Source organism: Strongylocentrotus purpuratus, unplaced genomic scaffold (assembly GCF_000002235.5).
Source record: "Strongylocentrotus purpuratus isolate Spur 01 unplaced genomic scaffold, Spur_5.0 spur5_scaffold_9, whole genome shotgun sequence".
NCBI lineage: Eukaryota > Metazoa > Echinodermata > Echinoidea > Camarodonta > Strongylocentrotidae > Strongylocentrotus > Strongylocentrotus purpuratus.
The window spans coordinates 30,944,218-31,088,396 of record NW_022145615.1 but is presented as its reverse complement, the minus strand read 5'-3'; the positions used below and the strand labels follow the sequence as shown (position 1 = coordinate 31,088,396).

Genomic DNA, 144,179 nt, shown 5'->3' with positions numbered 1-144,179 from the left:
GTATATTCATAAAACCTTACACTTACCGAGCTAATTGTGAACTAATTACATTAGCTATAGACTAAAGTACAAAGTTAGTAATGAACTAGGCTTAGTAAGGCTTTATGAAAGTGACCCCCTAATGAATCTTGAGACAAGTGCAGGGGCTAGGGGGTCGGTCACATAAATTTCCCGGGGTAGCTTTATTAGCCCCAGTCGCTCTTTTAAGTAGTTGGACAGTAACACCTGTATTGTAGATGAGAAAATGTGACAGATGCTTAATTGAATTCGGAAGGACCAGTTTCACAGGTGCCTCGTAAAGCTCTTCATTTCGTATCTACGTAAATAGCGGTCACACTGATTGCTCATTAACAAATGCGTGGACAGCCAGAGAATGGATAGCCAACGAGCGCAAAGACTTCAAAATATTAACTTAAAGATATTACAAAGTTTTGGGAAATTTTGAAAAATGGGTGGATAGTGATTCTTTACAATTTTGATATAATTGGATGCCCCAGTGGATGTATTAAAAACACCAGCAATTTTAGCCCCGAAAACACTTCTGCTTTCGAGAAAAATTGAATACAAAGATTTACCGGTGCTCCCGGTAAATTTTGATGAATTTCAAATAGCTCCTACGGCCGTACAATGGTAGCTGCGACCATGAAAATCTCAGAGTATGTAGTTGTGGTATATAATTTCCGAACGACAATTGCTAATCGGTCGATTTTAGTCAATAAACAATGTTTTATAGCTTCATTAATATCTTGACCTTGAGAGGGGGCTATTCAACATAAAATGTTTATTATTTACATTTCATAACTTTAGAGTCGATTTCGACCGCGACAACGATCACTGAATATTGTAGGATCGTATATGCTTCCAATATGTTCATTTGAACCAAATTCATGACCCCATACCAAAACTTTGTATTACCTTTAAACAAATTCCAATAGCCTACTAGGCTTGACCATCGCCCGGACCATCGCCTTTTGAAATATGCGAACATTACAATGATGTATATAGCGTAATCCGAACATGATTTCTATGGGATATACAAACGAATACTGTAATTGCACTTAAGGTGATTTCTCGAAAGTCTTTGCGACCGCATAAGGTACACCCCCCCCCCCTTTTTGGGGACGAAGAATAGAAGTTCTACAACTGCCAAAAGAGACCATATTCATTTACACGATACTAAATAAATTATCAGGCCTCGATATTTTTAAAAATATATAAACATGGAAAGTAAAATCTCAAAGTAATGAACGGTCAAAGATGTGGTAGATAATAAAAACTATAATTTACTACCTAATCATCCATGTCTCGTGCTCCTTTCCTCTTTTTGCCTTCCTCTCTTTCTTTCTTCCCTTTTAATCATTCGATGTGGTTGGGGGCAATTACTAAAACACCAAATGTATGATTTTTCACCAAGCTCCGTTTGTCGGCATGTCAAATATATCGTGAAGCCACTAACCAGTATTGACAGGGTCGAGTAGGATGGGGTCGAACAGGATGGGGCCGAGTAAAGATAGATGGATGGGTAAAGTTGATACGGAAGTTCAAGTTCAGCATCACAACGGGGTTTTATTTTGATCATGGCCATCTGGTTGTTTCAATAACACCATTATGACACCATATGAAGTTAGTAGTGCACTATTATCATTTCAACCCAAACTCGGTTATTCAATTTGTTGCTCCCATTCAAACAGCTGCTTTCCTTAAAAGCCAATTAATTCAAATAGAAAACAGAGAGATAATGAGAGGCCCAGATCCTGTCACATTACAAACCTGTTAAGGTATATTGCTGATGGCGACAACATGAATTAAGCTGGCATTCACGGTAAACAATTGTCCACAAAACAATGCATGTAGTATCAGCGAGGCCTGTGTTTGATCAGCCCCTTCAAACAAAAGTTAATTGGTTGATGAGTATTGCAAGATACCAAAATATTTAAACTGTTTAAAAGTTCCTTTCTTGACAAATAGTGAGTTGAAAAGTATGAAAGGTGAAGAATAATGTAAATCTCTGGTTTAGTCTTAAGTGGCCTGTTGTTTTTCTCCTTTTTTGTAACTTTTGTTTCACCTTTATACTGTGGATTCAAGTAAAGGCTTTGGGATTTGCTTACATTTATTTTTTTCAAGAGACAAGTTTCGCATTATTATTCCGTACCGTATGTTATTTTTACCATTTTGTACATGTGATATAACACAACTATTTTTGTGTTCGAATTGTTTCAAAGAAATGATTTAAAACAAGTAAACAAAATTCGCCCTATAGTTTATTAGATGAATATAATAACAGTTATATTGAGGATCATACGGCTCTTAGAGAGACAATTACCCCGCGCAATTACCTCTGTTTCTATTAAATCATTCTTCAAAAAAGTGTACTAGTGTATCTTTCAGATTCAATAATTATGATTGCTCCAACTCCTCCTCCATCGCGTAAAGGCATAAATAATCGGAGAAATGCGTTGTAAAACCATTAGCCTTGTACGATTCGAAATTAAATCATCAACAAATTTATTGCGACCCTGCGCAACTGCGAAGTGTAACGAATGTCCAGCCATCATGCTTGGTAACCGAATCGAATACCAATGGGTCATTACCGGGCTGCGAATAGCATTATCTGATGCCATCTTGGTGGGATAATCGCTCAATCAGACTGACCAATTATCGAATTCAGGAACTCAGTAATGAAGCAATTTACACCACCAGGCCAGGAGGTGGACATGACATTATCCCTTCTCACTCTGCACTCTCCCTCTCCCATCATATTTTATTCTTCTTGTATTTTCATTGATTCAGTTGACTCAATCAGAGAAATTGATTTTCCTCTTAAAAACATCGAATTTGTGTAAAATATTGATAGTCAGGGGCGCATTCAAGATTGTGTGACGTTGGGGGGGGGGGGGCACAGTGCTGGAAAATAAACAAATTAGGGGGCAGTTTCTGTGTACATTGTGTGTGCCAATTGATTTAAAAATGGGGGAGGAGGCACGGGCTGATTATACGCAATGCAACCCTGTGCAACTGTGAAAGGGATATATATCTTTGTTTATGGAAGTGATCTCCTGAGGAGTAATATACATGGATGTAAGGGGCTGCTTATAATAAAAAAAGAAAGAAGATAGAGAGCGCGAGTGAGAGAGAGAGAGAGAGAGAGAGAGAGAGAGAGAGAGAGAGAGAGAGAGAGGGGGATGTGGAATTAGTAGTCTGCATTGGTAAAAAAGTTTAAAATAAAAACACGATTCCGCGAAACGTTTGAGATTTTCCCCGCTTATATCTTTTTTATATATATATGTACATACATGTATATGAAGAGAGAGAGAGAGAGAGAGAGAGAGAGAGAGAAAGAGGGAGAGATAGGGAGAGAGAGAGAGAGAGAGAGAGGGAGAGAAAAAAAACGGGGGATGGGATGGGTAAGGGGTGATAGACGACGAACGGAATGGCGAAGGGGACGGAGAGTACTGAAAGGAAGAACAAAATGTTCTAAACATTTCGTCGAGACACGACAGGAAAAGGAAGATCAAAACGGAAAAATACCAAATTGTTTGTTGATATGCTGACTGCAATGTCTCCGAGCAAGATTTTGAATCATGAAAGTAAAATAGAGAAGCACTGTTGATGTCGTTCTAATTCCCATTGTCCCCTTCCGCACTTTACATGACCTTGTACAAATAGGTCGCCCCCTCCCCCCCCCCCCCCATATCTGGGTCGTGACCTATATCTTAATGACATATATATTCTCGTATTTCTGACGGTCAAGAGGAAATGAAAACAATCTGTTTCTCAGCTGAGGATAAGAAGATGAAATGAAATCTAGATGATAAGTGATTAGCTCGTCTCGCGTTACGACATGCGTGGTGTATAACGGGGATGGGGTGGAGCATCTTTGCATTGTGACATCATCAGCGTCAAATGTCAAAATAACACGGTTTTGACTTGCGTATGATATCAATACAGGAGTGGAAAGGGGGGGGGGGGGTGGACGCCGCAATCGTTCTTCTATGTCTACTTCAACTTTTGTTGCTACATCGATCATTTTCTACTTCTAAATCTCCTACTTCTGCCTGTTCGAAATACATGTACTTCTCATTTCTGTTTATATAATTATGTTTTCTACCTGAACTTCTACTTCTACTTCTACTCATACTTCTATCTCTACGTCTTCTTCTTCTACTTCTACTTCTACTTCTACTTCTACTTCTACTTCTACTTCTACTTCTACTTCTATCTCTACGTCTACTTCTACTTCTACTTCTACTTCTACTTCTACTTCTATCTCTACGTCTACTTCTACTTCTACGTCTAATTCTATATCTACGTCTACTTCTACTTCTATACTTCTACTCCTACTTCTACTTCTACTTCTACTGCTACTTCTACTTCTACTTCTACTTCTTATTCTACTTCTACCTCTACTTTTACTTCTATTTGTCCTCTCCTTAAACCTAAGATTGTTCTCTGTACTACTACATGACCAACGATGTCTTCTTTATACAGTCATTTTAACAAGTTCATACGATTAAACTACATCGCACAATCCATTTAAAATCATGTCTTATATCTCACCACAGTGCAGTCTTAATTGTAATTCTACTCCATCGTCGCATTCACATTACACAAGCTCCTATTTCTTCATGATGATAATATCATCTGTGAACGAAAAGCCCAATGATCGAGTCCCTGCATCCAGAGGCGAATTCAGGAGGGGGAGGGAGGGGCACTTACCCCCTTTTTACAAGCCATCTGTACATACTAATGCTCCACAATACTGACCAACAGAACGTACCGACAGACCATCTCATATCTCCCCAATACTGTGTTCTTGTCCCCCCCTCCATCGTAGGCCCTAAGGCACCTGAAAATAGGATAACCCCATTTTGTTGTTTCCCTAAGATTTGTTCAGACGTGTGCCCCCTCCTCCTTCTTGGGAATCCTGTATCCGCCCAAACATTCATCTCTCTTCGCAGGATGTGCGCACTTGTACAACATGGCGTTCAATCTCTTCGAATGTTATTAGAAGCCGATTTGTAGGATGTGATTCACATCAGGTAGCCGAGCTATGTGAAATGACTTCAACACCACTCCTCAATGCATGTCCACGTCATTTACACTAAAGGATGTGAAGGTGTAAGACTCGATTTAAAGGACAGAGTAAAACTGGTGGATTAAGTTTAAATTGAATTGTGATATTCTTCGGTGATCCCTGGTCATCGACGTCCATTCACGAAGGAGATGGACTTTTGCACATGTTTTGAATGATTCAAACTATTAGCACCTTTAAAGCTAGCAGGGCAAAGAAAAGCTTCTGAAGACATGGAAAGAATTTGCAGAATAGTAAAATAAAACATTTTTACTGTGGCACTGCGGATAAGATTCTATTTTTATTGCTGAATATTTTACGTCTTTTAGTTCTGACCTTTTCATAAAACTACAAAGACATTATCAACCCATCGTAGTATAAAGCGTTATTGGAGCTGGCAATTTATTCCGATGTGCATAAGCGTTAATTATCATTTCGTAAAAAATATTATTCCTTTCCGTCAAATTGGAAAACCATTTAAAAGAAATTTGACTTATCCGTTGTATCATAATTTGGTGTAGTGATAAATCAAACAAATAAACACAACAACATTAAACAATACCTTTGAATTGATATGATACACTTTCAGCGTACATGGGATTACACAGCTCTCAAATCAGTCTGGGAAACGTTACTGACGTGAAATATCCACTTCAAAAATAGTTTTTCTCTTCCCGAGCTAGAGTCTAAAAATCTTCGAATTTCCTCCAGTTTTCCTCGTCTGCAGCTGAAGGGAAGGGGAGAGTATCCCGTAAGGCGTTGGGTGTGGATATGATGATAATGAGTCAATGAAGTGAGCTTTCAGACAATGTTTTGAATTACAGCGTATAGAGATCGTAAAGCCGATAGATAGTAACGAGGGGCTAACAGGGCGGATAAAAATATTGATGCAAATACAGTGATTGAAAACATTCCCACTGAATGCATCAAAAAATGGTTTATATCTCAAATTAAAGATACAGATGCTAAGTTTCGATACGTATCCCTTCGGTCATAATAGCGTTTGTCCATATATACATCTACGGAAAATACGGAAAGGAATTTATTCGAGGAATGGAGTTGGACAGGCAGTCTGTTACACATTCATTTTCTTTATCCAACCCTTTGGTTTTCAAAACTTCGAAAATAGATTAATTTACAACTTAGAAATTGTTAGATAATTTGTTTGAATGAAAAGGCCATGCAGCGGATCAATTCAGTTGAGGAAATCGAGACATGTGCTTATTATGGAGGCCTATATAACTTACGGTAAATAATTACAGTCAAAATTAAAACTGCACAGATATTTCTGGTACTACTTCATTACTTAAAACGAATAGAGATAAATGTCTTGAATGGGTCGTAATAAACTGAAATGTGTATGTCAAGGTAGAACATTCACTCATACATCGGATATGTTTTTGTCATGAGCTCGTCAAACTTAACCGCGTCATTTCACTCCATCAACCGTTTTATTTTCTTCAGTAACCTGGCCAAATTTGATGATGTACGTTGGATAACATCCAGGTATAAGCTTGATCCTGAAGAGGGGTTGCTTGATTATTCACTGACTGGCCTTTCATGAAGACAGTTGGAGACTTCTGTTATGGCATGCTCTCCAAACAGTCATGCCTCTCTACAATGAGATGAGTCAGATACGACCTTGCGACATATAGGTACATGAATAATAATAATCGTTCGTCAATGGGGGTGGGCGGGGGGGGGGGGGGGCTCTGGACAAATTTGATTGTAAATAATGTCAATACGATTTTGATATTGATGATGACGTTTATTATGTTAATAATTATTAACATTTGCATTGATAATGCTTTTTGGTAGTATAGTTCGATACATTATAAGCCTACTTTGATGTTCCATTCCCTGCTAAAGACCTTGTAAAGACAAGGAATTATGATTACTGTATATTGCGAAACACGTTAAAAACGGACAACAACACAAACTTCAATTCCATATAACAACGTCTTCACCTATTCCCAGTCATGTTCTCGATAGCTCGTCACAACTGTTCGCAGTATGTTGTCACTTCCGGTTGACATTACCCCCTCCCCTCGTCCTCATACGGAAGCCCTCGCTCAAGGCTTCCTCTATAACGGAACAGGGTGGAAGGTATCACTTGTTCTTTTGGTTCACCCACGTCAGAGACTGAGACCCTATCTGAGAGGAACAGTAGAAACCCCCAGGGGGTAAGATCTGACTCATCTGATTTTGAAGGGTTACTTCTGAGTTTTGAGGGACGCCAGTTGTTGCTCTTCTTGATTGCTTTCTTTCTTTCTTTCTTCTTTTTTTGTCCGCAAAGGGATTCCGAAGCAAAAATTAGTCTTATGTTTGGAAAAGGGTTGACATCAGACAACAGTAAGTAGACGAATTTTATTGTCATCAATTTTAAATACAACATATTTAAACCAAATAATTTCTTAATTTGAAACTTGCCCTATCCAAGTTGAAAGTTTTCTTTGGCAGAGCAATCGTGCGTTGACAGGAATAGGATGAGGTGCCAAGTGTGTGTTAAAGGATTAATAGGGGCTTATCCGGATCGAGGGATTATCGACTAGGTTTTTTTTCCTCCTACATCGTGGTTGTGTCATTGGATTCAAGGATAGACCAAGGAACATCCTACACCATGTGTGCTTAGAGTGTCTGTCTACACGTAGGGTTGGTGTGTAATACCTCAGTCACATCGCCAGGCATGACCAAACCGACTTGAACCGACCGATTTTTGGCCATTCGGGTATCGGTCTCGTTGCTGTACATAACGATGAGACGGATACCAGACCGACACCAGAAGGACACAAGACGGACACCAGACCGACTCCAGACCGACACCAGACCGACACCAGACCAACACCAGACCTACACCTAACCGACACAAGGCCGACACCAGACCGACACCAGCACAACACCAGCCCGACACCAGACCGACGCCAGATCGACGCCAGACCGACACTAGACCGACACCAAACACACACTACACACTAAGAAAAAATGGTGCAACTGTGCACCTTTAGGGGTTCAAACCGATGCAACAATAGCAGCACCTTTAGGGGTTAAATCCTGCACCCTTTTTAAAGGTGCAATCCTGCACCCTTCAAAAGGGTGCCAGATTGAACCTTTTTGGGGAAATGTTAGTATCCTTTATGGTTCAATCCTGCACCTTTAGGGGTGCAAACCGATGCAACAATAGCAGCACCTTTAGAGGTTAAATCCTGCACCTTTTAGGAGACTTGTTAGTTCCCTTAATGGTTCAATCCTGCTCCTTTAGGGGTGCAAACCGATGCAATAGCAGCACATTAAGGGGTTCAATCCTGCACCCTTTAAAGGTAGGCGTTACTACTGCAGCTAGAAGGGATTAGACCACACAGCGAGCCAACGAGGTCACTGTGACAGGTGGCTATCTCATTAACTCAGCTCTCATTTAACATAAAAAAAGAGGATCATGGGGGACCAACAGGCACCAATTTGGGAAGTTTTCTATATAGAGGGAGCAAGTAGCTACAAGTAAGACAGTGTGCCTTTAAAAGGTGCAATCCTGCACCCATAATCGAGGAATACTCGTGACATTTGCTCGTACACAAATACATATTAAACATGCATGATGTTTCTTGGTTAGTAATCATATAATCAATATGCTAAAACGTGAATGTAATTGTAACATGATCAGACAAAATAATCTATTGGTTAATGATTGCCGAAGGAAAATACAAATCACAAAATTAATGTGCATTGTCAAAATTTGCTTAACAAATCATATGATAAATGTATTTTTATGTGAACACGTGGAAAGTAATCATGAATATGCATGCAATATGCAAACTTTTATTTTGCACCTTTTTGGGTCGTTAGGGTTCATTTTTGTGGGAAGGGTGCAAAATCTTATATTGCACCCTTTTTTGAACCCCTTTTCCTACAATAGGGTTCATTTTTATGTAAAGGGTGCAAACTCTTATTTTGCACCCTTTTTTGCACCCTTTTTTCTTAGAGTGTAGACCGACAAACGACTGACACCAGACCGATCACAATATTACATTACCCTATATGGCCAGGAATTGGTTGGTTTAAGGTCGATTTTGAGTCAGTTTGGTGGTGTGACCAAGGTATATGGATGGCACCTCCTATGAATACACATAGAAGATTCCTGGAGACATCGCGAGGACAGGTGCTCGCTCAACAGTTGTTATAATGCTTGATTGTCTTTCAGTGTATGCAAGTGCTGGCTTATTATACAGAATGTCAACCAATTCATTTTCAATCAGTCATATACCCTGGATGCAACGCAGCCAGTGAGGCTTACAAGAGATATTCATTTACAAAGGATTTGTTTACCCTATAGGTTTTAGTTAGAGACACTATGAACATGACTGACAAAGAATGCGGACAAAATATACAGTTCCTCAGGTATACAAAGGAACATCCCTTCACTGCTATTATGTAAAAATGTGTAGAACAGGTGTCACATGCATATTCACCTTTTTACATAATAGCATTGAAGGGATGCTCCTTTGTCTACCTGAGGAACTGTATATTTTGTCCGCTTTCTTTGTTCGTCATGTTCATAGTGAGAGGGTATGCCAACTTTTAAACACTTTCAGAACTTTTTGCATTTAAGATTGTGTCGATAACGAAATAATACTTTTCCCCTGTTTCAAAGATCTTTAGATTACGAAGGGAAGCCTGACGGTGGAACAATGTTGCTTTCTGTTCTCAAGATTCATGAGGATTCCGAGAAGGATGCTTTAGGACTGAATCTCCGAAGACATATTTACATCTTGAAAACAAATTCTTAAAATAAATCATTTTCAAGTGCGCCGAGCTTATTGAGTTTGTAGCTGATTGTTTTTTTTTGTGGAAATTTAGACTATCCTAGAACAATTGTTGATGTAATTATGAAGATACAATTAAATGCAATAGTTTTTCAATCCCATATCAGTTTATAGATTTTGGGTGGCCTTTCCAATTGTTTACCGAGAGATACCTGTGGCAAAATGTGTTGAAAGGTGAAATACTAGACCAAGGATTCATCGCGATATTTCAATTTTATTTGTGAAGGTCCAAAACACCCATAAGGCAATTAACATTGGCATATTATTTCATTGGGTTCAATGGACTATTATCTAGTGTTGATAGATGACCTATTTAACGCCCCCAAAACCATCAAGGTGGACTGTCAGAACCCATATAGGCTTTTGGAGGAGAATGCACCAAAGATTGGTGAGATGATGATTATACGCGGTGTACTCAGGGCGAGTTTGCCCTCGGAAGTATAGAAATAGCATCCACGGGCCTCCTAAATAGCCTCCGAGTTCGCCTTCTCGGGGATAAGCGTTTGTCGAAGTTTGAAAGAGCCTGTGGAGGAGTGAACTGTCGTCATGAAGCAAAATATATTAGCACAAAAGTATGCTAGATCTAGAACTTATCAAACAAATAAGCTAGACATTGTGTTGAGGAATCGGACCAAATTTGCTGACAAGTTTCGAAACCGAAAAAAATGTCCTTACTAATTTGGATTCGTCGACATGGGTAAAACTTATATCACAATTGAAAATCTACAGTTGTTTTCTAAATTAGTGCCAACGTAATTTACAATTTTGAGGGGGTGCCTCATATCCCACGCCCCCTCTATTAATGGCCCTGGACATGTTTCAGGAAGGAGCCAGCAATGGAGTCGCGGTACTCTCTTCAGTAAATTGTTATGTAATGTTTTCATGGCAAAATAGACTGTTCTACGATTAGTTTAGTAGCTATCCTGATACAGTCAACCTGTTTCAGTGACCACTTGTCTACAAAGACTACCACCTACAATGACCACATTTTTTTGTTTCCCTTGAAAATGGTTTCTCATTGAAACATAAAATTATACTAAAGGAACCTGTCTACAAAGACCACTTTTGTGTTTCCATTGGGCGGTCGCAATAGACAGGTCGACTGTATAAGAAGCTTTACATTTTGATCCACCGGTAGAACACTGGAACGAATCATCTGTTGGTATGATTGAGGAACAACTCCTCAACCTCAATGACAACAGAGATCTTGAGGCTTCCTTCCTAAGACCTAGACGCACAAAGATGTTAAAGATAAGTTGAAGCAGAAGCATAAGTCTCGCAAAAAGGGAACTTTCAATGTTTATTAGCTGATACCATGAAGCTTTTAATTTGTATCCGTCTGTAGAACACTGGAAAGAATTATCTATTGATATGATTGAGGAACAAATCCACAACCCCATGACGAAAGAGTTCTTGAATCATAACACTGGCTTCCTTCCTAAGACCCTAGACGCACAAAGATGTAAGATAAGTTGAAGCAGAAATATAAATCTCGTATAAAAGTGAACTTAAAATTACCCAATTCTGTCTGAGTGTGGTCCCCATGTGTAGCTTTTGTGGTTTGGTGACGAATCAGTGCAAAAATAGACAAAACTTTAAAGTTTCCGATAATTGTTCCATTGTTGTAGAGTAATGACTTTCCTTTTTGTAGCTTTGCGTGTGGCCTCGGAATTCCGTTGATTTGATTATGTTTATGATACGTGACACTTAGAGCTAGGAGTTAATCTAATATGAATTTTTCATGATGATGTTGTAGCTGTGAACATTTATTTTGTCTCATCTCTACCCAGAGTTGCACTTTAAACAATTTCCAATTATATTGGTGTATCCAGTGTCGGATGGAGCCGACGCCACCCCCCCCCCCCCCATTTGAAGGCCAAGATTTAAAAATTAAAAAAAAAAATTACGTGAGGCTGGCCAATGACATCCCCCTCCCCCCTTTGGCGGGGATTATGCTTTTTACTATTTCGGTATTTTGAGCGGTGTTGTTGAATATTCATGTACTTACAATTTTTAAAAAAATTGGGGGGGGGGGTGGGGGCGTACAGGGGGGGGGATTTAGCTTACCAAAGCTGCATATTGTTTAAAATCCCTGTTTGCTACCCCGAGATGTTTGGTGGGGCCCCCACGTGCAGAAAAAAGTGCAAAGAGCCATAGGGCTAGAAGATCAGTCACCAACAAACACTGTTGCTTCTTGTCGAGTAGTCAATCCAGGGAATTACAATCCCCTGGTCAAACCCTACACGATGACTAACAAGCCAGGTTTGTTCTGTAAAGAGCCATCAATGATGCCTTGCAGTTAACCTCTACATGCAAGAAGGGAATCCACCTGCCATGAAGGGAAGGTACAGATTTTATTTTTAAAATTGATGTTTGATATTATTTGAATAATCGTTCATTTGTAGTAACTAGCCTTGCCTTTGAACGAAATTCCATTAATGTGGTCGCGAGCAATGATTGCATACCCAAATTTGTATTGTTTGTATCATTTCATTTCATTGCATTTATTGATCTTCCTGAAGGAAATGTTAGATTTTAAAACCAGCGTGATGTGAGAAATAAAAAAAAATCAACGGCGACGAAGACGACGACAAACACATACAAATCTGGACCTCAAAGATAAGCACAAGCATGACGCCTTGCAATCCCTTGTGTTCAGAATATTACTGGAAATAACATTAATTTTTCATGAAATGTTTCTATCTTTAGATTACCACACAGAATAACTGACCCAGCTATTTTTTTTTAAAGCGTAATACTCTTGTGCAATGTTTATTTATCTGACATAGATGATCTTCCCTGCAGCATGGCTGATAGGTCGTTTAGCCGTAGTTTGAACCGGGGGTGGTTGAAGCAATGTAGGTTTTCATGACGCCATACTGTCATAATATAGCATTGGTTGGTTAAAAGCATGTTAATGAGCAAAACACATCAAGAGTACTACGAGGTCAATCATTTTATATCCTTGAAATATGATAGCCTAACTTTCAGGAAATTACAATTATTTCAAAATCATATATCGCGACTTGCTCATCATTTAATTAAGTGCAGTTACATTTTATGTGACTGGTAAATATGAATAAACGCTACCACACATCTTTAAAATGGAGGGGAAAGGGGTAACAAAACAATAGTTTAATAGAAAAACTTCACAACTGGACAGTAACCGATCAGATGTAAATAGACCAAGGGTGGATTTATGTCAAGATGGATTGTTGTCCGGGGGAATCTGTCCGGGTAGTAGTTTTCACAGATTGATGACTGTCTGAAGATGCATTGTCCAATGAATACAAATTGGAATTTTTGATGAGAAGACAGAAGTATCGAATTAAGAAATAATCCGTACAGCGTACAGGTCAACTAACCGTATAATCTAGAAGGTTTCATCTTTTTAAACTTAAGTTTGAGATTGGGACAGTTCATGGTACGACCAGGGGGAGGGGGGGGGGCAGGTTTGAGAATAAATCCTGACATTGGCAAGGCAATGCTTCTCCTTCCCATTGTTTGGTTGAGTTTTATGGTTTACCCGACTGCTAAGAAAGCAAGTTTATGCTTGTAAGTAAGCAACCAGGAGACCGACGATTTTAAGTTATCTCCAAAGGACTTGGTAATGAGAATTAATCCCTTACCAAAGGGTACTAGCGCATCGACTTGGTTTCGAACCCGGGACCTCCCGATTACGAAACCACATATCTACCACTGAGCCATCGCGTCTCCTTTGGTGAGAGCAAGGTCAAGACAGGTCAGACTATCGTCCATCGGTGACTTAATGATCAGCTTCAAATATTAAGGAATATTTAGTTTCCTGTGAAAATGATGGATTAAAAAATGACGGAAGTGATTAATTGGGGGCGAGGTTGTGACTCGGTATGAGACCGCCCTCTGCATGTCATATCATTGTTGTTTAGATGACAAGTCATTCCTGGAAGACCCAATAGATATCAAATACAAGGATGATTTGTGGTCACTTCAAATGGCATTTTTATTTAGTTTCATAAAAAAAAAAGTTTTTAACACTTCAACATCTTAGCAAGATTGAAAGTGCTGGGCTAATTTATTTTTTCTATCACGCTTTTTACAGTAAACATTTTCATCTCGAACTGCTTATTGCAAAGAGAGTACGATGGTTGGAATTGGTCTTTAAAAAGGGCATCAGAAATCTTGGCACATCTTCAAGAAAATTGAACGATTTAAAACATATCTAGGCCTACTACATAAAAACAACTATAAAAGCCCTGTTTCGTAAACCCTGTTATCCCTAACACATACGATAATTGTTAACAGATACTGACATCGTTACATTTAATTAGCTATGAACATATTTTTTTCATAGATTTGTGGAAATTATCAATAAAAAGTGAGAAATCTTTCATTGAGATGAAAGAACAAGGTTGATCAATCACGTGATATCTCTGGGGCACTTTCTATCAGCCACGTGACCTTAATATTTCATTTGAGAGATCATGCATGGTGTCACCTAAACTCACCTTTCATCGAACCTGTCCCAAATATCTCGATCTGTCAAGCAACTTGGCATACTTATCAATACATACTTGTTTATCAAAGAAATGACCTCCTTCTCGACACTTTATAACTCAGACACAAGGATATTTCGATGATATTAATCTCTTTCTTCTAATTGATTTAAATGCCTCGGGGATCATAGAGAGTGTACATGGTCACCGGATGGTAGTGGTTGAATTTGACCATCTGAGCACGGACCTTCTTAGTAGGTCCATGGTCTGAGAGAGTGTTTTTCTTTAGAGAGAGAAAACTATTGAGTTGTTTGTATCTCTTGGTCTTTAAGGTAAATATTAAGCAAGATATTTTTAGCTGGGGCAAGGACTACAGGCGATCATAATGAGCTGACATTATAACTTATCTTTTTAGGGGGAGGAAGGACAGGGGGTTCATTCCATTATCCATGATAGTCATTCATTTTTTCAACACAATATACATTTGAAAATGCGGTTCAATAATAGTCTCTCCAAAATGTGACATTTTCAACACATGACATTCTACTGACAGCTGCAATCAGCTTTTGGTCACACGAATCATCACACCTTCTTCACTTTCTAATATCTTTTCAGAATTGGCGCATAACATCCGGGTACTACCTGCTATTTAGAAAAGGACTTAACTCCACCATGAATCCGCCAGTATCCATCACATCGGTCCTTCTGTTACTCATCTTCTCTGCTACATCGGTATGGTCCCAGGGATTGCCGGTAGCCAACTGCTGGTTAGATGCACGTAAGTTTGTTTGTTTATTCGATAGTTTGTTAGTTTGTTGTTGTTGATGTTCTTCTTGGTGTTGTTGAAGTCACTATGTTTTAAAATAAAAGCATATCGCCATGTAGGTAGGTCTACTTCTAAAGTTGACTGTTTTTACGGCATTAATTAATGCATTGCACGAAAGCCTTGTATAATTCTGAATTGGCACGATTGCATAGACTGAACTTTCTCGGCTTAAAAGGCCAGGCCTAGCGCACAGCTTATTAATATGCGATCCTTCAAATATCTTCTGATAATACCGGTACTGTATTGATATAGCCTAAATTTGTTCTCTTGAGAGTCTATTATAGCTTTTGAAATTATCAACCTTTTTAGATACCAAATGAAAATATATTAATTGATTTTCATTGACTTTCGTAATTCAGTGTTTCAATCGCGTAGAGCCATGATAAAGATATTTTCAAAATAATTAATAAATCACACCTTTTATTGGGTTTATAACATATTTTAACAACACAGAATTATAAGTATACCATGTCTAACTGCGTTTCTAGGCGCCAGACCTCTTCACCTTTTACTCTCCAAAGGCATGTTATCTTGCAATGCGATAGCTCTGCAATGCTATTATTATACTGTAGGCCTAATCGAATGCCAAGTTATTGTTGAAATAATGTTCTCGCTTTTGTTTGGTCCAGGGAATAGAGAATGTTTTATGAACATAAATGAAGTCAAATGTGTAAGAAAAGTCGATTAAAGGTGTAACCTTTCTCCATTTGTTTTAGATTAATGATCATTTTGGGTGTTGTTAGGTCAGTGGCGTACGCAGGATTTTTTCAAGGGGAGGGTTTTTAAATCGGGCCCAAAACTTCGCAACGACTCAGCCAGCCGCTGAATAAGCGGGGGGGTAAGAGGACATTTGTTTTTGTTTTTGTTTTTGTTTTTGTTTTTGTTTTTGTTTTTGTTTTGTTGGGGGGGGGGGGGGGGGGGGTCTCGAAATTTGAAAAATTGACATTTTGTCCAGTTGGGGGGGGGGGGGGGTAAGGTCACCTTTTTAAGGTCACCTATTGGCAATTTTTTTTTTATTATTATTATTATTTAAAAAAAAATTTATTTAAAAGAATACAATTTAAAAAAAAAATTCAAAAGGGGAGGGTTTTCCAAAATAACATACAAAAAACATACACATAAAAAAAAACTCGAGGGGGGGGGGGGTTAACCCCAAAACCACCCCCCCTGCGTACGCGCCTGTGTTAGGTTGAAGTTGAGAAGAAATGTCTATTTGTGTCGGGTGATCGAACTTTCTTTTTTGAAGGGGGGGGGATAAGTTATGAATGTATTCTGTGTTGCTTAGAAGTTTTAGTTGTGCGAATAAATATTACTCGATTCTGACATCTGTCTGAGGTAATTAAATGAATTGTTTTTAATATTTCTTTTGTAATGATATCATGTGTTAGGCGGGAGGCTGAATGTTCTAACTTCAATGTTCAATCGCCCCGACCAAACAAGTGTGATTTATAGGTGTAGCACCCCCGGTGTAGTGTTTATGGTCATGAGTCAAGGGTAGCATAACCTGGTAATAAATTGATTAGTTGACTCCATCATCAACAAATTCTAACATCACAAATCAATGTCAGAACGAGGATAAAACCATAAATAGACATTCCAAGCAAGTAAATCGTATACATATACATTATCTAGAATTTGGATATTACCCCTCCCCCCCCCCCCCAAAAAAAAAAAAAATGATGGGGAGGGTTAGATAGATCAGCCACAGTACAGGGACTATTTATATATTAGTCTACAGCCGATATGGCTCAGACCCTATGAATGCCTGGCTGTATACTTTCAGATATCATTTCATGTCGAACCTTCCCGTTTGTATACATCTTGCAAGCGATCGGTGAAAATGTTGACGCTCTCTGTTACTACAGTTTCATTTTAATTTCGAAATAAACTGTTTAAAAATGACAAACGTAACTCTCTGCTTGAACATGTGAGTTGCCCTAACATTGGTAATGGAGGGGATGTAGCCTATACTGCATGCATTGTAAATTATATCTATGTTTATGACAAACATATAGGATTATTTTGAAAGGGGGGGGGGGTAGGTGGGTTCTTTTCTTTATAATTTTGAATTCGTTAATCTGAAACGTGCTCCGTTAAGAAGAGAAATATTCTCTTTGCTGTATGGCATTGAGCTCCGTGTTATCATCTTAACGGTCAATGGCCTCGTAACGTGTCATTCGTGTCATTCGTGTCATTCGTGTTATCTTATGGGTTTTACAGTGACCTACCTGCTGACGGTAATGCTGTTTGATGTTCAAGTTCAAAACTTTTACAGGCTATAATTCAAAATACTGTTATCGTGCTTTTTTTATACAGCCTTTAAGTTTTCTGGCGGCTTCAGGGTTAACAAGTGTGATCATAAATTAATCGTGCTAGACATAGAATGCAGAGCGTGTTATGTCTTCTTATTTACTTTATGTTTCGTTTCATATAAAATTCTTGCACATTCCCCCTCCCCCTCTCTCATTTCCATCTCCCCCCCCCTCTCTCTCTCTCTCTCTCTCTCTCCTCCCTCTCTCCTCCCTCTCCCTCACTCTCTCTCTCTCTCTCTCCTCCCTCTCTCCTCCCTTTCCCTCACTCTCTCTCCCTCTCTCCCTCTCTCCTCCTCCCCTCTCTCCCTCTCCTTATTATATCTCTTCCCCCTCTGTCTCTTTTCTACCCTCTTTCTCGCAAAACAAAGACAATCCTTTTGGGGCAATGCTTTTCCATGTTTTTTTAATTAGAAATAATCCCCTGGATGAAATGTATTTTGACCTTACGACTGATTATTCAGATGAAGGTAGATAATGCTGAAAAATGTTAATACTTGTAGAGTAATATGAATTATTATTATCACCACCTCGACAATGTATTCGCACCCTTCAGCACTTTTTAATATAAGCCTATAGGGTTAATTTGAATAATTTTATCAAAGTGTTGTGTATGATTTGATGATAGGTTTTTGAACCAATAGGCTCTCTGGATGTTTCCCTTCAGATGGAACAACCATATGCAGCCCAAACACCGTCGTTTTCCTTTAAGTTGTCTAATTTAAGAGTTATGAAATATTGGGGCTGTTTTAGAGAGATGATTGAGAGAGTATTTGAACCTGTACGTGACCAAGTATTAGATAGACAAGGTCGACCCCTCCAGACCTATACTCGTGTCACGTGGAGTTAATTCTAACCTAATTGCATTTTACTCAATTACTTGAGGAGGGCAACGTGTCAGTGCACTTGCTTGTATGATTGAAAGATGAAAAAGGGCTTAACTTGAAGGTGACGAAGGTGACGAATCGGGACATGATTTCAAAAAAATTTAAGTATCTTTATGACACCTACTTCAAACCTCATAGACTTATCGTGATCTTATTCATGACATCATCATTATCACCATCATCATCATCCCCTTTTTCCCATCGTAATCTTAGTTGAAGCCAGTGGTAGTCACCGGTCTTGCTGACCAATTATTATTTAGACGATACCTTGTTACTTCAATAAGACTTCAATTGTTTTTTTGTATTATTAGAGGCCTCTTGTTAATTTTTGCTTAGCCTCAACTATTTCCACTTTAATTTTTAGTCTTTGCATCGACTGTTATACCTCATTAACACCGATGATACGGAGAAAAGACCGAAATTAGACCGAACAAAATATTAGATGAAATTGCATGACCAAGATAATCCGTCGATTTGGGAGTCGGTTAGGCAGTGTGACTATAATCTACTGGCTTTCGATTAAATTTCAATCCTTCAGGTCATTGCAACTTTTTTCAAGGAAATAATACAAATTTGAAGAATCCCCATAGATTTGGAAAGCTTGAGGCTCACACTTCGCTAATCAGCACTGTCCGATTGAAGATTATTTGTTCATTATTCTGAACAAAACTGAACTGACAGAAGAGTGTTTTTACGGCTCAAGTTTATCGCGATTAATATCCGTTTTTGTCCCAGAATAATCTGGAGGGTCATGAATATCATGCATCCTATACGCATAGATCATTTGATCTTATTCATTTAACTTTCAAATGACTACAAGAATACTCGAAGGCTTATATATCTACTAAACACGATGATATTAAGTAGTCATTGCAAAGGCTTGGGTGAACAAAATCTCTCTGATACGATCTCATTAAAAAATATTTACACATCATCTATGAGCGTTCTGGCATACTTTCACCAAGTATGGAAGGAACGGTGAAATCTTCAATTTATGAAAAGGTAGCAAGTGAGCAAAATTTTGTTTTAGGGGTACTTGGGTGACAGCAGCAGAATATTAATAGAATGTTGTCATTGGTGACATAAAAGTTCTTAGAAGACCACCTCGCTGCCCAACATGATGTGACGGCTATTTGCATATTGATAGTTTGAAATGCCTTAATGGGTACAGCCCCCAGCTCCCTATGAAGTTAACAAATATCAGAATAAAATAATTAAATAGAAGAAGATTTAAGAAGATACAGCTAGTCTCTTCATTCTATACCTTTGAAATTCGACCATTTTGACAGATATGAACCGACCTCATTCATTGTGATCGATTGCTATCAGATGTGGTGATGATTATGACTAAGACAATTAGACATTCATACACGTAATCATTAATGTTCATTTGATTACTCTGTCGCGTCTGCGGCTCATCAAGGTTTCACGATTCCTTCTCGAACAAAGAAGAACCTGAACATTTGGCGCCATTGATCACTGCCTCAGCGCCCCGGACTGAATTATGTGGATTGTTATAATGCATAGATATTGTTGAGTGCTGGTAAGCGCAGAAAGGAAGTTAATCCTTTCCACATTATTGAGAGAGGGCCTCTGGAAGGCGCAGAACATGATCGTCATGAACATTATCATTCAGATCATGCAGAAAGCGAAAGTACTAATAATATGACAACATGACGGGCACTTTCTTAAAGCTCATTGGTCGTATGTTCGTTTGTTTTCAATTCGTGACTACATTATATTTTGTTACAAAGTAAAGGTGTATTATGCATTATATCCCAGCATTGTGAGTTGTGACCAAGTTGTGACCAAGCAGATTCACAGCAACCTTTATCGCTGCTTGTATCACAACAAGAATAACAAGTTTCTTCAAAATTCTCGCATAATTTTGATCTGTTCCTCCCCTGATATTCCAATTTTATAGAAAATATAACATTTTGATCTTGACTTCTCTTTGAGATACTTCAAAGATTCGGCACCGAGGCTGATAGGAGAAAAATTCTTTCACCTTCCTGGGACGCTGAACTATGAATTTCGCTTGATATCATCGTTTCTTAATCTTATTGTTACGTCGCTATGTATGCTGAAAGGAATACCGCGATAAGTAATTCATCTATAATCACTTCAATCCCGCAGACCTAGCATTCAATGGATAGTAATCAGCCAGGCTCAATGTCAAAGAGATTTGTTAAGGTGTTGCTCTAGCAGACGACGTTTAAAAACCCCGACTTTAGCACGCGTCTACGTTGACATACCAAGGACTGTGTCGTTCACACAACCACACGTTCACAGTAATTAGTGTGAGAAGTTTAAAGTGCACACTGTTTTCACATCACTTAATGGATATTTATAATGTATCATAGCAAAAAGATATCACAGCGAACCTTGATCATACCCTTTTTCTTTTAACTATTTCTTGTTTGCATTTACATATACTACCGTCCATTATAGACTTTCAGAAATGGAGCGCTCTATCCCAGCGGCAGATGAAGCAGCATTAAAACTATTTTTAATTTTATGCCAGTATATTAGTTGATCAAAATTTCTAAAGTTTTTCTAGAGTTGGTTCATCGTATATCACTGTTTGAGTATTTTTTCTTCGGTAAAGGTATAATCGGAGTTCGTCATGGAAGACTTTACTCTTTGATGTTCGTACATTGGCTTTGTAAACTATTTTTGGGGTAATTATTCCATATTCTGATTGCCTTTATTAATTATTAATGCCTATAACCATCACCACCATCAATTAAAAATACTCTTTCAACAGGTGAACAGGATACAAAATTGTAGGGCCCTATCTGTTTGACATTGAGTGAATTCTACGCAGAAACCGCATAGAATGACTTGTTATAATAGTGGCAATGCAGACGAGCTCCTTGGATCCTAATCCACCACATCCAGGGGGAACACGTGCCCCCCTCATCAAAGAAAAATGGATTTAGGAAAACCACCAAGGGATGAACCAATATCATACTAAAATAGTTGTTTTATCAGTAATTATGCTTGATATCAATCACTCTATGAAACCCAATTGAGTCGAACGTGGTACGATGTTTAGTCACACAATCATCATATCTATATTAGGATAAATTTCATATTCAGTCAAGTCATGCTGGATGCATAAAGGGTCAAAATAAAATTTCAGTCAGCGGTTGGGCTTCAGTTTGTGTTAGGAGTTGACCGCTGAGACATCGTCTCAAGAGCATGTGTCCTATATTACTATTAGCAACGGAATATATATTTATATAGATATAAATCCCCCTCTCGATGGAAATGAAGAAAAAAATAATGCAGGTGAACACAAGAGCGAACAGAAATAAAAGTCGTCAAATTAATATATATATATATATATATATATATATATGTCTAATGAGACACATCCTATAGCCCAGTTACTAGTCAAAGTGTCTGTAGCATTACTGATGCAGGGTCAAACCCTGAACAATACCAATTCATAACACAGGGTCTGCATATTCTAGAATGAAGACTAGCTTACATAAGTCCTTTTCTGCAGTTACTGCTGCCAGTTTTAATAGGGTAGACTCAAGACACAAATGTTGTTTGTTTTAGCGTAGAATTAGAATACATGCTTACGAATTTGATAATGTAAAATTAGAATGTCTCTTAATGTGGGGGAGAGAGGGAGAGGAACAGAGAGAAAGAGAGAGAGAGAGAAAGAGAGAGTGAGAGAGAGAGAGAGAGAGAGATGGGGAGACGGAAATGTGGAGAGAGGGTGAAATAGAGTTTGGGGAGATATAGAGAGGGGTGTGGGAGAGAAACAGAGAGAAAGGGGGAGAAGAATTAAAATACATAATTGAAATGTGTCGCTATTTCACACTCAAAAGCCTTGTCGGATACATGGGATTCATCAATAGAATTACCTTAATTAATGTTTCCTTTGAAGTTAATTTATTATAATGGAAAGAGGCACACGGTTCCTTTTCAAAAGAACTTCTTACAAATCTTCCAGATTTGAAAACTATTATTCCTTTGGAAAACTGACACAATCATTTCATTTAATATACCATTTTTAGGGACTCTGTCGCTTGAAGCGAAGAGTGACACATCTCGTCTCTCATTTTTGAAAATAAATTCATATCTTATTCGCTTCCTTGATGGCAAATTCAAAGATATTAGGAAATGTTTACCTAATCATTGAGATTTTTGCTTAAAATCGTGACGATAGACAGATTCTGCAAAACATCTTACCGGAATTTCCTTTCAATTTGTTTGGGCAACTTTGTGGTCCTGATGATTGATTTCACGCCCATGCACCCCATTTGAAATGTAGCAACGTCACCGACTAAAGGTCCTATAGAACGATGATAACAAATTGATTCATGTTCTTTTGGTTATAGGCCTGCTTAATCTGGAAGGTGTTGATGTTGAACTGGGACCACTAAAAAAAAAATAATAATGCAGAGTGTGAATTGATGACACCTCTTGGCAGTGGCGTAACAAGGGTTCATCCATTGAGGGGGGCAGAGGTGCAGGCATGGCGGGGGGAGGGGGGCACCGGGAGTATAAGGCGGATAAATTGCGAGAGAACAAGACCCTCGATTGAGGAGAGGGTGTGGGAGCTAGCCATAATTTTTTCTTTCCACACTGCGTTCTCTTATTCCCCTTTTCTCTATTCAAGCCGGGAGATCATCTCCCTGCCTGCAGTAAGGGGTACTCGTGGTGTATATGGTACCCTTTGTGGCTTCGCCTCTGGGTCCATGTCACTTAAAACCAGCATTTTGATAGCATTATTACATCATCATTTGGCAAACACTATCCAATCAGGATCTACCTTTCTTAAAGTAACATGAGACCTTGATCCTGATTGGCTTATAAAGGTGAACGATTGATTACATCCATGCTCCGAATGATGAATGCAATGACAGTGGTGTCTGTGTGACGGTCATCATGAGTACTGTAGTCTGATTTGAAACATACTTTGAATGTCTTTGGTGACTAAATAAACGCATGTTGACAATGATACCCAAACATTCTTGCTTTCGTGACATTCCCATTCAGCGCTCCGACGTGATCTATCCAAGCGACAATTGCTCTGGGATTTTTTGTGATTGCTTTGTGGATGGGGTTTGGGGAATGGGGTCATGGCTAGGTAAATGGTCTGGCCCAGGGTTGAAATTAAGGCTAAATATTGGCCACAGATAGATCGTCGAAGGGGCATATGTTGTAAAACCTCTTATTGTGTGGAAAATGATAATTGCAATGCTTCTAAATTTATACCATTCATAGAAAACAAGTGAAATTTTAAAAAGATATGAGGCGAGCTTTAAACTAGATCTTTGGTATGTCCACTGCTTTGTTTAATGCATAGTGGTATCTATACCCTTGAATCGTCGTAGGTATATAGAAAAAAATGAACAAAATTAAGGTAATATCCTCAAATAATGAAATAAATTAAAGACGTGAAATCTTCTCATGTGGCTATAAAGTGTAATTTCCAAGTTCTTCATATCTTCACGGCTCACTAAATGTTGTTGTATTAACAAACTGTACATGACTATCAGGTGGTATATAGGATTAATGGTATATAGGATTAATGTGTGTGATCCCGGAAGTTTTAAGTATAAACCGTCTTGCTAACATTTTTTACTGGTTATTTTTGTAGAAATAAGCCGGAAGATGACCATAATCATGAGTTCCTTTCACACACTCTTATAGTCTTTCGCATGTGTTTTCATTAATGGACATAAGTTATACACATATTCAGTTCTTCTGGTCTGAGTTACGTTACCTCAAATGTAATTGATATTTTGGGATTATTCTCCTCTGATATCTTCAGTTGAAATCGCCCACAAAGGTCTTTGAAAGTTTACAACCCAGATGAGTTGTTTTGACAAAATTTAACACAAATCTATTCAATATGGTAACCAGCCGGTATTTGAACATATCAGTTGAGAAATTTGTCCAAAGTTGTTTGCAAAAGCTTTATTCAATTTCCAAAACATTTAATATTAGGAAACAGAATTTAATGACATCCTTGCGTTTATCTCTCTAAGGAGTCTCGTTTTTTTCGCGGATTAATACCAGAACAAACTGCTGCAGTGAATTCAGTATCTTTGTTTCAATCAACGCCTCCTTCAATCGACTTCTATGATATGGAATGAAGTTGTTTTTCTGTACATTCATGTTCAAATAACTCTCGCGTAAAATTGATCATGACTCAAGCGTACTTTCATTGTTCAACGATAATATCAACGAATAAACCACCAGATATAATGTAAAAAGGGTATGGGAAGAAAGGAAACATTAAATACGTTACCATGGCAATCTGATCAAAAATCTTATCTATCCCTATCCTTTATTTGATCACAGACTCACCTCTTTGTATATATCTTACGGAAATGATTTAGTAGGCATGGCGGAACTATAACTTCCTAACTGCTTTGAACCAATAACAAACTTTTTTCTTCATTTGAATGTCATGCACATTTGCTTTCCTTTTCGTACAAGCCATGTGCCTAGATTATAAAGAATGATCTCCCTGCTAATATTAAAGGTAATGGAATTGAATTTGTTCAGTCCGATCTAAAACTATATGATTATCTTAGAATTATGCCTTAACAGTTAACACGAGAAATCTAACATTCATAATTGTTAAGGTATGTTACAGTCCGTCAGCTTATAACTAGCCTTTCTAACAAGTAACATCTTCCAAAATCTTCTGATATTGAATTAGGCCTATGTATGAATCTATTCGAAAAATTGTTTGACATATATTCGTCGCTATTTTCACGAAGTGACGGTAGTGAAAAAAAAATTGCATTCACTTTGCGTTACGATTTTCCTCACTACCGTCACTTCGTGAAAACAAGGACGTATTAATGATGAAATATTTCAACTATGTCAATCTTCTATTATATTAGTGAAAATATATTATCTCTTTGCCTTCGAAATCTAAGTGCACTTGAGGAAACATAGGTTGGTAACAAAATTAGTTCGTCTTTGACCTGGATTTTTCTTTCTATGTAAAGGAAATAATTAGATTTAGGTATCTTTCTTGATCACTCTTTCCGGATTTGGGGAAATTTTAATTTGTCACATTGATTTGCTCCACACCACTATGTCCTTAACACGTTTCGCTCACCGTCTTTATCATGGTAATAAAGTAATGAAAAGCTCACCATCTTATCACAACGCTCTTATTTACGAATTTTTGCTTTTTCCAGCTTTGACTTCAAACATGTCAAACATGTCGCCGTCGAAGTTTTCCTGATCGAATTAGCCAGCTCGCATGTCTGCTAGTTTCTTCTTTCCGTTCCCATGGAGTTATATCCCACCTATAATCACTGATAACTCCACTCACAGTGGGAACTCATCTAATATTAGTCTTCTTAGGATAGAAATAGCAAATCAACACCGAATGATAAGCTATTTAGCGGTACATAACTAGGCAAATCAATCCAAGTTGCATGGTCCTAAAACAGACGATAACGACACACGCTATGTCGGCATGATCGAATTGCGGTCAATTTCTTATACTAATCGATTGCTAGCTTCAGCATTGGACCCAACACTCCACCTAACGCCGGACCTAACGCTAACCCGGCTATAACCCCAAACCCGATTGCAACCCAAGCCCCAACCAAATATCTTTGTAGAAGCAGAGTCGGGAGCAAAATATCGCTGGGACAAAATAATGTCGGGTCGCACTTTTAAGATACATCCGTTTAGATTAAATTTCGATATCGATATTTACCTTCTGCTTTTACCACGTTATCTAAAGTTTATGAAAGTTTATAATATTATCTAATTTTAATAAAGGTCATTTCCTTGTTTAGGTGAATGTTTTAAACACCTGATAAAGCTTATCATCAGATAATGTGCAAACCCTAGCCAACATCACGACATCAAGTTGGCATATCATTCAATATCAAGCCATGCATCTTGCAAGTGGATGATAGTAAATTACAGGTTTATGTTCCGTAATTATCATAACCTTGGCATCCCAGAAACATTATACTTTGGAACATGATACCGAATTGTCAACATGCATTATGCTCTAGACCAAATTATTATATCATGTATACATTCGTCTTCGAAAGTATCTATAGAAACCCTCTATCAGCCGATGCAATCGGTCTTTCATTTATCTAGGATTAAGAAGTTTTCTACATATGTTTACGAGTCAATAGTTTGTATTTTCATATCCATGATCTTTGTTTGGAGCGCAAATAATATTTCAAGAGAATTTCACAATATTATTGTCTTTTAAGAAAGTTATGAGCTATCGAACAGAAAAAAGAATCAGAATGCCATGATAGATAATACGATTTTGAAAAAAAAAGGTACTAGAAAAGTTATCCATTCCTCATTCTCAAATTGTGAAGAATACATAAATGTTGTTTAGAAGTACACTTTCCACATTTTAGCCAATAGACAATAACTAGATGACATGGCGCATGCGCAGGGCTTGTAAATGACGTCATCGTGAAGCAGTCGAGTCGTCTTGCAAATCAAATTCTCCCTTCCGCACCATAGGGCACTCAATAAATGTGATGAAAATGTTATGTGTCTTTCAGTATCTTCTAATGAATGTCGTTAGTTGACATGAATGACTCCGTGATTCGTGCCAAGAATCATAATTTAGCAGTCCACCCGGGAATAATGCGTCAGAAATTAAACCTCTCTGAAAAAGTTTAAATTTAAAGGCAGCGTGGTGCAACATGATCTGTAAATCGTTGAGAAGAAAAAACATCGTTTTGATAAATTAAATAATATGGTTATAGTTAGAAACTTTCTTTTGGGTTGGAGAGAAAGGCTCTGTGATCAACGTGAACAATGAATTTCTTTGTTTCAAGTTAAGTTCCACATACATGAATTAAACATTGAATTGAGTTGTATATTTAATAGCTTTGGAGAAGTGGACTATTACATGTATTTCTAATAATCTGTATAAAGCTGGTTGGAAACCTGTCGCTTCGTATTCATTACCCCCAAAAATCTGTCTATTTATTTTAAAAAAGGAATCATTGACAATTTTTCAGAAATATATGTATACACTTTGTTCTTTCGAGACAAGAGAGAGAGAGAGAAAGACAGAGAGAGATGGAGAGGGAGGGGTAGAAGCAACAGGTGAATGGGGCATGTATGGGAGGGGATCTTAGGATGTTTTGGGAGATATATGGAGTCATTGAGCTGAATTGGATTGTCTTGCTTGCCAACTTTCTCTGATCATGCTTGAAATGTAAAGAAACAATGTTAGTCTGCAATCTTTCACCATTTCCTTTCTTTTTCCCCTCCAAAGGTTGATACAGAGGACATATGTTCATGAATCAGAAACATTCCAAACTTTGTCTAGCATATGTTACCATGTGATGATATATGAGGACAAACAATGTATTTAATGTGATGACAACAACTTACTCTTATTCGCGTTATTTAGAACAATACTATATCTTTATCTAGTTCTTTTGTATCTGTTCTTTATATGTTTCTTTTTAGATTATATAGCATTCATCTTTAAAAAACAAATAAAACTACCATCAATCATTATAATCAAGAAAGATGTATTGGTAATATCTGAATGAGATGTTATCAGAAGAAAAGAGAAGCTTTATCATGGAAATCTGAATGCCTTCATATTTTTTTCTTCATCTTCTCGTACCCCGTTTTTCTTAATTCAAATTCATAAATAATTTGATTCACTGCTGTTTTATCGCCATTCCAAATTTTCCTTAGTTATAACCATCTTCCCTCTCTATTATTCCTCACCCTATATTATCATCATTTGCTATTCTGCGATCCCACTCCATCTCCAGACTCCTATTCTAGTTACCATTCAAGACTCGAGTATGCCACTCAAGGATGGCTCGTTGTGTTTCTCTTAAACAATCAATGTATTTTATCGGCTGTCTAACCCTTGTATTAACACGATAAAAATGTTGAAATATGAACGCAAGCTTTGTGATATTAATAAATGCCTTGAAACATAAACTATATTGTCTGGTCATGTTCAGCGGAGGTTTGTAGATAATTCCTAGCTTCCTAGATGATTAAGTGATCAGGAATGTTGAGACAGACATGACGTGTGTTCAATGGGTGGCCTTAATGGTTCCGATGGGGTCCATGAATTATTTCTCAGGGATGGGTGGCCCTCGTAAAATGGCGTAGCGTCGGCCCAATCATTGGGAGGGGCGCACTGGTCTTACAATAGGTAGGCGGAATGCGAGTGTGTGAAGGTTTAGTATCCACATACTTTCAGGCACTTTATACATGGTGCTATCTTCTCCTCCCCTTCTCCATTTTCTACTTAATGTCTGAATTTCTCTCTTTTCAATTCAATTCAATTCAAAATGGTTTATCAAAATATTTTCATTGCGGCAAAGCCGAATTGCGAAAATATACAATAACACAGTGACAATGGATAACATGCATAATGTAGAACATGGTAACATTACAATCAAACTATTATTCATTGATAAAAAGTACAGTCAGGATGGATGAAACAGAAAAGAAATGGGAAAGAGAAAGAGAGAGAGAGAGAAAAAGGAAGAGAGAAAGAGAGAGAGAAAAAGGAAGAGAGAAAGAGAGAGAGGGTGGCATGCAATCATTTGTCCCAATTACAGCATTATTACATCACTTGCCTTGCAACCCCCTCTCCTCCATTCCCCTCCCTCCGTCTTCCTCCCTTCCCAACACTCTCTACCTCTCATCCTCCCCATCTCTCTCCGAAGCACTTCAGTATGTTGTTCAGTCATAACATCCATTCATGTTGCGTGCTTCCGTCCTTCCTAATGATATCAACTGCTCATAGGGACAGTCTTAACATTGTGTACAAACAGCATGTCTGTTCCCGGCTAGTAGTCGCATCCATCAATTCTCAGAGGGTTATGCTCATAACATGCGCTCATTATGGAGATTATGGAGTTTGTGACGTAAGGTCAGGGAATATTTTCATCCTTGGGGTAACCCTCTTTGACAATACAAGGTTGTATCCTAGAAAATACAAGACGTTGGAACGCCATTCGAGAAACGTTTTGGACTTCCTTGTGACGTCTTTAAGCGATGGGAGAACGTTGTGTATTTGCTGTAATGATCCGCGATGGTCAAGTCCCTTGAACAGATTATTGAAGACGGATGACCATTAATGCGTCCAGACGAGACAAAGTTTACTGACTAAACCGATATTTATTTTTCAGAAGGAAGGGCGGGGGGTCTCCGGCCCTCCATTCCTCTGACCCACTGACTACGCAAGTCTCTCTGTTTTTCTATTTGCTCTGTTCCGCCCTTTTATCTGTCACTCTACGTCACCGTTTCATTCAACTTGATGTTTTTAACCCCTCCCCACTCTCCAATTTCCCTTTTAATTCTTCTTCCAATCTTTCCCCTTCTGTCTGTCTCTGTCTGTCTGTTTCTCTCTCTCTATCTCTCTCTCTCTCTCTCTCTCTTTCTACCCGTCATATTTCTCTCCTTCGAAATAAACATTCATAGCATCCAATGAATGACATCATTAGTCCCCGTAGTCCAACATGAATTAACTGCGTCAGTTCCTTCACAGACATGACACATGAAAGTCACAACTTTATTGAAGCCCACGACATTTCGGTCCCATTGAGGAGGAGACATTTTCATGGATTGTATAATGACATTCAGATGGGGAAGAGCATCATGATCCGAGATCGTTTTCTTTTTATAGTCGAGTCCTCTGACATTAAAGGCATCGTTTAACAATGTTAAATCTGAGATGCATGGCCCTACATGTTATCAGTGTTTGTGATATGGTGTAATATTGAAGCCCTAAAAAATTGCGCTTCAAAATGATCATGAAGTGCCTCAAAAAGTAGAAATCTTTGAGTGACCGGTTTTACCATGCTCTTTTCCCCCAATAGACTGTAGTGTTATAAAAACCGTTAGGAAAACGAAAAATGAAATTTCGATTTCCAATCAAAAATATCTTGATAATCAGACAGGCGATCGGCTTGTAAAAGTCATGGGATTCCTGACTGACCTAAAGGTTTATAGGTTTATGATTGCAGGCTTTTTACAGCATGAGCTAAATCAAAAATTTTGTTTCAGAATCTGAGGCAATGCTACCGAGTACCGAGTCACGTTAAAAGCCTATATTTGCATTCCCCGACAATACATCTGTCTTTTTTCTTTGGTATTAGTTTTTTTAAGTACAAGACGCTCACATTTCCAACGATGATATGTATTTGTTTTTACTATGTTGATTAACAACAGCTCATCTAGATGCCACTATGTAATCATATCTCAGTGCTGTGCGTGTCAAAAACTTTAAAGAGTGAAAAACAAGTCAATTACATAGTTTTAAAACACCCTGTTGAACTTTGTTGAGCGGTGGTGCAATTTGCTTTACGAGTTTACTAAGTTTGTGTTTTGACTATTTAAAAAGTTAGTAAATTTAATTTATGATGGCTAATCACACCATGTGATTAAGAACTAAACTTCTTATGTGGTCATTCATTGTATGATAAGTTTAACATACAGAAGAAAATTAAAATCAGTTTAACATACAGACGAAAATTATAATCATCTGAAAAACATTTTCAATATATTATTATCATACAGCCCGTGGCGTAGCCTGTATTCGTGATTTTACTGGATAAGGCATAAATATTAGCTTCTTTGCAATATTTGTATTCGCCAGTAAAGATGAACTTCAGATGACATTCACAAACAGACTCGATTGACTCATCTTTCACAACTACAGTTTGGATTTCAATCTAATTGGACATGGTCTAAACATCATAAACTGAGCTTGCGTGTCAGAAGCAGACTTTATAACATGCACATTATAATGCCACATCATGCTTAACCAGACTCTTTTCTAATTTAATTTTACATCAGACACTATGGATCTACTTAAATTTATAATTGTATCCAGACGAGTTGTTGACGTTGTAGCATAAGAAAAGAAAATAGAGAGGGGTAATTTTTGTTTTGAGCTAGATTCAATTGTGTTAACTTTAAGTGAGGCGACTGCAAACATTCGCGTAACTTAGATTGTGATGAAATAATTTGATTTTCGGATAAACTAACTTGTTGAAATTAACGAAATAGAACATTTTACAATTATTAAAATTAATATGACACAAATTGCGAGAGGGCAGGTGCAACTAAAACCTAAGTTGTCTAAGAATTCCGCTGTTGATACAACGAGGGTAGGGCTGCTAAGAAATCTCTAGGTTTATATCTATCATAATGTAAGGTTTTGTGTGAGTCTTACACTAATTAACTATAAAACTCAATAGGGTCTCTTCCAACATAATTGGTCATTATCATTAATCTATTAATCTAATGATTTTTCTTTTTAACAATGACAACTTGTCACCATGCTGTAGAGGCGAATTTAATGGATATGGGGGGGGGGGGGGTAAACATGAGAAAATACCGGATGGAGGAGGGGGCTACAGCCAAGAGACCAACAGCCCGTGAGACCGACAGCCCACTCTGACGGTCCACGAGACGGCCTCCTATCCACTCTTTCAAATGGTTATCTAGTCCGACAATCTATGATAATTATGATACCTACACTTCTATCTTCACTGATGTATTTTTTTAAATTTATTGGTCTCATGGGCTGTCGGTCTCGTTGGCTATCGGTCTCGGAGGATTTCGACCCAGGGGGTCATTTGGACCGTCCGTATATATAATATACTGAGATGACATCACAGGACAGCACGGTCTACTTTTCACTTTCTCTTCTCATACACCCATGACCCTAGCTCTCTATCTCTCTGAATAATTCTCTGCCCCTCCTTTATTGTCGTTATTCATTTGGAGGCATCGTTTGGCTAATCCTGTACCATGCACACAGTAATGTTTTTGTAAGGAAGCTCGCGAAAGTGAAACTATCGGTTTATTGTCATGGCGTGTGCCACTATGATGATAACATGAATATGTCATTGTCAATATTGTGACATGTATGATGCGTGCATAATGGAAGCCATGATTGAAAACATGAGACTGAAGCCTATTGTGTTTTAGGCTAAACAGCTTTAATAAGTTTAAGCCTGTCAACATTTATTCATCATTGTAGCCCGCTTTAATCTCTTCTTAGTCACCAATGTGTTTGATGAATAAAATAAGGTCAACTCATATCTAGCACAATTATTATGATAGAGCTGTATGTCTACAGGGCCGACGATTGAGGCGACGGGGGATTTAAATCGAAATTCACTATCACAAAAGGAAGGAATAGAAGCAAATTACAATAAGTAGTTTATATAACAACACTACTATTGAAAATAAGAACATTAAAATGTATCCTCAGAAACTTCAATTTGTTATCAACAGAATCAAAGAACCCGGCTTATTATTATTTGTTTTACATTATTTTGTATATTTCATGTCATTATACACTGTACATAATCGGGAACAAAATCTATACTTCAGCTGCTTTGTTTTCCTATTTGACATTCGAATGATTGTTATCTTCGTAAATAATGATTTTGATAAATTTCATAGCGACATAAAATTATAAGTTTAGAATGTCACAGACAAGTAGTGATCAAAACAAAAATACACAAGCGTAGGTATAAAATTCGATAACAACCAGCTTCAGTGGCTTTCTTTTTATATTTTAATAGTTGTTCGACAATTATTACCCCAAAAATATAAGATTTTGGGCATGTGGAGCTAGAAATGCCGAGAACCAATTGTAAATATGTATTCTGACATTTATTATTGTCTTTTTACGATCAATATATGTATTTCTCGTCTCCCGTTCGACTCCCGTTGGAAATTCTTCTTTAACCTTCCTATTCCAAAATGGGAGGCCCATAAAAAAAAGTTTGTTACCTATTACCCTGCTATGAAATTACTCAATGAAACCACCGTATTACAGTTGGAAAATGAATTCTATTCGAAAAATTAAAATGACAGATAATGTAGGCCGACTGACTGGATTTGTTTGTTGTTTTGACAGTTGCCCGCCTCTCTGATTGCTATAACTTTGGCCTAAAAGCTTTCATGACATTTATCCTGGGCAATAAAAGCAAATTTCCTTTTATTTCCTTTTTATTTCCGGAGTGACTATTACCGATTGAAAACACACAATCCCATTTATGGTTCTATACATAAGCTTTATCATTATCCCATTTGATCAACGGCCTACTGCCCTCAAACCTGGCGGATTGATCGAGTTTGATCTAATTTTCCGTCTTTCCGGATTCCATTTCGAAATGTATTTAAACGATATTTTCAAAATGGAAAATATTGCAGAACTATTTGTGAGGTGATAAGAGATTGCCAGTATTGTTTAAATCCGCTCGCCCTATTTGATAATAGTCATTAAAAATATATTCGATCTTCAATTGAGAAATCTCTACCCCAATTTTACATGAATGAGTCATGCATTCAAAGTATGTTTGTCATTATGTGCTAATGGTATATTGATGTAATATTAAGTTGGGTTTAGTGTAAGTACATGTATTATGTAAGGTTTTTTCAAACTAATTTGGCGCTTCAATATATCATGATGTTTCTGCGCTTTAATAACATATATTATTGCCTCAGTCCTCGGATTCAGGCCTTGATTACTAATATTACAATGTTCTCGGATTTCCTCAGTGAAAATGACTCGGTAGTTTTGCTGTGCATTACACAAACTAATGAAACTAGATCGAGGTCAACCATTTCGATATGACTCTTGAACGAATGAACTAACCATTTTTTTTTCTGCAGTGTACCAGCATTTGTCAAAATTATTTTGGGTCAAACCATGGTCAAACGATATCAATTCAATGGACTGACAATTTAGCATGGGTGTTTGTACAACAATATTTTCAAAATGGGGGCACATGGAATACTCATTGCATATTTGAATTATTGGAGGAGGGGCACTTGCTCTACCCGCACTTGAACATGGTGCCCCTCCCATTTTATTTATTGGGGCCCGTAACACTATTATAGTTGATTACGATCAATTATACATTGCTGTGAATTGCAATATAACATCCAATCACTAATTTATCTTTGTGTAACAATATATTGGGGTGTTTCATAAAGCCTTGAAATCTATCTATCCAATCGATTTCAAGGGCCAAGAATCGATTTTAATATCAATTTTAGTTTAGTTGATGGGACATCCTCTGGTTAATGTACATTAAATATCAGCGTATCGAGCAGACGGTGGGTGGGTCTTAGAATACGATAGAACTAAAGCTGTAATAAAAATTGAAACAATATTGTGTGCAAAGGAGAAGTTACTTGCATTAATAGGACAGGAAGCCTTTTGCAGCAATCCCAATTATAGTAAGATTAAACAGGAAATATATCTTTAAAGAGTAGGAGTTATATTTTCATTTGCACGTTTTAACTGTTTTGTTTGTTCCGTTCTAAGCCAGGATATAGACAAGACAATCACATAAACAACAGGACAACTAAAAGAGAGAGAGAAAACATTGATATCAAAATCTTAAAATAATTTTGTCCAAATGCTTCAGTTTTAACTGGGAAGATTGGAAATCTTACACAGAGTGAATTAGAAATAATGAAATGGAGATAAGAGAAGATAGGAGAAGAGAAGTGAGAGAGAGAGAGAGAGAGAGAGAGAGAGAGAGAGAGAGAGAGAGGGAGAGAGAGACAGAGAGAGAGAGAGAGAGAGAGAGAGAGAGAGAAGGGGGAAATTAGAGAGGAGACAAGGGAGAGAGAGGGGAAAGCGAAACATACAGACAGACAGAAAGAGGAGGGGAGGACAGCGACAAAGTGGAGACAGTGGAGAGACAGTACTGACAAATGGATGAGAAGGGTTCTATGAAAAGTAAAGAAACAAGAATAAGTGCGATAATCAGTTTTGTCATCTCTTCCACAGTGCGATTAAACTTTGAGGTAGCCATGCCGTTTGAGCCCATCTTAAAGGGATCTGAGATGTGTTATCAGTAACTGTGATATGGTGTTAAATTGAAGCCCCCCCCAAAAAAATGCGCTTCAAAATGATCAAGAAGTGCCTCAAAAAATTAAAAACCTTTGAGTGACCGGTTTTACCATACTCATTATTCCCAATAGACCGTAGTGTAATAAAAACCGTTAGAAAAACGAATTCTGAAATTTCTAATTCCAATTATAGATATCTTGATAATCAGACAGGCGATTGGCTTGTAAAATTCATGGGATTCATGTATGACCTAAAGGTTTATAATTATGATTGCAGCATGAGCTAAATCCAGGATTTTTTTTAAATCTGAGGCAAATTTACCCAACCTCCTTAACTACATACATAGCTTGGGTAACAGTGGAATAGAAGTGGACTTGCGAGTTATAGGCCCAGAGTCTAGGCATAGTTTCCTCAATTAAACAAACTTAACAACCCAAAGTGGTCATATTAATGGAGGAAAATGTCCCTATTTGCGCCACATCCTGTCTTTTAAGGAAAAAAAACAGCTACTTGAGGTAAATTTAGTCTGGGCTTTTCATCAAAGTCATGCAATGTCTCATCTGGAAGATGGTTGAGCTGATAAGCCTTCCTGGATGAGAGATAGAATGTCACGGTCATGTACGGGGACACCTTGAAGGTCATGTGATGTGTCACGTGACGGGCAAAGCTTCTCTATAGAGCAATGGATATAGAAATATGCCTTTATATAGTTTGCTGTCAACGCTACAGCCACTCAATCCTGGATTAAGTTCCCCAGATGAGGGCAATGAAGTACCCGAGCATAGAATAGTAGGCCTACCACGATTACTTCATTATTGTTATCACAACGATCATCTACTACTACCTACTACTACCCCCACTACCACTTCTTCTACTACTACTACTACTACTACTACTACTACTACTACTACTACTACTACTACTACTACTACTACTACTATTACTATTACTACTACTATTACTACTTCTACTTATATTACTACTACTATAGTATTATTACAATTTCATTATTATGATCATCACCCGTATCAGCATCATCGTCATTATCATCATCATCATCATCAACGTCATTGTTATCATCAAAATTAGTATTATTAAGTAGTAGTAGTAGTAGTATAACTTTTAAAAAGATATATTTTTGATTCAATTTTGGTGTCCCATCATCATTTTCAATGTAATTTTTTAAATAAAAAATCATTTATTTTCTATCTCCATAATGCATTGAGAAAATATAAGAAATTAGATTAAGATGTTGGCTATTAATCACAAAAAAACGATGCAGTACTGCTACAGTACAACATGAAGCTTCACGCTTACAACCCTCCGATTTATACACAGTCAATGTCAATGACATCAAGACTCTCGTATATGAGTAGGAGCCAGACTCGAAAGGAAACTAAAAACGACTTTCTGGCTCTTCGAAAGTTGTCAGGGTGTTTTCCCGTCCCTTCAAGTCCTAGGAATCCAAGCTGATACAAACTGATTTGGATTTGGGAGATATAAATCGAGGAAGTTGTTCAATTTGGAAACGGACTTAACGCTACATCCGTAGGTAGGAGACAACTTTTGACCCATTTCATTCTCGTCCTCTCTCTCTCTCTCTCTCTCTCTCTCTCTCTCTCTCTCTCTCTCGCTCTCTCTTGAACCCTTCCCCTCCTTTAACCAGTCTCTTTCTTTTCCTTCTCACCTTCTCTGATAATCATTATCTTCCATTCAGCCCATTCTCTTTCTTTTCCCCACTAACTGCCCCAATGTCTCTCATCCCCCCCCCTCTCTTGTCCATTTTTCATTTCTAGCTATTTAAAATTATATTTTTCTGGGGGATCCACAAACTACAAGCACTGCTTTTTAGTGAATCTCCCATTTCCTCAGAAATTGAGAATTTCTTGTAATAATGTTATTATGTGTTAAGTGTATTTGTATGATTACCAAGAAGAAATGAATATGTACATACATTTTTTCCGTACTTTCTGTAATGATATCTGTAATACCTTTGTGTATCTTTCTTTTGGAAATGAATGGAATTGAAAAACTATCTTAGCATACTCTTTCTCTCTCTTTCTCTCCCCACCTCTCTCTCTCTATCTAAAATTATATCATTCTCTCTCTCTCTCTCTCTCTCTCTCTCTCTTTCTCTCTCTCTCTCTCTCTCTTCCCCCTCTCGGTGTTTCTTTCTGACACTCTCTCCACTCCCCCTTCCTCTCTTATCTTTTCTCTCTTTTTACCTCTTTCATATGGTGGCCCTGAAGGGACATCGCGAATAGACTAAATCGTGAAAAATATGCGATAAAATTCACGATATCGTCAATTTTATCGCATATTTTTCACGAAGAAATTCACGAAATTGACGATATCGTGAACTTTATCGTGAACTTTTCACGATGAAATTGACGATATCGTGAATTTTATCGTGAAAAGTTCACGATATAAAGTTCACGATATCGTCAATTTTATCGTGTACTCTATCGTGTACTCTATCGTGTACTCTCCTGACGGGCGCTTCGTAAACAAAACCAGCCCTAGCTGGGGGAGACAGAGAGAAGGAAAAAAGGGAAAGGGAAAGAGAAGATAAAAGGAAAGAAAGAATAATAAGAAGAAAAGAGGGAAACGGGGGGTGGGGGGCGAAGGGCTCTTGCCTCCTCCTCACTCCCCCCCCCCCTCCCCGCCAAAAAATAAATCAGAGAGAGAGAGAGAAGGGAAAGGGAAGGGAAAGAGAAGATAAAAGGAAAGAAAGAAGAGGAAGAAGAAGAAAAGAGGAAAACGGGGGAAGGGCGAAGGACTCTTGCCCCCCCCTCCCCCCCCCCCGCCAAAAAATAAATCAGAGAGAGAGAGAGAGAAAGAAGGGAAAGGGAAAGGGAAAGAGAAGATAAAAGTAAAGAGAGAAGAGGAAGAAGAATAAAAGAGGGAAACGGGGGCAAAGGGCTTTTGCCTCGTCCCCCCGCCCCCCGCCAAAAAATAAATAAGAGAGAGAGAGAGAGAGAGAGAAGGAAAGGGAAAGAGAAGAAAGAAAGAGAAAAACGAAAAAGAGGGAGAATAGGAAAGAAAGGAAAAGAAAGAAAAGAAAGGAGGCAAGAGCCCTTCGCCCCTGTTTCCCTCTTTTCTTATTCTTTTTCCTCTTCTTTCTTTCCTTTTATATTTTCTTTCCCTCTCCCTTCTCTTTCCCTTTATGGCGGGAGGGGGGAGGGGGAGGTAAGAGCCTTTCGCCCTTTCCCCGTTTCCCTCTTTCCGTCTTCTTCTTCTTTCTTTCCTTTTATATTTTCTTTCCCTTTCCCTTTCCCTTCTCTCTATCTCTCTCTCTCTCTCTCTCCTATTTATTTTTTGGCGCGGGAGGGGGGGGGGGAGGAGGCAAGAGCCCCTCTTTTCTTCTTATTCTTCTTCCTTTCCTTTTTTATTCTCTTTCCCTTTCCCTTCTCTCTCTCTCTCTCTCTCTTATTTATTTTTGGGCGGGGGGATGCAAGAGCCCTTCGCCCCCGTTTCCCTCTTTTCTTCTTCTTCTTCCTCTTCTTTCTTTCCTTTTATCTTCTCTTCCCTTTCCCTTTCCCTTCTCTCTCTATCTCTTATTTATTTTTTTGGCGGGGGGTGGGGAGGGAGGAGGCAAGAGCCCTCCGCCCTTCCTTAGTTTCCCTCTTTCCTTCTTATTCCTCTTCTTTCTTTCCTTTTATATTTTCTTTCCCTTTCCCTTCTCTCTCTTATTTATTTTTGGCGGGGGGGGGGGAGGAGGCAAGAGCCCTTCGCCCTTCCCCTGTTTCCCTCTTATTCCTCTTCTTTCTTTCCCTTTCCCTTCTCTCTCTCTCTCTCTCTCTCTCTTATTTATTTTTTTGGCGGGGGGGGGGGGGGGGAGGTAAGAGCCTTTCGCCCTTCCCCCGTTTCCCTCTTTCCTTCTTCCTCTTCTTTCTTTCCTTTTATATTTTCTTTCCCTTTCCCTTTCCCTTCTCTCTCTCCTTATTTATTTTTGGCGGGGAGGGGGGGGGGGGGAGTGAGGAGGAGGCAAGAGCCCTTCGCCCCCCCCCGTTTCCCTCTTTTCTTCTTCTTATTCTTTCTTTCCTTTTATCTTCTCTTTCCCTTTCCCTTTTTTCCTTCTCTCTGTCTCCCCCAGCTAGGGCTGGTTTTGTTTACGAAGCGCCCGTCAGGAGAGTACACGATAGAGTACACGATAGAGTACACGATAAAATTGGCGATATCGTGAACTTTATATCGTGAACTTTTCACGATAAAATTCACGATATCGTCAATTTCGTGAATTTCTTCGTGAAAAATATGCGATAAAATTGAGGATATCGTGAATTTTATCGCATATTTTTCACGATTTAGTCTATTCGCGATGTCCCTTCAGGGCCACCATACTTTCACACCCCGTTTCCTGAATTAGTCAAAACCAATTTTATTCTCTCACTCAAATGCTTTTCGCACTTTGCTTTTATTTTTTAAAAGCTGTTTGTATATCAATAATATCTTTTCTTCTTATCTTGTCGATTACACCTATGAAACACATATTATTTAAATTTTAGCTGAGGTGTATTATATATAGATTTTTGTTTTGTTATAACAACGTGGAATATAGTGTGATTTAAAATAAGTTATGTTAGGGCAGTGAATGGGGTTTGGGGGTATGGGCGATCCAACTTTACAGGTTTTCGCAATCTTCATGGAAAGCTCCGCTTATAACCTTTGTAAATATAGTTAAAATTTACTGTCACCTTGTATACTTTGATTTTTATATTGCGAAATAAATTGAATTGAATTGCATATGTACGAGTGGGAGAGGATGTGTGTTATGTGGGGTGGCCTAATCTCCCTCTCTTCATCTATCTTGCTTCTCTCTCTTTCTTTCTATCTCTCTCTCGCTCACCCTCTCTCCCTCCCCACTCTATCTCACCCTCTCTCCCTCCTTACTCTATCTCATAAACCCCGGACATGTCTTACGCTTCCCGCCGTAGTCCCTCGTTAAAAAAAGTGACGCCATTAACCAATTAACCATCAATTATTAACCATGTGAATAGCTCTATCATCAAATAATCAGAATCCTTGTTTAACGAGAATCACAATGAGCATGTAGCGCCCCTTGCAGGAGACAAGCTTGTTATGAATGATGTCACACTGACGCATCCCTCGTCTATGAATACAATAAATTGCCTGTGGGCAGAATTTAAGACGGTATGCTTTACAGATAAGATGTCTTGTCAGACTATTTTGTATAGATTATTCTTTTATACTTGCTGCATTGTGCGTAAAAACCGCATTTTCAGAAAACCTGAGAAAGCATAACTGAAAAGTTACATTCCACCCGTTTCTATATACTGGGCATGTATGTAAACCTAGTTTTCTATGTTGTTTTCTACAAACTTTCCTTATATTTGCAAATATCACATTTTGAGAGAAGTTTGCTATATTGAGAAATTAACAAACGATATATTGATAGTGATGTCATCAGCTGAAACTGTCTATAATCTCCAAAATGTATCACAATCTATACGCAGTTTTTGTCTCATTGTTGCTCATTCAGACATTCTTTCCAGACATTCCATCCAATCTTCTAGTTGATCATCACCTCTGCCATTAAGTCATCAAACTAGATTAATTAAGGATGACATCAGAGAGGAGCATATCCTATTCTGGTCCCGTCAGTAGCTCGTAGTAATCGCTCTATCTACGGTAGCAGACAAATTATGAGCTTACGATGGGTGGTGAGACAATGATTTGAAACTGTCCACGTGACAACAACGGACCAATCATCACTCAATTAAAGATGGCGTCTCACCTGCTACGGGCTGTCCCTACTTCCCACGTTTGAATAAACTCATTTAGGTTAAATATTATGACACGTGTAAAGAGGAGTCATTGCCACTCGGTGCAAAGGAGCCTATGAATTGGTAGTGTTTTGTGGGTTAATCAAATTAGAGCCCTGTGAAACTGTTGCCCATACACTAGTGACTAGATCAAACTTGATTTGACCGTCAGCCTCTTCGCATACAATGCTATGAAGTTATCCTAATCCTTATGCATGGCATGTAGCGTAACTGGACTTATAAACGTTATGTTTCATCTGTTTCGTCGCTGCTTTAGTTTGTTTGTTTTAATTATTTGGGTTTTATTTTTATTTTTCTTTAATTTTATCTTAATTTAATCTTTTTTAAATTCAGGGATGAGATTTGATAATGTCAATGATACTACTGATCCAGTGATCCAGATTTGGTCCATTCTGATCGTCATCTATCATCATTTAAGCTGGACTGAGTAACTTGGCGGAGGACTTCGACCTTGCCTATTAGATTTACAGAAATCTAATTATTTTTACCCACCCACTTCCTTTGAATACATTCCAAATATGCTTGAAATATGTTAAAGGCTCCATTCAAAGTTTTAAAATGCTATTTCTAGGGAACCTGAATCATGCGTATTTATATTTCTTTAATATAATCATAGAATTATACAGTTCGGGGGAAAATTTATGTATGGTGACTATCTTTCAGTTAGTCATAACGACGTAGAATATCAAAACTTGAAATACATGTATACTGATATATCATTTCCGATGAATTTCTTCATTTGGTGTTTGTTTTCTTTCTCAAGTCCATTGTCTTGCTACGTTTTATTTCTAAATCAAAACATGAAAATACTGCAAAAATTAATTATTATTCTAAAAATATAAACATCACAAACTTTATAGTATCAATGGCGTTATCCCAAGTCATGAATTACAACGTATGTCTTATCAGTCAGTCAAATCTGCTTTAGTGACCACCTTTATAGAAAGACCACCTTTTTGTAAAGATTTTGGGGGGTTCCCCTCGAGCAGAATTTCCCATTGAAACCTCTATTAAAGGAACCTGTACAATAAAGACCACCTCATCATAATACATCTGTTAATAAATTGTCTTTGTTAATTAGGGTTCGATATATTTGATTCATTTTTCGTATTTGACTAAAGGGTTATTCTGCCTTCATCCTTTGCAGCACGTATATGGCTTTCTTATTGATCACTCATATTTTTAAGGAACTCATAACTACATTTACTTCCCTCGGAGAGAGGACCTAAAGCCGTCGGTCCTCTGGTTGCTTACTAGCAAGCATTCATGCTTTCTAAGCAGTCATATCAACCACCACTGCTACTTTTTAAGCTTTCACGAGCTATTCGTATTGAAAGATGTCCATGTACTAACTGTGTTGGTCACCCTGCTAAACTATATTGGCCTATGGGCGACAGAATGGACATTCGTCAGTGGGGATATTGGCAATCACACACACCTATCAGACGTTTAAAGGACCCCTAATCACATTTCACGGGGAGGGGTTAATATTTCAAGGATGATGTATCGGGAGGGGTGATATGAGAGTCATTTAACTCAGAAGGTCATGACCCTCTTGCACAGAGATTTACAACAATGTACAAATCAATAGCAAATATATAGAATCAACCAATCAAAACCAATGCGCGAATTGTGATTTCTTCAATGAACCAATCAAGATTAATTTGTCATTAGTGGCTGGTATAATGGAGTGTCCTGATTGGCTCCTGATTTTTGTTTTGAATGCTGCAGTGCCCTGGATCTGATTGCAAGGGTATAACCAAATTTTTATAATAACAAATTAGTTCGGCTTATATCGGAACATTGTAAGCTACGTCTAACTAGGTTGGTGACACAATGGTATTGAAAATTCAGTGTAAGTTAGGCAAAAAAAAAATACCATTTCGAACTCATGGTGTAATATTTCATAATCCGACACGTGAATGGACACTCAAATCTTGGCTCTTTTCTGATAACCACAAGTACGATAATACCATGGTGTGTAGTATTTGACATAACATCCAGTATGCCAATTATTCCTGCTTTAATTCACCAAACCTGTACCTTCGTCAAATCTGTCTTCCAAAGTTAGAGATAGAAATTCATATATAATCTTCTCCTTCATTCCTCGTAAATTTTATCAAAATAAACTAAGATGTAATCGCAGATAATTAAGTTTGGGATTTTTTTTTCGTATGTGTCCTTTATCAAAGTTTAAACATTAATTCCATTACAAGCAAAGTAGCCCGTGAGTCAAGACAGATGTTTTGGGGGATATACTCGTACATTAATATTCATTATAGTCTCTCTGAAGGAAGAGGGGAGCACTTAAATTGTATCATTTAACGCCTTTGAAGATGATCAAACGGATAACAAAATCTTGCTGGATCTTGTTAAATGGTGTTGATATATTTAACACAGAGATGATACAGATTCGAGGGGAAAAGGAGTCAGAAAGTCGGGAGGCTCTGGCCAGCTGATACACCGATGTCCGAAGTATTGTACTTGAATGGTATGTGTACAGAACGGCAAATACTGCATTCTAATCCAAGATTCACAATCATATTTTTTCTGACGACATAATCCTAGTCATTAATGGACATGAAACATTTACTCTCGAGTTGTGCACCTCCTCTCACCGTCAACAACCTTAAAAAATGTCACAAAACAATGTATCAGATGATGGCAAGCCAAATGCCCAATGTTCATGTCGAATAACCAGGTTCATCTTTCGATATGCAGAGTTTTTTTCTCAAAAAACTTATATAGTTTATCGACGATAATCTGAGTTACTCATTTGGCTTGCCATAAGGTCGTCTATAAGAACGCGAATGAAGTCGATGTTTAGGATTAAAGTGGTACCGTGCTTTGATTTTAGGCCCTGATAAGGTTTAGGGTTAGGGTTAGTATTTGATTCCGGTCTGAAGTAAGGAAATCGGACATTGGCAGAAATTGACAACAGAGAGTAATATTCGTTGGAGCATGTATAAGGTACTTCCCATGTAGACTTTTCTAGGGTTGTTTAATGAGACCGAGTGCTAAATTGGCGCCTTCTAACTTAATCAGGAAATCAGATTTCCTTTCAAGAAAACCGAACTTTCCTGATTGTAAGCAGACCATGCTTTGGGGGCAAAGTGACTGTCATTTTCCCAATTTTCTATGGCATGTCGATGTGTAAACACACTTTAGATTGACATGTTGGTTAGAGTTTTGTATCAATTAAAATGACTAAAAATTGTGTACCACGCACAGTTGCACACTAAAAGGATGATCGCTAATTATACTATCGAACGTAGCTTACCGCCCCATATAAGAAAATGAATAAATAACAAAGAAGAGCAGGAAATAATAAATAAAAAGGAATAAAAAGGAATAATAAAGGAAGAAAATATATAGAGACATGTTGCAGAATGGGAAATAATGTATATACGTTGTTTAACAAGGAAAATTATGATGTTATCGTTCCGCATTTGGAGGACACTCTTTGAAAAAAATTATCTTGCCGTTTATCACTGTGTTGAAAGGGCGAGTTTTATGATATGTGTTTTTATGCAACCGATTGCAAAGAGTACTATGAACAGTTGCACGTGGGAAGATGTGGAACTTCTTGGCAGACATTTATCAGCACAAATCTTATTTCCATTCTATATCCGAAATCATGTCACAAACTATGTTTTAATGTAATACAGCTGGGCGTTGACTTTCCGTCTGGCCATGCCAAAATGTTACTCTTGTCCACTCCTTTCTGGACCTTTACTTCAAAATCAAATAGTATTATCATGTAGTAACTCAATCTGTGTTTGCCTTTTTTCTGGATGACTAAGCGATTTCTTTTTCAAAGCCAATTGAAGTATTTCTTTACATCATTTCTTTATATTGGCATAAGGAAATTGTGATTTATTCGAATTAATGAAGAAGTGCAGGTGTATATTATAATCTACATAATGATCAGGAATATGTATCAGGACAACTTTTCCAAGGACAAGTTATCCCCGGACAATCAGTTCCAGAATATTTGTCGGCTCATGACAATAATGCCCGTACAACATCCCATTGCCACCAGTTGCAGCAGTCAGAGAAGGCTAGGTGGAATTATATTAGTTGTGTGCGTGTGTGTGTGTGTTTGGGGTGGGGGTGGGGAAGGAGGGATATTGTGTAGGGGTAGTAGTCCAAGCGGACAGTTTATAACCGAGGAATAGTTGTCCGGGAGTGATACTCCATGTGTCGGCTGTCCTAGAAGCCAGGAATCATAGATATCTTGAAATAAAAATCCGAATCATCTTTATTGTTACTTTTCCAGTATGGGTAGAAGTGCTTGTCTCAGTAAATGTGTATTCCGTCAGTTCTAGCTGAGCCCTTCTTTGCCAATCCGGACATTATTAGGTCACTATTAAACAGTAGTCTGTAGATAGTGTTGGTGACAAGTTTCTTGAAGGTTATGAGCAGTAGAGCACTCATCCATCTATTTCTTAAGACACGTCTAGACATTGATGTGTGAAGTTTTAAGGTTGATATTTAAAATATGGCGAATTCTGAGAACTTGACAGATAAAATAGAAAAAGAAAGGTTAGCATGTTTTCACCTTTGAAGAGAGTGTAAATTCAACCATATTCCTTGGTAATTCTTCCCTCTTGAAATTATTTACACTCTTTGTGAGTTGTATAGTATCGCTTTCTCAGCACTTTATAACCGAGTTTAATCATGTCGCTTACATGTGGATTGTTTTTATTGTCTTATTTTCAGCTATTGTACCCAAACAATTGGATAACTTAAAGTATTAAATTGTGATAAACATTTTCACGTATTAATTAACTTTTTTTTTAATATTGTATATTTTCAGCTGTGGTATCAGAAGCGTTCATCAGTGTTGACATCGTACCTCAGAACAGCACTGGACCAGGCGGCCGAACGTCATGGGATCTGTTTACAAGGGTTACCTGGCAACGACCTGCAGGTGAACTTTGAAATGAATTATTTATCATGACTCATGACTCATGATTCCTCTTTATCAATTTTTCTGTTCAACCACTGAGTTAATATACCAGAATTGGGTAATGGAATGGCATCTTATTTTAAAAAGAAAACCACAAAATCATTTTCAATTTCGCAATTTAAGGGGTACAGGGTGTTACGCCAGATGAGTAATGATTGATAAATAACTTCGACACTCGATAAAGGGAAGAGAATTCTGAAAAGATTTGGATAGTTCGGTAGATACTTATCGTCGGCTTTTGCCTGATGACTTTTGAAACTTTGAATTGATCTGTATACCCTACCATATTTATATATATATATATATATATACCGTGATTCTTTTATTGAAACCATGCATTCTGTTTTGCGAATGCTTTCAACCTTTTAGTCCTTAAAATGTTTCGAACATGATCCACACTTTGGTCATATTGTCAACAAATTAATGATTTAAAAGAAAATGACTTAGACTTTTAAAAAAGATGCTAAAACTTTACCCTCTGTTTATTAAAATTACAATATATTGTTAAAAAGATTATCCTTATTTTCATTGTTTTCCCTTTCGATAAAAATGGTAATGTCTTAAAAAGTGACATTTATTTCCGCTAAAAGATCAACAGAATATTCAAATTTTTCGTTCTAAAATTATTTGATGAAACTCTTTCAATAATTCACATGGATTGATTGGAACTTAACATTACTTGAAATGAATGAATGGTACATCTAAATAGGGAAATACATTTGTATTATTCATTTCTGTTGTCCTTAGGCCTAGAGTATTGATTTTGTGTTGTTATTATATCTGTAAATAAAATTCAATCAAATCAAATCAAAATTAACTTCTAAAACTTTTTTTTTGACATTCCCTTTCCTCAACAGGGTTGGAGCCAGAGGATATGTACGTTTTGAGGTTGACAAGTTTCGATGGAATGATGGGAGGAGAAAGTGTTTTGACCGATCCTTGTCTCGTTGGTAACGAGGAAATCATGGTGGTAAATATTATGTCCGACAATTTCTTTTCTTTTCTCTTCTTCGCCATTTTCTCCATCATCATGTGCTCTTATCGATATTCCTCCATCTTTTAATTTCTTTGTCTCCTCAGCAATTGTCTACATCCATTTTATTATTCATTTATGTTTTTTCGTCAATTACTTTTTCCCGGTTTGCCTGTAACTGTCTTCACTTTGTTTGTCGCTTCTACTATTCTGTCTTTTACAAGATACAAGATATTTTGTTCCATCCTTTCCTCTTTTATTTTATTCTTGTTACTAGTAACTCTTTTCTTGTCGCCATTCCTTTTTGTTTCTCTATCTTTCTTCATTTGTTTCTTGTTATGTTCGTTGTTTTAATCTTTCAGCGAAAATATTTGATTTTGTATGAAATGTTAATCTATTTCAATAAATTCAATTGCGTTACTAACACTAAATGGACAGATTTTGGCAAAATTCGTATTGCAAAATTATTCAAAAGTTTGAATGAGTTAAATTTCTCAACATGTAGGTCAAATGAACTAGAATGATTGTATTTTATCAAGATGTTACAGAAATAAATTATAGATAATTTCTAAAAACAATTTCCTCCAATTTCCTTTCTCACCACATTCAAGTCGAAAGAGGAACATTTCTTCAACAACCTGAGTTTTGGACAACTCTACGAACTTGAGGTAAGAAGTGGAATATTCTAGATAGTCCAGCCTTCAGAGTTGATTTTAGTCAGTTTCAAATACATAACAAATCTTTCGAAATTTCCTATTTGCAAGAACTATCTTAGGGTGCTTTATAACCCACGACACCCATGACCCAACTTTTCCGAGGGGTGACGATACCGAATTTGTGTGTTTAGTGGGCGGTGGGTCTATTTGTAAGAGGAATTTAATTATTGTCAGTGTGAGATGTGCCGTTGAAACTATTCAAACATCGCCTTACATAGATGAAGAATTATGATTTACATAAATAAAGACACAAGACAGTTATTTCCTTCATCCTCGTACACAATTCAGATGAAATGCGAGACACTTTAACCAGATAGCTTGGATAAAGAGATAGGCCTGGATAGATCAATCTGCATCCTCATTCAGCCCTCCCTTCCTCCTAAATATGGAAATGGGCGTTCCACACCGAAAATCTCAAGGATAGTTAGATAATTATAAATAGCACCGAATGACAATTTCAAGTAATATTTTACATTATTCATATAAATTCACTGACAATTCTGGTCAGATAAGTTCAATGAATCATGGATTTCAGGGACTATAACATCACATTTCCCCGAAAACCCCCTCTCCAAACTGTACACAATTTTCAGTTCCAATCCATATAGCATCAAGTCTCTTTAATATAGCCTCTCCTTCGATCATCAAACCCACAAAAAGCGTTAAAAGCGCAACAAAGAACATTATCTCTCTAGGGTTTTCTTTGTATCAACAAAGATATGTTTTAACGCGGGCAATCATTGCAGCATTAATGGTTCCCTATGGGCCTAAGAACGTGTAACCTCTAACGCCTGCGAGGCTGAGCGACTCGTGTCAACATGTCAAAGAACCGTCATTTTTTTTCTTCATTCAGACATCTTCCCGCCATTTTCTGTCATCTTCTGTCATTTTATCGTAACATTTTCTTTACAGTGGTCAAAAGGGGGAGTTCTATTTTATTCTAAGCTTCAAGGTTTCATGCCGAGGGGAACAGGAAGCCTAATTTTTTAAAGCAAAAATTCCAAAGATAGGCCTATAATATTATACAGACATGGGACCATAATATTCCCCATCCTTTCCATGCCTCTAGAAAGTCCAGCTGCCTTAGAGCACTCTCTTCGATTGATTTCAATTGCTTGTGCCAGAATCACATCGTTTTTACTACTTCCGTGATCCTGTTATCTTTGGTTATGATTCATACCATCAACAAAGATTAAATGGGAACATAAAACGAATAAACCTTCCAGCAACCCCCCCCCCCAAAAAAAAGGGCCAAGTTTATGAGTTATCAGTGACGGTATACATTAATGATAGTGACCACGACGTGAGTAGGCAAAGTTGGAATGTTTTACTCAAAGACAAAGGCTAGAAAAGGAAGATGTCAAAATCGATTGTTTCAAAGAATGTGTATGTAAATATTTAGGAGATTTGTCACAAAGACAAATTCTTTTGTTAATCTAAACGAATGATGTGAGAATGAATGTAGGTGGCCCCTTTTTATTGTCACGTGATTAGAATCATGATGTTTATGGGGTCATTTCGATTAGACAAATCGGGCCCTTGTTATTTGAATGTCAGAATTATGCTCACCTCTGAGAACTATTGTACTGGACCATAGCAGGTGCTAGTGGCATAAACAGATGATTACGACTTGATACCGAAGGTCGATAAGGTTCCCCTGGTATTGGGGAGGACGACGACCTCCTCGATGATACGATGATGTCATGAAGAAGAAAAAATGACGTAGAGACGATGAAAAGTGAGAGAGAAAGAGTGAAAGACAGACAGACAAAAAAGGTAGAGAAAGCGTAAGAATAAAAGTGATATAGATTCTTAGATGGATATAACAAAAGCAGAAATTTAGATAAAGAGGGAAAACAGACGGTCAGACAAAAAGAGAAGAGAGAGAGAGAGAGAGAGACAGACAGACAGAGACAGAGAGAGAGAGAGAGAGAGAGAGAGAGAGAGACAGAGAGAGAGACAGAGAGAGAGAGAGAGAAAAAAAAGAGAGAGGGGAGAGGGGTTGTTTGTTTGGGTCTTTGAAATAAATGTTATATAGAGAGAGAGATTTTGAGAGACAGACATACAGATCAACAGAGAGATGGAGACGGGATGGTGTCATTGTGGTAGGGTCCATAATGTCATTGACATTCAGTCAAGACAATGGGGCAACAAAGACAAGCCTCAAATCCAGACATAATTGAAATTGTAAAAGGTTATACACGTACATGAATATGGTTTCACGACCTTTCCTCCATTAAAATGTCAAAATGCGTATCACAGGAGTATCATTATACATACTAAAGGGATGGAAAGGAAGCGTTCAGTTTAGTCTCTACATGGGATTGATAAAGAATAATCCTTACCAGTTTCTCGAAAGGTGTTAGTACGCCATTACAAAAGTCGATTAAAAACTCGTAGAATCCTCGGATTGAGTGATGCCGATAAATACACTTAACAAATGAAATTCACTCCATTTTGACTTCCCGGGGAGTCACATTAGTGATAATTTTAATTTTTCATAGAACTTGATACAAGGGCCTGAATGTCTATTTCATCCCGACATGAATTATTGAATGATCAAAGGCTGGAAGAGGTATAATGAATTGTGAATTCCCCCTGGTATGCCGAATACGCGAACATGATGCTTTTGTAGAGAGCTAGTAATTGTTTTAATTATTGTGCAGTGGTATGTTATGTGGGCTAACCAATTACTGAAAATGAAACCAAGATCAATACTCAATAACATTATATTATAATATGATAGATCAATATTCTGGAATTTGCATTTCAGCTAGATTATGGGCCATTAATGAGCATGAGACTGAGCGGCTCTTGACTGACTGTACATTAAACGTATTTGTATTTATGCTGTTTACGATTGATGAAGTTCTAATTTGTAGGAGCACTCTGTTTCTGTCGGTGCATGCTATTTAAGTTTTGTGGTAGGTATGAACTTTCTTTTTATAATTATTCCCTACTTTTAGATTCATCTTTTCCGTCCTGGAAGACAACATAAATCATTACAGGGAGCTATGAAATCATTCCAGACACCAGGTATGTATTATCAGGGGCGTATCTAGGATTGAGTGGGAAAAGGGGCATGAAATCCCCCACCCAACAAAGCAAAACAAAACAAAAAGCAAATCTACGAAAGCGAAAGAAAAAGAAGGAGAATGTTAAATTAACAATGTCCTTTCTGGGCTTATGAGGGATCCACAAGAACAACATTAAGGGCCCGTTTTGTGAAGGTGTACCATATTGAATATTAAAGTGGGCATGGGACGGTTCCCCCCCCCCCCACAAATACGACAAGGTAGACTCACGGTAGATTTGAGTAAATACCCATCGATAGTTTGGGTTAGCGCCCATTAATGTATCACGTAATTTTACGCGTGAGTCATTTTAAATACAATAATACAAATATGAATAATGATTAGATAACTAGCCCTTTTCTTAGTGATTGTTTGAAAAGTAGCGTCAAACAGAATGAGACTGAATGAATGAGGGAAGAGCAGAGTGAGGGAGAGAGAGAGAGAGGGAGAGAGAGAGAGAGAGATAGAGAGAGAGAGAAAGAGAGAGAGAGAGAGAGAGAGGGAGGGAGGGAGAGAGCAGATGGGGGATTGAGGGAGAGATGGAAGAATGGAGAAGGAAAGAGTGGGGGGGGGGGGAAAAAAATTGGTTACTATAAAAGTTTTAAAGAACTAGAGTCGAAGATACGAAGAGAGGGATTGTGGAAGGAAAACGGATAGACGGAGATGATAGAGGTCTACTAGAGATGGATATGAACGGGGAAGGGTAGGGAAGGGAAAGGGATTATTTTAAGGACATTGAGCTGTGATGATGTTAACTTCCCTCAAGAATGTTTTCAGACATGAGTCTGGCTGAATGATCATGAGTGATTGTGACGAGCCAGACAAGAAAACTCGAACCGAATTTGAATGAATGCATGAAGTCTATCGTATAGCCCTATTTAAAGCCCCATTCTACTATTTATAGCTACTTGCGCCCTCAATATAGCAAACAATGCCTAATCGGTGCCTGTTGGTCCCCCATGATCCCCTTTTCTTATGTTAATTGAGAGCTGATATGATGAGATAACCACCTGTCAGTGACCTCGCAGGGAGGTCTAATCCCCCTGACCAAACTAGTGCAGACGGTCTTTAAAGGATGACGCAGCTCAGGCACGACTGGAGGGATCGAAGAGCACTTCGTTCTAATGGTCAATGGAGTATCCCAACCTCATCTTTATATTGGGTCCGGGAAAATGACACAAATCGTTTACCTCTCTGATACCTAAGTCATTTGTCACGTCATGAGATGGGGAGGGAGAGGGATCCCTCAAGGCTAAGGTATTAGGTCAATTGCGTTATACTGCGCTCCTATCGTTACGTGTAAAGATGTCAATCAAGTGCAATTATCATTTAGTGTTTTTTTTTAATTTTGTATATAACACTGTGTTTGATTTAAAGGATGAGTCTTTGGATTTGATTACGACCGTTTTTTGCGGTCTATCTTCACCCCTCCTCAACAAAAATACAGTGATAAAAATACTGAAATCTTGGCTCGGGTAAAGGTATGTTGAAAGGAGGGAGGGACCCTAAAACCATGGCATATGACCATGATGACGGGAGATTCTGACAGAATAAACGACAAGAAAATCTTTGAGAATTGTCATGAAGATCATTGCAAGAATGCAAGGACATTCCATAATTACTTCCGCCCCCCCCCTTTACCATAGAGATCACATAATGATGATCATTGCATCCGTTAGATTAGGCAATTTCATACCGAGATAACTAGAGATTGCTAAAAGAGTCGGCAGCGGAAGAGCATTTAAATCTCCAAAAGAATATTCTCATAATATTCAACTTCTACCGTAAACTTGGTTGAAACATCCTTTTCCTTATAAAAGCAAAAATAATGCACCTACCCTGATCGTTTTTCAAATGCGTAAATATATATTTTTTTCTATTTCCTCTTTATTTGTATAATATTGCCTAGAAAATTGGATTATATTTTCAATTTTCCCAGGAAAATGGAAAATAGAAGAATTTGTTAACTGAGGATTTGGAACAAAAGATAGATGGAAAATTTTAATCAGGGTTGAATATACATTTTCTGTCCTGTTCCCCCCCCCCCCCAACGCTATTTTTTGACTAGTTTCAAACTACTTTATTTTGTATAGGATATTTCCAGTTAAATACCCTCCCAGTCATCATTTTTAAGGATCGTATTCTGTATCTTTGAACGAATATAATACATTTCCAATTCTTTCTGCCTTTCTCTGTCCATCCCACTCGCTATTTTCTTCATCTGTATCTTGTTCATATTAGAGTGCCTACAGGTCACAGGCGATATGGACTACTGCATGAATCGAGGTAAGCATAATGATATTTGGAGAGAACAAAATCAAGTTTAATAAAAAATATACTTTTATTTCAGGCTTTTCTTTGCCCAATATAAATGATTTTATTTTTATTTTTATTTTTTTATACTTCTCTCCCCCTTTAGAACGATACATTTTTACGACCTGCACAAAATATCATTGTTTTACATTTATCATTTTAATGAATAGTCTTTTGCATCTTCCTGATATAGAATATTTATATATGTTATGTAATTATGTATTATATTTATCTATTATATCATCAGCTAATGAGCAGAGCCTTCTTTAGTTGGTCTTTGGTATTGTTGTACTACTTTATGTTCCAGGAAATGAAATAAAATCAATTAATAAATTAGTGATACACTTCAATTTTCAACTTCTCGTAATTTTGTGAATACTTATTTATTTAAAACGTCCAGTGAGAATTAAAAGAGAAACTTCACTGAAAGGTAACTGAAAATCGTAAAATCATCCACAAGATTGAGTTCTGATATGGCATTGGGTACACACACCAAGCATTTAAAAATGAATTACGACCCTTTTAAGAACGTAATAAAAGTCAATGTAAAATCAGTATTGGTCTTAAACGTCAATTCTAGGTTGTTTATTTTGTTGTACGTAACGTTTTATACGGCCATCACAGTTCGGTGCTTTATGGGTTGATATTTATTTCCTTGGATTTTGATTTACACAATGATGCCTTGTTCGAACTGGACACGGACTTAATTATTCTCCTTTTTACTTTCTGTCTATTTTTCTGACAGTCATCGTTCAGTACTCTGGCGCCCCCATCGACCCTCATGTGAACAGTCTTTGCCGCAACAGTTCGACGAATCTCCTACAAGTATCTGTATCATGGCTTCCACCATTCCAAGTCAATGGAAACATCTTCCTGTACTCCATAGACTTCGGTATAGTGGTGACCCCTGCCCCGGATGTAGTTGTGGAACCTCCTTCGATGTCATTTCAAACATTGAACATTTTCATGCCTGTTCTGTCGAATGAGACAAATCAGACGGTGAGATAACGAAAAAATAAAATACTTTCTCTCAATCATATACTTTTGTCATAACAAAAAGTTCATAATCGGTATTGTACACGCACACTTACACAAGAACACACATTAACAATATTTTGAAATCAAGAGGTATTAAAACTCCAATAAATATGAATAGATGACAGATCAGGTAAACATGTACATTGTCAGTCGTCACTATTAAGAGTGTGATAACCTTTGAAGTTATGCTGAAGAAAAAAATTCTCACAACTCTGAAATTGATTAACATTTTGAATGGCTTTAGAATGGTTTTAAAGTACGAGTTAATCTTCAGAATACTAAATCGTACCATCATGTCTTTATATAAATGTTAATGACAGTGGTTACCATTACGAGAAAAAGATGAATGATAGCTTTGCCCCATTTGTGATGTTTAAATGAGAGAGATTTATTAAGAATGTGACCAACCTTTATTCATTTTTTTCAGGACTTCCGAATTTCAACAACACTTCAGGGTCTCGAAGAAGGGCAGCTTTACTACGTCAAGGTAAGTAACAGTAATTAAAATCTTGTGGCAGTTATAGGGGCGGCACCAAAGGCCAGGGAAGGGGGAGCGGAGTTGGTGGCTTATTTTGCACTTTCACAATGTCTGTCGGCAAAGTGGTAAATACAAGAATTTTTAAAAAATCCTCTTTGGCAAAATCAGGAATTAGAGGCAGTTTTAAATTGATGTCAGCAGGTTAAAATTTGAATCATTTTTTTGTTGTTCTTGACGGTCAATTTAAAAATCAAGACGTTTTCGTCTCAAACCTGCGTCGTCTCTGTTTCCCTCTCAACCCTTCAAGTATATTTTACCGAAAAACAAACAAACTAACAAAATGACGATTGGGTCACTTTTTGTGACATTCGAATGATATTGTCCAACGTTTCTTGAGGTTTGTGCTTTGGCTTTATAGTTCGTTATAAAAAGAAACTATTATGCTTTCTTCCTCAGATAACACCCGTTGTCGACTCGCTGGTCGATGGCGGTAAATACCCCGGTGATGAGGTAGAACTGACGTTCGTTACCGCTAACTGGACAGACCCAATGGGCGAGACCACGGGTGAGTCATTTAGCCTACCAGGACCGGGGGCAGGGGTTGTTAAAGATTTTTTTTTTGTTGTTGAAATTTTCATAATAAGGAGTAACCTATTATGGGGACAATGTTGGTCATATTTTTAATTACAATTGCGAAAAGGGCAACTCTTTGGTTAAAAATCGACATAATATTTGATATTCTGTACAATTGAACCTATATGTTTCTCATCTCATCTTCTCGATGTTATTCTTCTGTATCGTGTGAAAGTTGTTTGATGAAAAGTCCTGCAGGAAGATTTAGGGGAAAATATTTTAGTTACACTTGTCAAATTTTCCAGTCATACACTTCCGATGTCTTTCTCTTGCTTTCCTAGAAATAAACCTTGTGACCCCACTGTGCGAGATCCTAGACGACCCGACGATTGTACCAACTGAAAATGATACATTCACAGACAACACTACGACAGAGATAGAGACGATGACCTCGTCATTACCGTCATCAACGATCACGGGCGACACGACGATGATGTGGACAGCAACCACACCAGCCAGACTTCCACCGACGCCGATGGAGCCGGCGCACATCGCTCTCATCGTCATTTTCTCGATACTCATCATCCTCGTCATCGTCGTGTTCATCGTGATCACGGTCCGGATGGCGAAGACTGGTCACGTGACCAAGTTACCACAGCTCTCACAAATACCAACCATGTGCAAAAAGCAGAACCATTCGGACGGAAGTCAGAAGAAAAAAGACTTGAGTATGACAGAGAAAGGCGTGAAAATAGTCAACGAGAAAAAGCCGGAGAAAAAGACAAGCAAACCGAACGGAACTGCGAAGTCACAAAAATAGCGATTGAGCGTGTCTACAAGAACTATGTGACCAAGTGAACTTGATGAGACACTTTTCTGAATCACGATGAAAACATTATCCATGGATCAAAACATGCATGTCAAAGAAACTGAATAGAACGACTATGCAAGATCTATGTCTACCTGGATAATGTATGACACTTGTTGAATCGTGATGAACACTTATTTGTGTGACGATGAACATAGATTGTCACGTTCTTGATATTTGATAAATCATCTTTTTGAGATTCTTGTTCATGTCTTCCTACTCTTGTTGAGGGCATATTCTTATCAGGAATATACAAAATGTACACGTATAATTAACACCTTGTGACTTACAATCAACGTCAAAACTGAATGTTTAAATTGTCGTTGAGGGGGCGTGTACCCGGAGTGCAAAATGTATAACATGCGTGCTTCCTTACAGTTTATGGATAAAAGTTTATAGGGGCGCGGGAAAATCCTCTATGTGCAAGGGAATACCTCCTCCCCCTTAGTTGAAAGAAAGATGTTTAATCATGAAGAAGCATTTGATTTATTTCATGCACTGTTGAGACTTCCTTAAAAAGATTAAATAAATAGATTACCAGATTACTTAAAGGGATCGTTTAACAACGTTAAATCTGAGATGCATGGCCCTACGTGTTATCATCAGTGTCTGTGACATAATTCAATATTGAAGAAAAAAATTACGCTTCAAAATGATCAAGAAGTGCCTCAAAAAAGTAAAAATATTTGAGTGACCGGTTTTTACCATACTCGTTTTCCCCAATAGACTGTAGTGTTATGAAAACCGTTAGGCAAACGCAATATTTGGTTTCGATTTCCAATCATAAATATCTTGATAATCAGACAGGCGATCGGCTTGTAAAAGTCACGGGGTTTCCTGACTGACCTAAAGGTTTATAAATATCATTGCAGCATGGGCTAAATCATGTCCATGGCTAAATCCAGGATTTTGTTTCAAAATCTGAGACAAAGTTACCGGATCCATTTAATGACCGCCCACCTATATCTGACCGCTGTCCCCCTCTCTCTCCCCCTCACATTTCCGAATCTCTTTTCTTTTTTTTCTCTCTCTCTCTCTCTCCTATTCTCGCTCTTTAATCTCTCTTTCCCATCTCCTTTTCTCTTTCTCTCTGTCCCACACACACACACACACACACACACACACACCACGCACATACTCTACCTTCATTTCTCTTTTCCCTTCATTTCTCTGTGTACATCATTATCTCTATACATCGCACTAAAATAATACGTTCGCAATGAAAAAAATCAGAAGGAACTTTACAAGTGGGAGGAAGAGATTAAATTGACAATCCTGAATATTACTGTCAACATTGCTTTGCTACAAATAAAACTATATGATAGCCAACAGAATCACACATGTTTGTATTACAATATTTAATTAGCATTTAATTCGTATATAAAATAGCGATAACTGTACAATTGTAAATATGTGAAACATTATTTACGTTATTTCTTCAATCTTTCAGCTTTGTCAGTTTTTGTATTCGTAGATCTTATTTATGACTTTTTGTAGACGCCTTTGAGAAATGAGAATGTAAATAATTTTTATGTGCAACAAAAAGAGGGATTCTTATCTTAAATCATTTGTATCGAATGGACATTATACGGTCACATGACAGTGCCTTCACGAGCAATATCATATTATTGTCCATAACTTTTTAAAGATTTCTACTATCACGTAGCTTCGCAACAGTGATGCACTTACTCGTATACGGGGTTTGTTTATTGCAAAGATGAATTAAATTAGACGCGATGATTCTCGATATACTTGCAACTTATGAAAGAAATCCTGCGTCTGAATGAATTGTTACGAACATTCGTTTCTCATAACCTAGTACTCTCTTCTCTGTGTAACACAACAGCGTATAAAGCCCACCGCACGCTATGCGATTTTCCCGCGATCCGCTTTTCGAATAGATATCAATATCCATTTAGAAATCTTAATAAACGTCGTTTTCCTTATAAATTCACAATTATAGGTTCTAAATAATAATGAGAATACCAACATCCGAAATTTCGGTGCATTTAAAACACCTGGTCTGAATAATAGCCGAATCGGCCTCAGATCGTAGACAATCGCATTACTGATATGACGTCACTACAATTCGGAGCCGATCTAGCTATTCCTGAAAAAGGAAGCCTGAAATCCATTGAAATATAATTTTGTATTAATCATTATGACTATTCAAATCATCGATTATTAAGATTGTAGAGGTATGAAGGTTCATAACAAATGCTTTTGCAAAGTCCTCCAAACTTGCGGATCGTAGTGAGATCGTAAAGTGTGCGGTGCTGGGCTTTATGCATAGAACACACGATTGCGAAGGCTTTCGGAAAACCAACTCAAGTGCAATTGCAATGCCATATTGCATATCCCACATAAATCATGTTCGGATTACGTAATACCTCATTGTCATGTCCGCACATTTCAATATGTGTTGGACAAGGGTATTGAAATTACCTTAGGTTGCTTTTACGCCAATCTTTTCGATGTGTTCGGATACCTCATTTTTGTAATTATGGACTCTTGCAAGCATGAAGATACAAATATATTCACCATGTTCATGCATTTTATATTTTGGAAAGTAAATCGGGACCCCGTCTTAAAAGGAGTTGATATCAATCGCAACTTATTTGCGATTGATATCAATCGCAACTACTACATAAGAGACAGGAGACTGCAAACTTACGATTGATCGGAGGACTTACGATTGATTTGGATCAATCGTTACTCTTTGTAAGACGGGGCCCAGATTATTATGCCCTCAACATCTTACCATTACACTGATTATAGACAATGCTACTATTGTAAGTAAAATGATTTGTTTGATGGATTTGTATTTTTAAAAGTACATCACGAATTCGTCTACACTGGCTTGGAAGTATTTCGATTGTGGCTACAGGTATTATGTGATGACCACAATACGTAATTATCATATTGTATGTAGTTTTATGATTAAGATTAAAATGACTTGAACACTGTTTTTCTGCAAAAGGGTTCGTTTCATTTATTTTGTTTGAGTACTCTGAATTACCAAATAAATTTAAAGCAGCATTGATCACGCACGGGTTTTCATAACATAGATCCCGTTATAATTTTGAATCATAGATCTAGTATTCTAGTAAGTCTATATGGTGAACAAGGTTAATGATTTGGGTTTATTCCAGACAAAGTTATCTTTGCTTATTCAAAAATTGAATAAGTTCGAGCGATAACAAATGTCAAATGAGAGTGAAATACTTCAAAATGCTATATTTTATCCCACATTATCACCTCGATTGTCCCCCTTTTCGTGTTTTATTATAATTTACTAAATAATTTCCAGGAAAAGAAACATCGGAAATGGCTTTCAACCAATGAGGCATCACTCCACTACTTTTTACTAAAATATCAAAATAGTTCTTGAAAATGAGAACATTATCTACTGTAATTGTTGTGGTCATAGTCTTGCTTTCATTCAATCATATACTGGCAGAGCAATGCTTTAATAGTTTGTTATCATAATAAGGCAATTCTTCACTGCAAACGATGTATTAGTGAGGTTTAGTAGTAATTATGATTATGGGCAATTCCACATGATAATAGTCGATAACACTTTATAAGAGTCCGGTTGTTTTAACTGACACGATTGTTTCGAATTCTTATGATTTTCTTCTTTTTTTTTTGCACAAAAATCTTCATCACATGAAGTAAAAACCAAACTGTAAATAACTTAATGGACTGAAATGTTAGGAATGCAATTTTTTTGTTTGTTGCAAGTTTAAACGTATGAGGCCCATTCTGCGGCCCAAACTAACGTTACTAATATCGCGATGTTACAGTGGAAGTTGTTCAGCAACTTTCATCGTGACATCGGGAAGATAGTAAAATCGCGATGTTTGGACAGAAGTGAGAATGGGCCTCTGATTAGGACGTTGGTGCCGCGACCACGGTGGCGGTGATTCGAACCACGCATGATACTTTGTGATCCTCAATCCGGTGACTAAACCACTAGATCACATCACCTCTCAGGGATGTGTAATTTCGTTAGCACCTTTGCCAGTGGAATTGCCCATTATGAGAACTCGCCACACTGAGTACAAGTTGTATTTTAGTTAGATGAACCAATAATCGGATAACTATAAACAGTTAACTATCTACAAGAAACGTGGACTCTACCAAACCAAGCCAAGAATACTTTGATTATGGACTGCTAGCAATGAGCTAGTAAATACAAACAACTATTTACTACCCCATTGCATGAAATTCCATTAAATTGGTACGGATTTGAAAGCTGGAAGCGCACTGGTTTATAAAAATGGAGAATGCTTATAAAAAAAATAAACTCAAAGTATCATAGAAAGGCTGTATTATAGTAAGTGCTATTCAAATCAATTGGACGAAATTCATCACCTTGTCTACTTTTTCCAGCCGAGACGTTTTACAGCCTTGAAGCTTAGAAAGCAACATTGCCTATAATTTATGCAATGTAAAAATTTGATTCATAGTGTATTATCAAATCAAATTTATGCAGAGTCAGTTATAAACATGATAAATGTTGCTAGGAAGGGTGTAAAATAAACTTGATTCTTTTGTCAATGAAATGCTACAGGTGCTTTAATGTCAATGCAAATTGTTCTTGTGCCTTCACTAGAATTTTATAGAGAAGAATACGTTATTTAATTTGTTCATGCTAAACAAAAAGACTTGCCATTGTTGTCGTAAGTCGAAGAGTTTGATAGACAGCATAGACTGTTATCAAGAACTACTATTTATGCCAGCCCAATAGTTGTCCACGACTTTGGAACACAAATGGTTATCTTTCTTCTGACACTGTCTTTCAGCTGCTTTATTTTCATCCGTCATAGTTGTCAAATAACAGAAGCTACATAATTAATGTGAAAATGTCCAATCCTCGAATACATTGGGACCTTTAAAGATGACACTTTTCAGGGCTGTCCAATTTTTAAGAACATAGATCTGAAAAGGTGTATAGTTTTAAAACATCAATTGGAACATCAATTGGAACTCTTATTACCACTCTATTCTGAAGGAAGAATTGTATTATTTGGAAGATGAAGTACTGAAAGCTAATCTTGGGCTTGGTTTGGTAAGTCACCGTCAGACGAGCGTCGATAGATTACTGACACTCATTGGATCGAGAGCGGTATCGCCACTATCTGTCGCATGATTCGAATAGGCGAATCGGTGTCCATCATTGTCCGTGTGATGGTTGTTGTGATTTGAATACTGCTGGCGTTGGTTGCTATGGAAAGGTCCTCCGTTCATGCCGGTAAAGACACCCGGTGGCGGGGCGTGCCGCTTGTTGATCAACGACTGTTCACGTTGCCATAGATGTACGTTGTGCCCAAAACTGAAGATCATGAAGAGGATGGCCAACCCGATGAGGGCGCTAGACACGGTGGCGGGTATCGTTCGGAACTCGAGGAGAATGTAAAGTATAAGAGCTGTGTCAGAAGAAAAACACATACAGGATAAGAAATATTATATTGAATCTGAATTGCATATAACGTTGGAAAATGTTGAATCATTAAGAGTTGAAATCTTATTCTAATCTCCCAGCCCGAAGACAACAGTTTAACTCCAAAAACGCAAGCATAATATCTCATGACTCAGCCTTGCAACATACGTGATAAAGAAAACTGGGTTGACAGTTTACCACATTCGCTTTGGGTTATTTAATCCAGTATTTGGGGCAGATATGAATTACCAATCAATGTGATAACACTCAGATACTTTTTTTCTTCTTTTTTCCAAATAATTTGTTGTATTCAATCATTCTTGAGCAAGAACAAAACAATAGATTTGAACAAAGTACATGTTGTGACATATCAGTAAAATAAACATTGTTACATCAGTTGCTGTTACGGATGGTGTCCTCTACCCGATGTCCCCAGGTCCTTCGTTCACAACAACAGATTACACAACACACAAAGTGGTGATTTCAGGAACCGATCTTATTCATTTCGAGCTTCGTTCTTAAATACCAACACTAAACTAACTCATCCACGGGACGGTTCGAACAGTGTATCTAGAATCGGTCGATACACCCATCACAGTTGCACATGCCATTTATCTAGTAATACAAAGAATGTATTGCGTTTGATAGACAGAACCCGCTCAGATACTTACCGACAAGAAAGATTGGTATGGATACGAAGAACGAACAGACAGCGAGGAACCGTGAGCCAGAGGTATTCTTTAGAAAGTCACATGATCTGTCAGAATGACACAGGAAGCAAGACACATCAAAATAATATCCATCATGACTAGGTTTAACAAGAAAATAATTTTTAAATCCATTAGGAAGAATAAATACAATACACATGTGGACACAATCGGATGCATGTTCGTCTACAATGAAAGTAATGTATTTGAAAGTTTCATTACTAGTTTCAACAGTAAAAGAAACATATTATCCTACATTCCAATCCATGTACCCTAGATAACATGAAAGAGAGAAAAGGTAAGAGAAAGAATAAGACACTGAAAGGCATAGGGGTGTGAGAATGTAGAGAATGGCCTATAGCAGTGATTATACAAGAATGTGACCTCTCAATATCACAAGCAGTATTTGCAATTCATATGGAGTCTACTTCAAACTAAGAACAGTTACCTTTCTTCTCCTTGAGGTAGCTTTAACATTTTCGCCGTGAAATAGCTCTGTCCCGTGCAGACGACCACACAACATAAGTTCAGCATGAGGCAGAAGCTCACAAGGACCACACCCGAGTCTAAAATATCTGAATACCATCTGGTACCAGTCACTCCCTCTACGGCTCCATCAGTCAATATCTGGCTCTGCATTGAGTTAAACTGAATAAGTAAGACGATAGATAGAGATGTAATGATGATGGCTATCAGCGCTAGGATACCCATAGATGTGAGAGACTTCTCCACGCCGAATTCTTTACTTGTAAGCGTTGCGCGGGAGAGGCTGAGGCTGTGTGGTTTGTGCATGATTGTGAGGTCTTCTGTAGCGCTGGCAAGGCGCGAAGAACGTCCTTGGAGGACGCTCCCAACGCCGTTGACGCCGTTGATGCCATTATTCGTTTGACTGACGGATCTGTGGATGGTGGCGTGGCTGACGTGACTTGCCTGCGAGATCGGCGATGACGGCGGCAGCTCCATCATGAGTTCGACGTCGTTGCTGTTGTTTCCGCCGCTGTTGCTGATGTTGTTACTGCCGTTGTGGTTGTTGATGGCCTTCGGGCCGTCGAAAGTGTTTGGTGGCTGATTCATGTCGCTGAAGTGGTTGGAGTGGTTGCTGTGGTATTGATGGTGGTTGTGGTAGTGTTGGTTGTTGGTGTGGGTGTGGGTTGGACGTCTAGGGTGCATGTGATAGTGCTGACTAAGGTGCTGGCGGGGTAAATTAGCGAATTTGCTGATCATTTGGATGATCTTTCAGTAGCTCTTGGAGAATCTAAGTCGACAATCCTCCTCAGTTTCAGCAACATCAATCACGTTTTGCCTATCCACAGGGAAGCCAATATATAACACACTACAAAAATTGAAATGTACGTCAGCGAATGATCAGTGTCCTGTACACCATTAAAAGAAGACAAAATTCATTCCATCTGATGTTTATGATGCGTTGTCAGAATATCATCCTCAATCGTATTCGCTAGCTCATCTCGGCCTTAGGAACTTGATGATATGAAAGGACGCCATCTCGAGTTCTTAAAAGCAGCACACGATCGTGGAAAACATCCATCTATGAGTCAACGGATAGGACGTACATTGGCTGCACCCTAGAAGGAACCTGCAAATAAAAGAATACAAATAATAGATCGGTAAACGAAATAGTAGAAGTGTGTAAAACATATCAGCATTGTGTCCTACCTACCGTCACCCGATGTATTAAGTTCATTTTCTTTTCACGTCAAAAGTAAAATTACATACCAGTATAGAAAGTAATGAAATAGAACAAGACATCCCATTCAAAGGCATTTTGACGTTTGTTTGTTAACGATTATCTTGAGTTACCTGTTCATGTTGTATCATAAATTTAATCAAAGAGATAAGTCAGTAACACAAATTGGTTTATAATTATTTGAATATTATCAAAAACAAAACAATGTACCGGTAACTAAATACTTCATAGCATAATTTGTTTTTACATGACATCAAATTAACTTAGATAATTATAGTTGCAGTAAGAAAATTTGTATTGAATTGAACATATATCATTAAGTTTTAATACTTTTCCTAAAAAAACAAGTGATTTGCATTATTCAACACCTGGCATTATATTGTATAAGTGCTATTCAAGCCCCTTACACATCTAACAGATGCATTAACCCATATGGCCATTATCGACATTAGACAAATAACAATATAAGGTACTCTGCATCACGTCGAGATCACATTATAAACTACATGTATATGAGTGTGAGAACATCATCGCCACAAATATATGAACCACTAAGTCCTGTATTGAAAATCATATTTTATGAAGTGTGGAATTTGGATTTTATTGAAGAAAATCATTATCCATGAAATATAATGTATACAGGTTTCGTCCGGTGAAGAATGCTTAGCCGGAAATGTTGAAATTCACGGTCTATTTAACGTTCGTGAGCCCGACAAGTTAACTGTCTTTCAAACCACAAAATAATTGTATGGCAATCTACGGACTACGGGTAACATAATTATATTACACTGTATACCACTGCGATTCTCTCGTCGATCCAAAGTAAGCATTTTAGGTGTGGTTGAAACCAGTACCTGGGATATAAATTATTTAGAGCGCAACTAAACATGCACTGTATAAATATACATCATGGGAAATATAAGAGAACACTAGATTAACTGTTGTTATCTCAGTAATCAAATGAAAAGTATCAACTTCGCAAGTTTGCATGCACCTGTTTCAAAACAGAAGTGCAAATAAACATGATGATTTGATTGGGCGTGACCTGTATGTATCTAACGTCACTCGGTAGCCATGGTAACCCATCCTACATCGAAAGTTTGTCAGTGATCTTGATTTAAAAAATCGAGCTTCTCAAAAGACCAACTCCGGAATAACGAATTGCTACTTTACACGATGAATATTACAAATTTGCGGTTAACTTTAATATCATGCACATCAAAATGAAATATTCTATTCATGTTCCTTTGAACAGAAGTAAATTGCTGGTTTTAAATCATCACCTTTATCATCTAATCAACATCGAATATGCACATTCTATTTTTTCTTCTTTAAGCGGAATTCATAGTGAAATCAAGGAAAATTATCTCATTTTAACCCTGAAACAAAATCATGATAAAGCAAATTCTGATATATCAAAATTAAGACGGACTTCCATCTCCTCTCAGCAGCACAAGTCAAGTCAAGTCGACTGTCAGAAGAATCAAACAACCACAAATAATGTCCTAGACCTAGACCATGGACCTACTAAAATGCCTAGACCATGCCCAACAAGGACCTGTCGATTACCCTTCACGGTACCAGCGGCGTTATTGATTCTTAAAATGTACTGCACATGCCATTATTACTCTTCATCACTGAGTGATGCTGGCTTCGTGAACACAATCATGGTCATTGGCGCTAAATGGTCTTTAAAGTGAACGATTGTCCTATTATGATGGTTCATTGCGGATGGAATGCAATTAACTTTTCTTTTGTGGCATAAAGAGAAAAATCAATATTCCAGGGAACAAATGACACAATTTGTAGAGGACTCTTTCTGTAGAATGGACCATGGACCCTACCACAGGTAGAGACCATGAATGGACCTACCACGCTTCTAGACATTTATAGGGAGAACTATTGTACATGACAAGAGGGTCAGAAACCGGTGGTATATAGGGCATGAAGGTCGCGTGCCCCTAATAAAAATACGGGAAGGGGCGGAGGAGAGAAAAAAAGGAGAAGAGAAGAGGGGAGGGGGAGCGAGAAAGAGGGGGGGAGAGAGAGGGGGAGAGAGAAAGAAAGAGAGGGGGAGAGAGAAAGAGAGAGAGAGGGGGAGAGAGAAAGAGAGAGAGAGAGAGAGAGAGAGAGAGAGAGAAGGGTGTCAGATTGGGGAGGGAGGGGGTTTAAACAGAACATCATATACATGAACGGCAGCCGAATAAACGCCCTCCCACATTCGTTGCCAATTCGTTCACCGAGTCAGATCAGCGCCCACCTTACATAAATGTGTCACAGTTAGAAGTGATTACATTGGGCAGTTTGTTCAGAAAAATCTTGAAAACGTCAAATGAAAATATCATGTGCTTTATCTTTCAGACCTTGTAAACTTTGTGTCGGATTATGTAGGCATTATGGGGGGGGGGGCGCCCCTCTTTTTTTATTTATAAAAACAATACCGTGTGGAATGGCAAGAAAGGAAACAAAGTTGGTGCAAAGCAACAGAGTCGGGTCACAAAGATCGGTAACAATTGATTCCATATCATCATGAGAATATTACTACCATGAAAAACAACACCATCAAAAAATTGATTCAATGGAAATGCCCCCGAGTATTTAATGGCCTAACTTCATTTCATGACGGTATGTTATTTTGAGTTTTCAATTTCACCCCCATCGGGTTAGTAGTCAAACCAGTTTGGAGCGTTCCCTGCATGCTCGAGAACAGCTGTTGATAAGTATGAAATCATGGATTTATATGACAGGAGTGATAGCTCACGTATAGTGGAGTGGGAATCATAATGTAATGACCATGGAATATTATATTTTTCTGAACAGCCTGTACATCTCAATATGGAGTGACGGATTTCTATTACAACGTGGGATGATCACTTCAGGAAATATGCAGTATGTTATTCCACTCTTGGCCACTAAGGAAAGTTAAGTAATCATCTAAAGATTTCAACAAATATCTTCGATGGAATAAGAATGCACCCTCTCTTTCTATCTGTGTCTGTCCCTGTCGATCTGTGTCTCTCCCACTTCTCTCTTTCTCTTTTTCTCTCTCACACTCTCTTGGAACCCCTTTCTCTCCTATAACCCCTCTACCATTCTCTCATCATCACGATATTCTGCTAATCCACTAGTCCCTGCAAAAATGTATAATTGCTATATACTTTTATTGATCAATGAGAGGTATGACCGATCCCAGTACCATCCACTCTAATACTTGTACTTACGGACGCTCCCTCCAAGCAAGCCAATGATAGACAGACATTATGCACCTCACGTACGGATCATGATATCAAGTGCTAATATCAATACCGCCCATGCCTGAGTATGAAGACGAATTCTCTAAAATAAATGCATTATGCACTACCCATCTCCCGACTAGGGCTCCCCCACCCCAAAGCCCTTAATATACATTAAGGGCTGTGCCCCACCCCCTCCACGTCCGCCCTCCGCCGGACAGAGACAAGTATTCCCCTAACATTTTTTTCATGGAAATGGGTTCAAACTGTTATTGCCTTAGCGCCTCTGGTCTTTGCTGTTATTAGTTAGTTTCGTAGCTCCTAGTCCTCCCTCCTCAACTTCTTTTTATAATTTAAGAATGTAAAAAGAGAAAAAGAATGAAAGAAAGAGGGAGATAGAGGGAAGGGGGCATACTAGTCTAGAATGAATATAATGAGGGGGAAGGGAAAAGACAGTGACACCAAAGAGTTACTTGTAGTATCTCTTTGGTGATATAAAGAAAGAGATAAGTAGAGACGAAATATGTAAATAAGGACGAACGGAGAGAATGGAAGAGAAAGAGAAAGAGAGAGAGAGAGAGAGAGAGAGAGAGAGAGAGAGAGAGAATATATATATATATATATGAAGAGACAGTTGAAAGAAAGAGACAGAAAAATAGATGAGAAAGAGGGTATGATAGGTATATAAAGATAGTGAGAGAGTGTGTGTGTGTGTGTGTGTGTGAGAGAGAGAGAGAGAGAGAGGGATACAGAGAGAGAGAGAGAGAGAGACATAGACAGAGAGAGAGAGAGAGAGAGAGACAGACAGGCAGAGACAGAGAGAGAGAGAGAGAGAGAGATACAGAGAGAGAGATACAGAGAGAGAGAGAGACAGAGAGAGAGACAGAGAGAGAGAGAGAGAGAGAGAGAGAGAGACAGAGAGAGAGAGGGAGAATGTTCTCACGATGTACGATGACATTGTGGTTATTTTTTCAAGTTCACCAGCGTTACGATCATGTGAATCTATTCAATTTATAAATCTTATACACCTTATCCCCATGCAAAGATAGTGAATACAGTTAATACTTGGCAAAATACTTTCATGATCGTCTTTGGTCCGGAACTGAGAAATAAGAATACTCTATTCTCGACTGTTTTATGGTTTGTTAGTTTAGCTTTGTCCTCAATTTCATGGGAAGTTTGACCAAATTTGTTTGAAAAGAATCACGATTCTATATGCTACGTACCGTGGCGTGAATACACACAATATACACTCCGCGAATGAAACGCAATAGACAGGTGCATAATCTTGCTAGCAATACAAATCACATGGTTACATCATTCAATAGAATATGAATATTATCAAAAATGTACCGAGCTAATTCGATTATTTCAGATGAAGCTTAGACCACTTATTTACAAACAAATTATATAGTGGAATGATTAATAATGAATAATAAATGAGTACAGTTTTGAAAGGAAAAGAATTAATTCATTTTCATGCTTACCCAGCAAACTATGACAACTTTGAATAAGTAATAAAAATTAAGCTCTCCAAATACGTATAAAACATGAAATTGAATTCAGATGAAATTCACAAACATTCAGATTTTAATAATATAATCATTATATCGGCTATATTGTTTCGAATGCAGGATACTTTCGTCGCATGAACTGTCATTCAGACACCCTCGGTGTTAATAACAGTAAAATCATACCCACAACTAGGAATCGATCGATGGCTGATGAATTCAGATTTCATATGTATTATCCATGATATTGATTGTAAATGCAACCGGCTGCGGGAAGATAGATTTCGGTATAGCACAGACGTGCAGTTCATTGGACATAGCCGGGGCAATAAAAACGCACCATAGTATATTCTGTGCTAGGCTTTCACTGCCATGGAATTATATTCTAAATCAACACTTTCTGCGTATATATTAATACATGCAGTTGTCATGTACAGTAATAACATTTTAATTTTGAAATTAAGATACAGATTCACTTTACTGTATTGGTCCATATGTTCAAAAGCATACTGAGGTGCGACATTCGTTGGAATAGCAAGACAAATATAATTCATCAGTTTTGGGAAACATTAAATCATACTCAAGCATTTAGATGAATGTTTTGTTACATAGAAATAAAAATAAAACACGAATGTTTGAAGAAAAATATAGGTGGATGAACAAATAAGCCCAATTTTAACACCAATCTCACAAATTCTTTAATTCGGAAGTATGTCCCACAGGGGTAAAAGTAAAAGTATATTAAAACAACACAGTGTACACGCTTAAAGAAGTATACTTTTTGTAAATAGTAGCATAAGGAAAAAGCGTACATGTAAATATTCTGGAACAAAACACAAATAAAATATAGGTGGATGAAGAAGTTAACTCAATCTTACCAATGTATTTGAATATTCCTTCCCGGTCAAAGTCTATGGCATTCAATGGTAATTAATCCTTTAGTTTAAACACAAGTTCATGTATGTACATGTACATGTATTAACAAATAGACTGATGTTGATATTCGCCTCGCACTTTGAAAATAAACATCTCCTTCCTTCCTCCAAAGGGGATAAATATCTCGCAACACTTCCAGTTCCAAATTAAACCCACTGAAATCAATGACAGACTAGCATGATGACACTATTAGATCCCATTACTACTGCTAAAATATAATGCACTACAAAGTGGAGCACCAGAACGATACTTTTTTATGAGGAAAATCCTTTTGAAGCTGCACAATCACAGAACGCTTGTTGCAACACAAACCCCTTTTTCAGTATAAACACGTTTCTTTTCTATACCGAGTGTTGTCTGCGAACTGCTAGTCTTTTGTATGAAGTTTGAATGACGATTTCAGGTAAATACACAAGGGAGGTACAAATAAGTTCACACGACCTGTAACAAGGACTGTGTACATTGTTATTGTGGGAAAATGTATCAGTTATGTTTGACTTTTTTCATGAGGAAACTTCGGTATGCTCTCCTGAGATACAGTACTGTAGTTACGGATATTGTCGTTTTTACGTTTTGTGTATTCTATGCCGCCATGTCTCTATCCAATGTAATTATTTGATTCTATCATCTTAAAGCTGATTCAATGGCATTTCATCGTTTGTGTAGTGACAAATGATTATAATTTTATACTTCAAAAAAAAAAGAGAGCGCAAACATTTTTCTGGTCAAAACAAGATTGAGAATACCATAGGGGGCAGAATTACAGCAAACTGTATCGTCACAAGTTCTTAAGGAAACAGGAATTTAAAAAAGTGGGGACCATCACAGTGGCACTGGTTCACATAGTAACACCTGAACAGTTATTTTTTTTAGCGATAGTCGTGGACAAATTGAGGAGTAGTCCATTCTTCTAAGAGAAAAACCGGACAAAGCGGTGTGGCGTTTCTTTCATCATTAAACAACATGGAGATGGGGTGAATCATAGAAACACGAGAAAGCATGATTCCGGAGGGGAATACCGAATATCTTCTTAATGAATTCATGATATTCCAAATATTCGAAGGATGAGCGTTTATGATGCATGCTACAGGCCTATGTCACATCCAAGGCGGGCACACGTCAACATGAATATTCATGATGTCGACACGTGACCAAAGGCATTGTTTTACAATCATCGCTTGGAGACAAGCTTGTTTGTTTGTAAGGAAAAAAAGTATTCTGTAAAATAACTAACATTACTGTAGGCCTAGTGGATTTTGAAAAATACAAATGAAATAAAGTAGATAATGACCCTTTCTAGAATCTGGATTGATGCTTGTGCTCATTTGTTAAAATGGGATGACTGATTACAGGTATAAGATTGTTTCCTTAAAAAACAAATCAAATCAAGTCAAATCACTTCAATGAAACACAAATCAAAAATCCTGTTGCATCATAATAAATATACTGTAACTATACCAGTAAGTAAAATAGCGTGTGATGGCCCGTCCGATCACACCTGTGGGCCTATCCACCTACATAATACTACCTTGACATCTCCTCATTGAAATTCACTCTAAAATCTATAGGCCTTCGTCGGTGAAGACCTAAATAACATCACGCATTCCAGATCTATTTACCTCTCACACCTTTTGTTTATTCCCCTCTAGGATGGGTCGTGCAAATGTATTCAAAACTATAGTTTAGACCATCCCCTGGGGTTCTGTTTAGAGAGTGAGATGGGGAGTAGGAGAGAGAAAAAGAGAGAAGGGAGAGGGAGAAGAGGGAGAGAGAGAGAGAGAGAGAGAGAGAGAGAGAGAGAGAGAGAGAGAGAGAGAGAGATTGATGACAAACTATGAAGCCTGATGTACTCTACGTGACATCAAACTTTCATGTCAGTAAATAAAACGACTTTGTGAGAGATGAGGGATAATAATAATCCTTTCCGGTAAAGAAGAATCTCCTCTCTGTTTTATTTACCAATCAAAGTTCGAATTCGTCTGCGTTAATATTATGTAAATCGAGATCTATGCTCCATGCATTTGCCATTGAAGCATAGCAATCTGAAAAACTTCAAATGACAAATGAAAATGCAAATTGTTTGAAAATATGATATATTTTGAGCAAGTATAGGGCCATAGGCAAATACCTCATTGCCCATTGCAGCACACATTGCTCAAATAGCTGTTGTCGCAATTAGTTTAAAGATAAAGTGAATAAAGAGGTATTCATGTTGGTTAATAAAGCTCCTGTCATTAATTTTGTATCAGTTTATAATATTACGTAATTAGCAGCAGCTAAAAAGCTATGGTGGCTATGAATTATTGAGTGATAATGGGATGTATAGTTCTTAATTACGGTCATGACCATGGTAACGTTGAGCAAAGGGCTTCATAACAGCCTAGCTTTTTCCATTCCAAGTTTCAGTGTATTATCTCCTAAACTACATAATTTATGACCGTTAAATGATTTATTCGAAATACAAAACAAGGAAGAAAAAGTCGCCAGATTGATATACAAGCTAAAGAGTGAACGAATTTTTAAGTTGCTACTAGTACTGATCAATATTAAGCGCTTGATGTGAACGACCCCTTTGTCTAAGGAATGGAATCCCTCCACATTAAACATGTATGTATGCAGAGTGGTTTTCAGTATTTATACAGAAGGGGTTGACGATGGTCAGTTTGCACAAGGCTTTAAGAAAACAGTCATCGGGTTCCGCATAAGGACTCAGAGATCTGATATACACGAGGGCAAGAAAACAAGTGGATATGGATGTCTACACTTCGAAGATATATTCCTTCAAGCTTTCTTCAAGCAACACCAAAATCACAAGACTACCTTTCCCCTATACCGCCAAGTACTTGAGAAGGCATTTTCCTGTATTCATCACTCCTCCCAACCTATCTCATTCTCATTTCTTCTATCGATTTTAATTTTAATTTTCAATTTCAATTTATTCATGTTTCCAACAAAACATTACAAATCAATTACAATCATTTACAACAATTCAGGAATACATAATTATGGGAAACAGAGGGGTCCACTAAAAAGCAAAGCTTGTACAAGACAGTGTGGACACCTCAAATGATACCATCTACGTCGACATCTATCGTCCTTTTCCACGTTTATTTCAGCCACTTTCTTAAATGATAACTATAGTTAGGATACGTGTTGCATTTGTGATTATTGCTACCCAATGACGAAATTTCCTTCGCCTTCATCTTTCTGCAAAGTTAACCATCTATCACCACGTACTACTTTCCCCTTTAAATTTCCATAAGTATAACTTTTCTTTGATTAATAATGGTGCACCAAACTGCCCTGTTACTAGCATTGATATCGGGGAGGTTATAATCAGAATAATACCTTGTTGTTTTTCATTCTATAACATTTGAATGGTTTCACTCAATAGCTGACATGCAGGGGGTACTTTTTCGTTCCGGTGTCGGGGACAAGAGTTTAGAGCTCTGTGTTCAAATCGTAAACAACTATTGGATGCATCAATTAGAAACAATACTGAAAGACTTTGTTTTGAATTAAAAGATGGTGGTAATGACATAGGATTCACATGCTCTAGTTAGCGATTATCAATTTGCGATAACAGTGCCAACTTCATAAATAAGTCGCATTGACTGTGACTATCATACTAAAGTGGAATGAACATAATACATGTATATGCATGCATTACTTATAGACTAATATTCGTATATTACACTCCAAACTAGAAAGAAGCATTACCTTAAAACTTTTTAACCGATGAGTGACGTATATATCCCCAGCCGAGTTATTGAAAATACTGTCGTGACTCTCGGAGGGTAGAACTGAAAATGTTTGACTAATTATTTATTACTGAGAGGAAGGATCTAGTGATACATTCTCATCATTCTAAGAAGAAGAATAATGTTTCATTTGTTCTTCATCCTATAGACTCTAGACCAAACTTGATATGATATTTGAAGCACACGAGATAACAACAAAAAAGACTCATCATTTTGTTCAGGTTTTGAACAAATCTAAAAGAGGATCACGCCTTTTGGAGTTAGCTTTAAATAGTGAAGAGGTAAATACTGTCAGTCACTTTATACAGCAAATAAAAGCGCTAACTGTTACGTCATCTCGGGAGTTGGTAAGGACAAAAAATGCTGATTTGCGAACAAAATATTCAGGAATGTCATGAGGATTAGAATATAGAAAGATTTCCTCTTCAGAGAGACAGAGGATCTTCTTTAAAAGTCAATCCTACTTACAGAAACAACTGTGTTTGGGTCTCACAATGCGTTGGTTCCGATTTGTTATTTACAGTTGAACATTTTGGCAGACCTTGCAGCACTGGCGTACTGGTGGGGGGGGGGGGGCTTGGGGCGCCAGCCCCCCAAGTAAAATTGAACAATGACTTATTTTCAATTCCATATACAAGTGATGTATAAATGTTCGTGATATCACATGATTTGCAACAGAATGCTCGTTCCTCCATTTCTGTTGCAAACTGACACATTCCCAAATGGCGAGGAAGAGCATAGTTTTGTTATAGTCACTAAGGGGCCGTGGCCACTAACAGTAACACTAGTAAAAAAAAACTCCTTTACAGAAGCAACTGTGACAAGCACTGCCGGGCGTTCCATACTTACATCATGTAACCGTTGAGGGGCCCAGTGGGGCAACTGAATTTAGACAAGAACACGATACAACGAATCGTCTTCTTTCTCTGATTATTTAATGAAACGTTAAAGTTTCCGCGCTTCGCGCGGGATGGGCGAATATGAATTCAGACAAGGATTAAGAGTAAAAGTTTAATGAAACGTCAGAGTTTCCGCGCTTCGCGCGAGATGGGCGAAAATGAATTCAGACAAGGATTAAGAGTCGGAACCGGTACAGTGAATCGTCTTCTTCTCTAATAATTTAATGAAGTGTCAAAGCTTACGCGCTTCGCGTAGGAGGGGGGGGGGGGACTGAATTCAGACAAGAACACGATACAATGAATCGTCTTCTTTCTCTAATAATTTAATGAAGTGTCAAAGCTTCCGCGAAGAGCGCGGGAGGGGGAACTGAATTCAGACAAGAACATGATACAACGAATCGTCTTCTTTCTCTAGTAATGAAACGTAAAAGCTTCCGCGCTTCGCTTCGCGCGGGATGGGCGAAAATTAATTTAGACAAGGATTAAGAGTAATAATTTATTGAAACGTAAAAGGTTCCACGCTTCGCGCGAGATGGGCGAAAATGAATTCAGACCAGGATTTCAGTTCAGTATTTATTTAATTCCATAGTAAAAAAACAAAAACGGTGACATCAAAATATTACTTTTACATAAATATGATTAACATAGTACAATATTGACAGTAAAAACAAACAAATAGGAATTAGGTTGCTGTATAAAAACCCTAGAGGGTTTGTCTGGACAGCCACCTGAAAAAAAAAAACAGTATAGGAATCATACAAATGATATATGGTATTTGAATAAACAATAACAAAATATAACAAAACAAAACTAATCAAAGTAGAACATAAGCAAAAACAAAAACATACATGTAGACCGCACAACCCTAAACAAATTTGCATTGTGGAGTAATTGAGTGTTTTTATGATGTAAGATTATTAGAAATAAGATATAATTTAAGCTTTCTTTTAAATGAGTTCAGGCTATTAATAGAAGTAATGTCTGACGGTAAGGAATTCCATACAGAAGGAGCTTTGTGTCTAAAAGAGTGTAATTCATATTGTTTTGTAATAGCAGATAAATAATAATTCATTTTGTTTCGAGTATTATAATTATGAACTGAACAGTTTAAAGTTAACATAATGCATAAATTATTGGGTAATAAGCCAAGCTTGTGTTTAAAAAGTAGTATTGCATTAAAATAGTTATTTAATTTATAAATGTTCAGTATGCTTAACTTTATGAATAAGGGTTTAGTATGTGCCAAGTATGAAGATGATGAGGCAATTCTAACAAATCTCTTTTGTAATATAAAAATGGCTTCCAATTTGGAAGAATATGTATTAGCCCATACAACATTAGAGTATGATAAGTAGGGCAGGACTAAAGTATTATACAATGTTATAAGAATGCATTTTGGTAGGATATGGCATAATTTGCTGATGACACCGATATTCTGTGATAGCTTCTTTCTGACATAAGAGATGTGAGTCTTCCATGATAAATCATGATCAATGTAAACACCCAGAAATTTTGTACAATATACACGTTCAATTGATGAATTATTGAGTTTCACAACTAAGTTTTGCAAAGTACTATACTTTTGTTTCTGTTTCACAGTATAAAATAACATATAATTTGATTTATCTATATTTAATGTAAGTTTATTGGCATTAAACCATTTAGAGACCTTTAGTAGTTCGTTATTTAAATTAGTTGACAATGATAAATGATCATCTGTTGAGTATAAGATATTGGTGTCATCAGCAAACAATATAAATTTTAATATTTTAGAACAATTTGGGAGGTCGTTGATAAACAATAGAAATAACAAAGGACCTAGAATCGATCCTTGAGGAACACCAAATGAAATATTAGAAGAATCTGAAATGACATTGTTGTAAGACACAACTTGAGTTCGATTATGTAAATAACTTTTAAACCATGAATAAGGTAGTCCTCTAATACCGTAATAACTTAATTTATGTAACAATATTGAGTAATCAATTGAATCGAATGCCTTACTCAGGTCGAGAAAAACACCAACTGTATATAATTTATTTGCAAAAGAATTAACAACATAATCATGTAAGTCAATAAGTGCCATTTCAGTAGAAACATTTTTCATAAAACCATATTGAAATTCATTTAATATAGTATTTTTATACAAAAAATCAAAAATCCTATTATAAGCCAGCCTTTCTAATATCTTAGAAAAGACGGGAAGAACAGATATTGGTCTATAATTTGAAATATCATGGATATCTTTTTTTTTGTAGACAGGTGTAACTTTTGTTGTTTTTAATTTCAAGGGTACTATTCCAGATGAGAATGATAGGTTGTAAATGAAGCATAAAGGCTTCACAATACCATAAATAATTTTTTTCACAACAAGGGGACTAATGTCATCAATGCCACTACTACTTGATGAGTTCATATTTTTAGTAATTTCCAATATTTCAGTTTCTTTAACAGGTTTTAAAAATATGGTGTTGTTACATCTTCCAGATAAAAAATCAACAAAGTTATCATCTTGTTGTATAGAATTAGCCATAGAGGCTCCTATATTTACAAAATATGTATTAAAGTTATTAGCAATATCCTTTTCATCATGTACATCTATTCCATTTATAGTAACATATGATGGTAAATTCTTCTTACATTTTCCAAGTAATTCATTTATCATATTCCATGTTTTTTTCATATTTCCTTTAAAGAGCTGAAATTTAAGTTTATAATAGTTTATGCGTGCACAACGTAATATTTTAGTAACATTATTCCTGACCTTGACATATCTTTTCTTATTGTCATCAGTACAATTTTTCCTATACTTCTTAAACAATTTATTTTTTAATCTTATCTTTTTTAATATGCTTACAGTTATCCATGGCTTTTTAATAATTTTTCTTGTGGTCTTACTGTCTCCCATTACAAATACATCATCGTAAACTTTGGATAACATATCTATAAACATATTATAAACTTCATCAGTATCTGTACAGTTAAATACATCACTCCAATCAACATTATACACCTTTTCTTCAAAAGCTCTAATAGTACTTTCATTTATACGACGAAATTTACGAGTAGGAGTACATTGTGCATGAAATTTAAAGTGGGTTATTTGAAAAACTGGGAAATGATCTGTAATATCATTGTAAAATAAGCCAGAAAGCACATTTGATCCATAGTTATTAGTAAGAATATTATCAATTAAAGATGAGGATGTCTCTGTAACACGCGTTGGCTTATCAATTAAGGGCACAAAGCTATTCAAATGTATTGCACTCAAAAATTCATTCACAGAAGCATTATCATGATTCAGTAGATTAATATTAAGATCTCCCATTATATATACATGTTTATGTTCGATATTCAATTTTTCTAAACAAGACTGAAGGTGTTTATTGAAATCCATAACTTTTGATTGAGGTTTTCTATAAATAACACCGACAATAATATTTTTCCCTCTAGGAATAACAATTTCTATAAATAAAGACTCATAATATTCAGAACATTCTAAGATATCATGTCTAATAACAAAATCCAAAAGATCAGAAATTAACAAACCCACACCACCTCCTCTAGCATGTTTGCGATCATTATGTATAAACGAATATCCAGGTAGGTTAAAAGTATGTGGTGTGTTTTCATGGATCCAAGTCTCTGAAAAGCCATAGATGGAGAAATCGAAATTAAGAGAAAATATAAAATCGGATATTGCATCAAAGTTTTTAGACAAGCTTCGAGAATTGAAGTGAATAATACTAAAATTTTCTTTGAATTCAAGTGCTTTTGTTAAGAAATCATCATCTAAATAATATTTACAGTCCAAGACATCAAGATTATGATCCATGTCATCAGAGTAAACATCTTCAATGTTTTGGAGATTATTTAAAAGTTGGTATGGGTAAGTAGTGACATTCCTTTTAAAAAGATGTTCAAATGCGATATCATCAGTATTATTAAAGGCAAATATGTTATGAAAACAAGATGGAAAGGGACAATTGCAGAGATCCTTTTCTAAAGAGGTACATACTTCAAGACATTTTGATTTTTTGTAAAAGCTATCAGATTGAGAACAACATATGTGGCAAGATAGAGTTTTAGGTTCCACTATACAATTACATATAACACAGAGCATACCTAAATTAAATTAAAAAGAACAAACAAAGCAAGCAATGACAACAACAACAGCAAACAAATCAGGTATGACACAGTATCCATTTGGAGTAGGTGGATTACAGTCAATTCATTGTTACTAGAGCCATTTTCGAGAGGCAAGAGTATACCATGACGTCATTTGTCAGTGAGTTATTATATGTTGAAGGTCATTATCACAGGTGATGAGTTTTGTGATACTTTTCCCTCCACTTGCAGGAATCAAGGCAATTATTCGTCCATCCGAAGACCATGCAGATTGTACCCCTTGGGTACTGCGTGTAGTTGCAAGCAATTTCTGATTCTTTGTCGTCAAATCTTCCACAATTGATATTCCTGTATTTTTTAGCTTCCTTCTTTTTTCTAATATTTCCTTTCTCTTTCTGTAGCTTGTGAACTTCACAATTATCGATCTTGGTCGTGGCTTCTTTGTTTCCTGTCGAGGATCGGATGTTGCAGTACTAGTTCGGAGTGCTGATACTGCTGGGACTACTTTTCCTACGCGATGAGAACGATCAATATCCCGCTCCACATCAAGGGAGATGCCAAGTGTTTCTGTGACAACCTTAGCTACCTCTGCATCTGTGTTCTCCCCTTTCACTTCATTTACACCAAAAATTCTGATACATGCTCGTCTTGAATATTGTTCCATGGTATTTAATGCATTTTCCAGTTTGGCGGTGGTGTTGTCACAGAGTGAAACCTTTCCTACTAATTTTTCCAATTCTTTGTTTTTCATTTCCAGTTTGCTTTGTAGGTCAAAGACGTCACCCTCAACTCGATCTAATCTTGACAATATCTCATTCATCTTCTTGTCTATAGCATTACTCACAACAGATGTAAGAAGGTCATTGAACTCTTTATTCTTCAATAGGTCTTTTATAACCAGACAAGTTACAGCTGCAGTTTGTCTGGTATTAAGAGACGGAACCGGTAAATGAATCGTCTTCTTTCTCTAATAATTTAATGAAGTGTCAAAGCTTCCGCGCTTCGCGCGGGAGGGGGGGGGGGGGGGGGGCGGGGGAACTGAATTCAGACAAGAACACGATACAACGAATCGTCTTCTTTCTCTAATAATTTAGTGAAACGTGACAGCTTCCGCGCTTCCAGGAAGTGCCTGAAAATGCTTCTAATTCGGTTCTAAAATTGCAAATGCTTCTTACCAGAACCCCCTCCCAGACCCACCCCCGCTTGGTCGCTCCACTCCCTTGCCGCTAAAGCCTCATTCTGTCGCTTCATCGTTTTACATATATTTAACCCCACGCCATTTTGTGCCCCACCCCCCCCCCGGTAAGAAATTCCTGGATCCGCCACTGATGCCCATACCCCTTGAGCTTCGGGGGCTCCGCCCCTTGACCCCCGCCGGGGCTTTGCCCCTAGACCCTACTTTGTGAAACGTTCAGCGGGGCCTGCATGTTAGAGTGGGGTGCTGCGGATTTTTTTTGTCAGCCCCCCCAAACGTTTTTGCTCATTACGCCACTGCCTTGCAGTGATTATAGTGATATGTGACTTCATTATACAAACTAAAGAAAAACAACAATCTGAAAGTCCTTTGGCAAGATATTAGGGACTTTTAGATTCGCACGAGGACAATAGGTTTATGCTACGATCGACGTCCTTTTAATGCGTTGCCTTGAATGGACGTCACACGTATCAGTCCACGCAAATCTAAAAGTCCCTATTAATCTACATCTGCCGCTCTCCACCCACCTGTATAATGGGTACCTTGTAGAAATTCATTCCTTAAATGCTTTGAGCGACTTATTACAGCTGGACTTAAGCCAGGGCAGTAATACTTTGTAGGCTCCTTGAACATCCCCTGGGATTGACGTATGTAAATACTGTAGCTGTTTTTATTATTAATATAATAAGAAGAAGAAGGGGAAAAAAAAGGGGGGGGGGGACACTGTCTACATTCTATATAAAAATGGATGTTGATCAAACCTAACCAAATCCAAATGTACCAAACTAACTCATTTACCACGTAATGTTTTGCAACAGATTATAAACTATTTCCCAAACCATTTGAAGGTCTCTCTTAACGTAATCTATTTCTGTATGCATAAACCTACAAGGAAGAAAACGGCAGGACAATTTATACGTCTTCAAAGGAAAGCACTTTAGAAACTGAATTCGTATGCAGAAGATTTGTCAAACTCTCATTGTATGCATTTGTGCGGTGGACAATGGCGATCGAGGCAATAAGAGGCTTTTATGGTAAAACCCCTAGGAATGAGTATTTGATCGGAGAGACTGCATGATTAAAATCTCGACAATGGAATTTACGTTCTCTTGTGATTTATAACGAGTAACTGCCATAAACGAATGGAAAGGGCCAAAACATTGGGAAATACTTCAAACTCCAACTAATGCAATGTTTGGAAAGTTATAAATCGTATCAACGAAGCGATCCTTGAAGTCATTGGGAAACAAAATTTGACCTGAAATTAGGGAAAGCAAAAATTATTACTCATTTTATTCTGTCATGTTTGGTATGCAGGTCATTGTGTCAAATTGAATTACCTAAATCAATATGTAACATCAACGTTTCAGAAATGTAATTCAAATAGAACTTGCAAATGTGTATAGATTTATGGGAGTTGAACCGACTTATATTCGACATTCTAATAATCATCACGTACCATTCTAAATGTATAACCATTTTACAATTTTGCCCTAGAATATGACATTGTTGATTAATTGAATATGTGGCGAATGGTTGATGCCTGTACTGTCCATGAAACGTGTAAAGGAATTCCATCTAAATTTTCAAATGGTCATAAATATCTGGAGAACAATGCTACTGAGCAAAGAAGAGAAAGAAACATATTTCAACGCCTTCGACAAACAATCGTTCTTACTTCATGGTTTGTAGGTTCAATTGTTGGCAAGTTTGCAACTACCAAGAAAAATATGACAGGAACTCTCACCCTTGGTTCACAAAAAGAACTGTTTTCTTAACCTTCTTTCGATAACGTTCAACTATTTCTATGCTTAGCATCCAGTCATATGACAACAAATATTTCTGAAAACCTTCGTAACCGGGAGATCCCAGGTTCGAAACTAAATCAAACGGCTCTTGCCCTTTGGTAAGGCATTAATCCCCATTACCAAGTCCCTCGGAGAGGATTTAATGCCGTCGGTCACCTGGTTGTTTATGATGCTTTCTTGGCAGTATGCAGGTTAAAACAATCACCATCAGACATCAATCATCACTGTTTAAAACAAAAATAATTTCTCTTCATGCAAAGGAGTGGAAATCTATCTATTATGTTATGGGTCAATTTAGAGATCACAATCTTGGAGTTGAATCCACTTTAGTTTTATATTGAAATTCACTCCAAAGTCGTGATTGAATTACAATCTTGATCTGAGCATGGATTCCACTCTAAACAAAGTGACACGTTAGCCGGAAAGAGGGGAAAGAGGACAAGGATGGGGGGGGGGGGGGGCGCTGCCCCTTGTTTCATGACATAACGCTAGAAAGCACCAATAAATAGAAATTAGGCATATAAATTCTGCAATCATAATATATCGGATCATGGCATTGGTCAACGTGTTGAAAATTTGACTAACAAAATGAAACAGTCGCATGTGGGAGCTGAAAATATTTGTTTATTGGGAAACAGTCGTAGATTCTTTTATGACCGTCCGCTTCGAACTTGTAACTATTCGGCATAAAAAAGAAATCCCGGGTAAGCCTGTAATTGTCCAATGTTTGTCGTCCGTAAACCGCAAACGTGGCAAACGCAATTATGTGGTTATGCTGACAATTATCATTATGATTTGGTGGCCAGCCCCAGGGCAATGCAAATATAATATATATAATATATTGCTTCCACCCCTGAACATGCCCTTGGCGCGAAAAATAAAATCAACGTGTGTAGTAGTACTTAATATACGAGAAGTACATTTTTGTAGTATAGTATAGAAGTAGAAGTAGTAGTACAGTTGTAGTTTTTGTTTTTGAGGTATATAATAGTATAGTAGTAGTAGTAGTAGTAGTAGTATAGTAGAAGTAGAAGCAGTAAGTAGTAGTAATATATATAGTAGTGATATAAGTTCTGTAGTAGTGATAAGTGCTATAGAAGTGTTGTAGTCGTGTAAAATTAGACTACACCTTTTCATCTCCATTCTTACTTATCCAAGAGACCTTGTTTGGAAAGAAAACACATACATTATGAGCATTAATACGAGGTGAAAGAGACTGAAGACAAATCAAAGATATAGACAAAGCAAGACACGAACAATGGAAAGAGCATTCCACAATCGTCACCATGGAAACCTTACCTTCACTCAATCATGTGCTCCCGGTGATCGTCAAAATAGATCAAAGGTCATCTCAACTCTGAGACGCTAGAATCAAGACGACAAACGACCTCCGATCGAGATCTGCCGTCTTCTCGTGAATCCCGCCGAAAGGAAATCAAAATCCGTATTCCAAAAACGCTGTGAAACTTCCAGTGACGTTGCGTTTGTGTTAATATTTCCTCTTCATAAGCATTCCTTAAAGATGTTGGTAAATCACGTTTAACACATATCAATTCCCGACCAGATACTTAGTGATATGTCGTATCTATGATAACGTTCCTCGTTGCATTCGGCTCATGGTGAGCCAAGTTCAAAGATGAATAACCCGCGAGCATGTGGTCGCTGAGCGATGATGTTTTCCGACTACCTGGTATGCTGACCTCAAGTATTATATAGATCCAGGCATGCACAGGCGGACAGGGGAGGCTGCAGCGAGGGGACTCCAGCCTCGCAGGGGTTTATTCCTTTTCAAAAATAGTATTCCAACCGCTTGTCGTTTAAATTATGCCTTCTGTAGGAGAGCGAAGCAAGCATCTTCAACCTCTCTTTCGTTAGATGTTAATCGAGCGAAGTCTCCTCACTGATATACTCCACCCATCGGGTCCTCACGCCTCTTTGCAAACAGAAGCTTTGCTCAGGCTCGCAGTAAGCTATTCACGATAAATACCAAGAGCAAATCACCGTCTTTGAAATACCGTAGGCCCTCAACAATAGCCAGGCCAGCAATAACAATAAAAAAGGCGTCAGAAGAAATAAAAGAAAGGAAACGAAATCCTACCCGGCCCCTGCGCTTGATATGTGCAGTAAGCCTGGGTATTGTTACCTCATTTTCAAACAATTCTTTTTATACTTACCTGTGCGTGCAGTCGAAGGACGCGTTTTTGTTTGAATATATCATGCCTTCCATCTCTCCCTTGAATTGACGGTTGCTATTTTATTAACGCACATTGATCTTGAAATATTTTAATATTAATCTGTGTGGTTTATTATTGAATTGAATTGAATTGAATTACTCTGTGGTTGATAACTGTAAATCTTTGCTATATAAAGTGATTGAAAACAAGACGAGCACAATATAAGCGCATAATGCAATATTTGAAAAGGAGCATTCTATCGAAATACTGGTAGGCCCTATAATTCTTTCAAAAGGGCCAATACATGTATTTAGAGACTCTAACCAAATTTCACCGCAAAAATGAAACACGTGTGCAACTTGGAAATTTAGTGAAGTCTAACGGAGCATAATATTTTTGATCAACGATCGGGGAAACTGAATTATTGAAGATAATGTTGCTTAAAGTTATGAAGGGGAGTTAAATAGATTCTTCTCTTTTGGTTATATCGCAAAAGACATGTACCGCTTTCTTATACATCATCCTCGATCCTTCCATTTATGTAATAAGGAATCAAAATACCCATTATAGAGTATAGTATATCAAAAACATTGTGCAGATTCGTATTCGCTTTACAAACTATGGTGCAGAGTCTCAACAAAAACAACTCTTGGTTCTTGATAAAGGAAATGGGAAAATGTATCAAATTGTAAACCCTTTCTAATTCTGAAAGTCACCCCTTTTTTGAGATAGAAAGAATCCACATGTTTAGGGCACACATTTTCTTTTTTGATTGACAGTTTGTCTCTTACTCTTCCTCTTTCTATAATTCACTTTGCCCCTCATCTATTTTAGATAATGAGATAACCCCTTCCAATTTATGATCTGAATACCCTCCAGATTATGTGGTTCCACCCCCTTGTGACAACTTGTCTCATTTCTGGAATCGATTTTTGATAGGTCTTAAATCAACCACAATAGTTTTACTAGATAAAGGGAAGCCAGATAGATTATTAGCTTATGGGGCGGGTCGGAGCTTGTTGGACCAGTCCCCAATCGATATTTAATTAATACCTTTTCATTATTCAATTGGCAGGCTTTGATTACGACCGGGGTCTTGTAAATAATTCTCATTGTCCTTTTTTCTTTTTATCAGGGCGACAACTTCTAGACGTCATCTTTGGTGCACCTAGATACGTTGAAGAGCTATGGTATTTTGAATAATTAAGCTATACTTTCCTCGTTGACTCGGTTAAGTGACTTCACTGTCAGGGGCGTTGCTAGAACATGATTTTGTTCTGTGTGTAGTCTCTTCTCTGCCTTTATTTTTAATCAGTCTGTTCCTTTAAAACCAACTTTTCTCTCCCAGCCATCTATCACCCTCTCAGTTACCCTCCCTAGCTCCCTCCGATTAGAAAATAGGCAAGTTAGGCACAGTTATTCTTTGATGTATAAACTATTTCACGATTTGGCACATGTATATTTGAAAGAGAAGTTTATTATAAAAACTACAAACTATGCCCTTAGAAGTACTAATTTAGTTTTGCCTAAACGAAAAATACAGAATTGTAAGCGTACATTTCTGTATCGCTGAAGTAAATTGTATAATGGATCACATATGCACACTCGACAATCAAGAAGTTTGGCTATATTTAATAAAGAAATACAAAGTTTTAGTTTGAAATGTTATGACAGAGAAATATGTTTTTAGATACAATTAATACCCATTTATGATTGTAAATAAATAATAATAATAATAATAATGGGGGGGGGGGGGGTCGATACGGGGGATAGTGCATTGGTAAATTGCTATGATTGAAAATTTATATCGTTATTAAATTAATATGATTTTTTGCTTTTGGACCCCATGGAAGAACAGGACCATCTTGAAAAGGCTCCTGAAATGGGCTATCCAACCGTTTGTCTATACTTCACACATTTACTTACCTTCTTATCATTTGAATGTGTTTTATATATGTATGTTTTTAAAACTTGTATGTATATATGGTTTTCGGAAATAAAAAACATTCCCTCTCCCATCTGTGCACTTCATCTTTCTGTGTTTTCCATCCTCTATCTTTCTCTCTCTCTCTCTCTCTCTCCTCCCTCACTCCACACACACACACACTCTCTCTCTCTCTCTTCTTTTAACTCATTATCATGTAATCCCTCAGTTTCTCAGATACCATTCTACTAAATAATATCGCATCAATAATATACCATCAACCAACCTATAGAACAATTATCAATCACCTGATCAGTGCAGTTGGCCGATATTTTCTTCCCACAAATTCTGATTGATTAGTATTATGCAAAGAAGATCAATTCCTTAATAATAATATGGAAAAAATAATCTTGCTTGTGCTTTCCTATGTGTTTCCATTCAATTACTGAATAATCCAAACAAAACAAAAAACACATGGATATTATTTTTGAAAGTCTTAATGCTTGTAAAAATAGAAGCCCTTATTTTCTATAAAATCTTTCAAATAACAAAACATCACACATAATATCTGATTTATTGATTTTTTTTCCTCATCATTTAATGTTAGTACAATATCACTCTGGTTTATCAACTCTATAGTAATATATCTCACACCCCACAGAACTTATACCACTTCATTGTGAAGAATAACACAAATTTGGCAATTTATATTTTTTTTTAAGAACATGAAAAATGGAACTTACTGTAATGAGTTTGCATGACTATCAAATAATGTTACTGTTTTTCTTTTTTTTAATTAGAAGACATTATTCATAAATCATATGGAAGAGGTCAGTATAATAAGTGCTTTAATTTATTGTTTCTAAAGATATTAAAATACATGACTAAAATGTGTGGAACAGAAATCTACAAGTTTTAGATTGATTCACTAGATCAGTTAGAAATATCATTAAAAAAAAAAAACAAACACCCTCTGTATCACAGAATGTACCGTCAGTCCATAAATGAATAATGATTACACAACTTTAATGAACAAGTTCCCAGTATTTGCCTTGATTGGTTTTCAGTTTTTGTATGAATGTCTATCACTTGCCCATGCTCAGACACATCTTCAACCGTCAGAAGTCAAGAGGGTAATGCTTTATAGATGTGTTTTTCTGCAGGATTGTTCATACCCCTTGTAAATTTGATGTTTTTGCATTTTCGTAACTTAAGAATGAAAGTTGGACGGGTTGAAATATGGCCTTTGTTGAATACTTTTAGACGTAAGCTTTGGTATGTCACATTCTCAAGAAACATAAATTGGGAAACATAAATTTTTCACATACTTAAAATATTACAAAACTTGGTCTATGCATGCCTATGATGGCTCAGAATCTGTACCCTGTCACCTTTTTGAGATTCCACTGATTTTCAATCATACATATTTTGAAAGTGGCGCAAATTGTGTATATGCATCAATATTTTGTGGATTGGATTGAATTGAGAAAGAAATATTGCTCGATCAAACTATTTTTTTTCCTGTAATAGCACACTTTCTTATTATGAATACAATTCATACCAATTTGGATTTCTTCCTCTCATACGAGGATCAAAGTTAATGGATGTCTTTAAGATGGACTGAATTAAAGTCATAAAATTCTACTTAAATGATGTAATTCTCCTGATTCTAATACAAAAATGGTTGATTTAGTCTGGAAATGGAATGTATAAGCCATCATTTTTCTTCATTCAGTGCTGAATACACAATTCCTATCTTCCCTTTCAAATCTCAATGGATCGTTAAACCAAACAACATATCAATTCATCTTACAACCAATACATATTCACAACCCAAATTTCTTCTTTCAAATACATGAATTTTAATACCTGATCAGTTCAATTCATCTAATATCTAGTACCTCAATCACAGGTCATAAGAAAATCCTTTACATAAATGTGAATCTTTGTGTAAGAATTCCTCAATTCATCTTGGGTTTTACTCCTCCGATTCGGATCCTCCTCTTGCCGTACTTCTTCTTTCTCAGACGCCACATGTGAGACAGGAGAGTTGGAGCACCTGCAGAAAAGAAGATCAATGATAATATGAACAGAAAAATAATAATAATAATTGGATCTTATTTATGCCAAGGGTAGCCACATTGGTATATGTAGAGGTGTCGTGGTCGAGAGGATGCATCATCGGACTGTGGTTTAAGAGGTCCGCGTTTCAAGTCCAGCCGGGGTACTAATGTCCTTTGGCAAGAAGACATTAATCTTCATTTGCCACACTCGACCCAGGTGATGTAAATGGGTACCTGGCAGGAGTGAATTCCCTGAAATGCTAGAGCCCCGTAATAGCAACAATTGTAAAGCCTGGGTAATAATTGCAGAATGCTAGGAGCGTCAAATATGACAGATATGAGTGCTATACAAGAACCCACTATTATTATTAGTAGTAGTAGTAGTATTATCATTACTGCTCTTGCTGCAGGCCCTCCAATTATAAATACTCCAACATTGCATCTGTTTCATACACCTGGGTAGAGAGAGACAGATGTGGGAAAGATACCTTGTTCAAGGATGTAAGCACTGAACAAGGATAGAACCCAGAACCTCTTGTATGAGAGTCAAGAGCCTTCACTAATATACCACATGCTCCCACACAGATTACACAAATTAATATTTTGCAATACTTATCTCTCCATCTAATTACTTAAACAAAATGATATATTTAATTTTTTAATTTTTTAATTTATTTATTTATTTATTTATTTTTTATTTTTTTATTATTATTATTATTATTTTTTTTTGGGGGGGGGGGGGGGGGGAGGAGGCTTACTGACTACCAGCCATACTAGATAATAAAACACTCTGTTGGAACATAATGATAATTACTAAAGCCTCATAATCACCTTGTAAGTTGTGTAAGGCACTCTTATATAATCCTTTCTAGTTCTTGATCTACATGCAGGCCACTGGGTCCCATTTCATAAAATTTGCTATCAATAACAAATGCTAAAATTCTACAACAAATTTGCTTCAGCTGATCACATGGCGTGATTTTAGTAGCTTATAACAATTATTGTAATTTTTGTTATTGATAAAAGTTTCAAGATACAGGGCCCACAGCGTTTATCTCTTTGTCTATTACGTATATTGACGTCCTAGACTGTCACATTGTATTGGTGTATATTTTACATATACATTGAAAGTGTGAAAAAGGCAAGTGGCGGTCCACGTATGTCCTATGAGTCGACCATGGCAGACAAAGAGTTCAGAATTTCATTACCACAACTAATAGTACAGACTGGATGAAAAGTAATAATAAGGTTGACTGGCTTGTTGTTCCATGAGTATATAAAACAATACTGCCTGAATCCTAAATGCAGTCTTACCAGATGATAAAACAATACTGCCTGAATCCTAAATGCAGTCTTACCAGATGATAAAACAATACTGCCTGAATCCTAAATGCAGTCTTACCAGATGATAAAACAATACTGCCTGAATCCTAAATGCAGTCTTACCAGAAGATAAAACACCATGTCATTTCACACTGGTTTGGCTAGAAAGAGAACCCTTCTCAAATAAAACTTATTCCCCATACCGTACTTACTTGAGACAATGATGATTATGTGCAGGTACATGTAGTAGACAAAACTGAAAGCGATATTGGCTCGGTTTGGTAGGTGAACACTGAACATGTCCGTTTCTTTGTAAAATGGTATTGCAAGGCAGACCACCATTACTGCAAAGAAGAACAAGAACAACATCAACGTACATTAATAAACAATACAACTTGTGGTAAACATCAACTATGCTAATACATGTTATTATATCTTTGTTTGCACTTTGCCTGTATAAGATATTCCATGCAGTGCAGAGTTGGTATCAGAAATCCAAAATGTGGCAAGTAGACTTGAAGACAGTGCAGATTAGTCAACAGATATCTAATGATTTTGAATGAATTGGTAAGATTTTTTCATTGGGCAAAAGATGCAGTTGTTGCACACTGGCTTACAATATTTGGAAAATATCTAAAAGCATACACACATAAGCAAACAAATTGTTCCCTGTTATTGATTTGGGCATAAAAACCTTCATCACTCTCCAATCACCTTGGCCATTACAAGAACATTCCTTCACTTCACAACACACAAAAAGCAGCAATAGTATTAAAATAAACAAACTACTGGTAAGTCTCACCTGTGACTATGTGGTGGTTTTTCACCTCCTCATTCTGCTCATGCGCATATTTAACAAACTCATGAATACGTATTAGGTTCATAACAGTAATACTTACTCTCTGATAGGAAGCCTAGAGGGTAGAGAGGGATCCACACAGTGTATCTTAGCCATGTTACCACTTCACTTTCATAGTCTATATATATGAATATGTATGAGGTTCGTAATGGTAATACTTACTCTCTGATAGGAAGCCCAGAGGGTAGAGAGGGATCCACACAGTGTATCTTAGCCATGTTACCACTTCACTTTCATAGTCTATATATATGAATATGTATGAGGTTCGTAATGGTAATACTTACTCTCTGATAGGAAGCCTAGAGGGTAGAGAGGGATCCACACAGTGTATCTTAGCCATGTTACCACTTCACTTTCATAGTCTATATATATGAATATGTATGAGGTTCGTAATGGTAATACTTACTCTCTGATAGGAAGCCCAGAGGGTAGAGAGGGATCCACACAGTGTATCTTAGCCATGTTACCACTTCACTTTCATAGTCTATATATATGAATATGTATGAGGTTCGTAATGGTAATACTTACTCTCTGATAGGAAGCCCAGAGGGTAGAGAGGGATCCACACAGTGTATCTTAGCCATGTTACCACTTCACTTTCATAGTCTATATATATGAATATGTATGAGGTTCGTAATGGTAATACTTACTCTCTGATAGGAAGCCCAGAGGGTAGAGAGGGATCCACACAGTGTATCTTAGCCATGTTACCACTTCACTTTCATAGTCTATATATATGAATATGTATGAGGTTCGTAATGGTAATACTTACTCTCTGATAGGAAGCCTAGAGGGTAGAGAGGGATCCACACAGTGTATCTTAGCCATGTTACCACTTCACTTTCATAGTCTATATATATGAATATGTATGAGGTTCGTAATGGTAATACTTACTCTCTGATAGGAAGCCCAGAGGGTAGAGAGGGATCCACACAGTGTATCTTAGCCATGTTACCACTTCACTTTCATAGTCTATATATATGAATATGTATGAGGTTCGTAATGGTAATACTTACTCTCTGATAGGAAGCCCAGAGGGTAGAGAGGGATCCACACAGTGTATCTTAGCCATGTTACCACTTCACTTTCATAGTCTATATATATGAATATGTATGAGGTTCGTAATGGTAATACTTACTCTCTGATAGGAAGCCCAGAGGGTAGAGAGGGATCCACACAGTGTATCTTAGCCATGTTACCACTTCACTTTCATAGTCTATATATATGAATATGTATGAGGTTCGTAATGGTAATACTTACTCTCTGATAGGAAGCCCAGAGGGTAGAGAGGGATCCACACAGTGTATCTTAGCCATGTTACCACTTCACTTTCATAGTCTATATATATGAATATGTATGAGGTTCGTAATGGTAATACTTACTCTCTGATAGGAAGCCTAGAGGGTAGAGAGGGATCCACACAGTGTATCTTAGCCATGTTACCACTTCACTTTCATAGTCTATATATATGAATATGTATGAGGTTCGTAATGGTAATACTTACTCTCTGATAGGAAGCCCAGAGGGTAGAGAGGGATCCACACAGTGTATCTTAGCCATGTTACCACTTCACTTTCATAGTCTATATATATGAATATGTATGAGGTTCGTAATGGTAATACTTACTCTCTGATAGGAAGCCCAGAGGGTAGAGAGGGATCCACACAGTGTATCTTAGCCATGTTACCACTTCACTTTCATAGTCTATATATATGAATATGTATGAGGTTCGTAATGGTAATACTTACTCTCTGATAGGAAGCCCAGAGGGTAGAGAGGGATCCACACAGTGTATCTTAGCCATGTTACCACTTCACTTTCATAGTCTATACACGACAGCATGTAAAATGGATACCTGTAGGGTGGAATAAAGAAAGGATGATGAAAAGGTTTGATTTAGGGATTGTTGAAGACTTAATTTTGGTGAAGATGTGTTATCTTTTAATGCATTAAAGGGATTGGATAACTTTGTCTCAGATTCTGAAACAAAATCCTTGATTTAGCTCATGCTGCAATGAAAATTATAAACCATTAGGTCAGTCAGGAACCCCATGACTTTTACAAGTCAATCACTTGTGTCATTATCAAGATATTTATGATTGGAAATTTAAAAAAAAATAAATAAATAAACGGGAAAACAAGTATGGTTAAACCGGTCACTCAAATAGAATACTATGTAAAAAGGCACATTTCAGCCAATGGCTGTGAAACATTGTGTACGGTAGGTGGAAATATTATTGAATTAATTTTTCACTATGCTTGGTTTCTTAGAACTGAGATAAAAGAAACAATTAATCAGTCCATCAGTCATGGAACTGTCTGGAATCTATTGAAAAAGGTTGCTCATGTAGAACATATGAATTGGTGTATACTGTGAGGTTTTGGAATTGTTGAAATGATATGATATTGGCTGAGTCTTGCCGAAAGTCACATGCATTGTACACAGAAATATGTATATGGGACTACACAAACATGTGGTCCACACACTTCAGCTATTCCTTGTCATATTTTGAATATTAGGACATCTGAAGAGTGATGATTTTCCAGAGAGATTGTATATACAATTTTCTTCCACCTTAATACAATAAATATGAAAAAGCTCAAAAGTTATTTCCACATTTCCCAGGATTAGAATGATGAATTATAAGGAGGACTGGCTCACCTTACAACTTCCACAGCACTCCATACCATGAAGAGATAGAGTGTCATGCCTTCTTCCTTGAGCTCAGGATTGTTCATTATCACAACAAACAGAACAAAATTCCTTCCAAAAACCTGAAAAGAAACAAGTCTTCTTTTTACCATATATGCATATAGGCAATTCAAGGCAAAATGATGAACCATGTTTTACCAATGAAAAATCAAATAAAGAAATAAAAATTGGAACAATTTCCAATCTCAGAGGGCAATATATCTGTAGATATATATCATTAAAACAAAAACTAGCTTATTTGTCTTTACAGTTCCCTCAATCCCAGATGTTCGGATTGTTTTAATGACTTGACAAAATGAAAGGAAGGGTACTCAAAAATACTACAGCACTCTTATAGAAAACAAAATCATAGGGCAGCAAATATGACTATCAGCTCCTTGCATGATTTACAGATTCAATTCCATAAACTTAATTAATTTTGTCAAAGTCATTTTTACAATAGGTTACATAAGTTTGATGAATAAGGGACATTCCCTACATCGCGTGAGGGCGTTCCAGTATGACACTGAGTACCGGTGGATATAATGAATGCATTTAACAATCAATGGATTCACCATCAAATCAAATATTTATCGAATGGGATTTACAATGAAATTAGTTTACACTAAAATTGATTTAAATATACAATCAAATGTGTTCTTTTTCTAATCAAAATGTACATTTTTACTCCATAAGCCACATAGGGTAATATTTGTATCCCATTTTGTACCTGCTTTTAGAAAAAAAGGGGGTCTTATTTTGTGGCAGATGCTCTTGAAAGTCAGTGAATACGGGGTCATTTTCAACGCCGCTTATGATCATGCCTTACCCTTATGAATATGAGGTGACCCCACTGAGCTGGATTAACAATTAAACCTTTGCCTCCTGGAACCGGGGGGTTTATGTATTAAGCCTATGGGATTGACAGATGTTCAGGAGTCAACAGGTTTAAAATGGATTTACAATCAAGAAGACAATCTTACCTGCATGAATACCGTCATAGTACCAGACTTGACTAGCCCCGTCATAGCATGTATAACCTCCAGACAAGCAAACACTTGAGCGATCCCCAGCGGTATGATCGCCCAATCATAAGCAGCCGGTAGGTCCTCTGAAATAAGATGGAGCATATGATTGATTTCATTAGGAATTAAATGGTCATCTTGGGTTCTGACCACGATGGAACAATCGTACAAATGAATGGTAAAGAAATGATTTTAGTTTAAAATGTACAATAGTTGATTAATAAGAAAGGGTAAACATATTGCTTAGTTCCTGTTCTATGACCACTCATAAAACAAAAAGATTTAGAAAATGTATTTTCCAACAACAACATTTTCTTTCTTTCATACCTTTTCAGGGAAAAAAAGAAAAGAAAAGCATGAAACAAAAATAATGAAGAAACTGAAGAATATGGATTAGAGAGGGTTATGTAACACAATATACCACACACGTGTAATAAGAACTTCTATCCTCTTTTCAAAATCTGGACATTGGTAGTTGATGGAATCACAATTTTCTAGACGGAGATAAACTTAACTATTTGTTATAAATCAAAGCTGACATTCCTCTCATAACTCGATTCATTTTTTTCTTTAAATCTGGTACAGTTAAACCTGTCTACAGAGACTGCCCAAGGGAAACACAACAAGTGTTTTTTTTTGTAGACAGGAGGTATTTATATACAGGTTCCTTTAGTACATGTTTTAATGAGAAACCATTTTTCAGGGGAAACAAAAAATGTGGTCTTTGTAGACAGGTGGTCACTAAAGCAGGTTTGGCTATATTCACCTTTTCCATGGAGGATGAATTTTCCCAGGCAGTAGACAAAGACCATGGTAAAGATGATCCATTGTATCAGGTTATACATGAAGAGATACACATTCTTTATATCTTGGTAGGCTGAAAACAACAAGAAAACCATGCAATGTTTAAAGAAAGGAACCATTCTTTAAGGGAGATTTACAGAAATGATAAAACTAGGTATTGTGATAACAATAATAAGATAATAAGAGCTTTTGCCTAACAATTCTCACAAAGTTATTCTTGCACATGAAATAATACATGTTGAACAGGGCCCTGTTTCATAAAACTTCTTATCGATTAGAACTGTCAATTTTTTGTATCAAATTTTCTCACAGCCAATCAAATGCAATGATTTCAGTATCTTATAGCAATTACTGTTACTTGTTCTTGATATCAAGTTTTGTGAAACAGGGAACAGATGCACATAATTTAACACTGGTAAGTAATGTGTGTCATATTTGACACTTGCACATTTATTTATGAAGGAGTTGATTCTTAACAATCACCTACAAATAACTCTATTCACAAAAATATTTTGAAGTTGCTGAAGTTGTTGTTAGGTAAATCAAAGACCATGAAAAGGGCGCCTTTCACTTTACTCTCCTCGATTCTAGATATCATATAAAAATATGAACGATGTGGAGCAATCATATCCAGTTAACTAAAATGTATGTACATAGATCTGCAAACTACTAGTTTGGTAAGAGTAAAGAGCATTTCATTTTTGTAGTGAAACCTGTCTATAAAGACCACCAAAGGGAGACAAAAAAGCAGTCTTTATAAAGCAGGTGGTCTTTATGTACAGGTTCCTTTAGTATATTTTTCAATGAGAAACCATTTTCAAGGGAAACAAAAAATGTGGTCTTTGTAGACAGGTGGTCACTAAAGCAGGTTTGACCGTACCTTGTTTCTCTGCACCCATGAGCTGTTCTTCCAACTCCTTGAAGTGCTCTTCCTGCTCCCGCTTCTGAAAATTGTAAACAAAAATACCGGTCATGATCCTCACTCAAAATAACATCTGGAAAAGGAGCAACCATCTGCATAGTTGTAAGGATGCCCAAATCCTGTGACATCATGCAATTGTCTGCTGCGTTTTTAAAGCAGTTTTTACAAAACTTTGCAGCTTGTTTTTTTCCCCTGCAAATAAAGCCTGTTAAAGGTAGACCACCAATGCAATGTTTACAAGCAGGCGTACAGGTTACTTTAGTATAGGTTTCAGTAGATCTTCATGGACAGTTGGCCTTCATTAAAATACCCTTTCAGAACATCAAAATTATATTATCAAAAGATATATTTACCCACATGACATTCTAAATATCAGTATAGAGTAAACTCAATAAAGAGGGATATCATACCACTGATGCACTATGAACTTTGCAATAATTTCTGATTGATCAAGTAAAACTCAAAATACTGTGAACATGTTGAAGGTGCAGATCTTAGGTAAACAAAAGGATCTTGACACTCAAATTATTAACTTTTTTCTCTTTAGTCTAGGTGCAGAGTATATTAAAGCTATATGATCTCAAAATAAGAATTATTAACCTTTTTCGCGTCCTCATCCTCTTCTTCATCCGATTCACCACTCCTCCATCGGTCAAAGTCAATGCGTAGCCAACGGGGGCGCTCTCCACTGGTCAATCTCGGCCAGAAGGAAAGGACAGACTTCTTGCTGATGTTGAAATCAACTTGGCGATCAAGCACACGGAATGCACTAGCCTGAAGTTTGAAGAGAAACAAAAAGCATACAGCAATAATTGAGAGCTGATTTGATGAGATAACCACCTGTTGGTGACCACACAGGGAGGTCTAATCCCTCCCGGCCAAACTAGTGCAAATGGGCTTTAACATGTTGGTTGTGAATGATGCAATCGCTTTACTTTTATGACAGATCTATCGTTCATGATACCTAAAAGTTTTCTGTGATTTCTGTAAATTAAAGAGGAAGCACATGAGTATGGGGAACCGGCAATAATCTTAATAATACTCTGGTTGTACAACACATGCTTTGGTGTAGTAATTTGGTGACAATTGATCGGCTATCAGTTCCCTATACTTTAACTTACTGAATTCTGCACTTCAAACCTAACTTACAACCCAACCCATTACATAATAAAGTCAAACCTGCTTTAAGACCACCCGTCTACCGCAAGCACATTTTTTGTTTCCCTTGGGTGGTCGCTGTAGACAGGTTTGACTGTAATAATAATAAAATACTGCTTTTATAGGGTGTATCACTACCATAGCATCTCTATGCGCTTAGGAAGAAAGATAGAAAAGGCAGAAATAGGTGACATAAATGCCTGACTGTAGCTCGGTCAAAATGCTGTTTAAAGAGGCTATGTTGGAGAGTTTTAAACTTTAACTTGAGGATGTCTCCTTCATATGAGATGGGAAAGTGTTCCAAATTGCAGGGGCAGCATATATGTAAATAAATGACCGCTCTCTATGTAAAACTTGGTCCGAACAACTGGACATTTCAAGAGATTTTTACATAACCCTATATATTTGACAACATACAGCCCAGATCAATTATCAGACCACTCACATCAGGGTCTACTTCGTCATGGAAGTCCAGAGAAAACTCATACTGATGAATTCCACTTGCTCCGAGACCATAGCCTGTTCAAAAGATTAACAAATTGCATTTTGTATTGAATGTAATTATATTCAAACAATTTCAAATTATACTTTCTTGATGTAAAATAATCTTGTGTTAAAAGAGGATTTTCCTTCTTTCTTATACATTATATTGGTCAGCTGTTTAGTATATGCACATTATTTTGTGATGTGAAAGTTGGCATACAGTAGACATTTCCATTTGCAAATATCCTTTCTGTTCTGTCTGACTGATATCATGCAATTTTATAAAGATTGACCATTTGGGATCTACAACAGTTGACTCACTGTCTTGTAAGTTTTTTTTTTCTTGCCAAGATCTGCCCTTAAATAGAGCAATGACTTCATCCTCCAGATTGAAAGTTGATATCTCTAAAACATTAAGTAAATCTCAAATTCAAGCTTACCTTTAAAAGTCAACGTCTTGGATTTAAGTTCCACTTCTGGTGACTAATGGAAAGAAAAGTAGTTACGATAATAAGAAAAAGTAATATTTATGAATTGGAGCTCTGCTGCATTTATAAAGAAAACAAAAATAACTAGTTAAAAGATTTATCAGATGTGATAACAACTATTAACGCCTGACCGCATGCTCTAAAAGGTATTTCAGGGGGGGGGGAAATGAAAGTCAACCGACATCTACTAGTATAAAAAAAAAAAAAAAATTCATGTGCTTGAAAAAAAGTCATACACTTGTTCATTAAGGGCATGATCTCAAGCTTTTGTCTCAAGATTAAGTTGTTGCTGCAGTTCATGAAAGGTGCAAATCTACTTTGTTTATATTGTCGCAAAAGCGTGAACAGTTCAACCCTCTTTTTTCTCCCTTTATGCTTGTGCATCATTTTTCCCTACTCTGTATTTCTATGTATGACCTATGCTTATAATTCAGCTCTTGAATTGCAATTTTTTTTTGGTATAAATACCTTTTCAATTCAATTAAATTGGTAATATATTTGCAGTATTACAACAGCAAAGTTGTTGTCTTTCTTTTTCATCCCATATATCACTAATATAATTATTCATATAAACCACCAGGCTGGACTAGCAATGGACCAATCAGGGCCATGTAACTTACAGAGACGTCATTGAGGTCGACCTTGAGTGAGATAGTTTTCTCTGTCTGAGCCCAGTAGACCAAGGGTTGGTAGACGGTTGGGGAGGACATCTTGAGATGATGCTCTTCTTGTCTTGGCCTTGGGTGATGGTCCTACAACCAGAAAGGAGTGTCAACTGTCAAAATTGATGATTCAATGAAATTGATCACTGACCTGTTTAAAGGGAAAGTCCACCCCCAAATAAGTTTGTTTCGAAAGAGGCAGAATAATAAGAAAATCAGGTGAGTGAAAGTTTGAGCAAATTCTGAATGAAAATAAGAAAGTTATGAATTATTGAAGTTGTGATCAATCAAATACAAATTGGCAACTCTGTGACTTATTATACGAGCTCTCCTTCATTTGCTTTGTGCATAATATTCCATAAAATCATGTTTTCTTCGTTATTGATGACGGAATATATATTTGTTCCTTGCAGGGGGAGTATAGAAACATATTTGCAATTATTATATTTAGGGTGCATGTATGGTTGAAATTTTTCTTGAGGGAAAATGAAAATTTTAGATTTTTTTAGTACTGAGCAAATGGAAGTTGAGCTCGCATGATACGTCATAGAGTTGCCAATTTGTGTTTGATTGATCACAACTTCAAAAATCCTAACTTCCTTATTTTTAATCGGAATTTGCTCAAACTTTCACTGACTTGTTTCTCTCATTTTTCTACTCCTATTAAAACTAACTTAATTTCAGGGTGGACTTCCCCTTTAATATGCCAGTCTACAAAGGTGAAAAGTCATCATCAATTCATCATCATTATCATAAACACCAACAACATTATTCCGATTTAAGTTATGTCTTCACAATTTTTTGTAAACATGTTAAAATTCTGGAGAAAGCATACAACACTTTATTTTGAGATTACCAATATCAAGACACAAAGTTTATGGTACATGTCATTTTATTTCATATATTGTAAAGTCATGATCAATAGTAACTCCGGGAAGCTCCAACACCGGCGCGCAGCGTCGGAGCTTCGGTCAAACTGTCGTGGTGGCTTCGAAAAAAAAAAATGGGGCGACGTTATCGTTAAAATCTGCAAAGGGAGTACTTACAATTTTACATCATAGGGTGCACGACTTCTCAGGGCATAACAATGATCACTTGAATTCATAATTTGAAGAAGTCTTCGATGGGAAAAAAAGGGTTTTTCAGAGCACTACCCAAACGACTATTCCATGTTGCAGCGTCGATTCAAAATGGCGAAGAGACTGTACGCATGCTCGGCAGAGCCGCAGAAAGTATGAATATTCATGCTATCGAGTGCCGATCGCTCGAAATTGCTGAATATGCACGACTCGAACAAACAGAGTCCTTCTCAACCTCGTGCATATTCAGCGATTTCGAGCGATCGGCACTCGATAGCATGAATATTCATACTTTCTGCGGCTCTGCCGCGCATGCGTACAGTCTCTTCGCCATTTTGAATCGACGCTGCAACATGGAATAGTCGTTTGGGTAGTTCTCTGAAAAACCCTTTTTTCCCATCGAAGACTTCTTCAAATTATGAATTCAAGTGATCATTGTTATGCCCTAAGAAGTAGTGCACCCTATGATGTAAAAATTGTAAGTACTCCCTTTGCAGATTTTAACGATAACGTCGCCCCATTTTTTTTTTTCGAAGCCACCACGACAGTTTGACCGAAGCTCCGACGCTGCGCGCCGGTGTTGGAGCTTCCCGGAGTTAGATCAATAGCAGGCGCGGATCCAGGATTTTCCAATAGGGGGGGCCGGAAATTCGAAATTCGCGCAGACCATTATTTAAACTTACCAATACTGACAAGGTCATATTAGAAGCACTGGACTTTAATAGTGTACTGGTACCTACAAACGGGCACAATTATTTTGGAAAGGGGACATGCTCACGTCACATCTCTTGTCCGATATCAACATTCCCCGTTTTCAAGTTATGCTCGCGCGCAATTTTTTTGACATTTCCATCAGTGGGGGCTGAAGCCTCTTGCCCCAATATCTATTTCCTGGTTTAATAATTTGGCGAGTGAGCGGAAATTTGAGCTTATGTATGTTGTGAAAAGTGTTAATTGTCACCAAAATATACGAGATAAGATATAACAAATGCATATTGGTAATTTTTAAATTTTCGGGGAAAGAGAGGCTGCAACACCATCCCGCATTAACTGCAGGTGTTTTGAAATCAAATCAGACTCCCCAAAAAAGTATTAACCAAAACGCACGAATCCAGTTTCAAAAATCCAAAAAAATGTCAGCTTCAGAGGGGGGCACATCACCCCTCAGACTCCCTCTAAAAGTATTAACCGAATCGCACGAATCTAGGTAAAAAAAAAATCAGCTTCAGAGCTAGAGAGGAACCCCCCCCCACACACACACACACACACACACACACCCCCTGTGCGTGCAAGCGTGAAATTAACGCTGGCGCTAATGCGTAAGCAGGGGCGGCGGAGCTATTTCCAAAGTGGAAAGCACCAACAAAAAAGGGCACCTACAAAGCGAAATCTCAAGGCGAAATTATACATTTTTTTAGACATTGGTATATACCCTTTCATTGTGATCCCATTATCAGGGACGATTTCAATATTTGTTTTTCTTTATATATCATACAAGTTATTGCTTAAGCATCACACTTTCGGCTGAGTGTGATTGTCTGAATATTCATTTGCGAGCGAGCAAAGCGAGCGAGAAAAAAAGGTAAGATCTGTGAGGTCGCAGAGTGAAAAATTACATCTTAGAAAGAGGAAAAAACCAAATCATGATGGGGTTATAAGCATCACGGAAGACTGAAAAAACATTTGTTTTAAAGTGACATATAATTGTATCATCTATAAATGCGAGCGAGCAAGCAAGCTTTAGGGGAAATTACTCTTAGTCGCTTTAAATTAGTGCAAGACTAATGATGAGCAGGTTAGGGGGCACGTGCCCCCCCCCCCCCGTGCCCCCCCCCCCCCCCCCCCCCCCCCCCCCCCCCCCCCCCCCCCCCCGTGCCTACGTGCCTGATGATGAGAGGTTAAGGGGACACATATCGAAAGGGATAAAGACACTTATTAGAAAAGAAAAGGAGCATGTGTCAAGGTACAAAGAGTAATTATCAAGGTTTAAACTGGGCACTTCTTACACCTGAAAGGAGGCACTCACCAGAAATGAGATTGGGCACTTATGAGTATGGGAAATGGGCATTTGTCGACGGAAAAGGGGCATCCATCAGAAATTGATTTATCAGAGGTGAAAAGGGGCATTTATGAAAAGGGGATAGGTCCCTTAATAGAAAGGGAAAGGGGCACGATTCAAAATAAAAGGGCAGTTAGCAAAGGTGAAAATGGGCACCCATCATAGATGAAAAGAGTACCTATCAGGAGGGGAAGGGGTACTTTTCAAAGTAAAACGAGCATCTCTCAGATTTGAATAGGGGCAATTATCGGAGGTGAAGAGCGCACTGAAGTGAAAAGAATTAACTTCTCATATATGAAAATGGTCATTTACCAGAGATGAAAAGGGACACTTTTTATTTATGAAGGGCCTCATTTTTCTAAATAGCCCTTATCAGATAGGAAAGGGGGCACATGTGTTGATGAAATGTGCGCTTATCCGAGTTAAAAAGGGGAAGGGGCACTTCTTTACAAAGTAAAAGTGGCCCTTTGGGGAGGGGGGTACTTGAAGAGTGGGGCGAACTTTGCCCCCTACCCCTGCCACCCGCCCCATCATCATCGCTTGTAGTTCACGTATGCACCCCTTCCTCCTAATTCGTTGTTACCGTCACTGCCATTTACGTATGGCCGGCCGGCGTATTTTTATTTACACGCTAGCGAGGGGAATTTCTCGATTAATTCCAATGAAACCGCTTAAAATTCCAATTTACATCCAGGAGAAAGTTTTCTTAACTTTTTCTTGAAACACTTGAACGGTTATGGAAACTGTTTGTGTTTCTAATCTCCAAATATTAATATTATTCTGCATCAAATATAAAACATTGATTTCTACTGTGATATGTAAAGGCACGAACTTACGTTAATACATACACATAATTTGTTTGTAACCAAGAAGGTGCACCATGGTAATACATTTTAACAAACACATCAACATGTTACCTAGACAACTCATCACCATAGCCATTGTAAAACCATATATTAATGATACATGTAAAATATAGATTGAAGCAATTCTCGTCGATTGGCTGTATCCTGAGTGTGATTTATATAATGGATTTTGAGTAACATTTGCATCTACCTGTAGTTGAAGAATAGATACAGTGTATAACATCAATTAAGTTGGAGTTCAATTGGAAGGAAGTAACGAGGAATATTAAAGCAAGGGAGACTGGGAGATGAGGAAAGCAGGAAGTTAGAAATTGAGAGATTACTCGCGTGATAGCCTTGCATTAATGAATCCTTTATATAATGTTGTCTTGAGAGAAAGTAGACGATTTTTTTAAATTGGAGATTAGTGCAAGTATTAGATATATTGGAAATAGAATTAATGAGAAATTTATTTTTTATCGAGATCAATACATGGGGGGGGGGGCACCATCAAAATAGGGCACTTTCTGGAATATAAGGTGCACCTACAAAGGGAAACATCAAAATGTAAATCTACCATATTAAGACATTGATAGACGTACGCGCAACGCATGTCACACACAGAAAAATGAGAAGAAAAGAAAGAATTTTTTTTTTTTTAAAAGAAGATAGAGGAAAAGGAGAGAGACAGAGAGAGGGAGAGAAAGAAAGAAAGAAAGAAAAAAGGAAGAACATGAAACTTAACTTTACACTTAGGCCTACATATTACATTTCCGACTGAGTTGGCATGTGCTTAAGTAGTCTGCGGACGAAAGTACAACAATACGAAAACAGAAGTTATATGAAATTGTCTTTAAGAGAGAAAGAGAGGTTAAATTCTAAAATGAAATGAAAGGGGGTATGTGACTCTCAAGGAGGAAATTACAATTTCTATCGCTCATGACGACTATTTGGAATTTCCTAATTTTTTTTAAAGTTCAAGAACTTCCTGGTGCTCCGCCCATGCAAGACTCCCGGCAACAGCGAATTATTTACACAATTTCTTGCTGTCTGCTGCCTCGAGATCACTGGAGCGAAGAAAGGTAACATTATAGCAAGAATCCCTATTCAGTGAAGGATTTATCCCTTTTATTATTAAAGACTCCCGACAAAGGCTCTCCCCCTGCAAAATTGGAGAGAGTTTTATGTAGTTTAAGCTTCTAACAACCACGCCCGTGGACTTTTTATTATTTACACAAAGGTAAAAGTGTATAGCAACTTAGCAAGAATCCCTATTCAGTGAAGGATTCATCCTTTTTTATGCAGATGCTTCTTCTACCATTCTTGACCAGAAGTGCGTTTCAAACTCAATGATATGGGCATCATCCCATTGAATGTTGTGTCCAGTGTTACGGGTTTGTTTTGCTACTTGCTGCCTAATCTGAGGGCTCTGTTGTGCTCTTTAAAAAGAGGACACAATAGGGGCGGCACAATTTAAATATCAAGGAATGTATTAGAGTTTATTTCTAAAATGAAATGAAAGGGCTATTTGACTTTCAAGAGCGATAAAAACTCTAATCCATCCCTTGAAATTTAAATTGCACTGCCCCCATTCAGTGTGCCATTTTCAAAGAGCACAAAAAGGCTTCAGATTGAAGATTCCATCTCATAAAATTGTCTATCAGAGAGAAAGAGAGTTTATTTCGAGAGAAAAAATGAAATGAAAGGGCTATTTGACAAGAGCCCTTTCATTTCATTTTAGAAATAACCTCTCCTCCTCTCTTATAGACAATTTTCTCTCTTGAAAGTCAATAACCCTTTCATTTCATTTTAGAAATAACCTCTTTTTTTCTCCTAAAGACAATTTCTTTCTTGAAAAGGCTCTACCAGACCCCTCAAGCTCTGCCACGTTGTATGGATCCATTAGAAAGCAAAATAAGCCCACTCAATAATTGATACATATTAAAACGTCATAGCGATTCATCCAAATAAGAAATCCACGTAAGAGGCATTTTGAATGTTTTAAGAAAATTCTTTCAAATTCCAGGATATTGGGTGTTCTTTTTCAGGAAACTCTATTTAAACGAGTGGAAGCACTTATCTGTTTTTTTTAAAACTGTAACAATTCTCCTTGGATCAGATATAGACCAAAAACAAGCCTCATTATCTTCAGTATACAAGTGTCATTTCGGACCTTACAGCTTTCATAGAAATCGCTTCTGGACCGTCAAAGAAAAAGTTTGAGAACCCCTGGTCTACGCATTATACACATCAGGACCAACTTGACAACTTGACAAAAATTTGAGGGGGGTTTGACCCCCCCCCCCCCCCCCCCCCCTCTGCCTTATCCATCGTTACCGTCACTACCATTTGAGTAGGGCCGGGCCCCCTCCTTAATAACGACTCCCAAGCCATCAAGAATGACCCCATAATTTATAGATTACCATTCTGCCGTTCTTTGGAGGGGCCGGGCGCGGCCTTTTCAGAAGTGTTTCTACACTAACCTTTTCATGCACTCCGGCTTAACATAAACAAGCATGCTAAGATTGTTTTGAAAAGAAGCATAATTTTGACTCAGTTTCGCATAACCTAAAAATAAGAATACGGCCAGTCACCCCCCCCCCCCTCCCCTTAATGCATCCGCCTTCACGCACCCCCTTCCCCTTGTCTTTCCCTTATTCGTCGTTACTGTCACTAATTTTTAGTGCCATTTCGTTGTCTTGCTTTCTCACCGGCTCCTCTCTTCTTTTTCTTTCCTCTTTTTTGAACTCTCTCTCTTTTCTTTACTTTTTGTTCTCTTTTCTTTTATCTTCTCCTTTTTCCCCCTTTTTTTCCCTTCTTTTTTTCTTCCTCTTTTTTCCTTCTCAATTTTTTTGCTTCGCCAATAGGGGGGGCCGCGGCCGTTTCGGCCCACCCCTGGATCCGCCACTGAATAGTAGCCAATATTGTAATAAATATGTTATTCAGCATCATCATCTTTATTTCATTGTCATCATCATAAACATTGATATCATCATCATTCATCACCATCATAATTATCATCACTGATATCATAGTAATCTTCATCATCATTTGTTGACAGCTGATTTCATTTTCAAAGAATATTTTCCACAATTTAACGTTACGACTCATGATTGGATGGGCGGAGATTAAGTGGTCTCTGGACCAATAACAAACCACACACAAATTTAAACGAATGGGACTTAGGATAAACACTCTTTGCTATAAAAGCTAATATGTGGACAATTAGACGTCAATTAAATTCATGCATTCATTTCTATATTGTCCATTTTCAAACAAAAATTACTTTTTCATTAAAAAATTACAAAAAGTTGTAAGAATTATCTAAATATGCTTACCTTCGCAGAAGCTCAATTTCCACCAGGTCAAGCTAGAATAAACGTAGCACCTGAAAAGTGCACCAATGTAATGCCAATTTGATGAGCTGAAACATGTAGCTATCACGTTTTGCGTCAGGAAATCAGCGCAGTGGGTTTGGGAGGGGTGGTAAAACACAGAACTACAGGCCTAAGGATAGGCCTATTACTTCTTATGGATATTAATTCTTCACCATGCAAGTCACCATAATGTAAAATTTCTATTTTTATATGGTCACATACAGGAACTCTTCACCAATCACTGCCATATATATGTATTACTTCTTCTCTAATTAATTTAAGTGACAAGAACTCTTTACCAATTAAGTCAGCGTAATGTTACATTTTTTTTAGGGGTATTAATCCCTATCCAAGTCACGGGAACTCTAACAAATTAATATTCATAGGGGAGGGGGTGAGAAGATCGAGAATTAAAATGGTGGCTCACATATCAGCTATAGGACTTGAATTCCACCGTGATAGCTTAAACAAATCCGGTAGTTGATTAAACTTCAAGCCTTATCTAAAAATATATATATTCTTGGCATTCCACAGTTTTTCCATTTCAAAAGTATTTGGTCTATCATAATAGTAATGTGGCTAACAGAAAACTGCATTCAACGAAAGCATAGTTTCATCGTGGCACCATTATCCTGTCACTTATATAGCATCGATCGTATTTAACAAAATCCTTCATCAGAAATGGCTACTGGCTAGGAACTTAGGAAGTGGATTATAGCTAATTATTACCAAATCTTCATAGCACCACTGAGAGAAGAGTTTTGCCCAATTTTTTAATTGTATTTTTTTTGTTTCTTAGGAAATGCGAGACCAAACTTTTGCTTAAACATTCTATAATTCACACAGATGCCAGATTATAGATTTCAACCGAGAGGTGTTACACACATGCAGGCGCGGATCCAGGGGGGGGGGGGGGGGGGGGGGGGAGCGAGCGGGCCTTGGCCCCATCCCCCCCCCCCCGCAAAAAAAAGAGAGAGAGAGAGAGAGAGACTGAGAGAGAGAGAGAGAGAGAGAGAGAGAGAGAGAGAGAGAGAGAGAAAAGGAAAAGAGTGATAAGGGAGAGAGGAGAGAAAGGAAAAGAAAGAAGAGGATCGAAGAAGAAAAGAAAAGGGGGAAACTGAAGAAGAAGATCAGTTGCCCCTCAAATAAAATTCAAATGTGGTTGATTTCTAATTCGATACCAGTGATTTACAAATGTTGTTGAAATGATATAGTTTTAGATTTGTCCTCACTTGTTAGTAAATTATACTTTTTTTGCGTTTGTTGGAAAATGACAAATTCCTAAATTTACAGTCAGGAAAGAAATATGCTTATTTAGAGGCCTACATAATTATCATGGCCCGCGGAACGGCGGTTCGGGGGCCTCGAGCTCCCCCCACTTAAAAAAAAAAAGTATATGAAAGTGAGAAAGAAAGAAAGAACAGTGACCTGCCAATGTCACAAATAAAGTATCAAAATATGCTCATCTGACCGTAATTTACTACCTAAAGCCCTGAGCTCCTGGGGGCTCCGCCCCCTGGACCACGCCAATTAATGACCTGCCAGTGTCACATATAAAGTATCAAAATATGCTCATCTCACCGTAATTAAATGCTTAAAACCCCTGAGCTTCAGGGGCTCCGTCCCCTCGACCCCACCAGGGGCCTAAGGCGGCCCCTGAATGCTTATCTGACCGTTTCAAAATGCCTAAAACCCCTGAGTTTCAGGGGGCTCAGGCCATGCCAATTAGTGACCTACCAGTGTCATGAATAAGGTCTCAAAATATGCTCATCTGACCGTAATTAAATGCCCATACCCCCTGAGCTTCCGGGGGCTCCGCCCCTTGACCCCCACCAATTTATGCTACGCTCTTCCTGATCGTAAATACTTTAGCCTCCCCCTACCACTTTGAAAAACGTTCAGCGGGGCCTGCATGTAAGAGTGGGGTGAGCGGATTTTTTTGTCTGCCCTCCTAACTTAATTTGCTCATTACGCCACCACTGGTCACCATTATACGTATTTGGCTTGCATAATTTCAAATTTGGCCCCCCCCCCCTATCCTGGATCCGCGCCTGGTTACATATGATACACATCCATAGAAATATATTGCTTTTTTAATATATCGGCCCAAACTATAAAAATAAAAAAAATTGTGAATTCGGGCCATTAAACCTCCTCTGTGAATTCGGGCCATCACATAATCTGCGCTGTCAAATTAAAAACAAAAAGTCCGTTTATGGATTCTCAGGACAAATAAAAACTTTAAAATCTAAAACATTCGCAAAAAATATTTCAATTCATTTCTTTAAAGATATAAGTTGGATATACTTTAACAAATTTAGATGTAAAATATTATGGTACATCTTTATTGCATGCAATGCTCATCGTTAATATAATACAATTCCTCATGATCGACCTCGTAAGGCTCCTGAATTTAGTCGGCTAATTTTATCATGTTATCAAAAAAAATTAAAGGACAAATTGCTGTGAATGCTGACTGGCAATGACTGTGTTCTTTTGCTGAATTACTGGTGAAAATGGCAAGCTGTGTAGTATGTGTAAAGTTTTCCGAAAAGCCTGGCCGTCCTCGTTTAGATGGGGTAGATCTTGGTTCCGCTGTAGCAGAGTTCAGACAAAGAGTTTCGAGTGTATTTGACATTCCGGCGACAGATATTAGTGAGTACCACTGCACTAGTGAGTGCGGTAAATAAATGTTACGCCTAGCCTGCCGATAGTACCGGTACCCGCATTCTACGCCAGCGCAACAGGCGCGTTGTGATTCGCATATTCGCCCCACCTCAGTGGGGATTTGCTCTGATCTTGCCCCCACCACGCACCATTTAAAACCCACACATAGGAGCATCACTATCCTGGATGTGTAGTAAAAGCTGTGCTTTTGATTCTCAACATTTCAAACACCACTGTACAAAACTCAACTGATTTCACTCAAAATCGGTACTTGTTTAGTGACAATTGATGACACCTAAATAGCAGTAAAATACATTTTTTCAACTTACTGATGTTAAAAAGAATAATTTAAAAATTAAAATTGTAAGTCTAGTGTCAAACTTTGCTTACAGCTGCATCGACATGATTGTGTAGAGTCTATGCGATATTGTGTGGTGTGTATATTTGTGTATAGACTTCTAGGTCCCTGCCTCACAGTAGGGAGGCCAATGCCCGGGCGTAAGGCTTCTACGCCTACGATTTGTGCGCTCGTCGTCCAAGTCAGAAAATTACCAGAAGAAAAAAAAAGGGGAAAAAAAAGAAAACAAATATCTATGGAATAAAATGTATAACAAATACACAATTACACACTCCACAACATACCTATAATCACGGATCTGTAACAGTCTTTCACCCTTTGTTGACGATCTTGCAGATTTTGACGTATTTTGATCCAATAATTGCGCTAGCAGACGAAAATAACGGACGCACAAGAGAAACTAGAAGGGTCCTAGAGGGCGATGAGGTTAGCTCACTAAAATCCTTCTCAATGACTGAAGGTAGAGCCTAAAAATATGGAACCAATTTAATATCAAAGAACTTTTGATAGAGATTAACATATCAGTTGTGCACAAATGTCACTTTTAACAACTAGAAAATATAACGAAAATCGATCATATCTTTTTAATTGCAGATTTTTACAAACTGCACATACGAAGGTAGATAGAGTACGATGTTTTTGTCAATCTTGCGTTGGTTTGAGCCCCATAGCTAGAGCCATCTCAAATTGGGGTGGAAAACTGTGAACAGAGACATGATTGTTCGAGCCCCAAATTGAAGTCTTGCGACATCATTATATGAATATGTATGAGCTCCGGTCTCATCGCGCGCAAAACAAATTTGACGTAGTCTCACACATAGTACCTTATTCTCAGCACTAGGTCAGTGTCGTGCAGTAATGTATGAGAAGTGTAAAAAAAGACATTTCAGTAAAAAAAAAAAGTCTACGTGAGCAGTCTATACTCCAATTGAGAAGTGTAATGAATGCCATGATTTGAACGTGTGTGTTTTAGTGTATGATATCATCATATGGTTAGTGAGAGAGAGAGAGAGAGGGAGAGAAATATCTCCGTCAGTACACGTCTATCAATGCGTGCAGTCCTATTGACTATGTTTGATTCCGTATTGTGTTCGCTGCAACTGTTGGATTTATCGATCGTATTGTGTTCGCTGCAACTGTTGGATTTTGCAGTGTCAGATTGATCTTTACTCATGAGGAAATAATTGGAATACATATCAAAACTAAGGTAGGCCTATTTATTTATTTCAATAATTTTCTTAATTTACAATGAGTGGTTTTCGAGCTTTCTCTTTTGACTCTCCATGCCGTGGCATGGCTAGCATGGCTCGATTGCGGCTTGCATGCAATTACCGTACCTGGACGGCCTGCAGTACTGTGTCGGTGTGTGCGACTAATTCAAGGCTAGCCGGTGATGATGAATGTACTTTCGCGCGAAGTTTTGAACTTGTTGTCCGGGCAATGACCATGATGACACGCCCATTCCCTCGGGCCTGTCTAATTCTCGACGTAATTTTTGGGACCATGAAATTGATTGTTTCAAGGCTCTTACGTACGGCCAGGCGTAGAAGGAAGCTCATAGGAACTAGCTGGATATCTCCTATTTTATGGAACTTCTGGAGTCAGTAGATGGGTGAGTTTTCTTAGTGAAAGAAAATGCTTTCTTTTAATGTTTGTTTTATTATAAACAAATCAGTAATTAAAAAGTTAGATTTGGGCATTGGCCTCCCTACTCACAGCATGTATGCAGTGCTAGAGGTCAATACGCATTAGCATTGACTCTCTATGCTCTGCTGGAGTGTTAAAACCCACTCCAGATCCAGCAACACATAAAGTTGTCAATGCTAATTAGTGGTCGAATTTATATCGACCACTAATATAGTAAGACTGAGACCATCGACTATTAAAGTTTAGAAAATTAAAAATTTAATTTTATTGTGACATTTGTAAATAAATGGGGGGAAATGAAATAGACATTTTAATGTAAATACTTAGTCTACTCAGGTCGTCAGGAATTTGACTCTCGAAAATTCACAATTTTAGTTTCTCACCTTATTTAATTAGAATTGCTATTGGTCGCTATTCATTATTGTTGTGATAGTTATAATGATTGTGATTCAACACTTATTCATCATTATGTGGCCCATAATTACTTGCCACTAAAACTATTGACCACTTAGATTTTTGCTAAGAAATTCATGTGATAGCATCATACATGTAGTCCCATCAGGGCATCATATGTTTAATGACACACCTCACTATGCCTGTGTGCCCTAGATATAGGTTGTTTAAACCGAAAGTGTGAGAGACGTACTTCAAAGACTCACTGGTAAGATGGCATTTTAACAAAGGGTAGGGGTAAATGTCGGTGGGCATGTGTAAATAGGGGCGATATTTGGAGCTGAAGCGCTTGAATTAGACTGGTTACTGGTAGAAGGAAAAAGAATTATATAAAGTATCACTACACGAGTCGTGACCCAAAACAGTTTTACTTTTTTCTATATTTTTCTATATTGATATAATTATAAGAAAACGTTACAGCAAAATAGTCAATTCTGACTTGTTGCCAAATATAACCAAACAAAGAAGAAGAAGAATGAGGAGCCAATTCTTAAACACTGACCGTCATTTTCTTGGACATCCATTAACAGACATTTGGACTAAGGACGGTTTGGAGAAACTGGCCCCTGCATTCACCTGTCTTTTTCTCTTCTTCAGGATATTCTGCCTCCTTCACTGCTGAAGATTCTTGCTGATGTCTTGTCTGGCTCCTTTTAAGGCAATAGTCTTGTAAATGCCCTCCCAAGTTCAATCTAATTTCACAGTATGTCTACATACCGGTAACAGCATTATATTTGACTAATTGACCTCCTGTGTTATGCAGTATTGACTGCTGCTAATCAAGAAATTTGATCACAAGACTTAGTTACAATAAAAGTCATCATTGTGCATCATTTTGCTGCATTCCCTCATGTTTATGTGCATCTATTCTATCTCCATGCATCGTGTAGATCTGGTTTATTGTGGAAAGTTGATGAAAGATTCTGACACTCTATCAGGATGTGGTGTGAAGGCAGGATGTACTGTGTACATTCTAAGAAAGAAGCTTCCAGAGCCTGAGGTCAAACCAGGTAAAAAACAAAAATCATCTGGCTACCTCTTTTCTACCTGTTTTTAATGTTAGTGATTTCATAATTCTTATTTGACTGGTAAACATATTTCCTACTATAATCTTGTAATGAAGACTACATTTTTACAAGATAGATATGATATAATAATTATAAGGCTTCCAAGAATGTTCTTGAAATATTCCCAGTCTGACATGATTTGTCTTGTATACATTCTAGCCTGACGTTTTGACACTGGGGATTATTGTGTTTCTAGATTGACATAGTAAGTCTTATATAGAAATATCAGAACTAATTTGAGCTTTTCTCAAGAATACAGGGAAGAACACATTTTAAAATGAAAGTACAATGCACTCAAATTTTCTAAAATGGTAATGCCTTAGCTTAAAGGTAAGGTAAACCATGTCATTCATAATTAACTTCACCAATTGGGGTCACTTCACTTGTCATTTGTTACCCTCATTGCAGAACCTCTGGATGATAATGGAATCCGTCAACTCTTGAACGCACTTCATGCTGCCCTACTGAACCCAGCGCATAGGCAAGCTGTAAGTTAACAGAAATCCCTTGTTTGAAACTGCACTGAAAATTGTAAATAAACAGCTAGATTATCAGTATATTTTTCAGGTGTCACGCAAGATATGATATTCTCTCATCTGCCTTTTAGTCCATACTGTCCGCTAACTGTAAATACTAAATAAATTAAAAAAACTTCATGAAATGTATTAGGATCAAGAGATACAAAGTATGTACTGGCAGAATAGGCAGCTCAAAACTGACGGACCAGTTTGCTTATAAATTTATCACAATTGTATGGGTATATGTACTTTAAGTAATTTTGCAACATGATTTTATAAAGTCTCCCTAACATAGCTTTAGCTAGGGTGACATTTGGCAAGTTAAATATCTTTTATTCAAATTCTTTTGCAGGTACACAAGATTCTGACAAGCCCTGAAACAATTGATAACATCATTGCTGCTACACCTGGGATGGCAACAGATCATATCGCTATGTGTAAGTATCAATATTCTTTCAAATTTCAACCTAATTCCACTGTATTATATGGTTATGTACCCTTTCTTTTCAGTTGTGAAATGAGATGGTTTCAGCCAACAGGGCATTAAGTCTTCAGTATACTTTTGATGTGTTATGTAACGATAGTGATAGAAACATGTAGGTGTATTTGCAACATCTAATTTTGTTGCTTGAGAACTGGAGGTATGTTAACTCTGCTTTAACTGTATCACTTATGTTCTCTTTGGCTCCGAGTAACATTGTTATTTTCTAACCAGCATTTAATTGGTTAAATTCTTGTTTTTGTTTGCAGCCATGCTGAGGGACCCGCAACTCCTTGTTCAAGTGGCTGATCCAGACAATGTCAGAAGGTGAGATTATTTATGAAACAACTGTTAGACACTTAGTCAAAGATATAGGGTTGGGGTTAGAGTTGCAATTACGTTTATGTTAAGTTTACTGTTTGGGTTTGGGTAAAGGGGTTGGTGTGCTGTTTAGGGTGAGGGGTTAGTATGGTGTTTGGGGTAAGTGGTCAGTTTGGTGTTTCGGTGAGGAAGGGGTCAGTGACTCAGTGTGGTATTGAGGTAAAGAGTAGATGTGGTGTTGGGGCAAGGGTAGAAGTTGGGAATTTGGTTAGTGTACAAAATTAACTTTAGACCAATTGTCGCCCAGCATGTGTCATGTTACCATAACACCTATTAGGAAGTACTTGATCACATTATGATCATCAAAACGTTGAGTAGAGGAGGGCTTGAATGTCTTCGTGCTCAGATCTGAGTTTGTTTTAGTCCATTGCTGGATCGGATGGTTCCTGTATAAAAGGAACAAGAGAATTTAGAAAGTTAACAGGTTGTATTAATAGGGAGAAGATGGTGTCCAGATCAACTGTTCTCTCCCTTTCTCTCTTTCGCCTCGGGGTATAAAATATGAATTCAACCCATTGGCTACTGATTTCTTTCATTTCCATAGGCTTAATACAGGGACCACCCAGTTCCAGTAGACAATGAGTTAAGTGCAAGGGTTTATTTTGTGCCAAAAGTGCACTCGTTGGACTTGTTGAGTAATTTTTTTGTAAATATTCAACCATTCAATTTCTTTCCTACATGTTTCTCACACTCATTCCTTGTCTGCCCCTCTCCTGTGTAGGATTGTGAAAGCTCATCCAGCGATCGGTCACGCTGTGATGCACATAGCAGCGTCGGTCACTGAGGAGGCTGCCCTCAGTGGCAGAGGGGGTACTCTCGGACAAGAAACTCCATTAGATCGTGAGTATAATTTTATGTACCGTATCAATTTTCAGTTTAAAATTATTTGTTTGCAGATTCCTGAAGAAAACAGTATATTTTGTGTATGGCATTCGGAGAGCACAAATCTGCTCCTAGTTCTACAGTTGCAAAAGAGATGTGCACATGATGCTATATTGATAGTAAGTAATATTTTATTAGATTATAATGAACAAACAATCTTCAAAATGATGTTGCTTTACATCCAAGAATTTTCAAATTGTATTATGGCGTGAGCAAAGATTTCTGTGATTCAATCACTTTCTCATTTTGCAAAATTACATTCAGATTTCAGAGTTTCTGACTTCTCTATTTTGCTTTCGCTATAATTTTTATATTTTAAATCATAGAATCACTTCAGATTGTAAGATAGATTGGTAATTTGAGATATATATTTTTTTAGTGAAATATTAACCTCTATTTTGTGTTTGTAGCTGCCTTCTTCCCTGATCTGACTTCTGATGAAGAGATGGAAACAGCTGAGGTGAGTTCAATACACTATTCATTCATAAGTCTGTGGACAAGGATTTAGCATTGAAGAACTTCATATTCTTGCACTCCTATCGATATATTTCATAATGTTTTTAGTTGATTCTGTATAAAGCTAATACATCTACTATTTCATTTATAAATCTTTTTTGGGGGTCAGAGTGTAATATGAAATAAATGTTAAAAGGTGTCTTTCTCTTAGCTTTATATAGCTGTTGATGTGTAATTTAGATGAACATAGACATATGTAAAAAGAACAACAAGAATATCAGATATAAATGCGTCTCAATACTCCTCAGGAAGTGGATGGAAATGGTGCACACTTTACGTGAATGAATCTGATGACCAGGGTGATGATAATAACTAATAACTGTCAAGGGCTTTATAGTGAAAGTATCCTGCATTAAGTGTAATATAGATTCAGAATTAGTGTTATTATCATTATTATTTTTGTTCTCTTTCTCACGACATAGGGTGGACCCAGCACAAGCCAGGGTACAGGTCAAAGATCAAGAGGTCAAGGAGGCATCACCACGGCACAGCTCACTGCTGCGCTGGCTGCGGCAGGAGTGGGTAGACAGGGCAATGCAGGGGTAAGGAAGCTGGTATCTCTCATACATGCAGTGTGTGTGGTCTGTCTGTGTGTAGTGGTTCCCATTGTAGGAGATGGCATTTCCTGCATTTGATGACATAAATGGTACCCTGGGGTACCAAAAAAAATTCGGCCATTTTGTTGAATTATTATTTTTTTTTTTAAGGCTGTACCCTGGGTTACCAAAAAGTGGGAAATTATTTTTGTGTGATTTTTTCAACCTTCAATTGTGTCCAATGTTCTTGTAAAAAATCCTTTAAGCAGCATGCCAGGCTACTCTTCGTTGTTTTCGTAGCTCCTCCTCCTCAGGGTCATACCTTGCAAGTCTAGCAACTCTATAGCCCCCAACATGAAGTAGGGCTACGACTTCGATTTGCGAGAGGGCTTGGGCCAGCAGGGTCAAAATAACACCATCAGCCTGCTCCTTGTCTCCCCCGTCACTCGCCCTCCTAAACACCGCTACCACATCAGCGGCCTTCTCCTCCCCCAACTTCTCTACAGCACGAGATCGAGCTCTTTCAACTTTCTCGGCCCTTGTAATCTTCCGTCTTTTACGTCCTTTCCCTTTCAGTAAATCCCCGTATCCACCATCACCTTCCACCCATGGCATTTTCAAAGTTTGAAAGTTTGACAGTAACGCGCGCGTTAACTATGTCGATGATGCGATGTTTGTGTTTTTTTTTTTTCGAAAGAGTATACAGGTACGGTACGTACGTGCAATAACATCAAGTTCTAAAATAGCCGTGGGTCGGGACCGGACGCCGGAGCTAGCTAGCACTATAGTGTGCGATAGCCACCGTAGTGCGCTTGTGATCGTGAGCGAGCGCTATAGCGCGAGCAGTGCATGCATGCACACCATGCATAGTATACACCATAGAGATACCACGGAACTATGTACACACACTCCATACATTGTACTTGAGTGGACGCGAGATGGCGCTACACAACGCGGTACCCCGGGGTACTACGGTACCCCGGGGTAACGCGTGGTGCCTCATTTGTGTTCTATGATATTTATCATAGAAATTATTTTCTTTAAAAAGGACACTTTTCACAATAATTATAAACCAGTATTTAATAGTAAAGGACTGATGAATATTTGTTAAACACTAAAGCAAAATACTGGTAATTAAATGCTATTGCACTAGTTTTTCATAAAGTTTACATATAGTTGTTTTGTTCTTGTTCATGTTGCATTGAGGACCTTACAGTCCATGGGGATGACCGCATTTTAATGTTAACAGACAACCTGATAATAAGAAAGGTCATAGCTTCCATTATATCCTGGTATCCAAGATATTCAGTGTCCAATTACTTCTGCTCTTATAACACAGATGATGTTAAGACCGTTTGAAGGACAAGTGAGCAGTGGGGGCAACCAACCCTCAGCCCCCGGCCAGCCTGCCAACCAGGGTGCTGCCCCATCCCAAGGAGCAGGAGGAGGAGGAGGAGGGGCACAGTCTCTCCTCACAGCAGATATCTTCAGACAAGCAATGAGTCAAGCTCTACAGGGAGCTCAGACTCAGAGAGGAAGAGGACCAGGGGACACCACTGATGGGGGTACATCAGCACCCCCTGTTCAAAACTTTGAGGTAAATCTCCCGAAAACTAAATCAGCAATCCTTAAAGATATATATGATCTTAATAGCAAACCAATCTGAATAGAAAGCAGAAAAAGCAGAGAAGCAAACCAGTGAAAGTTTGAACGAAATGACGTGAAATAAGAAAATTGTGAATTTTTAAAAAAATGTAATCACTACTGGTATGGGGACTTCAGATTTGCTGCTTAGGTATAGGTCACTGTGGTAGACAAAATGTCTAAAATCTCATTCCCCCCCCCCCCCTCAAAATGTTTAACTCAGGAGGGTCTTTTCTTTTTAGAGGACTTGTAATAATATGCTTTTCATAATATGTGTTGAGTAGTGCCAGAAGGGAGAAAGCGCCTATGAGAAAAACACTTATGAATTTCTTATTATTGATCGGATTGATATCAGACTTTTGTCATTCTGGTTTTCCTAGTTTTCTGCTTTCATACCATACTCACTACAAAGGTTGGAAAGCCCTTTCACAGTACCGTTAGTCGAAAAAGGAGATGTGCTTCATCTTTCCTTAGTTTCAGATACCCATGGAGAAATGGCATCTATAAAGTGATAAATGCCATGCTTTAGATTGCATTCAATAACATAATATTGATACATAAAGAAATTACACTGTATTAGCAAACCATTTTATTTGTATTCTGTACTTAATATGAATTCCCAGCCGAAACTTGGGTTCTAAGTTATAACACCTACACTTCTAATATTTATTGGTTTTTCACCAATATGAAGTTTACTCCCCAAGGGGTTAATAAAGAGTTATTTTGAACATTGAACATGTAGGTAGTATATTTTTGTAAGTGCTTGTGAGCATTTCATTGAGTAACACTTGAATAATAAACATGTTACTTTTCACAGTCCCAAATGCAGCAACTGAGAGACATGGGACTGACAGATGACGCTACAAATCTGAGAGCGCTACAAACAACAGGTGGTGATTTACAATCAGCTTTACATCTCATTCTGGAAGGCAGGCTGTGATGTATGGACTGGTAATACTAGAATGAGAGTACTAAAAGCTATGGGATAGATCTTCAGGCAGCATTGCATCTCATTCTAGTGGGAATGGTGTATATGGGCCATTTATTATAAAGCCTTTTGATTAATCGTAAGGTTGATATTGAGCGTGGGTCTATGGCCTATCGTGTATTGATCAAACTTAAGATATGATACGGGGCCTAGAAGTGTGGATGTTTGTGGGGTGGGGGGCGTGGAGTACATGCAATTGAGCACTGTAAAAGCTACATTATCTCAGTCCCAATTGCAGCATTTGAGAGACATGGAGCTGACAGACAAGACTACTAACCTGACAGTGCTAAAAGCTACAGGCTACAAGAGATGATCTACAAACAGCGTTACATCTCATTCTAGAATCTAAAGGATAGGATGGGATAGGATTCAAACAATTTGTAATATCCGGTGAAGGGGCACGTACTAACTTTTTAGCGCTGCAAGCTACCGGAAGAGACCTGGGCCCCATTCCACAAAAAACTTGTCATCAGTGACAAATGACAGTTTTTGTTATAAGCTACTGAACTCCTTGCCTCTGATTGGTTATCAGCAGATTTGTCACTGATTTTTGTCATTTGTCATTGACAAAAGGCTTTGTGAAATGGGTCCTTGAAGGCAGCTTTACATTCTACAGAGTAGGATTATTTGATTCGAAGACTATTCAATAGGGCTGAGGGCTTTGGGACTTATCTCCTGTTCTGAAAGTGCTACAAGCTTGCCGAGGAGACGTCCAGGTAGCATTACATCTTATTCTAGAGGGCAGGATGAGGGGCATACTCTAGATTTACAGGCAGCCTTCCATGTCCTTCTCATTATAGATAGCAGGCAGAATATATTTTTGTCTGTTCAGAGGCAAAAGGGCATTGACTCTGTATTGAAGTATACAATTTAATGCCCTTCTGGCTCTAAACAGACGATATAATGCCTGATAAATAATCAGGGGAAACCCATTTTTGCATAGTACATGTAGTCATATTACCTGTGCAAGATCAAATTGAGGCATTGTTAACATTAATAAAGAAGACTCTCAGTTCTCATTCGTGTGGATGTGAAGATTATCACAATATCTGTTTTTATATATGTATATTGATGGCCTTATTGAGGGAAGTTAGAAGGGGTTGTCACTATCCTAGAATGTGCAGCTTCAAGATTACTTTTCTCCTTTTATTCACAGGATATTTTGGAATAATGGGCAATGCCTGTCAAGATATGGGAACATCTACATTCAACTCTCCTCAATATTTACATAATGTTGCATACATTATATCTTTCTTATAATTCAATAGTCCAGAACCCTACAAGTTTCCTTATAAATTATGAGGCATTTCACAATCTTGAATCAAAGTTCTCCACGCTATAAAAAGTTGGCAAGGAAGTAAATAGATGTGTAATGATAGCATAATCCACAAAGTTTCTACATGTACATAAATAAGTAATGCACGACAGTAATAACGTGTATTTCGTTAACCGGTATGTTCTTGCTCATATTTAAATTATTAAAGTGTTCTTGATAGTAACTCTATTCAGTGTAGTCTTTGTATGTGTGAGTGTGTGTTTGTAGGTGTGTCTTATCATTTATAAAGAAGGGGAAGTGGTATGCCTCTTGTTACAGGGGTGGTTCAAGAGCAACATCTGACTGATCTGAGGAGGAAAGCTGGAGAGAAAATAGGAGAGAGAGAGAGAGAGAGAGAGATGGATGAGAATGATAGAGAATTCGGAACTTGCAGTGCTCAAATGGAATGATACATTGAGTGAAGGAAAGAATCTTTGAATGAGGTTGAAAGAGTACACACAACAGAGAAAGAGAGAAGAATAGAGAGAGGGAATGATAGAGAGAGAGAGAGAGAGAGAGCAAGACAAATAAAATACTATTTGTCTGATTCTTCTATTTTCCCTACTATCTCTGTTATCTCTACTCTAATTGTTGTTATCCTTTTGAATTACTATGCAAACAAACAAGAGAGAGAAGACTAGAGAGAGAATGAGAAGCGAGATAGAAAGAGAGAGATTTCAAAATCATTATTTCTCATGTTTTGGGGATAGTACAAACATTACATACTAACGCAAAAAAGGTATGATTTCAGTTTTCAAGTTTTATTACATTAATCTTGACAAAATAAATTATTGCGGCAAATTTACAAAAGATGGCAACAGTTGGGAACTAAATAAAAGCAAACAAAAATATTTTGTTCTAAATATACAACTTTAAGTAGATATTGAAAGAAAATTAAGCTTGTGCAAAAATATGATGTGCATTTTACATTATTCCAGTTTTAATGAAGCAAATAAAATCAGGACATATTACATAATACATCCTAGTCACTTTGAGAATGCATAATCAAACATTTACGAAAATATGTTGACATTAATCAACATAAAAATACAATATATATTTCTCCAAATATATACTTTCTTCTTTCATAGTTCTTTCTCAAAGAATTTCATTTGTAGCGAGTGTAATATTACTCGCTATATATACAAATATGTACATTTATGCACACATTACAATTATCAACAACATTTGCAGGAACATTCATGTTGGTGGAAAAGGTGACATGGAAAGGTTCATCAGAATTATGAAAATACTTCTTTAAACTATCTGTATTTTCTCTGTATTTTCCCTGTAGACTGAAGAATCCTAACTCACTTGTACCACAATATTATTTCACAAATGCAAATGATCGGAGTTGGCACATGGAAACCTACACATACATTTTGAAACCTGTTCCCCAAATATTGTGTAAACTTAGTCAAAGTTATGGATGCATTCAGTTCAAAATAATTCATGCCATCAACTTATTTCATTAGATTTATTGGATTGACAGTCACAAATATTACTGCACGTAATTCACGCAAGAACAAGAAAATAAATTATCAGTACTGCATTTTCATTATATCATAAACCTTGTCTTCATCATTAATCAATTAAATAAGAAAATAACAAATAACACACACAAATATTTTAATAGAGATATTCAACCCTGTGAATAGAATTCAATTATGATTACTGAAATTCATTTGTTTGAATCACGTTGATTTCTCATTTTAGTAATCATTTCCATACCACATGTGATCGAAATGGAGCAACATACATACAGGGGTTTACTATCCACTGATTCATGACTATTTACTGAGTTTCTATCCCTCTTTCCAAACATAAATGAAAGATGATATACACATCCACCCTGAGTCTAATGCAGCATAATCACCTGGAAGTTTAATTCATCAATCACACATCATAGAAAACTACCCGAATTTCTCAAAAATAGCCTTGCATTAGTACATGTAGTTCATTTTCTATATATTCACCACGCTTGACATGGAAAACATGTTTCAATCTGAAAAATTGTACTCTAGTTCTATAAACAAAACACTGTTTTGCTCATGGAGAGTAGTTCTTCAGTCATAGCATTCTACTACACTGATACCACAAGACATCAACAAGCACAAATGGCTGTCTTTAACCCTTTGTATGCTTTGGTCTACTTAAGGAACAAATAGTGAACAGCCTAGGTGAACTTTTGCACATGCATAGTGTATATGTCACATTTATGCTTTAACAATGTAGCAATCTAGAGCTGCGATCCATAGCCAGTAAAGGGTCAGACAGCCCCCTCAAGATAAAGAAAAATTAACAAAAACAAATAAATAAATAGATAAATAAATAAATAAATGGGTATTTTGGGCTTGTAACTGGACTGTAACTGATGATATCATCCAAGTCTACAGCCACATACTTCTAATGATTTGTTATTTCCTGAAAAGATAAATATTTTATTTGCAAAACTCCACTCATCATTTACACAAAATATACATAAATACAGCCTTCCTTTTCTGTACTACCCTTCACACAAGACAGACAGGCTCGATATGTACCCTCTCTTATTAACTCACATTTTGTCAATAGTATTTACTGCATACATACCAGGAGTCACATTTTTCATTTTCTTTGTCAACTTGTAGCATAACTACAGTAGCACCACTCTTAACATTAATATATTGCATGTTATTGTTGATGCTTGTCAAATGTGTGATTTGTACATGTCAGTAAGTGGAGCTAAAAATCTAGAAATTGATTTTACTGGCACATCAACTTATTCAAACACACTGATGAACAAATGAATATGTAGGCTAGCAATGCTGCTACAGTATAGAGATCAACTGTTATCTTACTCTTGTGATACTAAAGCAGGAGGGAATCTGTCAAAAAAATAAAAGCCTTGTTCACACATGTTCCATAATTCTCTCTCTCTTTCCCTCTCCCTCTCTCTTTCTCTATGGAACATATTTTTTTATAAAACATCTAAGCCCATCGAGTACACGAGGGACCTTGCTCCATGCAGATATATTTTTTAATCAATACTTGCCATACATCAACATAATTATGGGGGAACAAAAATGTAGCCGACCATGTCACGTGTGAACGAGCCCTAAGAAGTAACTGAGTGTATAGATGAATATGTTCTACTCCTTGCTATCAATGTGAACAAGCCCAAAGATGAATATATTCTACTCCTTGCTATCAATGTGAATAGTACCATTTATTCTTTAGTCACACACTTCATCATAGCATGAAAGCTTTGGTATTTATTCGAAAAATAGATTTCTCAAGGTAGCCACCATTACACACACTTCTGCATCAATATAATCATTCACCGAGTAGCATCGATTCTCTAAATGGCTATACATTCTCGTGTGTAACACTGCACCTTACAGCGTTGACACATGTACATGCATACACGTACATTATATTAAACAAAAGCAAACATAACAAACTCATGAATTCAGTCTACTTTGTCTTCGTCAACATATATCTCCTGAGGGTGTGCGGGCATCCAAACTCCTGCAAAGTGGAGAAACCGATACCGTAAGTAGCTGCCTCACTGCACTATCCTCTGTTATCCTCAACTCATGGTTGAGAGACTCTCTGCAGAGTCTTAGGTCAGGTCTATCGAGCCATCAAATGCTTCGAGACGGAGACTCTTTGGTTAAAGAATAGTCCACCTTTAACCCTGGCATTCCTTCGTTGTCATTTTCTGTCTCCATCACTTGTAAGTAGCTTGCGTCATGCACTGTTGACCCCGCTATGGCCTTGTGATGCTTGCATACGTAACCTTACCAATCTTGTAGGCACCATATGCTACGGCACATCCGAGAGCGATCTTCCCGAAGAAGATGAACTTGTTGGCTGATAGGTAGAGTACTGCCTCCTGCATAAGAAAAATTAGAAGAGAAAAATGTATAAATATACCAATTGGTTGTTGTTTTGTATATAAGTTTGAAAAATATTTTTAAAAAAGCAGTATCTACAAGAAGGTATGGTTTTCAAATTGGTCTAACACCAGCTGCACTTGCCCTTAAAGGAAACCGAACCCCAAGTAATAACTTTACTTATTCTGAGAGATTTTTTATATTATTGCCCATACATCTACAAGATTCCCCACCAAAGGTTATGAGAGAGGAATAAAGCAAAAATAAAGTACAGTTTCTCAACACGACATGGGTATCGCCATTTTCTTGATAATGTGACGTACTATGCGAAGTCGTTTATCAAGTAATGTATTCAAATTTATGGATGCTTCTTTCCCAGACGTGTGTGGTGATGAAGCATTTCGTCCACCTGCTATTATCCTTTGTACTATAATTGCCAGAACGCAAATTGCATAAATAAGTTAGTTCTCTTCTGGGGTGAAGGTTTCTCATAAATGAAATAGATTTGTCAACTGCTATAGTGTAGTATTTATAAATGAATTTTGTTACAATTGTGCCCCTAATATTTATTTTCACCTAATTTAATTTCTATCATCTCAGTAATTTTTTTTGTATTGAAAAGTAAAGGTTTCGTTATTGATTTAAAAATTCTTTGCAACTAAAGCTTGGTGCATGATACATGTACAACTTCAACAGGTACGTCACATTTTCAAGAAAATGGCTGCGCCCATATCATGCTGAAAGGCATCACATCATGCCAGGAATATCTTCATTATATATATCTTGTACATTTTCGTAAGGAATATTGTACATCAAAGGGCAGGAATATATCTCATTTTTCAGAATACCTACACTTATTCTTTGGGTTTAGGTTTCCTTTAACATTTAACAATGTTGCATTTCACGGTGAGGAAGTATTTAAAAAACATAGAGTCCATTGAAGATTGTGAAAATAACTTGCCCAAGAATAGGTACATGCCAAACATGAAATATTGTGTTCTCGACTAAACTCGGCCAACCATGTGAAATGTAAAGGAAGTGCAATCTTCATGATGCTCAGGTGTACAAGTTTTATCAGAATCCCCTAGAACTCATGGAAGCAGTTCCCTCTAAAACATTCTTGCAGTAGACCGATCATCAATCTAACCATAAAATGCCTCCAACATCGAGGGCGTATGAGTGATTAACCTTTGACCTTACCCATCCTCCATTGTCGGCTACCCACGTGCAGACTCGGCTTCGGATGTACTGAAGGGCCCACACCATGAAGCGGTGGAAGTAGTCGATGCTGTTCCTCTGGAGGGCAAAGATGGCGACGTCACTGCAGAAGAAGAAGAGGACGACGATCCTCTCCCTGGTGATGGTACCTTGGAAGAAAAGCTCCGAGAGTAGATCCCAGAACATGGCCGCTGAGATTTCATTGTCCCCTACCGTCTGTGAGAAAGAGACGGATTTCAATAGAAGATTAACAATGCCAACGTGGGTTATATTACGTATAGAGTTTACTTTATTGACAACAAACATTTATATCACAATAATGTAATTCACAATCAGCTCATCCAAGCCAAGGTACTGCATACAACATTTTGGGCATGATTAGAGGAAAAAAATGATGGATTTCTCTAATGAATAAAACAGATAGAGGTATAGCTGCGTTTTAAAACAAGATGTTTGATTTCTTACATCCTCAACAGATAGGTTTTCCCCTTACAGTATATCATTTACATGTTTGTCATATTTTAAAGTACATTTATCTAAAATTAGCTTTAAAAACATTGCTATTGAACATTGTCATAAAATGAAGTTAAATTTCAATTCCATTTATCTGAATTGTAAGATTAAACATTCATGTTTGAATAATCTGTCATCCTGAGGAAGAAACAAACATTGTTTTTTAATAAATGTAATTAATGATGAGCATAACTGTAGTTGATTCCACTATTCCACAGGAATTTTAGACTTTCATCACCATCCTCAATTACTTTCTAAAGTCAAATAGTACCTCTCTAGCCTTTGCTCTGACTCCATCTCTCTCCCTCGAGGAGGCAAACTGGTCTGCAAGTTTCTTCAGATCTCTCCCGCTCTTGGCCCATCTGGGATTCTTGTACATCTGGAGTGAAGGGGTAAAGCTTCCGTTTGCACTCATCTTCGTTGAATCAACTTGTGGATTGAATTGGAAGGCAGAAACATTCACTGCTGGCTCTTTCTGTTTGGATTCTAAGGTAGCACTGAAAGTGGGGTGAACAAGTCAGAAATGAAATGCTGGTTTAATAACAAGATGAGACAAGATTTATCATAATCATTGAATATTAATCAAACGGGGGATTCCCCTCTCTTCCAATTGTTTCATAAGTATGAAGACATAAACAATGAGATGGGGAATCTAAAGTTAGAGATGATCTTGCATAATAGCAATACTTAAAGTGGTATTGGCAGTAACAAAGTAAAAACAAACAATGATTCTATTTTGGGAGACAAATTGGCACTGATTCAAAATATAAATGTAATGCTAACACAAACACAGTCATCCCCCATGCCTTGTGCCTGCATTGTCAACAACTTGTTTATCTAAAAAACATGAGCCCCAAAATCAAAACCATGAATCACATTACACACAGCATTACACACTGTATATTTAAATAAATAAACAATATAATGTTACAGGAAATAATTCATTAATTTATCATGAAAACAAAGCTTATTCATACATTTTGTAACTATACATACATGTATGTCATGCTTGAAATGTTTTGTACTGATGACTAAACTAGAAATGTTACCTAAATTCAGGAATCCCAAATTATGTGGAGGCTCATTGCAAAATACGAAAAGTTAGAAGATTAGGAAATAAAACTGACGTAAAAAATATCTTACAAGACAATGTTTTGTTGTTGTTGTTGTTGGTTGCTTTAATATGCATCAGACCATAAAGAATTCTTTCATCACAGTTATATTGTTATTTCTATAAATAAATCCCATATTCTCATTTTCTGATTGTTGTAAATAACAGACAGTGAAATGACCTTAGATTCTTTTGTTTGAAATTGCTTCAACCCACTTGCAGCTTAGATACAGCTCTAAAAAGGAAAACAAACACAACTTCTCTGCCCTTGCATCAAAACAAAAATATTGGCAACTTTCCAGGGAGAACCCCAAGTTTGCCGCCCAAAGTTGTGATGTTTCACACCAATGTGACATTTCTTAACTCAAGATGTAAACTTCCTTATTAGTATGACCTTTCGGATCTGGACTTTTTATATACCAGATCCAGCATCATTTAAATTTATATATACACAAATTTAAAAAATATTCATGAGTGGTGTACATGTACATGTATGCCATACCTGGAGGTTTTATTACATGTATCCAGGAGAAAACAAACAATACCAGTAGATAAAATGATGTGTCATGTACATGTATGTCATTTTCTGAAGTGTTGTGTTTTGCACAAGTGGCAATGAATATACAATTGTTGGTAGCTTGCAGAAATAGATATTGACTTTTTAACATTTGCGATCTATTGCTTTTAAACATGTCCATCAATATACATGTACATGTATGTCTACATGTAGCTTTTAACGGAGATTAAACTGTATTCAAAATCAAAATTCTGGAAGTGTCATAATCTCAATATGATTTCTAGGCTTCTACATGTAGCTAGTGCTTAGAGTGCTTAGCAATATTAATTAGGAAGGGGAGTGAATGGCAAACAAACTTTATTTTGCACTGTGATGGTTTTAGTTTGAGTCTATTGACTCACCTGTATTGATTGGTAGTGATTTCACAATGATCATCGGAAATACAACAATAATACCTTAAACCACAACGTGTCATTTTTAGGAAGCTTTTAACAGAGGGGAGCTTTAGGAGTCTAAACAATTCAATAGGTTACCTTAAATCTATGATTCACCTGTATTGATTGGTAGCAAACTAGCTATTTCACAATGAGTACCAGTATAAGAATGGGCAGGAAATACAACACTAACCACAATCTGTCATTTTAGGAAGCAGATGTTTTCTGTTGACAGATTACGTGTATGGGAACATTAGTAGAAGGAGAAGGAATAATGTACATGTAGGGTGACTAGGGTCTATACACTATGAACATGACGGACAAAGAAAGCGGACAAAATATACAGTTCCTCAGGTAGACAAAGGAACATCCTTTCACTGCTATTATGTAAAAATGTGTAGAAAAGGTGTCACATGCATATTCACCTTTTTACATAATAGCAGTGAAGGGATGTTCCTTTGTCTACCTGAGGAACTGTATATTTTGTCCGCTTTCTTTGTCCGTCACATTCATAGTGATAATGTATGCCACGCCTAAAAAATGTCTTTTAACTGGTGGCAATTTCACAACTATTTTAAGAATCAAGTTCAATTGACAGGAAATATAATACCTTGATAACCACAATCGGCATTGCAGGAAGTATGTTGGTGTTTCTTTTCTACTTTTTAAAATCTTCTTTTAAAAATGAATCAAGTCAGAACAGGTACATGTAATGTTCCTTTATTTACCTGAATGATTCACCTACACGTGTACCATACGTATATTGATCGGTGGTTATTCACAATGAAATACAAGAACAGAACGGATATTTATTTATAGCAAACAATACATGAACCTTGTATTTTAGGGCATACATGTAGAAAACCAGGAAGCTAGTACCTGGGGATATCCCTCAAATAAAAAAGAGAGCTGAAAAATGGGTTTATGTTGCCAAATACATAATATTTATAGATATTGCAACAGCATATGCGATGTACTTTTTAAAGGGGCATACAATTGAATATTTTCACACAAAAAATAAAAAAGTTTCATTAAACTAAAAGCTAAAGTGTAAGCTCACATGTACATTGTAAAGCTACAAAATGCACATACATGTAAATATTGTAGGGAACTCTTGCCATAATTGATGAAGGCATTTTGAACGACATGAAATCAGATCTATGATTCATGAAAAGAACATATAGCAGGTTCATACAATGTAGCTGGTTTGAAATTTTTAATGGTAAGGGGATAATTATCATAATCTGTAAAGCGTTTAGAGACATTATGTATTAAGCGCTATATAAAAGCGCAATATTATTATTATTTTATTATATAATAGAAAAACAGGATAGAATACACATACAAATTTAAATGTATAGTTCTGCTGTGCCTCAGTAATTGGTCCATGTCTAATTATAGACTTACTTGTCATTAATTTCATACAGTGTCACTGGTCACTGCTGCATTATCAAATAGCGAGAGGTTAGGGACTTTTCCTACCACTACTGAACACATCCTCCATGTACCATCTGTTCAAGTTGGAACATGTTTCTTTGTTACATGAGCTACTTCTACATTTTGTGGTGGATGCATTATGTCCCGTGACAGGTGCGAAATGCTACTCAAGATACAACATACCCTACTGCTATAATAATAACTATGACAAAAAGGGGATTTTAAATTCTCTGAGCATTGTCATCCCAAAATATAAATAATAATAATGTTGGTGAGAGCTTGTGACTATATTTATAAACAACAATACAGAAACTCAATATCATATACACTGTATTTCCCACATGATGGTCATCTTGCATACAGTGTATATCCAATAGATATCCTTGCACCCCTCCCTACCCCTCACCCCAAACCCACCAAACCCTTCTTTTTTCATCCATGCAGGGAGGTTACACATAAGAACTACTGTATAGGCCTACACTGTACTTGTGTATGTACATGTAATTGACCTTATCTGAACTATTGACCTGATCTTCAGACTCTTCACCTGCCAATCAATAGAAGTGTTTACTAGCAGAGAGGCTGCCACAATACAGAGTGGAGGAAAAAAGAATGATCCCGTTTCCCTGGTGCTTGGTGTAAACAGTCTGTTTATAAATCCCACTTAATCCCTATCCAGTCATATGCATTGAGGTGTGATAGAAAGGTATTATACAATGTATACAGAATATGCCTATTGTCCTGTCCTATTGGTTTCAAGGTTAATTTTAGTCACTTTGAAAAGCAAATAGGTATTTGATTCTAACACAACACAACATGTTTGATTTCCCCCCAAGTAGAGATGGATTTACTTTGAAAATATATCAGTCTTTAAAAAATTAACAATGATATTAAATAAAAATGATGCAAACTGTGGTTTCCCTGTTTACTATTTTCCCTGCATTTAAGCATCACAGCTGTGATTCACACAGTAACAATTGAACAAAGAATTAAATGAATTGTATGTAAATCAGCTAACACTGGTTCTGTTGAAACTCATAAATTTAGTATGCTTGAGCAACTTTGACATACTGTAAACAAAGATTCCCCCTAACAAAGTCTTGCCCAAATAGGGTCATTGATTTTTCACTCTCAACCTACCACCGCACCTGTTGATGCCTCTAATACTAACAAAATATTGCACAATAAGCTATGACGCAGAAAAAGAAAATTCTTGACTTTAAATTAAATGAATACAAGTACATGTACATGTAATAGGTACAAGTACATTGTATGCACCTACAGTACGAGCAAATTGCAAGCTTTGTACTAATTGCATCATTCGATAGTCCAGTAATGATGCTGAGCAGTACATATACCAACAGCTATGACAAAGGTGACAATTTTATATGATGATGAGGGTGATGATGAGAGTGATGTAACTGTTTTCAACATACATGTACATGCTGGTATTATGAAAGTGCTCATTTTACAACTCTTGATTGATAAATCCCCTAAAGAAACCTCTACTCCTACTTTAGTTGCAATATATATAACACTTAGCAAATCATTGATCTCATTATTGATCTTTTGAACCCAACTTCTTTACCCTGCTTAACGACCAAAACATCTAACATCGCATCAATAACAAGTGTTTCACAATAATCTAAAGGGGTTGGGCAATGTTTTGATTTTTGATTGAAGATACAGTATTTGCAAAACTCATTGTTCCCCCATCCCTCATCCAATTCAGGCCACCCTAGATCTGATGACATCATATGCTATATTTAGATGATGATGTCATACATGTACATCCCAGGGATGTTGGTAATTCCTTATGTGGACAATAAGAAAGAGAGCCACACCCAAAGATGACTCAATTACGGTGGTAGTGGTATCAAACAAAAGATTTGCATATTGTACATTGACAATAACAATTAATGATGTGTCATATATTAAAAATGAGGGAATTCCACACTTGAGGCAATGAAGTTCAAATATATAAATTGATTTAATTGAACAGAGGGATACTCTGTTCCAGTTAATGCACTTTGTAATGTATTCCCCCTCCCCTTCCCTTCTCCTTCCCTTTTTTTCCTGTTTGTATTTTTTTCCTACATTTCCATGAAGCAAATTATCTCCAAGAATTGACAAAAATGTTGGTGTTGTGTCAATTGTGAAATGAACCATTTCACAGCATGAAACTTGGTAAATCTGAACCACTCGCAAACTTCACACAACCTTATGCACGCAATATGTTCTGGATTCACCGTAACATGAATATTTTTTTCTTTGTCTTTTAAGACAGTGAACCTGCCGGACATCCGTCAATTCAACTTAGCATAAAGAACTACCCGATACAGTCGAGGTGCATTATGCATTTTAACTAAGAAGCCTCATACAGAGGAAACGTGATCTTGTCAGGACATGAACAAAATGTTTCCTTTGTTTTCTGTTTCTCTTTGTTCCTCATTTTCTCATGTTTCAAAATCTTCTCCATTACACATCCTCCGCAGGATGATGTATTATAATTAAAAATATATACTAGTGCAAAAACCAATACCGGTAGTAATAAACAAAACCACTGCTTAGGAAGCAGGCAGTCTAATTAGTTTCTTAGAACCAGACATAATTAGAAATTGAAACCTCCAATCTTATAAACTGGGCCACAGATTTTGTTTATTTTAATTGCCAAGACACTTTACAAATGTACAAAAATGAGAGCTTGTGAGAATTGTGATATCTATCAAAATGTATTTAGGGGAAGTCCCATCTTAATTTCTCTTACAAATTTCGATACTACATGTAAATGGTTTTATTTATACTTTCTAACCCTAAATTACCCTCATTTTGTCATTAAAAAAAATTAAATTGTTATGTTTTGTTCTTTGTTTATTTTTGTGGGGAAATGAATTAGAAACTCTGTTGACAAATCTGAAGGTGGACCGCCAGTTTTTACCCATCTAAAAATAATAAAATCTCAAGACCTTTTTATTGGTTGTTTAATTTGGCCTGACATCCCCTTCCCCATCCAACATTATATTGCAATGGCCCTGGTTACATGTGCAAATTATTTTGGTACAGATTACTAATACATGTAGTTTTATTAATATCCACTAAGTACATTTGAATGGAAATGATGTGGTATAGAGTAGTAGAGTAGTGTGATCTCCATACTGGCCAAGTTGTCAAGGTTACTGGTTCCAAAATAAATTGTGCTAAACAATAGTGTGGTGATCACACCAGCCCCAAACACTGAATTTGCCGTGCTCCAGTCCTTTGATTAAATGATTTCGTGGTGAACGTCATGTGCAGGCTCTGTTGTTTAAAGTCAGTAACCTGGACGACGGGCAAATTTCAAGTTAGCACTTGGGTACTCTAAAGGGATGAATATACTGGCTTGAGTGGTTTTATGGTTTGTGCTATATACTGTGTTCAATAAAAAATGCAAACAGCAAAGACATGTGGACTGAATATTACAAAGCAGATTATAATACCATTTATTTATCTTGTCAATGATTATCGTTGATTACACAGTGATTCATGAATTGCAACACCTCACCTTTTTATTCTTACCATTTCTGTAAAGTGTAAAGTCACATGGATTGAAGAAGAAGACCTTCAGGTTATAGTTATTAAGTTAGTCCTTTTCTCTTCACGGCATCCATGTGACTCTCTTTCAAATGTACCCTTGTTTTGTTTTCACTGATTTTCTTTTTTCTTTGCAGAAAAAATAAGAAGAAGAAGAAGAGAACCAAGAAATTATAAGCAGAGCCATTGGAAAATCTTACCTTGTCACTGCTGTCTCGATGACCTTTGTCTCCGGGATACCACTCCTTGCAAGTTCTCCCTCCAGAAAGCAATTAAACAACACCACCCCTTCCTCCTCCACCTCGCATCTATCCTCCACTCCATCAATCGAGTCCACGCCTTGGGGCATCTTTCTCATTCTCAACGGAGACAGCATTTGTGACGACTTTCTTCGGTTTGCGAAGCTGCTCTCCCGGAACTCCTTGGATGTCGGGGACATCTCTGGCTCTCCATGACCATTTGGATAAAGGTTTGCCCCTCCTGAAGATGGTAATGAGGAGGGTGCTTGACCATTACCATTTCTCATGGTCGTTTTTTTTTGTGATTGTTTTTCTTCCATGTTGGTGCAACGTTTCATTTGTTTCAAAGGTAATTGTCCTCAGAGTTTTTTTCACAGAAACTTTCAGGCTGCTCTCTTTGTTTGTCACTCAATCTTGATCACACTTTGTCAATTTTTCAAAAACTCTTGGTGTAAATCTGCAAAATAAAAGATGACACGGAAGGAAAAGGCATAATGTTAAAATGCAAACCAGTGCTTAATTTGTATGAATTTTCTTACATAATATTGGAATGTGAGCAGAGAAAGTACATCAACATGCAATGCCTAATTATACACTGCAAAATGCAGTAAACATCAAGCATATAAATACTGTTTCACTGCAACCTGTCAAGTGTTTTCATTAAATAATCACACAAAGAAAAGAAAATGACTACAAAATCCATATACACTGTACTCCAAATACCAGAATGGCCCCTTCAGCAGCTGCTCTTTACTAAGTCTCCTCGGTGAAAGTATGAAAATATATACCAGTATGCGATGGAAATCATCTCTTTTTAATATGCATTACACATGAAATAGAAATACTTGTGATTCAGCCAAGGCCTATGTATACTGTTAGGGAGGAGATCACCTGTAGTCACCTTCACTCTTACACGTACCTTCACTCATCAATGCCATGATTCAGACTGACTCTCAGTAACGAGTGCGTGCAGGCAATCATTGTGTGTACACGTACATGTACACAAACTAGGGAGGGAGATGGGAGGGATCTCCCTGCTCAAACCAAGTCTGCACGCAAGGGGCTGTTCACATTGAGTAAGATTTTCTTCCATCCATATAGGCTTAGCATGTACACAAAAACCATAGCTCTGTTCACATCGGGCATGGATTGTACATGTAGAATTGTATTTGTAGATCCATACATGGACAAGAATTTTCATGAATATACATGTACATGTAGGGCCTAAGCTAAGGCTACAGCTAACATACACTTGTACAGTGTAAACCTCTCATAAACCTCTCTTCTATTTTGAGGTTTGTTTACATTCAACAAAAATTTCATACTATCACAAAATAGTGTAAAATGCAAATGAATAGTATGGAGTAATTGATTTAAAGAAAAAAAAACCTAGGAGTTCAAATCAGATCCCGTATACCATGCTTACATGTATAATCCCCATTTATTCCATTCCACCGTACAGTAATGAATACATTGTACAATTACATCTCATGAACAGAAATAAATGTTTAAATTTTTTTTTTAATAGAAAATCCTAAATCTGTTTTATTTACTCTATTATTTTATATACCGGTAGTGAACATGCAGCTGACGAATAACAATAAACACCTAAAATATTTCAGAATATGCAACAGCAATATCATCACAACTATTATTAATCCCACATCGTGTGTACCCACACATGTCTTTTCAAATTCATTGAATAGCAATGTACACAAGAGAAGGCCTTTGGTAGAGGAGGCCACAGAATATAAGTGCATTTTGAGGTGAAGGCTACCACTCATCTATTTATTTATTACATGTTGCTAAGCATTGGCATACACAATGTACATCGAGTATTTCAGATCTGTCTACATGTACATGTACATATTGGTATCATTAAGTCTACAGCAAGCATGCCAATATCTTCTCCTTCTTTTATTATTGGAATATTTATTATTATTTTTTGTACTGGAACATTGACCACTGAAATTATCATATTGAATTAAATTATCTATCAGCATTATGAGTAGTAGCAATGATGCTGAATTATTGAGCTAATCACTCTGAATTTGTTTCAAAAAGGTACTTTAATTTGCAGACTAGTACAGGTCAATGTCAACGTGTACAGTAGTAATTAGTTTCTATTAAAATCAACAGATCAACAGGAAGACAGTTTCTACATCAACACGTAGGCCAAAATAAAAGTGAACAAACATTTAACAAGTAAATTATTCATACCCTTAACAAGTTTTTGTAATTTGTCAAGTACCGGTATGTGAAAATAGATTTGTCCAGATTTATAAAAACCCTGTATGTACATGTATCTTGAGAATGTGACATATTAAAGATTATATGATAGATCAACAAGTACTGAACAAAGGCCCTAATTCAACCAGTCCACTTTTTATTCTTCCGTTACAAAACAAACAAACACCCAAAACATCAAATTTACAAGGGGTGTGAATAATTTAGTTGTTAAATGTACATGTTGTTGTACCGTAGATCTACTTACCTTATTGTTCCAATACACAAACAACAAACAAACCAGGGGACACAATACATGGCACACAACACAACTGAAATTCAATGGCATATCTCCAAATGGAAAAGTCAACATTGAACACACATCACACAGTCACAAAACTTTGGTACAAAGTTACAAACTACATGTATATGTTTATGGCACTACTTCATATAAATCACAAAGTTATAATAAAACTACAATGTACTACTCAAGTCTCAAGATAAAAAGCATGGCAGAGCTCACATACCGGTACACGTGTATCACGGAAATAGACAATGATGTTTATCTCTCAACGGCTGAACTGCTTCTGACTAGAGGCATGGACCTACTGGCTGGGGGTGAAGTTCATATCAGCTTTATTTATAACCCTCAGTAGTCTAGATTTCTAAACCCAAGACCAGATAATTCCTGCCTGATCTGTGATCATGGTTGGTCAGCACAACAGGAAGTGAAAGCTCAACTTTGGAAATATTCAGAAACTGAAATTCCATCAACGTATATATTCATCAATCATTAAACCTCCCAACCAAACATTACCAGTGATAGTAATAATTTGGAGAGGAACCAAAATTACAAATGAAGGTCTGTGATGTAGACTAATGAGGATCTCACAAACTTCCCCTTCCAACTTCCAGTCAAAACAACTCATTGTTCAGACCACAGTCCAGTAAACACTATCATGACTAATGCATTATGCATATATATGCATTAATCATCATCTACTTGTCTGACATATTTCTTGTACATTTTTCCAATTTCTCACCTCTTCTTACGTAACAAATGTTTGCTTTTTTATCCCTCTCTAAAGCTTATTAAGACCACAACAAATTAGTTACATGTATATTCTAAAAATCTTAATCCGTGTCACTAGATGCTCAACATTTTTTGCTTGAAATTCATAGCAGTATCAACATGTCATAGCTATCAGCTATTTACATGTACATGTAGGGATCTCCCTTCAATCTGCATGATGATGATGATGTCATAATGCCTTCCTAAATCCAAGCCTCCTATAGTCTATGAATAATCATGCGACTCGTCGGAATCTACGTGGTTACTACATACCACTTTCATAGTTCTTGAACATCAAGGCAGTCTCAACATGTCTCAGCTGAACAATACCAGGGGGATTCCCCATTTCCCCCTTCATTAGCATATACATAAACTGCACAATTGGTGATGTACAGTAACAACAACATCCTAGGTAAATAGGTGTAACCCAGTTTTATTTTACTTGGATGAACAAAGAAAGGGTGATAACCCTTCATCATGTGGCATACCGCATTGATGAGGTCATAGGCAACCGGCTAACCAGTAACCAAGGCTTTCCTTTGTGTTATATTTATCTCATGAAGGTGGTATTTCTCTACAGTCTAGATGCCAAGCATGTTACAAAAAAAGATGTTCATTGTTACATCAACTCGTCTTGACCCCCTTCTATTTGACATTTACCTCTTTGTTCCCATCTTCATTCCCCTTTCTCTCTCCCTTTCTGTCTCTCTCTCTCTCCCCGTCTCTCCTTCTCCCTCCCCTTTCTCTTTCTCTGTCTGTATGTCTGTCTCTGTTTCTGTCTCTCTGTCTCCTTCTCCCTCCCCTTTCTCCTCTGTCTGTATGTCTGTCTCTGTTTCTGTCTCTCTGTCTCCTTCTCCCTCCCCTTTCTCCTTCTCTGTCTGTCTCTCTGTCTCTCTCTCTCTCTGTCTGTCTGTCTGTCTCTGTTTCGGTCTCTCTGTCTCCCTCCCCTTTCTCCTTCTCTGTCTGTCTGTCTGTCTGTCTGTCTGTCTCTCTCTCTCTCTCTGTCTGTCTGTTTGTCTCTCTCTCTCTCTCTCTCTTCCTCTCACAAAGGAACCAACAAATCATGGTACTATATTTCAGCATCATACAGTACAGTGTAAATAGTACATGTACCGGTAACTGAAAACCGAATGTACATTGTACTCTGTGCCACTTCACTAGCATCCTTTGGCAAGATTTTAATCTATGTTTACCAGGAAAATGGGTAGGTGGCAGTAGCCCGACTCAATTTTTTAAATATGCTACTGTGCTGGAGTACCCTAATAGTAGATACAGGAACTAGCAATATTGAAGCTGATTTACAAGTACATGAAATAATACTTGAATGCCGGGAGAGTCAAGTGTGACATGAGTGCCATTAAAAAAAAACCTATTACGGTAGTTACAGTAGGACAATACAAAATTGTTTGTTCAATTTATACAGGTTTGATGGGACATTCAGTTTCTTTGAATGACTCAATTCTACAATTCCAATTCATATTGACCTATGGATAACAGTTACCGGTAAGTGTCACCATTTACTGATGTTTTATCTTTATCTTTTGATCCCAGAATGCTCTGAATTACAAATGGTTTATTAGCGGAAAGTGCAAAAAATCACTGGAAAATATGAGTCCATTTCTGTTGCAGTACATTGTACTGTTCATTATTAAATAAAAGTGATTCAATCCATAAAAATAATTGAAGTCTCTAAATTGGCAATGCAAAGTGACATCTTAAATCACTATTTTTATATTATTATATCACTATTGGCAATTTATTTCATTTTTTGGGGTCATTTTTTTTGTGAAGTGTTCCATTCAATATACCGGTACATTTTTTGTATAAACTATGAAAGATCAGAAAATAACTGTTACCAAAATAAAGAGGAAAACTGGTTAATTTAGACCTTTAAAACACTATGAACTACTATGGGTTAATTTATTAGTTTTTCATTTCATATACACTGTACATTATAATTTTATATTCACACATCTCTAAAATATCCACACGTCTTAAAATCCTACACAACACTTTGTATGTAATGACCATGTACCGTACACGTACAGTACATCTGGATCTATATTTTCCTCTTCAAAAAGTCACCTTATGGATAGATAAAAACTGTTTTGAAATAGATGAATAACCAAAGGTGGAAATTTGAAAAAATAGAGACTGCCTAGCATATTAACTCAATCACACACAAAACAAGTTCCTATAGCTGCCATCCACTCATACACAATGCAAGTAGGAATAACATAACAAAAAGTATAATAGGTAAATGTACAATTCAAATTTCAAAGTTGTTAAAAATAATTTTGTTCTGAAGTGAATCTATCATGGTTAAGAGTGCATTGGTCATTGGACAGTATCTAATTGTTAAACAAGTTTAGCAACCACAAAATGGCTGCCAAGATGGCTGACACTCCCTAAATCACTCCCTATAAAATTAAACACAAGTGTAAGGACCCACACTAGACAAAACTAGTCTTACATGTTTGATGACTTGGCCTGCACTGTTAGATTTTAATACAACCACAAAATGGCTGCCAAGATGGCTGACATCCAGTCCCTGAAACAATAATAACCAATCACAAGATTGGACAAAAAGTAAGTAACCAATAGAAAAGCTTGGAAAAAGATAGAGTGCCATGTGCCTATAGTGTGCTCACTGTGCTGGGTTGAATAGCTAAGAGATAAGAAGAGTGTGTGTGTGTGCGTGTGTGTGGTGCTATGACAGGTAATGTGTATGAGGATGAATGAATAGGGACAGAACAATAGAAGCCAAGAGCAAGCAGACATGAAAGAATGAATGTAGGTCAGGAGTGTCCTAAAGCATAACGGAGTGGAAAGCTAAAGTAAACTAAACAAATAACCATTTGGCTCAGTAAAATTAAAACCTTACACAAGTTTTAATTGGATGTCCAAAAGAGTTGGACTTAAGACGGTTTTGAGAAACGGCCCTCTGGATTGCAGGAGTGGCCGTTGAATGGCCGACTCAGAATCCCCACTTTTCTGATAAGGATGACAAACTCAGTCATGGGGAAGATTGACATAATTCATTAGGCCAAGTAAAAAAAGTAAAGAGTTTCCCATCCGGACTTTATCAAAAGAGGAGGAGGCAGCGCTTTACTTTTCACTGTTTTTTTGCCAAGATGGCCGCCAAGCTTAATATGGCTGGCATATCTATTTACAGATATTGTGCTATTGGAGTATACTAATGCAATGTATGACAAAAAAGAATGATTTGTATCATTGTAGTATGTATCATCTTAGTCCATTTGCTACGCATATTTCAGAATTCAGAAACAGTGTAAAAATAATGTACTTGTGTTCAGCTTGATCTAGCTATAGAAGCTACCGTATTTATACAAAATGTACATCACAGCCTTTCAAAGATTGTGGGGGCTTTTTTTCTGAATAGTAAATACTTAATAGTAAACAAAAGGAGGCGGCGGGAGGCGGGCGGGAGGCGGGCGGGAGGCGGGAGGCGGGTGGGGACGAGAAACTCGAAAGTTTTGTTTTAATAATAATAGACTAGATCTAGGTCTATTTTAGACCGAATTTTCCGTCTCTTTCGTTCGTTAGCCTCTTATTGGGGTAGGGTCGGCTCTCTCTTTAGAGACGGAAACCGTCTATACACATTCCCTTGATAACGCCACGGCCATTTCAGGTCGTAGCGTTTTGCCCCCAAAATCCCCCAAAATGTCATTTTACCTTATGCATTGATTATTTAAAATTAGGAGAAGGTTATACTACATCGGTTCCACTTACCAACTTGACTGAAATAATCCGTTTAATGGTCCCTTTTAAGGAAATTATGGGTCAAAATCGACATCCATGTTGAAATCTTGCAAGCCGTGTTAAACTCTCGCTGCGCACGGAGTCATCTAAATCAATCTCATCCCTTCTAGTCTACGCCGAAGGCAAAACGATTATGAAGGAAAAACTGTGCGCCATCTACACGTTCGTAATGGCGTTATCACAGTTTTTCCTTCATAATCGTTTTGCCTTCGGCGTAGACTAGAAGGGATGAGATTGATTTAGATGACTCCGTGCGCAGCGAGAGTTTAACACGTACGGCTTGCAAGATTTCAACATGGATGTCGATTTTGACCCATAATTTCCTTAAAACTTAAAAGGGACCATTAAACGGATTATTTCAGTCAAGTTGGTAAGTGGAACCGATGTAGTAGACTATAACCTTCTGCTAATTTTAAATAATCAATGCATGAGGTAAAATGACATTTTGGGGGATTTTGGGGGCAAAACGCTACGACCTGAAATGGCCGTGGCGTTATCAAGGGAATGTGTATAGACGGTTTCCGTCTCTAAAGAGAGAGCCGACCCTACCCCAATAAGAGGCTAATGAATGAAAGAGACGGAAAATTCGGTCTAGACTTTCTAGGTCTAGATCTACTTGACCTAACGCAATTTTCTTTAGTTCTTCTTGAATTTCTTCTTCTTCTCTTTCTTTCTTTCTTCTTCATCTTCTTTCTTCTTCTTCTGTGTTTTTACTCCTTCTTGCTTCTTCTTCTTAGCAGACAACTTCTCTTCCTTCGTCCAGAATACATCTGGCTCCACTGCACTGAGTCCACCGACCGCCACTACGCAGAGACTAAACTACATCGTACGGGTAGGTTAGTGAGCACCCCTACTGACCCACAGTGCCATGGCCATGGCTTGGGGAAGATGATGAGGTCTCCGACGGCCATCTCAGTTGCGCTTGTGCGCTTATACTTTCAGGCTTAATTATTGTGTCATTAGACCGTCAAACTGAATCAAACATGATTGAAATGCACTTTAAATTAAATATCTAGTTCTTTTTATAAATACATAACACGGACATCCATCATACTTCATAAAACTCACCCTTTTAGTTTGGCTTCGGCCGACACTCTTCTGTACAACTACCGTCCTTTTTTTTTTTTTTTTTTTTTTTTTTTTTTTTTTATGTGAGCCTAGTCTTATTCCATGACACCAAAGTATTATTTTTACAACGGAATTAAAAGGCAGATAGATTTTTCAATTGATCTATACATACAAATCATTGCTATATTGATGCATTAGCTACATTGTTTAATGATTGTTTAATAATTTTATTCAGGGCTAATAAGCGCTCATAAATTTAGTACAATATTAGAATAATATTAAAATAAACAGAATTAAAAATAAAGATATCCTTGATTTAGGTAAATTTACAAAAATTTGGATTCTACCCTAATTTGTGAATTACAATGGGGTTGGTGTATATTATAAGCGTTCAGTTTTTATATTTCATATATTTCAGAGGGAGAGAGAGAGAGAGAGAGAGAGAGAGAGAGAGAGAGAGAGAGAGAAAGAACAACTCCAGTGGCGGATCCAATAATTTCTTACCGGGGGGGGGGGGCACAAAATCGCATGGGGTGAAATATATGACAAACGATAGAGCGAAGAGTAGGGATCTTTTGCAATTTGAGAACCACATTTTGATGCATTATTGTCCACCGGCACTTCCTGGAAAAAAACGAGACCTTCTGATTGGTTAGAAGTTAGAGAAATGTGATCTGTCACGTCGCGAGACGTTGTATATGCTTCGTTGCTGCACAATGCACAAAGACGGTGGTCTGGTACTTATTTTCCTTTTTTTCCTTCTGGTATTATTGTTATTTCTGAAAAATTAACAGGGTAAAGGCAACAATATAATATCATTATAAAACTACAAAACAGGCACCCGCTCATGCACCCATAAACACGCACACACACACACACACACACACACACACACACTCAGGGGCGTCGCTAGACCTTTTTCAGTGGGGGGGGGGGGGGGGGGGGGTGTAGAGGCCAACGATTACCGACAAAAGTAGCCACCAATTACCGACAAAATTAAATTTCCAATATCTACAAAGTCAACCCTATAAACCTGGGGCCGAAGTCCTATGGACTATCTATAGTACTTGCATTATGCGCAAAATGGTCATTTTCCTCGACGACATTAATATACGAATTATTTCTTAAATTTAGTCAGCATCATAGCTAGATATATTTTAATGCAGGCGCGGAGCTAGGATCTTATTTTAGGGAGGGGCGGTAGTGAGCAAGAGAATCTCTTAAAAGCGCGCTCAAAAGGGGGTGTGGGTGATGAGCCTCCCGCGCGAAGCGCGGAAGCTTAGACGTTTCCTTAAATTATTAGGAAAAGAAGACGATTAATTGTACCGTTTTCGACTGGTAATCCTAGGCTGAATTCAGTTTCACCCCCCCCCTCCCGCGCGAAGCGCGGAAGCTTTGACTTTTCCTTACATTATGAGAAACAACACGATTCGTTGTACCGTTTTCGACTCTAAATAAGCCCTATTAATTTTGTCTGAATTCAGTTTCCCCCTCTCGCGCGAAGCGCGGAAGCTTTGACGTTTCTTTAAATTATTAGAGAAAGAAGACGATTCGTCGTTCCGTTCTCGACTCGTCTAAATGAAGTTTCCCCTTACGCGCGAAGCGCGAAATTTTTGGCGTTTCATCACAATATTGAGAAAGGAAGACGATTCCTCATACCGTTTTCGAATCTTATTATTATTAAGCCCTTTTCATCTGAATTCAGTTTCCCCCTCTCGCGCGAAGCGCGAAAGCTTTGATGTTTCCTCAAATTATTAGAGAAAGAACACGATTCGTTGTAACGTCCGATTGAGTAAGCCCTATTTGTCTGAATTCAGTTTCCCACTTTCGCGCGAAGCGCGTAAGCTTTGACGTTTCCTTAAATTATTAGAGAAAGAAGACGATTCGTCGTTCCGTTCTCGACTCGTCTAAATGAAGTTCCCCTTACGCGCGAAGCGCGGAATTTTTTGGCGTTTCATCACAATATAAAGAAAGGAAAATGAATCGTCGTACCGTTGTTGACTCTTAAACCTTGTTTGAATTTAGTTTCCCCGAAAATTTTAAACCTCTGATTTCTTTAGCTGATATTATAGGAAAGTGAAACCTCGAGAAAATACAAGTATTGTAGTTGTAGTCACTCTCGAAGTCGTCACAGCGGATAAGAAGTCGCAGTTCGTAGGGAAAAAAACTTGTCGGCCGACCGACAATATACATCTCACCGACTTCAAACTTATGCATTGATGAGGATCGAGCAAGATTACCGACACAGCTGACCCGACACAGCAACATATTTACCCGTGTCTTTCTTGCTCCCTCGACGAGACGACTCCACCCAACAACCCCCTTACTCCCACTCCTCCTCTCTCAGACTCACCAGCCTGGGTTGTCCATCTGGAAGCGATGACAGAATGCGGGTCGCGCATGCGGGTCAGGCCTGTTGTGTCGCACCAATGTGGAGATGTTGACCAGTCTTTGGTTTGGAGTCCCGGCCCCCCCCCCCCCCCCCCCCCATTCAGAGGTCGGAATGACCGCATGCGTGTTGCCAAAATGTCCGGTAAAGGGGTACTTTTCGTGCGACAAAGTCCGGCCCGAGAATTGTAAAAAAAGGGGTGTATTTGACTTTTCCCCCAGAGATTTCTTTAAAAAGGGGGTGTTTTTCTTTTTTTCTCTCATCTCTTTGGACTCCTGAGAAATTATTCCGAATTTAGGGGGGTAAAATGAGCATTTTTCCTGATTTAGGGGGGTCTCCAAGGCAGGAAAAGCCCGCGAAAAGCCCGCGAAAGGGGGGTTCGGAAATGTTGGCAGTCCTCAGATAGGGAGTGCTTTCAAAAATTGGGTACGAGCATATGCGTACCCTAAATAACACTGAGTGGGGGGGGGGGCGGGTTTGGAGTGTGGCTTTCCCGGCTTGATCTAGCGTGAACTTGAATATGTGTGGCTTGCTGTGATAGGCCATACTATGTTGGTGGGGCAGAAGCCAGTCGCGGACATCAAAGATGTGCAGAATATTGTATGTATACTTAGACATTTTCTTTTGACTTAATAGATCTTTAAAAAATTCGATTAAATATATTCTCATCCACATTAAGAGAATCAGGGGACCCCCCCCCCTTTAACTTTTTTTATGTGTGTGTTTTGGAGGAATTGCCCCCCCCCCCCCTCTTTGGGTTTTTTTTTTAATAAAAAAAAATGTAATAATTTTTTTTTGTTTAAATAAAAAATTGTGTTCATGGGTGACCCAAAAAGCTGACCTTACCCCCCCCCCCCCCCCCAATGAAACGAAATATCGATCGGCCAAATTTTCAAATTTTAAAACGCACACAAAAAAAAAAAATATGTCCTCTTTTTTCTTTTTCTTTCTTCGGCTTCTCTTTCCTTTCTTTTCCTTTTCTTTTCTTCTTCGATCTCTTTCCCTTTCCCTCTCATTTCCCCTCCCCCTTTTCTCATTTTTCCTGACAGCGCCGCGATTCTACCGACAATATCCTGATATCCTTTAACTCACAAAAATTCTCTCTTTTTGGGTTTTTTTTGTTGTGTTTTTTTTTGGGGGGGGGGGAGGGGGGGGGGGACTACACGCCTGGCAAGAGGGACCCAATATTATGCACACTGCACAATTGCGTGACCCCTTCCCGCCCCTTTCCTGGTAAAAAAAAAAAAAACACTTTCTTATAAACATCCCATTTTCTTTCTTTTCCCTTCTCATTATTCTTCTTTCCCCCTTTTTCTCTCCTCCGTCTTTCCCCTTTCTTCCTTTTCCGCCTTTTCTAAGATGAGCATTTTTTGATACGTTATTTGTGACACTGGCAGGACACTAATTGGCGTGGGGTCCAGGGGCGGAGTCCCCAGAAGCTCAAGGGTTTTAGGTATTAAATCACCTTCAGATATGTATCCAGGGGCCCGCCTTAGGGCCTTAGGTGCAGGCACGTAGCCAGAGTTTGATGTTTTTTTGTTTTTTGTTTTTTGTTTTTTGGGGGGGGCACATAAATGTAATCGATCGAGGTAAAAAAAAAAAGGGTTTAAAAATGTTCAACCGATCTTGTAAACAAATTTGGGGCACGGCCTCCCCCCCCCCCCCCGTGGCTACGTGGCTGCACAGGTGGAAACCAGGGGGCAGAGCACCCGGAAGCTCAGGGGTTTGAGGCATTTAATCAGTCAGATGAGCATATTATGAGCATATTTCAATAACTCATTATTTTGTGACACTGGTAGGTCACTATTTTTTCTTTGGCTTCTCTTTAATATACTTTTTTTTTCTCAAAACAAGTGTGTGTGTGTGTGTGTGGGGGGGGGGGATGACCCCGGAGCCCTTGAGCCCCGCCGTTCCGCGGGCCCTGACATAATAGGCCTCGAAATCAGCATATTT

The 144,179-nt window shown here is 37.5% G+C and overlaps 5 protein-coding genes across 7 annotated transcripts; 2 read left to right on the top strand and 3 right to left on the bottom strand.

Moving 5' to 3' along the window:
* The first annotated feature begins 45,327 nt into the window (after positions 1-45,327).
* LOC100889338 lies at positions 45,328-56,664 on the top strand. Its single transcript, XM_030976414.1, has 10 exons — positions 45,328-45,331; positions 45,867-45,980; positions 46,877-46,989; positions 47,604-47,660; positions 50,675-50,744; positions 53,024-53,068; positions 53,841-54,094; positions 54,561-54,620; positions 55,068-55,176; positions 55,526-56,664. Exons 1-10 carry the CDS (start codon positions 45,328-45,330, stop codon positions 56,002-56,004), a joined length of 1,305 nt encoding a protein of 434 aa, XP_030832274.1. The 3' UTR covers positions 56,005-56,664.
* A 727-nt stretch (positions 56,665-57,391) lies between these two features.
* LOC100888768 lies at positions 57,392-83,372 on the bottom strand. The gene is made up of 4 exons (XM_003726073.3): positions 82,681-83,372; positions 62,654-63,799; positions 62,170-62,255; positions 57,392-61,484 (listed from the first exon to the last, which is right to left on the bottom strand). The coding sequence occupies exons 2-4, from the start codon at positions 63,427-63,429 to the stop codon at positions 61,138-61,140; spliced, it is 1,209 nt and encodes a 402-aa protein (XP_003726121.1). The 5' UTR covers positions 63,430-63,799; positions 82,681-83,372; the 3' UTR covers positions 57,392-61,137.
* A 2,676-nt stretch (positions 83,373-86,048) lies between these two features.
* LOC592581 (very-long-chain (3R)-3-hydroxyacyl-CoA dehydratase 3) lies at positions 86,049-102,727 on the bottom strand. Its single transcript, XM_030976754.1, has 12 exons — positions 102,711-102,727; positions 97,917-98,048; positions 97,249-97,291; positions 96,771-96,844; positions 95,768-95,941; positions 95,126-95,189; positions 94,208-94,318; positions 93,400-93,527; positions 92,387-92,499; positions 91,473-91,579; positions 89,078-89,209; positions 86,049-87,538 (listed from the first exon to the last, which is right to left on the bottom strand). The coding sequence occupies exons 2-12, from the start codon at positions 98,004-98,006 to the stop codon at positions 87,441-87,443; spliced, it is 1,134 nt and encodes a 377-aa protein (XP_030832614.1). The 5' UTR covers positions 98,007-98,048; positions 102,711-102,727; the 3' UTR covers positions 86,049-87,440.
* A 5,018-nt stretch (positions 102,728-107,745) lies between these two features.
* On the top strand, positions 107,746-118,960 carry LOC577207 (ubiquitin-like protein 7). Its single transcript, XM_030976305.1, has 10 exons — positions 107,746-107,973; positions 111,334-111,453; positions 111,919-111,998; positions 112,381-112,465; positions 112,779-112,836; positions 113,612-113,730; positions 114,183-114,232; positions 114,711-114,830; positions 116,164-116,421; positions 117,286-118,960. The coding sequence occupies exons 1-10, from the start codon at positions 107,835-107,837 to the stop codon at positions 117,406-117,408; spliced, it is 1,152 nt and encodes a 383-aa protein (XP_030832165.1). The 5' UTR covers positions 107,746-107,834; the 3' UTR covers positions 117,409-118,960.
* Positions 118,961-119,513: 553 nt separating this feature from the next.
* On the bottom strand, positions 119,514-139,900 carry LOC100888576. Of its 3 annotated transcripts, XR_971552.2 has the most exons (6): positions 134,442-134,754; positions 131,650-132,145; positions 124,652-124,877; positions 123,850-124,083; positions 121,768-122,648; positions 119,514-121,612 (listed from the first exon to the last, which is right to left on the bottom strand). XR_971552.2 is itself a non-coding variant. In XM_030976306.1 (5 exons), the coding sequence occupies exons 2-5, from the start codon at positions 132,024-132,026 to the stop codon at positions 122,523-122,525; spliced, it is 963 nt and encodes a 320-aa protein (XP_030832166.1). In that variant the 5' UTR covers positions 132,027-132,145; positions 139,838-139,900; the 3' UTR covers positions 119,514-122,522. The 3 variants fall into 3 exon arrangements, 2 of the variants coding, with proteins under 2 accessions (XP_030832166.1, XP_003726120.2); XM_030976306.1 differs by lacking the exon at positions 134,442-134,754 and adding an exon at positions 139,838-139,900 and having other exon boundaries at positions 119,514-122,648; XM_003726072.3 differs by having other exon boundaries at positions 119,514-122,648.
* Positions 139,901-144,179: the final 4,279 nt, after the last annotated feature.

Coding starts and splice junctions, on each gene's coding strand:
- LOC100889338 (XM_030976414.1), top strand. Junction 46,990..47,603: donor GTAACGAGGAAATCATGGTG/GTAAATATTATG, acceptor ACCACATTCAAG/TCGAAAGAGGAACATTTCTT. Junction 50,745..53,023: donor GAAATCATTCCAGACACCAG/GTATGTATTATC, acceptor TGTTCATATTAG/AGTGCCTACAGGTCACAGGC.
- LOC592581 (XM_030976754.1), bottom strand. CDS start 98,006: ATGTCCTCCCCAACCGTCTACCAACCCTTGGTCTACTGGGCTCAGACA. Junction 96,845..97,248: donor CAAGACGTTGACTTTTAAAG/GTAAGCTTGAAT, acceptor TCTTTTGAACAG/GCTATGGTCTCGGAGCAAGT. Junction 95,190..95,767: donor AGGATGAGGACGCGAAAAAG/GTTAATAATTCT, acceptor TACAATTTTCAG/AAGCGGGAGCAGGAAGAGCA.
- LOC100888768 (XM_003726073.3), bottom strand. CDS start 63,429: ATGATCAGCAAATTCGCTAATTTACCCCGCCAGCACCTTAGTCAGCAC. Junction 62,256..62,653: donor CTACCTCAAGGAGAAGAAAG/GTAACTGTTCTT, acceptor TCATTCTGACAG/ATCATGTGACTTTCTAAAGA. Junction 61,485..62,169: donor CATACCAATCTTTCTTGTCG/GTAAGTATCTGA, acceptor CTTCTGACACAG/CTCTTATACTTTACATTCTC.
- LOC577207 (XM_030976305.1), top strand. CDS start 107,835: ATGGCAAGCTGTGTAGTATGTGTAAAGTTTTCCGAAAAGCCTGGCCGT. Junction 107,974..111,333: donor CATTCCGGCGACAGATATTA/GTGAGTACCACT, acceptor TGCATCGTGTAG/ATCTGGTTTATTGTGGAAAG. Junction 112,466..112,778: donor AACAGATCATATCGCTATGT/GTAAGTATCAAT, acceptor TTTTGTTTGCAG/CCATGCTGAGGGACCCGCAA.
- LOC100888576 (XM_030976306.1), bottom strand. CDS start 132,026: ATGAAACGTTGCACCAACATGGAAGAAAAACAATCACAAAAAAAAACG. Junction 124,878..131,649: donor ATCGAGACAGCAGTGACAAG/GTAAGATTTTCC, acceptor CCCCACTTTCAG/TGCTACCTTAGAATCCAAAC. Junction 122,649..123,849: donor TAGCCGACAATGGAGGATGG/GTAAGGTCAAAG, acceptor TTTCTTATGCAG/GAGGCAGTACTCTACCTATC.